Source organism: Barbus barbus (assembly GCF_936440315.1).
Source record: "Barbus barbus genome assembly, chromosome: 30".
Taxonomy (NCBI): Eukaryota; Metazoa; Chordata; class Actinopteri; order Cypriniformes; family Cyprinidae; genus Barbus; species Barbus barbus.
Window position 1 is genome coordinate 14855042 of NC_136758.1, and position 142802 is coordinate 14997843.

The following is a 142802-nucleotide window of genomic DNA, read 5'->3' on the forward strand; positions in this document are numbered from 1 at the left end:
CAACTAAACATGATTAAATCTGCCATATAAACTTGTCCTCAAGGAATGTTTAATTAGCATGATTATTTGTTGCTGTTGTGTTTAACGTTCTGCTCATCTATACTCTCTCATTCACACAGACAGGCGTTTAATCTAACTCACTATATTCATCGCACTGCCGTCGCCTTACGAGACCTTTCTTAATTGACAGCCTAGCCTTTGGAGCAAAATAACATTAGCATTTGACTGTCAGGCCTGAGAGGCGTGAGCTGATCAGGACTAAATTGATAGAGTTTGCCTGATTGTTCCGTCTTATTTATGAGCGGTAATTTATGACAGCTGGCGGGCGGAGCTGAGTGATGACGGACAAGCGACAGGGCCATTAATCTGGGTCTGGCTGAATGCTGACGATTACGATCGAAGCCATTGAATTAGCTGTTAGGCCTCCCAAATGTACAAGTATTGGAAAGACCTTTTAATGCTATTGGCTTTCCCTGGGGAGGTTGCTAACTATCCTGGAAGCGTCATTGAGCTTATGCCTGCGTCTGCTTATTTAACAGTATAAATGGCTGTTTGTTGACCGTTTGTGTGTTTGAAGAAGTCAGAACTACCACTTTCTTTAATGTTCTTGTCCTAATGTCATGGAGTTGTCTCCCTTTTTGTTGTTTCATTTTAGTCTTTCTCACACAAGGGCATGTGTCCCTGTGAAATCAAAGCCATCCCATGTTAAGAGGCTACATATTTTATTGACACTTTTATGTCAAATCTTAATTAGCCTAGTGCTCATAACAGAAAAGGGAACTTTTGCCCCCGTGTCCATGACTGGGGGCGTGGCCACAGCCAATGAGGGCCTGTCTCTGGGCAGATTCAGCCCTAGCGGTGTACACCCACATCCATTAGAGCTTGCTCATGAAATAGTTTTATTTTCCCGCGTTAATTACAGCTCTGTATGCAAGTGCTTCGGTGGCAATAAAACGTCTGCGCCGCTTACAAGGGCATGAAGATGTCCTGGCTGACTCCACTTTAAAACGTAGCGGCCATATCTCTTTTCACCAAATTCCTATCTGAGAATCGGAATGATTTATCAGTGAGAAATTAAGGTTATCGCATTTCTTTGTCCTGTGCTCATTCGTAACGCCACACAAGCGACCCGTCACTCTTTCCTCCTCACTGTCTTCCTGCCAACGTGACCTTTTCTCTCTTTGGGTGACAAGAGGCTGTTTCTGTGACCGCCCTCTTTCTCTTCTGTCACACCTCCGTCGCCCCCCCTTTGCGCTCCGACACGTCAAGTCGTCACTTTGGCAGTGGAACGGGTTCGAATGGGAATGTGAAATCAGCCAGTGCCTCGTGCAGTCCATGCGTATTGCTACTTAGATCTATCATCTGGATTGATCACGGTGTAATTGCCTATTATTGAGGCTAATTTAACCCTATCCACAGGAACATCCATCTGCCACTGCTATTATAACTGACAATCTACAAATTACTTACTCATGCAAATAGCGACCCCAGCTGACCTTTTCCTACTCTTCCTGTGTAATTATACAAATAGCTCGTCTAGTAAATAAGATTACTTCACCTTTCCATGTGTTCATTTACTCCTTGATGAAGGTGAAATTTAATTTTCATGTAGATTCAAGCTGGAGTGATTCTGTAATGGATGCTGATGTTTTTGCCATTAATGACAGCAGGGCTTCGAGAGCGCAAGACTACTGACTCCACAAAGTAGTTGAATGGGTAGTTTCCTTTTGCAAAAGGCGCCAGGTGGGTTCATCAGGTGAAGGTGACTCCTCTTTAAGAGGAGGATGGTGCCGAGTCTCCGGTCTGTCTGCTGAGCCATTTCAGAGCTGGTGTGGGTATCAGATCCGGTCTTATATCGGCCCTGCAGGTGAGAGAGACCACAGGCGTCTCCATACACTCACCTGTAGCTTTGCACACTGAAGTTCCTTTCTTTTCTTGTGCATATCTATACTAGTTGGTCTCGAAAAAATGGTAGACTCCAACAGCAGGAAAAATTATGATACATGTTGGAGCTGTGGTCTAGCAAGTTGTAAAAAAAGAGAGAAGGAGCTCTCAAAAATGCTAAATTGTTGTGAAATAAATTTAAAGGATTTTTTTCCAGCCAGCTTTATGTCAGTTGTATATGTAAATGAACAATGTGTACTCTCCAGATGATGCAAAACTTTTGACACCTCTGGGTTTTTGTTAAAACTACAGATTGAACTCCTGCAATTTTTGTATTCCTGCCTATGGACAGTGGGAACAACAGAGGGATGATGCCAAAATCAAAAATGCATTATGAGTGAAGTTTTTAGCTAAATGGAATGCCAAAACCCCCTTTTCTCTGTTTTCTATATAGCACTGACTAAAAAAAACGAACAAAAAAAACTTTTGTGCTGCATAGACCAGGTTTTACTAAAAGGCCATCTTGCCAGTGGCAAGTGTCCCCTTTAATATTTAAATAAGGCAAGCTTCAAGTTTAATACAGAGGGGTTTTTGTTGTTGTTATTATTGTTTTGTGAGTTAGTTTTTCATTATTTTCATTTTCTAGTAGTTTGAACCGCTTTTTATACAGTGGTGGCCAAAATTATTAGACCACCTTACAGATCCGAAAATATTGACCTTTTTTGCCTACAAAACATGATTTTATTTCATATTGTTCATGAAACATGCAGATGGTTGCTTTGAGCACAACAAAAATCAGATGAAGTGAGTCATACTCTTTTTAACAACTTTTAACTTTAATATTTTGTATGTGTGCAGAAATTACAGCAGCACATCTCTCTGGCATAGTGTCAATACATTTCCTGAGAACTTTAACACTAATTTTATCCCATGCCTTCTTCAACTCAAGCCAAAGGCTTTCCTCTGAATATACAATAGATCTGTCCAGTTTATTTTCCAATTCGCCCCAAATTTGCTCGATGGAGTTGAGGGCCAGTCCATCATTTTTAATGTTCCAGCAGATTCCTTCCGTCGCAGGTAGTTCTGGCAATAGTTCGTTTAGGAGTATGTGGCCAATTCAACAAAAGCAACTGAAACTTCTTAAATATGCCAAGTGTTCTAATAATTTTGGACACCACTGTATATGTGTACTATGAGTTATAATAATAATAATAATAATAATATAGCATTTTATTATATTTTTTTTATTTTATAAATTTATTATAGATTTATACCTGATTTCATGTGTTGTTTTATTTTGACTATCTAGGTGTGGGCTGTAAACTCAGCAGGTCGTGCTGGTAGCCCCTGGGCTCAAGGTCGCACAGGTCCAGCTCCTCCAGAGGGGTTGAGCCCGCCTAAATTCCTGCACATCCATGCCACCTCAGCTGTGTTGGATATCAGCCCACCCACCAAGCCAAACGGCATTGTCAGCCTCTACAGAGTATTCACACAAAACAAAGACTCATACCAGCTGGTACATCAAGTACAATATATGTATCCTTACCTATACATATATTTAACAATTATATATAAGCGACTAAGAATTTAGAGTATTAGAATTTATAGTAGAAAACTGGAACAAGCTCTTTCATTTCTGTGCCTGCAGCTGTCTGAGGGGACGTCCCACCAGCAGACTCTCCACGGTCTTAGGCCCTTCACTGTGTATTTTGTAGGTGTGGAGGCCTGCACCTGTTTCCTGTGCTGCAGCCGAGGTCCCTTAAGTGAGCTCCGCACCCAGGCCTCTGCCCCGGCCCAGCAGCCCCCGCCACGTCTAGTCGCCCTCACCTCTCGCTCAGCTCTGGTGGAGTGGGACATGCCTCTTCAGCCCAATGGCATCATTGAAAGGTACAGATCTCAGAAAAAATATATTTTGCATAGTATAAAAAAATATATAACTTAATATAATAATGATTATGCTAAAATTCTTTATTAATATTTAAGGATGAAGTCCTTTTATATAAAAGGACTTTTTTATAAAATATTTTCTCAAGTCTTTAAAATATCAAAATATTGCACTGTTCATTTGAGCAGTTTAGCCTAGCAACACAACAACCAATGGCATGAGTTTGATGAGTTTTGGCAGGACTCCAAGACTCTTTTTCTAAGCAATGGCAGACTGAAGAAGTGTTTGAAAACATTTTATTACTCTTGCAAATCCATTCGGTGCCATAAGCAGCATGGAAATGACCCATTAAGATATGATTTTTTTTTTCTTTTTGTCATCACAAATTTGAAAGTCATAACTAAGTATTGATATTTGCTTGAATTTTGTTCACCTCTATTAAAACTTTGTATGTACACTACTGTTCAAAATTTTGAGGTAGGATCAGGATTTTTTTTTTTCTGTTTTTGAAAGTAATCGCTTATATGCTCACCAATGCTGCATTTATTTAATCAAAGTAAAGTCAAACTATAATATTAATAAATAGTATTAAAATTTAGAATAACAGTTTTCTATTTGAATATATTTTAAAATGTAATTCATTTATGCAAAGCTGAATTTTTAGCAGCCATTACTACTCAGTCTTAAGTGTCACATGATCTATCAAAGTTCTTTCTGCATTCAAAACGCACACTGTTGATTTGGTTCTCATGAAACTTCTTTTATTATCAAGACTGAAAACAGTTGTGTTGCTTATCATTTTTTTGGAATCTTTTTTGTAACATTATAAAAGTCTTTGCTGTCACTTTTTATAAGAAATCATACTGACCCCAAATGTTTGAATGGTAGTGTATTAAGGTAGTACTATAGCATAAATATTTGTCCCTTTCACTTTCATCTGTGAAGCTGTGAGCTCCACGTGCGATCATCTTGTCCTCAGCCGCTGCAGCCTGTCCCTGTAAGCTGTGTCATCGGCCCTGTGGAAATCACGTTCTTTGGACTGGGGCAGAGCTTCAACATCACTGGTCTACTGCCCTATGCCAACTATGAGCTGTGTGTAGTGTCTTACAATAACATGGGCAGCACTGTGTCTGACTGGGTCTCCATCACCACACTCAAAGAACGTAAGGACTCTCTTCGGGACTCTCGTATGTCTCTGATTATATGTTGCTAACAAATTATAAATGCCATAAAACTCATTGCTATTACCATCTAAAATTCTTAAAAATGATTATGGAACCTAAATCAAACCCCACTCTTGCTGTTTCTTTGTAGCTCCTCAGTATAAGGAGCCATTTGCGGTGCACAGTAACCTCACCACAGTGTTTGTGGACTGGAGTGGCTCTTTCTCTCTGAACGGGCCTCTGAGAGAATACAGCCTAAGTGAGAACAACCTGCGCATCTACAGCGGCTTCCACAGCTCACTGCACATCCCACGCACTTCTGATAAAAGTATGCCCATAGGGTTATACTATGACCTCGGGCTGGTCCTGATTTTTTTCTGTCTTATTCTGAAGTTCAATGGTTCTTTTTCATTGTGCCCTTTTCTCATCATCTCTTTTGTCGCTTTTCTCTTCAGCCTTTGCATTTCAAGTTACCTGCACCACTGACAGTGGCAGTGCCAGCTCTCCTGTTATTAAATACAGCACGGCAACTGGTATAGGTACGTTTACTCCGGCCTGGCTGGTGATTGGGTAATATCTCCATTCTCTCAGGGCAGAGTCGATATCATTGTTGCAAACTCGTAATCTTCATCGAAGAAATAAATAAACACTAAAAACGTTTTTTAGGCATTCCAATATAACAAATGGTTTAAGTCAAACTATATGAATACAACTAAGTCTGTGCATGTAGCAACACTTGTCTCATTGCAGACATTTTAACTACTTTCAAAGCTCCAGATCTTCATGTGGTGAAACGCTCCTGGCATTAAGCCACCAAAATTAAAATATGAGGAACATACTGTAAATATATGTGTTGTTTCACAGTGTTTGTTGCAGATATGCTATGTAAAAATAGATAATTCCTTTGCAGTATGTACAACTTCTAATTAAATATATCATTTTTTATGCATCTCATATGGTACAGATATATAACATGTTATTAATGGAATAATGTATAAGGTTGTGAGATGATACAAAAATACTTGAATCATTACTTGTATCCATATCTCTATTTACTCATAATAATAAAACAGTTAGTTATAAATAAAAGATCATTTTTATTAACTTTTATTAATTTACTTTTTATTCTGTATTATTGACAGTCCACAAACAGTCACTCTCTAGCTCAGCCCCGAACACGACTGAAGTCAAGAGGGGATTGTGCGTTCGCCGTTGTTGGACCTAGGCTCTGGAATACTCTTCCTTTTTATCTGAAATCCCTGTCCTCTGTTCATGAGTTTAAATTAAAGTTAAAGTCTTATCTTCTGGCCAGAGCATTTAGCAATTCTTAATTTTGTTTTATGTTTATTATGGTTTACTGCTTTCTTTCTTTTTTATCTTGTATTAGTTTTTATACTCTGTAAAGCACAGTGGTCAACACCTGTTGTGTTTATTTGTGCTATATAAAGAAATGAAATGATTGAGATTAAAACCTAGTTGTCTTAGCTGTAGAGTAGTTATAATTAAATATTTGTATTATGTTTTTATCCATACTCTGTTTTTTTTTTTCTTAATTGAGCATCTCATCTGTTCCCCAGATCCCGTGGAGTCGAGTTCTGGAGATAAAACAGGTTTGTATGGGGCTGAATACAAGTTCTATACAGAGTTGTGGTTCATCATTCTCATGGCGTTCCTGGGGCTGCTGCTGCTGGCTCTGTTAATGGGTCTGGTGCTGAGAAGAGCCCTGAGCAAGCCCCCCTTCATCAGGGAGAGACCTCCAATAGTGCCCCTTCAGAGGAGAAGTACCAAGTATCCGCCTAATGACACCTATCTGGTGAGAGAAAATTGTTTTCTAATTGGAAATTCACTAGGTCTGTAACACTTGCTCTAACATTCTACCGTTTTTTAATCAAGGTGTATGTTAGACTGTAGAGGTTTACACTCAAAGCTGCAACATGCACTTCCTTTAAATGTCCAGAAGAGGGAGTGATAACACTGCTCTTCCTACTGCAATTGGCAATGTCATAATCATAATCATAAAGGCAATGACTCTGTTTAGATTAGAATGTTAGTCTTACTATTTATGCACTACCGCTCAAAAGTTTAGGGTCAGTTTTATTTTTGGAAATGAATATATCATGAAAAATATATACTGAATTGATCAAAAGTGGCAGTAAAACAGTTATAGTGTTACAAAAGATTCTTTCTATTCATCATATAATCCTGAAAAAAGCATCGCAATTTCCAGAAGAAAATCTAAATTAATAGTAAGAAATGTTTCTTGTGCACCAATCAGCATATTAGAATGATTTCTGAAGGTTCATGTGACACAGAAGACTGGATTAATGGCTACTGACAGCTTTGCCATCACGAAAAAAAATATTACACTTTTGAATGTATTAAAATAGAAAACTGTAATAATACTTTACTGTTTTCCTATAAAGTTTGATTTAAATAAATTTAGCCTTGGCTTCTGTCTGGTTGCTAAGAGCCAGATAAACACTCCCAACATTTAAAGGAATAGTTGACCCAAACTTTAAAATTTGCTTAAAATCCCTCAGGCCATCCAATATGTAGATGAGTTTTCTTTTCTTCATCAGAAAAGATCTAGAGAAATCTCATTGTATTTCATCACTTGCTCACCAGTGGACCTCAGCAGTGAATGGGTGCCGTCAGAATGAGAGTTGATAAAAACATCACAATAATCCACAGATAAGCCACACGACTTCAGTCCATCAGTAAATTGTGAACTGAAGTAATGCTAATTTTCTCCAAATCTGTTCTGCTAAAGAAACAAACTCATCTTGGATAGTCTGAGGGTGGGTCCATTTTCAGCAAATTTTGAGTTTTGAGTGAACTGTTCCTTTAAACATTGGCCTTTCTCTTTAAATCTGCTGTGTCTTTTAACTCTCTCTGTCCTGCGCTGTTCTGTCTGCTCCAGAGACCTTCCTCTGAGCTCTGCTCTAACCATGCTTCTACTGCTCTGCTTCAGCCTGATGCACCGATGGTAAGCCCGCTCCTCTCTCTCTCTCTCTCCTCTTCCCAGTTTGACAATATACCGGACTCCTCCTGCAGTATAACACTAAAGCGTTTTGCCATGCGCACTGAGGTACATAGCCTGCTGCATTGGCATGGTTTGCCTTTTTCCTCATTAGTGGTACTTGCTAAGGCAACTGTCACTATTACTGTTTCTTATACTAAATACAAATACTTATGTGTATTCCCCTATTTGCCCGTTCAAGCGCCACTTACTAGAGATTGCATTCATTTTCCATCATGCTTTGGGTTTTGTTTTGCTGTTGAGTGGCAGTGCATGCAGAATATGTTTGCAATATGTATTAATGCACAACCCTTCTCATTCAGTGGCTTGTTTTTTATGTTTGATCATCAGCTGGATTTGACTGTCTCTGCTGCATGTGATTGACAGACAGTTATGTGTGTGTCTGTCCTTTATATTGATGTAATGTGTGTTGTGATCAGGGTTTGACTGACACTAAGATCGGCGGCACCAGCACCTGCACCAGCAACCTAAGCTATCAGGCCAGCATGTCTGTGCTGCGTCTTCCCAGCCAGAGCCAGCTCAGCCGTGCCTATTCCCAGAATTCCTTACACCGGAGTGTTAGTCAGCTGATCGACACACAGGATAAGAAGTCTCTGGGTGGTGGAGCATGGGACGCTGACCTGCACGGCACTGACAGCGGCATGGTAAGATGATGATGATGTGGAATCAGCATTTATTAGAATGATTTCTGAAGGATCATGTGACACTGAAGCCTGGAGTAATGGCTGCTGAAAATTCAGCTTTGCTATCACAGGAATAACTTGCATTTTAAAATATATTAAAATAGAAAGCACTTATTTTAAACTGTAATACTACATAATATTATTGTTTTTATTCCATTCTTGATCAAATAAATGCAGCCTTGGTGAGCATAAGAGACATCTTTCAAAAACATTTTCAAAAACTGTTTACAGTGTTTTGAATGGTAGTATGGGAAATTGGTCATAGACGGTCATTTACAGTTTAGTGGACATTATACAAAAATAAAATATAGTCATGGTGCAAACAACTAATGTACATTTACTTGTACTTTTATATTAATGTAAACGTTCCTGATGCGTTCCAGCAGTCTATTCAGTTTGCCTGGTGAAGGAATTATGATAGCTAATGATGACTGTTATTTTAATTTTTTTTGCAGTATGTGGGGGATGAGGAGTTTGGGGAGACGATTAAAAGCTGCAGCTCAGTGAAGAAGGAGCAAACCATGTTTACAGACACTCACTTGTAAAGCGATCACACACAAACACACACCTAAAACTGTGGAAAACACTCTTGGTAATGTAGTTTTTCTCCAACTTATGTAGCTGAGTGAATATCACATTTACAACAAAGACAGCGACAGTTACAAATGAATACAATATATGTATAAAATATAAAATAAATGGTTTGGAGATCACCTTAATTTGGTTTATTTTACCATGACAAAACTTTGCAATGGAATGTAATGAGAAATTAGCTGTGTTTCATAATGCAGGATTTTTTTTTATTAGTCAGAGATGTAATGGTCATTTATATGTTGCAGCTAAGTGTTGACTACCTCTGACATTAACTTATTGCTTCCGTTTTAATCCTAGAATGACTTATTTACATTACAATCTGCTCCTATTGGTTTTAGTTTGTTTAAAAGAGAATTGTGGTTGAATATCATATTTTTAAGGTATCACCCATTGTCTCTACTTGCAATGATATACTCACAAGCCTTGACTTGACCCAGAAGTGTCATGCCGGCACGTGGATATATATATATATATATATATATATATATATATATATATATATATATATATATATATATATATATATATACAGTATCTCACAGAAGTGAGTACACCCCTCACATTTTTGTAAATATTTTATTGTATCTTTTCATGTGACAACACTGAAGACATGACACTTTGCTACAATGTAAAATTGTGAGTGTACAGCTTGTATAACAGTGTAAATTAGTTGTCCCCTCAAAATAACTCAACACACAGCCATTAATGTCTAATCCGCTGGCCACAAAAGTTAGTACCCCTAAGTGAAAATGTCCAAATTGGGCCCAATTAGCCATTTTCTCTTCCCGTTGTCATGTGACTTGTTAGTGTTACAAGGTCTCAGGTGTGAATGGGGAGCAGGTGTGTTAAATTTGGTGTTATCGCTCTCACTTGCTCATACTGGTCACTGGAAGTTCAACATAGCACCTCATGGCAAAGAACTCTCTGAGGATCTGAAAAAAAGAATTGTTGCTCTATATAAAGATGGCGTAGGCTATAAGAAGATTGCCAAGACCCTGAAACTGAGCTGCAGCACGGTGGCCAAGACCATACAGCGGTTTAACAGGACAGGTTCCACTCAGAACAGGCCTCGCCATGGTCGACCAAAGAAGTTGAGTGCACGTGCTCAGCGTCATATCCAGAGGTTGTGTTTGGGAAATAGACGTAGGAGTGCTGCCAACATTGCTGCAGAGGTTGAAGGGGTGGGGGGTCAGCCTGTCAGTCCTCAGACCATATGCCGCACACTGCATCAAATCGGTCTGCATGGCTGTTGTCCCAGAAGGAAGTCTCTTCTAAAGATGATGCACAAGAAAGCCCGCAAACAGTTTGCTGAAGACAAGCAGACTAAGGACATGGATTACTGGAACCATGTCCTGTGGTCTGATGAGACCAAGATAAACTTATTTGGTTCAGATGGTGTCAGGCGTGTGTGGCGGCAACCAGGTGAGGAGTACAAAGACAAGTGTGTCTTGCCTACAGTCAAGCATGGTGGTGGGAGTGTCATGGTCTGGGGCTGCATGAGTGCTGCCAGCACTGGAGAGCTACAGTTCATTGAGGGAACCATGAATGCCAACATGTACTGTGACATACTGAAGCAGAGACTGGGACGCAGGGCAGTATTCCAACATGATAACGACCCCAAACACACCTCCAAGATGACCACTGCCTTGCTAAAGAAGCTGAGGGTAAAGGTGATGGACTGGCCAAGCATGTCTCCAGACCTAAACCCTATTGAGCATCTGTGGGGCATCCTCAAACGGAAGGTGGAGGAGCGCAAGGTCTCTTAACATCGACCAGCTCCGTAATGTCATCATGGAGGAGTGGAAAAGGACTCCAATGGCACCCTGTGAAGATCTGGTGAACTCCATGCCCAAGAGGGTTAAGGCAGTGCTGGAAAATAATGGTGGCCACACAAAATATTGACACTTTGGGCCCAATTTGGACATTTTCACTTAGGAGCGTACTCATTTTTGTGGCCAGCGGATTAGACATTAATGGCTGTGTTGAGTTATTTTGAGGGGACAGCAAATGTACACTGTTATACAAGCTGTACACTCACTACTTTACATTGAATCAAAGTGTCATTTCTTCAGTGTTGGCACATGAAAAGATATAATAAAATACTTACAAAAATGTGTGGGGTGTTCTCACTTCTGTGAGATCCTGTATGTATATATATATATATATAATCCAAAGGTTGCGGGTTCAAATCTCGGGCCGGCAGGGATTGTAGGTGGGGGGAGTGATTCTCCAGCGCTCTCTCCACCCTCAATACTGCGACTGAGGTGCCCTTGAGCAAGGCACCGAACCCCCAACTGCTCCCCGGGCACCGCAGCATAAATGGCTGCCCACTGCTCCGGGTGTGTTTTTCACGGTGTGTGTGTGTTCACTGCTGTGTGTGTGCACGTTGGATGGGTTAAATGCAGAGCACGAATTCCGAGTATGGGTCACCATACTTGGCCGTATGTCACTTCACTTCACTTCATATACACACACACACGCAGCATATACACACACACACACAGCATATACAAAAGACAGAATAAACAGAATATAGTCCTTTTGAATTTTTTTTTCTTCTGATTTCATACTTGTACTTTATTATCAGATATCTTTTGCTGTAATATGTGCTTAGCACTGATGCAGAGAAGAAACAGTCTGTTCTGAAAATAGCACTGTATTATTATAGCTTTAAATGGAGTCTACTGGCTGCGTAGCTATGAAATATAACCGCAATCATAAAGTATTAATGAACTGAGTCTCCAAATTATTCATGCCAACATAGAGAGGAAGTTTATCTTTTCTGTCTCTACAGACACATGAATGAGGAAGATAGTCAATGTGGTAGACGTGTCCTGTATTAATGGAAATGTTAGCTAATGTGGTGTTGTGCCTATTAGACTGAGCAATAGTGTGAACACATTTGTGATGATGCCAATGGATCAAGTGTCTTAAATGTTATACTCCAGAAATTGTCATCATTGTTACATGTGAATGTGTTTTTATTATCAGAGGTTGTTTTAAACCTGTAAAGTGTGAATATATTGAATTATACATGCATTGTTATTATTTCACATAGATATATATTAGCAAAAATTAAACAGCACTATCCTAAAAAAACACACATTTTAAGTATTGTAAGTATTATTTATTGTTGCAATAATTTTTTTTTATAAAACAGCTCATTCTAAGATTATGGTGACTCGTACACAATCGTTGTTATAGAGAGTTGTGAAATGTAAAAGAAAGTTGTTTGTAATGTTGATGTTACCATGCTTATTAAAAAAATATCAAAGATTCTGAGACGCTGCTTTGTTTGGTTACTTTATTGTGCCACCTGAAATGTACAGAGCGCTGAGTACCCATCTGTAGTGCATGTACCATTTTCTTTCTTACATATTTCATGTAGCATAAACTTTCCTCTTGTAGCCATGTCATGATCTGTGCAGCAAGTAAGCCGGTCTTGTTAGATAAAACACAAATAAAGACTCTTGTCTGGAGATAAAATGATACAGTAACCAGAGTGAAAACACAAATCAGGTTATGACTGTATTTCTGAAAGCAAGCATAAAGAATCATACTCTTGTCAAATAAATATTCCCCAACACTGAAACATATCAGAGAGCAAATAAATGGCATAAGTAGCTGATTAAAGTACAATGTTCAATTAAATATATGTAAAAATATTTTATTTTAGCTTGCTCACAACAGATATGTATAGTAGATTTGGAATCAGAATACATCAGATATGTATAGTAGATTTAGAAGTATTTTATAGATTTATGAGCAACATCATTTTGAGAAAGGAAACCGATTTTCCAGGGGTTAATTATTTGTATTTTATTTTTCTAGCTCCATGCGGTTGTCAAATGCACCTTCTGCTATTCATTTTCAAGTTTTAGGCTATGTAGCCTACTGTCAGCACTAGCACTGATTGCATAGCATTAATGAGATCTCATCATTTCCTTTATTTAAAGTAAAAGTACTTTGTTAAAGGCTTTCATGTAGTTACAATTACAATAATAATCTCACTTAGCAACATATAAGTACATTAATAGCCTATATTGGATAGCTAGATGTATACTGTAGATTTTCTCTGGCAGGATACACAAAGTGGAATTGCTGGAAAGAAAGTGACCATGCTCATCAGTTGACGATGCAAAATTATCTTCATGTCAAATATAAATAATTCTTTACAATATATTCTTAATAGAAATGAAAATGCAAATGATAAAATTATACTTTATGATGATATTATTCACATTGTAATTTAGACATTAGAAGTTTGTATTGTAGCATTTTAAATACAGAGCTAATCTGTTAGTACAATTTCTATTTGTTCTATTTTTAATTGTATATCACCTTTAAATCTGGCCACTGTCTGTAAAACATACCTCATACCTTCTTTTCTTTTCTTTTTTCTTTTCTCTCATCTTGACAAGTGTCTTATCCTGTCAGTAAAAACTGAACCAGCTTCACTTAAATCAGTTGCATAATGTGATAATCCAACTAACTCTCATATCAGAAAGAGAGAAAAAAAAGCTAAGTCTGTTTTGATTTCTTACAGCAGTATCTATCCAAATTAGCAAAAGGCACTGAATAAATCCCAAAAATGGATAGAGCTAGTAAAAATCCCCTGCGGATGCATGCTGAAAGTTCAGAGAGCACAAATCGTCTGAAAGTGTCGAAGGCTTCTGATTCTTGCAGCCTTCCCGGCAGCAGTGGAGTCTATTAACCTGCACTTCAAACCTGATCATTAGCTGACGTTCAGTCCTTTCATTATAAAGGGATGAATGTAAAGACAGACAATAAAGTGCATCACAGTGTTTTGAAGGTACCGGTAGTGGCCAGTAGCATCAGCATGCTAATCTACTTTTTAAAACTTCATTTACAGGAGAATAGCAAACCATTTAAGCAATAATCCACCCAAAATCTGAAGTTTTCTTTCTTTCATGGAACACAAAAGTAGCAGTGTCCAAACTGATCTTTTCAATACAATGAAAGCAAATGCAAATGCAAGAAAAAATTATTAATAGTAACAAATTTAATTGTATTGCTCTGAATATAAAGTTTTGAATCCGCTTTCACTGTATGGAAGAGAGCAGCAAAGACATTCTGATAAACTTTTTGTTTGCCGATCCACAAAAGAAAGTCCTATGAGTTTTAAATGACATGAGGGTGAGTAAATTCTTTATTCAAATTTTCTTCACGTTCTCATTTTAGGGTGGACTATAGTATCTAATGGGCAAAAAAAAAAAATTTTTACATGCAGGTGTACAAAGCTAAAGTGTGATAATCTACTCACTCTTTATTATTTTTCTCCCAGGAATCAAAAGTAAATGTATCTGATTTTTAAGCCTGGAAAAAGCAGCAAAGAGAGGATTAGGTCCATAATGTGGAAGCGTCATCTGTCTGACAAAAGCTAAATAAATTCTTTTAGCTGGTTAACAGACACGTGAAATTGACATGGCATTTGTATTGTGCATTTTCCCTTTAAATCTGTCCACAGTGAGTTTTTTTTAGCTGCCAGCTGCCGTCCTGCCTAACCTTCACTTGTACGTTCTGAAACACTTCACTTTGGAAATCATCCATTCATCTACTTTCTTCTCCCTGTCATTGATTATTGTTTTTGGTACGTCCTCTGCGTATGACAAATCTGGGTAAACCATCACTCACATGCTGTGTCAGGAGCCTTGCGATGGCGTGGAGATGTGGACACTTTAGTTGGCGAGGGTGAGGCGGTGCTGGACGAGTCGCTGCCCCCTCCATCAGATCCTACGGGTGGGGGGCTTAGTTGTGGAACCGGAGGGGCCTTTTTCCTGCTTAGAAAATTAGCTTCAAATGCTCCCCTCCTCCTGCCTCCATCTGGTCTAGAGTCTGCAGCCCCTTCCTCCATCAAATGGGCCCTTCGGCGCTGGTCTCCAGGGCTGTCTGGGGGTTTGCGTGCGGCTGCAGACTGGGTTTCGAATGATCTGGATCCCCAGAGATCCATGGTAGAGTTCCTTTTGTCGGGGTCCTCAGTGTCGTTCTCTCCTGCTGATTGATGCATCTCGTCCTCTATGGATCCACACTGTCCGTGGTTCTCCAGCAGGGCCTTGGTCAGGTTTAAGCTGTGGAAGTCTCTGTAGCTGTGGAAGCTCTCTGTGCGTCGCGCGCGGGCCAGCAAGGGGCTTTCTCGGTACGGCCGCAAGGCTCCATAGGTGGCCGTCTCAGGGATGGGCTCCTGAGTCTGCAGCTGAAGGCTGGAAAAATGACAAAATAAAATTTTGTTGCAATATGATTACAAATTTAAGCTTAAAATTCATTAAGAACATTAAAGGAATAGTTTACCCAAAGAATTACAATTTTGACATTACGTGTTTACAATAATAGTTATAAATTGATATTTTTGCAGCTTTTCATAGTGACCAAGGCCAAAAAAACCATAAAAGTTGCTCATGCGTCGTGTGCTGTACAATCTTAGTCATTTGAAAGCGTTCTCTGAGGAACGGACTGAAATATACGATGTTATTCATTGATAATGTTTTGTGATTGCCATAATCATTTGTAATTTTTTTGAAATATGTGCCTTCAAAGATGTGAAAAACAATAAAAATTTTTGGTCTCTTCTCATAAAGAAGACTTGGAATATAGCATCTGTCATGTTCCATGCTCCACTATGGAGTACATTTATATTTTTGGCTAAAAAATGGAAATTCTGTCATTAATTATTCACCCTCATTTTGTTCCAAACCCGTAAGACCTTGATGAAATCCAAGAGCTTTCTGATTCTGCATAGACAGCAATGCAGCTACCACGTTCAAGGCCCAGAAAGGTAGTAATGATGATATCTTTAAAATAGTTCATGTGACATCAGTGGTTCAACCGTGAATTTTTGAAGCTACAAGAATACATTATGTGCACAAAAAAAATACTTTATTCAACAATTACTTCTATTCCGTGTCAGATTTCGACGAAATTTGGTACATGACAGTACCAAAACGCATGCGTGTACATTCCTCTGCTTGCCGCATACGTCATGGTAATGCCCATGAACGCACGTCAAAGTCTGACACGGAAGAGAAGAAATTGTTGAATAAAGTCATTATTTTTGTTTTCTTTGAGCACAAAAAGTATTCTCGTAACTTCATAAAATTACGGTTGAAGCAATGATGTCACATGGACTGTTTTAACAATGTCATTACTACCTTTCTGTGCCTTGAACGTGGTAGTTCCTTTGCTGTCTATGCAGGGTCAGAAAGCTCTTGGATTTCATCAAAAAATCTTCATTTGTTTTCCGAAGATGAACGAAGGTCTTATGGATTAGGAACGACATGAGGGTGAGTAATTAATGACAGAATTTTCATTTTTGGGTGAACTATCCCTTTGAGGTCCGTTCATATCAATATAAAACGTGTACTTTTTTTATAGCAAAGCTATTCATACGTGCTGAATTTTATCATTGTTTGATTTTGAATACCAGAATGACAGCAATTAGAAGTTCATCTAGCGTCCAAATCACTGCACTACAACAACTTGGCATACGAAAGAGTTTTTTCCATTGAGTTTTGTTTAAAAATACAGACTTGTGAATAAGCCTTTGGACTGCAGTACCTGGAGCAGGACTCTCGCAGCCGGCTGTGCTGCAGCACGGAGGGGGCGGGGCTGATGTTGGGCGTGGCACAGCGAGATGTGCTCAAATCACATTGGTCAAGCAGCTTCAGCAGCTCGTCCTCAGTTGGACCTCCCACCTCTGCAGACAGGTAACATCATTTTGCAACTTTTTCAAACAGAAAATTTATTTTCCTTATTTTGTCCACAGTAATAATCAGACCTGGTTCCCGCTTGGCTTTGTCGTCACTCTTGTTGACCGTGTCCATGGCGGTGCTGAGGTCCCACATCTGAATGCTCCCGTTTGCATGGCCAGTGAAGAGGTAACGGCGGGGTCTGGAGCCCATGCGGCTCGAGCCTTCACACTCTCGCACTGTAAAACACGTGATGGTGGTGCCATCTACAGCCTGCACCTCACAGATCCTTAAATACAGGTATAAAAAAAAAAAAAGTTAAATATCTTCTTTTATGTTCCACAAAACAAAGTCAGACAGGTTTGGAATGACACAAGTGTAAATAATGAATTTTTTGTGCATTACCTCTTTAAGTCACCAAGGTTTTTTAATAGTACTCTAAATACCCATGAATAGCAACACTAAATCATGAGATATTCATTTAGAATATTATGCAGCATGCACCTCATTTAAGACTTAAACAAAATGTACCTTTTTCCTGTAGAGGAGAGACGAACAAAGAGTTTGTTGGTAATAGGAATGACTTTCTGAATGAACACCTGTTGGTCGTCTCTCTCTCCAAATGGACCTGAATGGAAACAGCAGATGAAGTGATTTTTTACTGGTTTGCTTACAACAGCAGTTCAGCTCACAGGATAATGGAGGACAATAACAGCTTTTCAGTTCTAACTGTACCGATATAGTGGAAAGCTACAAGCAAGTCTCTCACCGATGTCATTGCCGGAGGAATAGCTGCTGTGGCTCTCTGTCTCCTCCAGTGAGATGATCTTAAAGGAGGCCAGCGGAGTAGATCCTGGCTGAGTGGAGATCATCCCTCTGAAGCGCGTCACCGTCCATGTGCGTACATGATTATTGTCAGCACACACTTCAACACAAAAACAGGTCGAAATTACAGACCACCACAATTTTGCGTTATATCATCCTATATCTGCGTAGCTTTTACCTGAAACTAAGTGCTTTTCAGAGAGCATAATCTTAGTGACAGGGCTGCGGTGGACAGTGAAGGTCTGGAAGAGCTGTGGACCAGATCCAACGGTCTCTGGATGCTGCACGATGACACGCACGGCCCCTGAGCTGGTTCCATAAGCAATCTCAATCCAGTTCCCACTCACACCTGCAAACACAGTGAGATCAGTGACTGATCAGACTCACCACTTCATTGTTCCTAGTTAGACTAATTAACCATCATTGGACGTACTGGTTTTAGGTGTCAGGTAGACACTGAGGGCTGTGATGGCATCGTTCGATGGGTCGTGGTACAGCTCTGTCACCAACAAGTCATTGTCCTTCATTCTCAGCGGAAACTTCTGCATGTCTGAGAGTGAAGAGAATATGGTTAGGTCATTTCTTTATCATCTTCTCTTTTAACCTATTACGTGTACATATTAAAGGTATTTCAAATGTTATAGTGGGTTTAATGCATTTAAAAATGGGTTTAATGCATTTAAAATGTACGTTTAAATATAAAAACTATGAACATACACAGTACTGTTCAAAATATTTTATGTTTTTGAATGGAGTAAAAACAGTAATATTGTTAGTAATAATAATTAAATTTCTATTTTAATATATTTTAAAACATAATGTATTCCTGTGATGGGAAAGCTGAATTTTTTTAGCACTCATTACTTTAATGTCACATGATGCTTCAGAAATCATTCTAATATGCTGATTTGGTGCTCAAGAAACATTTTTTGTCAATATCATTTATTATTATTACATTTATGATTACTATTACATGCCATTATTATTACACAACATTTACATTTATTAACATTTATTATTAACTGTTGAAAACAGTTGTGCTGCTTAATATTTTTATGGAAAATAATGATACATTGTTTTATGATTCTTTGATTAATAGAAAGTAAAAAAAAACAGCTTTCATTTGAAATATAAATATTTGTAACACTCTAAACGTCCTTTCTGTGTAGTTTTGATCATTTTAATGCATGAATTTGAATGGTAGTGTATACAGTATATTAATTAAAATTATACCTAAAAACCCTACCTTTCATTACATTTAAATCTTACAAAACATTAGGATTTAAACTTCAAACACATGTGGTTCACAGCACTGCATTAGGATGATGAATTGCCTATGACTTTTAACCTATTTACTAAGTAAAATTAATTACATTGATGCCTTTATGCCATTGTAATTGCATTTTCAACACTGACTCTGGTACTGCCGGTTGCACATCTCATTAATGACTCACGTCATATAAAAATCAATTCAATGCAATCCAGGAGAAGATAAGCAGCTTACCAATATAGTAAATTGAGCCGTTGTTACAGCCCAGCAAGAGGAAGGAGCCAGCAGTGTCGCAGCTCGTGATGGGCACCACATCCTGCACCTGTACCAGTGATGTATTGCAATGAAGTCATCAAATATGAACCCTGATAATATGTTTGAATGTAGTATAAAATTGAAATTGCTTTACCTGCCAGTGCTGGGTGACAGCGTTCCACACTCCTACCTTCCCCGTGTGACTGGTGGCGACCAGCTGACTCCCAATGAAGAACAGAGAGTCAACTGGTACTCCAAGACTGAACACACCTTCACAAAGACAGAGAAATATCATCTTTAAATCAAGTCATACGAGTGACTGCGCATTTCATTCTTGTTCTGTTCTTCTACCTATTTCGCTTCCGCTCCCTCCATCCTGGATACTCCACAATATAATGCTGCTCTCTGATGATGCTGCCACCATCTTGTCTTTATCTCCATGTGGGCCACCTACAACTTTTGCATTGAGGGCCACCCGCTCAATAGCCCAGTCCAGGTAAGGGCTGGAAAACACCTGCTGCCAGCCGGATGATTCCTTTATCCTAAAGAAAAATACAAGTCTGGTGAGTATAATCCGTATTATTTTAAATTTCAAAGTCATGTGGTCTGTAGCTTTACCTGTAGCAAATGACAAAATGTGCATAAGCAGCTACAATCCAGTTATGATGGCCAGCGACAATCAGCACCTTCCTAGGGTCCACTGGTGATCCTATTGTAATATTAAAAAAATTCCAAAACAATACCTCAGTATGTTAATGCATGAGTAGGCTGAAATTTTGACGGTAGCCATTGACTTTTGGAAAAATATACTATGGAAGTCAATGGTTACGGTCAACTGTTTGGTTACCCACATTCTTTAAAATAGATTTTTTGTGTGTTCAAAAGAAGAAAGAAACTCATATATGGGTTTGGAACAACTTGAGGATGAGTAAACAGATTTTCAATGACAGAATTTTTGGGTGAACATTTTTGGGTGAACTATCCCTTTAAAAATCTAAACTAACAGACACTTGTCTGCTTGGTTAAAAAAAAGCATGATTCATCAAATAAAGCAATTAGCATAAAAACATTCAGTTCAGTGGACCCTGTAATAATTGTAGTAGAATTTTAATTAATATATTATTAAGTTTATGCAAAAACAAAAAACATAGTAATGATATGATAATACAACAGCAAGCTCATTTTGGGGTGGTTTTTTTTTTCTTCATTTTATTTGGTTTTATTTTTTATCTACTGGCTGTTGCCTATTAATAGTGGCTATTGTCACTTTCTTTTTGTACCATTACAACAAATCCTATGCAACCACATATTTAATTTTTTCCCTGTTCTGTCCATTTTTATACAATTATTATCCAAATTCTCTGTGATGTTGGCTCAGTACATTTTGCCCTGTGATATATAAATGCACCAAAATGCAATAAAATGGTTAAAAGGAAGGCCTGTCCATTAACTTGTTTTCTCCATCTCTCTTTCATCATTCTTCTCACATGACTTCGCTTGGCACAGAGGATATAAAAGGCCTGCTTGTAAGAGGAATACTTTGTCTTCATGGCACCCCCACCCCCTCCCCTCCGCATGCCCATACTAGAAAAGAGTACATGCTGTTCTCCGGTCTGCATTGAGACAGCTACAGCCAGCTCAGTTCTAATGTTCTCTGTACTCTCTACTGCTACATCTAATACAGCTTTCAAAATTCACAATACATTTATGAAAGTATTACATAATATGGTTTATTAACACTGTTAACACATATTCATAGTCAGTGGCGATTTAAAAAAAAACTTCTTTAAGTATGTTTATATACATACATACATATAAATATATCTTTTTTCGCACAGCATCTTTAAACATCTCAGTTTCAGTGTAACCACAGTGGTCACTTCACGGATTTTACTCACCCAGTCTTTGAGGTCCATCTGCCCCAGATGGTCCAGGGAGAGAAGACTGAGGGCACGAACGAGGGTAACCCCCCTCTGCACCACTGGGGCCTGAGCGTTCCTCTGGACCTGCAACAGCTGCACCCTGCCCTCCGGCACTGCTCCGCGCTGGGAGAGCTGAAGGACAAAAATACCAGCCTCATCATGACGTGTTATATTTGGCACAGAGGATGAAACGGTGACTGTTTTTTCCCTATCTTCCACAGATCTACTCTCAACCTACCTGGGGGAGGGAGGTAGCCATGAAACAACACACTTCCACATGACGATCGCTCCAGTTCTTCACAAAGCAGTAAGCGTTGGACTAACCATATCAGTGACAAATAGAAATGCAAGGTAAGAATTATACATGCATAAATTAGGTGCTGCACCTAATTCAGTCACATTTCTTTTTCTATTACATACCTAAGGGTGTAATACCATAGAACTCGGCTTCATGTCGCAGGATACTTATGTTAACCCCCCTATTAGAGAAAGCATGAATATTACACACATTAAACTATATATTTGTGGGATATGTAATGGATAACAAATAGGCATATGTTATGTCTCACCTCAAGTCCAATTCTTTAGTTCGAAGAAAGTTTAAAATGGGTGCAAATGCTGTTGGGTCTCTGTCAATAAATATCTTGTAGAAAAAAAAGGAAAGATCTGGATACATTTCTATTTTGTTTGCTTCTGAAAAACTTTTCAATTATTATTTTTAACAAAGAACCCACAAAATATGGTTATTCAGCATTCATTAAGGTTTTTTTTGGGGGGGGGGGGGGGGTTCATTTATAAACACAATTACAGGTAAAACTACTTTTCAGGACTTCTACTCACAGCTCCAGTTTCATCCCGTAGTGTTGATATTCTTCCACTAAGTAAACTGGGCACAAAACACATGGACAGAGAAGCAAATATGCACACAAAGAGGATCATTCTGGAAGATCTATAAAGCGTGTCAAGTCACATTATTCCTTTAATGTTTCAGACTGATGTATGTAGCATACTGCAACTTTCAGAACTCAAAAAAGAGCATTAAAACAACATGCTATGGTGCTGCTTCAGACATCTTATCTTACCTTGAGAAGAAAGAGTCAGGAATCCATGTCAGAGTCTGCCTTGATGTGCTAAATCTGAAAATATGTAGATAAGATTTATGATACAACCACTTCTCATTTCTCTTTATCTCAGTGAGCTAGAATGATCTAAAATCCAGTTTATAGTTATTGTTACAGTAAGAAGCGTTCACGTATTATAGTATTATGTTATAGTAACTTAAGTAACCGTGATATTTTGTTACATTTGTTTATACATTTCTATTTAATTATGATGGTAGTTTAGGGGGTTTTGGATGTGGAAGCTGGGGATGAAATAAGGAACTGAATAGACTTAGTCCCATTAACGCAATAATAGTTATGGTTAGGTTCAAGATGTGTAGCCTGAGCTCAAAATGTTGTGCTTTATAGTTTAGGACATGGTTAGCGGACACATTGTGTGTACCGCTGCATCAAGTAGCCTTTCATGACGTCAGCATACCTCGTTCCTCCGACATTCAGCTGGATGATGTCACCCATTCCAGATGTTGAACTGTTCCCAATTGCAGCCATCCTCTAATTCCGTACAGTTTGATTATCCAGTTTGTGCATCGATCAAGCTAGAGTCCTCAAGATTCTCTTTAATCTTCCTCACGACCCAGCGAACCCATAAACTATGCGTCACGAGAAGGACGTATGAGATGGAGCTGTTCGTACACAGTGTTCTCCATATTCAGAGCTTTAATAAACAACTCAAAACATGGCCTTCAACTATCAAAGGCCTTTTTCTGCAGCCTATGGGACTTGAGAACGCTGCGTTCAGTGTTGTGGACGCCATAGAGCGATGCTAGAACGTTGTGGACTCATCAGAGCGTCAGCCAATCGAACGGCGTCATTCCTGACACAGGACGCAGACCCCGCCCAGTGTTTCGGGAGTGTGTCTTCTTGAGGAGAAAGCTGGACTTCTCACATCTACGGTCTTAAAGGTGCACGCAATATTTTTTTTTCCTACTTACTAAGATTTTACAAATAAAGAAATTAACAGCACTTAAAATATAATTATAAAAAGACATGTACATTAAAATACATTAGTATGAGATGAAGGAGCTTTTAATATATAGGGAGCGGGTCACCAGTTGTTAGTACCACGATCTTTCCATGCAGCTGTCATGCAATTGACCACTAATAATAATTACCATAGTTAAATGTGTCCTCAAAGCGAGGTGACAGTCCATGTAAAATAAAATAGATTTTATTAGGTTTCCGGGAGTCTTCATCTCATGTAAGTGAACATGAAAGCATGTTTCAAGTAGCCTATTTTTAATTTCTTTATGGGTTAAAACGACTTTTTTTTTTCAAATTGCTGTAAGTAATTGGAATTGACAGTACAAATTATATATAGTGTGCACCACACACCTAGCCTACTATTTATTACCAATATCAACTGCAAAAATCATGTGTATTACAACCTACAAAACAAGTATGCAACTACTATAAACTGCTTATATTTACTTTCTATAGTGAAATAATAGACAGAAATTTGCACACACACCCAGGCACAAGTATTGACTGAAACATTTATTGCAGAAAATGGTGTTATTCAGGATTAAGGCATATGTCTTTCCTCATTTTCTTCAGAATTTCTCACCCAGTTGTAGTAACACTGCAGTGACAGCACAGTTACATTTTTTTTTCTATCTGACCTTGTTCAAGCAAGCAGACAAAAACACAAGGTATCGTGTTTGTAGGGAATTATGAAAGGAAATTATTCCTTTGTTATTTCACAGGTTTCACTAAACCGTAAATGGCATGTATTAATTCCTCAACCAAATATCATTATGGATTTTACTACTTCCTTTGAATGTTGTACACTTTATCCATATCTGTATCTCTGTCACAGTTATTTGATTGGCTTATGAAGTCATAAGAATAAACAGCATGATCATCACAGAAACTTTAAAGCCTGCTAAAGTTTCATGAAGTGGTTGGACATTTCAGTCAGGTTATGAAGGTGATGTGAAAGGTGAAGAGCATGTATATGGTACAAGTGACTTATCAGGGCTGATGCAAATTAGAGTCTGGCCAAGAATCGCCATAAAATTCAAATTTGGAAGTATCTTAATTCATTTTAGTGCACTAGTACACACAAATAACCATGCAACATTTTTCTGGGAAGCAAGCTGGAGTATAAATAGAAGGAACAAATCCTCAGAATGGAATGCTTTACACTTTCGTGAACACAATTTATAATTATAAATAATTTTGTAGTAAACAAAACTTGTTAATGTACAAATTAAAGATTATGGTCATATTAAAAGTAAAACTTATTTAATACTGAATACTTACACAAATGTAACAAAAACTTAATGCAAAACACTTGACGTGGTTAAGCCACTGGAGTCTGGTCATATCCAAAATATTACCTTACTGCATATAACAAGAATAGGAAATGTCAAGTGCATGGAGTGTCACTAAGCCACAGTACTATTCTTCAGTTTAAATATAATATAAATGTGTGTTGGTAAGCTGCACTCATTTGAAATTAGCATAGTCTGAGTAGATGTCAACAAAATCTTGCACAACTCTGTAGCAGAAGTCATATTGTTCCTGAAAAGACAAATGGAAATACATTATATCATAATTCACAGTCATATGCCAAAACATCTACTCATTCTCTACTATTTTATTATTATTGCTATTTTTCATATTGTCAAATAACAGTGAAGCCATCAGATCTATGTGAACTGTGCACAGTGTTTTGTAATCTTACCACAGTTTGGACCATATGTGGCCTCTGAGTGCGTAAACTCTTCACTGTCTGGAATACGTCCAGTAAACCCTCGGCTTTGACCCGCTCTAAGATGTTGCTGAGGGCAATGAAGGTTCCGGTCCGACCAGCACCAGCACTGATGTCACAAAAAAAAAAAAAAAAAAAATCCAAAACATACTTTTATGATAGGTTTTAAAGACATTATGCTGATATGTACAATAGGAACACAAAAAATGCTGTTGTACAATAGGAAATAATGAATATGAAACAATATGATATGTGTATGTGTGTGTGTGTGTGTGTGTGTGTGTGTGTTTGTTTTGCTATACTTGTGAGGACCAGATGTCCCCACAGGCCACAAGGATAGTAAAGCCTGAGATTTTTGACTTTGTGAGGACATTTGGCCGGTCCTCACAAGGGAAATAAATTATTAAAAATACTAAATTAAGTTTATCTTAAAATATAAAAATGCAAAACGTCTCCTGTGAGGGCTAGGTTTAGGGGTAGGGTTGGTGTAGGGCATTAGAAAATATTGTTAGGTCAGTATAAAAACAATAGAAGTCTATGAAATTCCTCACAAGTATAGTAAAACAAACATGTGGGTGTGTGTGTGTGTGTGTGTGTGTGTGTGTGTGTGTGAAATGAGTAAGTGAGGGAGCGATTGAGAGTGTATGTGTACCTGCAATGCACCACAATAGGGTTGTTTCCAGATTGTTGCTGTTGTTTCTGCACTGCAGCAATAATGTCAATCATTCCCTTTCCGTCTGATGGGATTCCAATCTCTGGCCAACCATGGAAGTGGAACTGTCTGACTAGACGGGTCTGCTTTTCCTGCAAACAGCTCAATTTAGCCTCAATTTGTGTAAAATAAAGGAAGCTCCTAAGTGAAGCGTGTGTTGGAGCATAAAACGGTCAAATTCACTACACATTTAACTCACTGATGCATATGACAGCAGCATGTCTCGAATGCTGAAAGTCTCGCAAAGCGTGTCTCTCTTCAGCTCCAGGACATAATCTCCAAATGAAACGCTGCCCTCTGCTGGCCAGTAACGCACGCACTTCTCCTGGGGTGAGAGTTGTTGAAAGGAAGTGAATGTGTGAATACTTTGAACATGGAATTGTGGAAGAGTAATTGCACATTTCTTTATGTCAATTAATTAATATATAAATATTAAAAATATAAATATAAACCGTTAAACTGTACCTGTTCTCTCTCTTTCATCTCAGTCAGCATGACAATAGAGTGGCACTTCCACTCCCATACCATGCGCCAGAAGTCCTGCACAGTGTGAGCCAAAGGTGCCTGAGTTGCTATAAAGTAATCCTTCTGCCTATAACCCTGCAAAGGTAAACCATAGAGTTATGAGAACTCATTATGAGAACTCATTACTGTTATGAGAACTAAATGATTTTAATGATTATATGAATATATACTTACATCTATGAAAGATGCATTAATGTAGTCTGTGAATTCTTGCCCTCTTTTCATTGATAATATTACCCTGTTGAAGTCATCTAGTAATAAGACAGGATATTGATTACATTAAGAAAGAAAGAATGAAAAAAGAAAGTACTGAAATAATAAATCTGTATCTATAAATATATATCCCTCTTCTCACATGGGATGATCTGCAGTACTCGGTTCTTTCTCATGTTGGCAGGCAGATTTCCAGTTCTCATGTTCTCCTTCATTATGCGGACATTAGTCAATTTCTAAAGAGAAAAGTTACAATTATATTTGTCATTGTATGTTTATAGTAAATCATGAGATCATTCCATACTCTTGCTTAGCAAATCCTGTAATGTGTGTAATGTGGTTCTTACTCTGAATTCTTCCTCCAGACCCACTCGGTCCATTTGTGTGTGCGTGTTGTGAAGTTTGTGGAGGTGGCCTTCCAAAGAAGCAATGTCTAACTCTGTGTCACCATACAGGTAATGCTCTAGAAGTGCCTGGTAAATGAATGAATACTGCATCTGTGGGCAAGAGAGGAAGTCAGTGGCCAGTCACTGCTGAAATGAGTCAAACACAGAAGAGGGACCACGGAAATTCCTTTACGTCTGTTTGAATGAGCTGACAGCGCTGCTTTCTTATCCTGGACACAAAGCTGAATACGTCCACCCTCGCTTCAGCATGCATCATATCCATCATCGCGTCAATCACAATGAATGTCCCAGTCCTGCCAACCCCAGCACTACAAGGGGAGAAAATGAGTCGTGAGATGTGAAGTAGTGCATGAAATGAGGGATAATGAGATAAAAATTGCTGGGTCTTTCCATTTGATTTACTACTTTGGGCAAGATAATTATCTCAGTTCAACTGAACATGGGATCAATTTTATATTAACATTCATAATGATGTGAATATTGCAGGTTTTTACCATACAGCATACAGCCATTTCACTGCAATAAGGAACTTTTCGCACTTTAACAAGTGGGAAAGTCTGTGGTTCTGGCTGAAGTGTTAACAATCCCACATGAGGGGGGCGTTTAACAGCTGAGCCTCAAGACATCTGCGTTGGTGGTTGTTTCTGCATACTTTGCATTTAAGACTGTTTGTTATAGTTGAAATGTTCATGGATTCAAATGTTTTACCCAATAAATAGCACTTAACTCACTAGTATGCTCAAGTGCATCCCTATAGATCTAACAGACTGTATTTTGTAACACATTTCTATTATATACTATACATTCAATTTCATAGGGGCCATTCACACAGAACACGTTTTTGCTTTGAAACAAGTGAGATGCAGGCAGTGCAATGGGGAAAACAAAAGGTCTCAAGACCTTTTCTTTTAAAAGTTGTGTTGCATTTTTAGAAAACTGTGTCATGCGAGGGATGTTGCAAAAGACACAAAAGAGTCAAACGCGTTCATCTAGCGTATTTACTGTATATAGAAAAACAATGGAAAAGTAGTACTGTGGAATGGAAATAAGCATTCTCTGTGAATGACCCCTTAGTCTATAGGTGAATATATTTTAAGAATAGCCCGCAGTCTTACCTACAGTGCACTATGATTGGTCCAGCATGGGCAGGGGTGACAGTCTTGACTTTCTTGAGAAACTTAAGCATGCCAATAGGGGAAAGGGGTACGCCAAAATCAGGCCAGCTGGTGAAATGCAGCTGAGTGACCAATCTTGGAGGTCTGCAGCCATCGGCAGCATGCTGAAAAATAACACCAGCTTGCATAAGTCAAAAAAACATATACATTTAAATTATACAAGCAAATACTGCCTGGCTGATTCCACAAGGGTGTAAAAAAATCTTGGTTACTAAATTACAGGCCTGTCAAGAGAATTAGTGTATTAGAATTTCAGTATATTATACAGAGCATTTGATTACTGATGATGTAATGTTTCTAAAGGAAATGACCACTCACGTGCTGCACACAGAACTTCCTGATTGTGTAGTCCACCAACACTGTGACATCTTCCATTGCCACCCTCACACAGCCATAGATCCAGCAGCCCTGCTCAGGCCAGTATTGATAGCACTTTTCCTGCATTGCACACACAGACATCACACATATTTAACCAAATACTTGATTACTGCTATTTATTAGTACTGTTTTGAATTTCTTTCTTTTTACTATTTAACTATGTATATGTTAAACTTTTACAAACTTGTGATGTCTCCTCTTACCTCTTTTCTCTCTCTTGTGTTGGTCAACATGACTATAGTGGCAGATTTCTGCTCCCAAACCATCCTCCAGAAATCTCCCACTGTCTCTGGTTTTGGGCCTGAAAATAAGACAAAAATATTTCAAATCAAAACATAGATGGATTAAAGTTCATTTGAGTTAGAATAGTTACCTTTGATTGATTGAATTACCTTCTTAATGTTTATTACAAATGGGAAGAAGGGAAATATTTGCGCATACCTTGAGCTGCAATAAATTTGTTTTTTTCTCTGTAGCCCTATAGGAAAGATCAATGAATCAATCCAGAGACTCAGAAAAGTACATTCATGTGCAATGTCAAGATATAAGGCATTATAGGCATTAAAGTCTTATAACAATATACTGTATTAGATCACAGTAAATTACAGGGATAGTTCACCCAAAAATTGAAATTTTGTAATTAATTACTAACCCTCATGTCATTCCAAACCATGACCTTTGTTCATCTTCAGAACACAAATTAAGGTATTTTTAATGAAATCCAAGATCTTTCTGACCCAGCATAGACAGCAATGTAACTACCACGTTCTAGACCCAGAAAGGTAGCAAGGACATCATTAAAATATTCCATGTGACATCAGTGGTTCAGCCGTACTTTTATGAAGCTACGAGAATACTTTTTGTGTGCAAAGAAAACAAAAATAAAAGAAAATAGTCACATGGACTATTTTAACAATGCCCTTTCCGGGCCTTAAGTGTGGCAGTTGCATTACTGTCGATTGAGGGTCAAAAAGCTCTCAGATTTAATCAAAAATACCTTAATTTGTGTTCTGAAGATGAATGAAGGTCTTACAGGTTTGGGAGTAAGGTTGAGGTTGAGTAAGTAATAACAGAATTTCCATTTTTGTGTGAACTGTCCCTTTAATTTCTACTTTTTTCTTTCCAAAAGCATGGAGAAAGTACTCACGTCTATATAAGAGGCATTTATGTAATCAGAGCCCATATATCCATCTATGTGTGAAAGCAGCACTCTTGAGTGGTCATCTGAGAAGGAAATGAAGATATATGTTTTATTAAAATCTAGGGACCAACTTTCTCCATTCAAATCCTAACAATCACGATTACAAAATTATAGTAAACCTAAATGACACAAAACAAGCTCTTCCACAGTGTTTGGAAAGTTTGCAAGTGTGAGGAACACTTACAGGGCAGAATATTGGGATATCTGTTCTTTTCTCTGTTCTCCTCTCTGCTCGCCTCTTCAAAGGTACCACAGCCAAAACCGCAAGGCAAAGACTTTAAAAGAGAAGCAGCAGAAGAAAGAAACATTATGTGAGTATAAGAAAACAAAATGGAGTTAGTGTGCATGTGGAGAATGATCAAGTTTGTGTGTGTCTAAGCTCTTACGTTAAATTCCTCTCGGAACAGTTTGCCATCATCTGCCATGCGTAGGCGAAACTCTTCCTCCAGGGAGTCCAGAGGCATGGGGAAATAACGCTTTGATGGAGAGGGTGATCTGGGGAGGAGCACCACCGTTTGTTCTGACAGAGAGAGAAGAAGAAAAACATACAGGCTGAAAGAGAGACATTCTCTTCCTGTTACTGTTTTATATCTCTCAAGCAGATGTCAAGTTCTAAAAGCTTTGTTCTTAAAATAAAGGCTTGATACAAATAGACCAAATGGCAACAAACAATCTGACAAATCAAAGCTTACCTTGATCTTCCAAAAAGCCATTTGGCAACTTTTTGTCAACCGAGGCGGCAAGATCCTTCCTTTGCTCTCTAAACCTGAGAGATTTTGAAGTAAGACATTTACAGAGAGATAAAACAAAACAAAAAGTAAAAAATGACAAAGTTTTCCATACACACCAAAATCTAAAGTTCTTTCTCATGGGAGATTGTTTAGTTGTCTGATTCCTCAGAGCAGCTGAGAGAGAATGGCTCGCTGACACACCATCACAACTGCTTTCACATTTCACTACAAATGCAGCTGCTGCTGGAGCGGCTCGGCAGGGTCATAAACAGACACACGTGCGCACGCACACACACACACACACACACACACACCACACACACACACACACACACACTCTCTCTCTTAAAGGTGAAGTATGCTATTTTATTATGTTAAAATTATTTATTCTCTCTCAGCTGAAAAGGCAGCAACAACTATAACTAAGCCTTTTGAAAAAGTATAAACAATGTGCCTCTATGGCTCTATCTATCATTGCTCTGTTTGTTTAATCACAGCCAATGGTGTGAGTTTGGAGTGAGGCAATCTATTGGACCGACCAATGGCGGGCAGGGGGAGTGTCAGGAAACCTATATGAAGACCTGTGGCCTGTTACATAAAAATGTAGATTGGTCTAATTTGAATTAAAAACATTACACCTCATTACACCTCGGTAACTGCTAGTTGGTCTTAACATAAAGGCTGAGATTATGTAACTGGCATTTAACATTGCAACATACAGTTACATCTGAAGGCCCAGAAATGACACACTTTATCTTTAACAAATAATGTAATATAATATAAACTAATAATGTATCATAAATTACATGTTTGAGTATTTTATATCTTGGAAATGATACAAGATAAAGGCTAATATGTAATGTCCATTTATGTTCTTGGCAAAAAGAATGTAACTAAATATTTAAGACTGAGGGTATTAAGGTATGTGCGCTATATTTGCAAATATTTTTGTAATGTTGGATATAAAATGTGTTAGAAAGATGAGAACACTTCACAGGACTAGTAGGCTACTGTTCAAAAGTGTGGGGCTGGTAATCATTTTTGAAATGATTGTTTTTGAAAGAAGTCCTTTATGCTCACAAAGGCTGCATGTGTTTAATCAAAAATACAGGAAAAGCAGTAATATTGTGAAATATTATTACAGTTTAAAATATCTTTTATTTTATTTTATTATATTTTAAAATGTAATTCATTCCTGTAATGGCAAAGTTGAGTTTTCATCTATTACTCCAGACTTCAGTGTCAAATGATTCTTTAGAAAGCAACATAATACGCTGATTGCCTGCTTAAGAAACATTTCTTATTGGTGTTCTGCTTAATATTCTTGTGGTCTATATTACAGGATAGGTTTGGAACTATGCAGCGCTAAGGTCATTTGCACTTCACATACAACTGTAGAAGAACACTAGAGGGGAACGACTGATAGTTCTGCAGGTAGGAACTGTGAGGGGTAAGAGTTTTTGTAGGTACTTCAAACTACACGTGGAGGAGCTACAGAGAAAATGAATCTATTAGCGCTATCATTTCATTTGAAACTGCTGAGTTGATGTTATGATAATAATGGAAGCTTTGGATATGAATGAGCAATTTTCATGTAGAGAAAATAGGAAGTTGATGCCTACCAACAGATATTTGTACAGGCCTAGCTGGTCTGAGAGGTTTAATAAAGGAATGGAAGTACAGCAGTTGGCAACACTGTAGGCCAGACTTATAAAAGCCTAGAGCTGAGTACAGTGGGGGTCAAAAGAATGGCTGTTCACTCATATATATTTCATTGTATCTCTGAATATAATGTATAATGTGTTATTTAGGCTAAAATGTTTTTGGGATATGTGTGTTTTCTTACCTCAGAATGTAGGCGACGAGTAGAAGAAAGATGACAAGCAGGAGAGAGGTGACGAGGCCTGAGGCTAAGACATGTGAGCCCTGAGGCGCTGGAGACTCTGAACAAAGAAAAAGACAATGGAAGTGAGTCAAGTAAGATTCTCCAAAGGCTTTTCAGCAGGTCCAGATGGAATTTATTCAAGAATGAAAATGCATGGAATTCTGCGGAATGGATTTAAACGGGATAAAACTGGATACAACTTTACTCAATTTAGATGAAAGCATTTTTCTATATTAAAATGTGAAACGTTCCAATTCCAGACATTCCAGTTCTATGGAAATTCAAGTTCTGTACAGATTACGTGTCTGCCTGTTTCTAAATCATTTTTAAATGAAAAACAGATATCTGAATATGATATACCTGTGGTCAGGTTTCCATGAGAGGAACTGTTTGAAATGAGGGCTGCTGAAACTAGAAACAGGACCATCATGGCTGCAAATAAGAAGAGGAAACAACAAACAACTATTTGAGTGTCCTGGTAATAGATTAAATAACTGACAACTAACTTTATTTGAAAATCTGCATTTTCCTTATGATTAAAGGGATAGTTCACCCAAAAATGGAAATTTTGTCATTAATTACTCACCTTTATGTCCATCCAAACCCGTAAGACCTTCATTCATCTTCGGAACACAAATTAAGATATTTTTGATGAAATGAAAGCGCTTTCTGACCCTGCATATGCAGCAATGCAACTGCAATGTTCCCAGACCAAGAAACATAGTAAGGACATCGCTAAAATAGTCCACGTGACATCAGTGGTTCAACTGTAATTTACGAAGCTGCGAGAATACTTTTTGTGCGCAGAGAAAACAAAAATAACGACTTTATTCAACAATTAATCTCCTCCAAATGATGACTTCTGCCATTATTGAGAGTAATGTGCACGTAAACAATGCATGCGCGTGATGCTGCTGACGTAAACACGCATGCGCTGTGCCTTGTTTACATGCAGAGGAATGCAAGCACATGCGTCGTGGAACTCTCCATAATGGTGCCCTAGGGTGACATGAAGGAGAAGAATTGTTGAATATAGTTATTTTTGTTTTCTTTGTGCACAAAAAGTATTTTCGTAGCTTTGTAAAATTACGGTTGAACCACTGATGTCACATGAACTGTTTTACCGAAGTCCTTGCTACGTTTCTGGGTCTGGGAACATTTCAGTTACTCTGAAAGATCATCAAAAATATCTTAATTTGTGTTCCGAAGAAGAAGGAAGGTTTGGAACGACATAAGTGTGAGTAAATAAAGACAGAATTTTCATTTTTGGGTGAACTATCGCTTTAAGAGTCTATAATTCAGTACTAATCAGAACAAATGGTTTTTCTGACAAAATTCTGCAGATACACTCAAATGTGCAAAGGCTTCACAAGAAATTCAGTTAACCTATATTAAAACCATCAATCTTTTTTATCATGCCATTCAGTAAGAATCTTCCCTCTACATGAGCAAATCTAAAATTAAATTCCAATTAATGGTCCAGAGAGTTATGGCCTCTGGAGATACGGTACCATCTACCGCATACAACCAGCAGCAACTGAGAAAAGTAGGACAAGACTTCTTACTTCAGATATCATCGCACTTTTATATCTAAAAAGGTATTGTGTGTAAATTCAGCCCAACAATGATCATTTCTATGTGACATTCAGTATATAATAAATTTAAGATTAAATACAGTGGGGTGCAAAAGACAATGTGATTTGAGGGTATGTAAAATATAAATGAAAATAATAATGTTGAAAGAATAAGAAGTATTTCAGATTCTACTTTATTTCTAATCAAATTTGTGACATTGATCATGTGAAATTTGTATAAAGGGTCAGCTATTCAAGTGTATTTTCACTTAAGGTCACTTAAATATTTTGATCCCTCTATATTTTTAAATGCCTTCCCAAATGAATAAGACATTTTTTTTAAATGCCTGAAATTAATAATTGAAATATGCATTTAGAAATGAATGTGGTTTGGTTTATAAGTGAGTGGTAATAAGACAACTGCATTTATAGGTGTCCAGCAAATCAGTATATGATTGATCCCCTGTAACTTTTTTCAATGCCACCGAAGAGAGATTTCACATATTAATCCTTTCAAAAGCTGGAACAGAAAATCTACCTGCCACCAAACCTTTATGAACTCTGTCTATAGAGATTAGAAAAGAAAGCATGAAGGATTAATGCAGCTTTACAGACAAGCATACTCACAAATGTGAAATTTGTCTCACTCCAAGGCAACTTCTCAGTCCATAGCTTTCAAAAGAGGAGACATTAATTATTATGATACTTTTCCAGAAGCTCTCCAGGAGTCATGATATCTGTGAAGGCACTTCTGTCCTTCAATAATATATGAATGCAGTTTTTTTCATTGTCCTCTCCAGATGGGCTATCCTTAGATAGCCACTGCCTGCAAAGAACAAGGAATAAGGATACATTAGGAGAAGGAATTGTCTTTTTCTTTTTTTTTCTTTTTTACTCATAAAATGTGTAGGAGAGGCAGTGGCAGAGGGGGTTGTGGAAAGAGAGAAAAGCAAAAAGATCCACTTTAAATCTCTCCTTTAAAATTGTGCCAGTTGCTTTCTCACCCAGAAACCCACTCCTCTTGGAAAACTGTCAATCTGTAGTCAAGCATGCATGGCTAACCTTATCCATACACCCTGTAATGTAGATTGTTATAGTCTGATACCTGTACTGCTTGTTAACAAGTGATGCTGTAATTCAGCATTGTCTCTACAACAGCAAATAATAAGCATTTCATATCATACCACAGTAACCTAATTTATATTTTATTATTTTTTTATTCTGAGATTAAGAAATAAAGCATTTTGAAAGAATGCAAAAGCGTCCCACCCATAAAATTTTTAGCAACAACCCTGGTCATGATATGTGTAAAACTGGGTCAGTCACTTTTGGTCATCTCAGAGCCTTGCGATCACATTAACGCAAATCAAATCAAGAACATTGTCAATCAAAACCAAGTGACGGTTACTCAGGCTCTACAGCACTGAAAGCCAACATTATTTTTACATGCAGGAAAGGGAAAGGGGAAAGGGAAGTGGTGTGTGGCCAAGTATGGTGACCCATACTTGGAATTTGTGCTCTGCATTTAACCCATCCAAGTGTACACACAGTAGTGAACATACACCAGGAGCAGTGGGCAGCCAATGCTGCGGCACCTGGAGAGCAGTTAGGGGTTCAGTGCATTGCTCAAGGGTCTCACCTCAGTCGTGGTATTGAGGGTGGAGAGAGTGTTGGTTATTCACTCCCCCCACCTACAATCCCTGCCGGACCCGAGACTCGGACCCACAACCTTTGGGTTACAAGTCCTGGATATCCATAAATTTTAATTTAACTAAGTAGAATATGTGCATATCATGCAACCATTCTTTATTTTTTCATGGTCTTCCTGTGAGCTGGCTGTGGATTGCACTGCTCAGTCAACACAGAGGCTTCCATAACTGGAAGTCCGGAACCCGTTGTTAATGTATGAGTCGATGGCCTTCGTGACAAATTCTCTTGAAAAAATCATGCAGACAACACCAAATGAAACAGACCCCCGAAAGACGAAACAACATACTGACACAAGGATCAAGCAGTAAAACCTGATCTGACTGTCAATACATACTGTGACCTTGAGAAATGCATGTTGCTGCGCTCTGCAGATCTTTCATATGGAAATTGAATGCATATTGTTGGTGCTTAATAGTCTGAATAAAGAACAATGTGAGAGAGCACCACTGATTAATTAAGACAGGAGGAAGTGCCTGTAATATTTATATAATCCAGCCTCTGCTTTTCTTAGTTAGCATTATGTATGTATTTTACATAAATCTCAGACACACATTTTCCAACTCATTCGCATAGGAAAACAAAACACACTTTTCTGTCTCTAAGAGATGCAAAAAGCTCCTCATCATCCACTAACCAGAACCTTTGAGTACAAAACAGGAAGAGATTTTAGCTTTCAAACCCAATAGACTTCCTGTGTTAATGGGGGGCTTTAGATCTATAGCCAGGATGTTGCCTCCCATTACTCCCTTTAACTGACTGTTGCTTATAGTCCATTAAGTCTTTTTAGAAGTTCTGAAAATCAAAGTGTTCATTTTCATTCATGGCATTAATTGATAAATTCTCTGAGCAAAAATTAGTGTAGACATTAGCGTAGGTCCAAGTCATCAAACACAGGAAACAGATTGGATGGAGGTGTTAGCTGCGCATGGAGAGATGCTGACCAGCACACAGAAGGCTGACTCTGCACTATAACTGACCTCTATGCAAAAACGTGACTACCAGCATTTATTTTCAAGATGCATTTAATGCAGAACAAATGCTAATGCTGATGCATAGTAAAAAGCCTCTTCCATAAGCTATGAGAGCTTCTACTTCTGTGAATTTCGTTTGTGCATTACCAGTCTATGACTTATAGTCTATAAATTATCTATCTAAAATTCACTTAACCTTGACAAATGTGGTTTACCACATCAGTAATGGATAACTCCTAAACCGATATAGACCGAAAAATCCATAATCTTGGCTGAATCTCTAGAAGCAAAATGATCTGTAACAACTTCACATTACTCACATGCAATCGAATGTCCTATAATAAGATTAAATCGATGAGAGACCTGAAACATAATCCCTTTAGGAAAAGGTCAGAGGCATTTGTTTCTTGTGAAATATCTGCTACCTGAGTTCACATTATGGAACAAGAACAGATAATAAATCAGATTCCAGTAAGTCCTTTTAAATCTGCATTTAATTTATACTGACCTCTTGGCCTTGTCAGATACGAGGGTCTTAAAACCGAAGTGTTTACCAACATTTTAAACTTTCAGATAAGAGTGCTATACACAAGTAATTATGAAATTAATCTCCATTTAAGCGCATGCCGCTTTAATCCTGCCGGCTGTGCTCTCTCTCTCTCTCTCTACCAGAAACAAGGTCACATCTCACCATTGTTATAAATATTATGTAAACTTCAGGAAAATGCATCTATGAGATATGTTAATATTATTAAAATCCATTTTCCTAAACATTTATTCATCGCAATAATAGGATTCAAATACACAGGATGCTTTCTATGGAATGCTTTTGAGATTTAAAACAGCTTTGCTTTAATCTCTGAGAGATAAAAAGGCTAAAAGCTGGAAAATATTCAAATGCAAGAGAGGGATGGAAAGATTTGTGACTTAAGATGTTTGCAAAAATGGTTATCAATGAATAATCCGGACTTTGGAAAACTATTATTGTAGTGGATGTGTGGTTTAATATAGCCTGTAGATCACAGTCGTTCTCAGCTGGTGGGTAGTGACCCGAAAATGGACTGCAGGTCTATTTTAATAGAGTCTTGAGTGCAAAATAAGGAGGACTGTTGTTTAAATCAAAGGCTATTATTTTAAAACTATTGCAATTTTTGAAATGCTGAGAAAACTATTTCTGCTATTTTTTTCTATTTGTTTTTGTTGAGCTTGTGATGCTTGTAGCAGTGTTATTACATTTTTTTTTTTTATTATGAAGATACTTTTGTGTGCTTTAGTATGTGTAGTATGGTGGATCACCACATGATAACAGTAAATCTGGGTCCTGGAGCAAAAGTACAGTATAAAAGACAAAGTACATTATAAAAAGTCTATTTCTGCTTGACCTTAGCCTTAATAATTATTTTTGATGATGTATCTTAATGTAATCTGGTTGATTCTGTTGTTTTCACATCTAAACATCTTTTACAGTGGCTCTAAAGTATTTGTAGCAAGAATGGAGATGAGTATACCAATGGCATCACTCTCTGCCTCACCCTCAGGGCAAAATCTATCGGCCTCTTTTTCCAAACGTCACATCCACACAAACAGACTCATGAAAACTGCCTTATACAACTTTTTATGTTCCATTAATAAATGCATAAAGGAATAACTCAAGTGACGAAAAGGTCAGTCAACTCTTTTCATCTATATGTCATTAGTGTAAACACAGGATGCTGATCCAATAATGCAATAAATAACACTAGTATTCTCCCTCCCTGCTTAACCCTTAAAAGTGCAGGAACATAAAATAATTAGGCTACATTTAAAAATAAAAACATGCAATTAGTTTTCTGATATTTTCCAGCATAACAGGACTTACGTGTTGTTCTTCGAAATGTTTTTATTTTCAATTTTATAATATGAAAATAGCATGTACAGATATCGACATTTTGCCATGTTACTTTCAGATCAATGTTGTAAATTTAACATTTTTTATTCCATATTTCAGTCACGTGGCCTGAGAATTTGCAAAAACCTCCTTTCAACATTTTAATTAATTTTTTTACGTATCCCATAGTATACAGAAACCATTTAAGGGTTAATACCTGTGTACGAGCTACAACATTTTTGAGCACCTTAGGCGTGTGCAACATTTTTGGGCAACATAGGTGCGGTACGAGAAAGCTGAAACATACTGCTGCACGGAAAATGCTGTATAGACAGGCAGCTCAATAGATTTTGAAACACAACCCACTGACTCGTGTACAAATCGTGCAATTATTAAACCTACAGTAAATGCACGCAGAGTAAACACCGAAACAAAAACGTAAAAGGGTTAACGAAATCTCGTGTTTACACGTTAATTCGAGTAAACGACAAAATGGGCGATGCTGAGAGAATGAATTATCACGAACGTGACTGAGAGCGTTGTAAAAACATATTTCATTTTACCGGAGAAAAACTACGCAAATGATAAATGGACTCTATTTGGCAAAGTAACAATTGCAGTATTACCAGTGTGATGTCCCAGTCCATGTAGAGCGTCGGTAAAATCCAGCGTTGGGTGCTGATGGTTGTTGAGGATGCTGTGCAGATAGTGTCTGTGGTCCCTCCTCTCTCCTCTCGTCTAAGAGCGAGCGCCGGGGCCGTGTGATGATGATGCGCCGTCGGTGCGTCACTCTCATTTATGGTGGAAAAATGTTCCTCAGTCGCTCATCGGTCATCTACATGTACAAATACTCTAGATATGGAACACTGGGAATAATGTGATTATTTTAGGTGCTGGCCAGCACCCAAAAAACGTTAATAATAATTGAAAAAAAAGCATGAATGCAGTTTAGATTTGTAAAATTTAAGTTGTGTACAATTTAGAAAATATCTTGTTCAGGAAGGACAATAGACTTATAACTAATTAATAATTGTCTGCAGTTGGACATACCTCTAGTGTCCAGCTGCAGAACTGCAGCGCCATACATGACAGCAGTTTCAGGCCAGCAATCTCAGACCTGAAGTTAGGGTGGAGATTATATTTTAGTAATTGAAGTTAGTTCTTCTGAACCACAGCACCATATCGGCCAACAGTGCCAGGCCAGCAATCTCTGACTGTTTAACCAATCCAGATCTCAGCCAAATGTTTTCTTTTTCTGGCTGACCAAACTTACTTTATCCAAACAGATGCCTTTTGCTTTTTATTTTCTTTTGATTGGCCAGAATCACACCAGAGCTCGGCCTAATGCTTAATGCTGCTTGACACAAGTCTGCGAGAAAGAAAAAAGAAAATGCCAGAGGTGTTGAATTGGCCTAGACTCTGTTGCTATCTGTGAGGCAGAGAGGAATAGATGAAATTGTTAAATGGATGTGAATGTGAGTGCATGGCATTATCCAGTGTCCATGAAATCAATAATTAGGCTATATTGATAATAATATCGATAAACCTTTTCTTAAATTTTATTAGGTATATGTGACAACATTATGCTCTAGTCTAGTAGATGATCGTGCTGTGACTAAAATGCTGATTGGAAAAAGTACTGATCCTGTCTTCCTGTTGTTTTTAACCAGCAGGCTCAGTTAACAGATGCAGTGTTCTGTGCATTATCATAATGCTAGTCTTCAGTCCATCCAACAGACTTTTGGTGAAGAAACATTTGGGGAAACTAGTCAAAGGCTAACAATGTTATGACTATGTGATCTACTGTTTGCTCCAATACAGACTGACCTTTGCCCTTTGTAATGGTGGTACTTCGACAAGCGTTGTCATTCTATAAAATGATGATACCATTATTTCATTAGCTGTGCATATTCCCTCTCATTTTGTAGAAATATAAAGCATAAGAATATTTCAAGGAGGACAACATGAAAAGATTCATGTAAATAAAAGTTTCACTTCCGCTGCTGTAGGTGTCGCTGGCGTTACTTTTCTGTTTCAACCCAAAACCGAACGAAGAAAAACACGAGCTTGTCAACAAGAGCTGTTAAAGCACCAGAAATGTCGACAGATCGGCCTCATCTAAACTATAAAAACGTTTACGGTTGATAATCAATGAACTTTTCCCGGTGGTAAGTTTTGTGGAAACTGAAAAGCTCAGGTGGTTAGAGTTCGCTTCACTAGAAAACGTGCACATCTCTTACAGCAGATTGTTAACGACTTCTTTTGTTATTGGTCTTTGATATTTATTCAAAGTGCTTAGGCCACAAATAAATCAGTTGGGCGTGCATTACCGTGTTTAACACGATGAGATCTTTGTAATGTTTTAAAATAGGAGAAGATGCTCTCTTATGTTGTGAATTTGAGGCGTGGTTAATGCTCTTAATATTATCTTTTGGGTGTGTTCACTATTTAGTTCACTAGACTATACAGATGTCTGGATACTTGAAGTATCAATGCGGAGTGGACGTGTAGTGTTAGACAGATCAATGACTAGCTGTGTTTTTGACTGTCCACGTGATTACGTTAAGCAATAAAAGAATAAAGCTTCATAATAACGTTTATATTATGATCAGAAACATTAACTTTTATATTCTTGTACTTGGAAATGGACTTTTGAAATTGCCTTTTTTTTTCTTTTTAGATTTCTTCATCAGTGAAAGCACAGATCCATAGGGTGACCATGGCCACCCATCCAGCACCGCTGCCCTTGAGGGAGTTCTGCCCTCTCTACTACCTTCTCAATGCCATCCCTGCTAAAGTCCAGAAAGGTTTCCGTTCAGTCCTGGTCTACTTGACTGCATTGGACAGCAACAGTGAATATATAGCCATTGGCAGCAGCATCGGGATGCTGTACCTTTACTGCAGGAGAGTAAGCCAAATGAACAAATACAATTTAGAGGTAAGTCTGCTTAGTGCTTCCTCATTGCTCTGCAGCACTCACTGTTGATCTCATCTGGTTAGGTAGTGTTTTATATAATCTCTTTTAATAGGGCAAATGTGAGGCCATTACTGCAGTGAAATTGCTGAATTGTTTCGACGATCTTGTGGCTGTCGGGACGGCATCAGGCCGGGTTGCTTTCTTTCAGCTTGTGTCCCCATTACCTGGTAGAAATAAACAGGTACAAATTCATTTCTGATTACACTTTTAGTAGCAAGGGTTTCATTAAATAAGTGATTAGGTTTAATTTAACTCTGATTATTCATACTATATTGGAATAACAATGTATATGTAATACAACATTGTTACTTTCCATCTGTGTAATTAAAATATAAAAAAAATAAGCATTTGTTTGATTTAACTTTTAACATTATTTAAGGTTTGTGTACTGTATGTCCAAAGTAGCCAATTTTGTGTCAAGAAAAAAACCCCATAAAGACACCCTTATCTAATTGATAATCTGATTATTGATGAATAAAACTTATTAGTCAATGGACCGTGGTGTCTTTTTTTTTTGTTACAGCTGAGAAGGTTTGATGTTGTGGGCTTGCACAAAAGCACAATTACTGCATTAGCATGGAGTGCTAATGGCATGAAGCTCTTCTCTGGTGATGATAAAGGGAGAGTGGTCTATTCTGCTGTGGACTTGGATCAAGTAAGACTTTATAAGAAGTCAAATGAGTCTATTTTAGATATTTACAGTTAGATGGACAATATATGAAATCTTATTTTGTTTTACTGACTTGTGTGTGTGCGCATTTGTTTTTTAGGGAGTTTGTAATCCAGTGATCCTCTTTGAAGAGCCTTCAGCAATAGTTCAGTTGGAATATAGTCAGAAAGTCCTTTTGGTTTCTTCCCATCAGCGCTCAGTGCTCTTCTACATGCAAGAGCAGTCGCATCATCAGCTGGGCACTAAACCACGTAAAAGGTACAAAACCCTCAGTCCAACTTCACCTAAAAGTATGTCTATTCTTGTCAGGGTTGCAGCACTGAGTGTATCCTGAATTCTTGATATCTGGCTTTCATTTTACAGCAATGGCAAGTTTGGCGCCTGCTTCCAACCAGCTCTGTGCAAGCAGAGCGATCTGGTGGTTTATGCAGCCAGGCCAGGGTTGCGTCTGTGGAGGACGGATGTGCGGGGACGTGTTGGGGAGACACACGTCCTGAAGCCACTTTTTAATCAGGATATTCCTCAGTTTGAGCTGTTCCCTCGTTCAGGCCCCAACGGTGGCTACAGACCTTCAGAAAGACAGTTGGGAATGGTCAGCTGCTTCTTGAAGGAGGGCTGGGTCCTCAGCTGGAATGAATACAGTGTTTATGTTGTGGACTGTACCAATCAAGTATGAATGCACACTTTGAATCTAAATTATATCTGTATTTGAAATGTTGCCAATGCAAGCTTAATTTGTGCTGTTTTTCTTCACTTATTTCATTTGCTCATTAAGGTCATCATCGGAGGATTGGAAAGCAGTGGAGATATTGTGTCTGTGTCATGCACTGAGCATGAAATCTTCATTCTGAAAGGAGATCGGGACATTTTGCGAATCTCAAATTGTCCTGAGGGATTGTTTTCCAACTGTAAGTTGCAGTAGCGATGCCGTAATGGAAGTTTTAGTCATGCACTTTGCTCCATCAGCAGTACTTAGATATTAAGGGATAGGAAAAAGCCTCTTTTGCCCTTGGCAGTTTAAAAATTGCAGTGTTTTTACTTAGTCATGCTTTAGGGTCAATTGGTATGAAATTATGAATCGTAGCTTCATGAGTTATGGTTGTTGATGTGTGTCCCTCCTTCTCTTTCAACAAAAATATGATATTTAAATTCTTTGCAGATAGTTTAGGGATCACTAAGGGAAGTTTTAGGGAAGTTTTTTTTAATGTTTTAAAGCATCTCTTATACTCATTGAGGCTGCATTTATCTGATTAAAAATACAATAAAAACAGTATTTTAAAATATCATTACATTTTTTAATTTACTACACACTTGTATTTTAAACTGTAATTTAGAAATGTAGAAATTATTGTAATATGCTTCTGTAACATCATAAATGTCTTTACTGTCACTTTTGATCAATTTAAAAAGCTAGTTCACCCAAAAATGAAAATTCTGTCATCATTTACTCACTCTCAAGTTGTTCCAAACCTGTATGAATTTCTTTCTTCTGATGAACACAAAATAAGTTATTTTGAAGAACGGGGGAAACCTAATAGTTGCTGGTCCCCATTGACAAAGACAAAATTTACATTTTTGGGGTAAATTGTCCCTTTAATTTATAAAAGTATAACATGAATAAAAATATAACTTTCTTTCAAAAAACAAAACAAAGACCCTAAACTTAAGGTAGTTGCAACCAGTATCCCCTAAAATGTCACACTAAAAATGTTTTGCTGTAAATTTGCTATGAGAAGATTTCCTATGAAAATGTTCCAATGCTTTTGGCAACTGTCAACAATTTTTATATATTTTTTAATATTTTGCTTGAAATGCATTTTTAAGTATTGCTTGAGTGCCCACACTCCTTTTAGGGCCATTGTATCTCACACATCTCTTTCTTATGTATTTTTCCTCAGTATTAGACCACTCCTACCGTTTTACATCTCCTCTTTCCACACCCACTATTTTGCTGCCTCCTAATGGCGCCGTTGAAACCGCTCAGCCAATCAGGACCATGCCTATTATTACAGAGCAGGAGACTCAAGGCAGTCCTAACTCAGAGGAGGTGCATGATGGGGTTGAGGAGTCAGAGGAGGTACTGGAGGAGCAGCATCCTGACGAATTCAGTCATGTGGTAGAGGCTCTGGAGGTGGAAGAGGACTTGGAGCAGCAGCGGGCCAGTTTGGGTACAATGGAGTCCCGCAGTCGCAGCAGCTCAATCACTTCATGGGAGAGCACGCAGGGCATGTTTACCACCACGGAGGTCTCGGAACTTTCCTCCAGCCGATACAGCACCATCACCCAAGAAGACTTCCAGCAGGAATTGGTGGTCAAGGCCATCAAGCTGAAGAAGAAAGGCAAGAGAAGACGGCAGGGTAAGATGATCAGTATCGCATGATGTAGTGTGTAAATTTGATTATATTCCATTCACTGATGTTCTCCATACATTCTTGCAGAGAGTGGGAATCGTGTCAACGAGCGCAGCAGCTGGTCAGAGAGTGTTTTCAGCCAGGATGGTGCAAGCAGTGACTTTCTAAACACACCCATGAGCGAGCCTCCTTCAGACCACACCAGCCTCCTGTGCAGCAGTCTCGACCTGCACAGCGCCGGCTCACCAGACCAGGACGGTTCTGTCTGTGGAGAATCCCACAGTTCCGATGCCTTTCCCATTCTGAGCCCATCAGAACCCTTACAGAGCGAAGAGCCTCTTCAGGATCCACTTAACCAAACAGCAGAGACCCTACCGCCTTGCCCTACATCACTGTCACTACAAGACATGGAGTGTCAGGTGTACAGTGAAAACGTGTTTGCAGAAAACGAGCAAATTGCAGCTACGCCTGATGTGGACATGCTGCTGGAATGTACCTTCTCATACATGCAGGCAGCTAACGAGCAGGACATCATGAAGGAATATGTGAAGGAGAACAAAGGCACTCTGAAGGATTCGGAGGAACATTTTAATCAGAGTTTACATGGAGACTTTAATTTGGATTTATCTTATGATCCCATTAGGCCTCTAGGTTACTCCCCAGAACCCGAGCCAACGCCATCTAGTGATGAGGAGGACATCTATGCACATGGAGTGCCATCCAGTGCTAGTCTGGGGGATGGACTGAACGCCCTGAGCTTGCAGAGCTCATCTGCTAAGCAGAATGAGGACGAAGAGATGCAGCTCCTCAAAGCTGACCAGGTTAGAGAGCTAATCAACTAAAAGATAAGAGATCTGTAGTAGATCAGGAGAAAGATACTTGTATAATTTATATAATTGTGTAATATACACTACAGAAATTTGGGGTCGGGCTGCATTTATTTGATCAAAAAATATGGTAAAAACAGTAATATTCTTGCAATTTAAAGGTTTTCTATTCTAAAATATAGAATAAAGACATTTATTATTCATGTAATGGCAAAGCTGATTTGTGAACCCTTGACCTCAAAACAAGTCATAAGGGTCAATTTTTTAAAATTGAGATATAAATTTGTACATCATACTATAAATAAATAAGCTTTCCTCTGATGTATGGTTTGTTAGGATTGGCCGAGATACAATTATTTGAAAATCTGGAATCTGAGGGTGAAAAAAAAAATCTAAATATTGGGAAAATTGCCTTTAAAGTTGTCCAAATGAAGTCTGTAGCAAAGCATATTACTATTCAAAAATTAAGTTTTGGGTCCCACTTTATATTAAGTGGCCTTAACAACTATGTACTTACATTTAAATGAATCATTTAGTACAATGCACTTATTGTGTACATACATGTTTTTACATTGTAATTATATATTTAAAATACCTGCATGTAATTACATCTGTAATTATTTTCTGTAATTACATTTATAATTACACTGTTGACCTATCCCTTACACCTTAACCTACCCTTAAACCTACCCATACCACCAAACAAACATGTCCCTAACCTTACCCGTATCCCACCTCAATAGCAGCAAAAGTGTTTTGCAATACAGTGTGAACACAGTTAGTACATTGTACTTATTTTTTGATGCAAGTACATAGTCGTTAAGGCCACTTAATAGAAAGTTGGACCGAGTTTTTATATATTTGCGGTAGTAAATTTACAAAATATCTTCATGGAACATAATCTTTACTTGATATCCTAATGATTTTTGGCATAAAAGAAAAATCGGTAACACTTTACAATAAGGTGTCATTTGTTAACATTAGTTAATGTATTAACTAACATGAACAAACAATGCATTTATTACAGTATTTATTCATCTTTGTTAATGTTAGTTAATAACAATACAATCATTCATTGTTAGTTCATGTTAGCTTACAGTACATTAACTAATGTTATACTACGGGGCCGTTGAATGCTTGAATCTGATTGGCTGACGAACGTTCTGAGGTGTGCAATTATTTTCAGGGAAACGCACGGCGAACGTAGTTCCAGGCAGCTTTCTTGACCGCATTACAGTTCCATATCACTTCGCATCGTTGTCAGCGCTGCCCTGACGATTTTATCAGTTAGCCTAGTGTAGCAACTTAAAGGCTACACATGACATTTCTCACTAGCGAGGTAATAACAGCGCTGCATCTTAAAGCAGACTTACAGTTTAGAGACGGTGCTTCAGAACACTGTTGAGGGACACACAGAGGTAGCCTAATTCATACAATCTCTCTCTCTCTCTCTCTCTCTCTCTCTCTGTTTCTCTTTCTCTGTGTCTCTGTCTCTCTCGCTCTCTTTCTAATAACTTCATTATTAACTGCATTAGTCTGCTATCAACGGCTCAAGCCTCCATTGCCAGCTTTAAAATGACGTTTTGGAACTAGCAAAAGAGTCGTTGGATGAGATGCGGAAGAAATAATCCTACTCACAATAGCGATTTAAGTAGAAAAACCGGACGAATCCCTTGAAATATATAATCTGATCGATGTCTTGAGGTGTGGCAACCGTAGTATAAGCGGAATAATTGACTCCGGACCTCCTCGGGTGTGCATTATTTTCCTCACCACCTCGGGTGTGCATTATTTTCCTCACCACCTCGGGTGTGCATTATTTTTCTAATAATTCAACGGCCCGTCGTCAATTATTCCTTACTTAACAAACAAAACTTTTGATTTTAATAATGCATTAGTAAATGCTGAAATTAGCATTAACTAAGATTAATAAATGCTGTAGAAGTATTGTTCGTGCTTAGTTCATTTAACTAATGTTGTTAACTAATGTAATCTATTGTAAAGTGTTACCGAAAAATCGATCATTTTGACCCATTGTTGGCTATTGCTACAAATCTACCCGTGCTACTTATGACTGGTTTTGTGTTTCAGGGTCACATTTTTCAGCAGCCATTACACCAGACTTCAGTGTCATGATCGGTCAGAAATCATTCTAATATGTATATTCACTTCTCAAGAAACATTACTTGTTATTATCAATGTTGAAAACAGTCATGCTAATATTTCTTTTTGTGTTTTTTTTTTTTTTTTACCCTGATGAATGGAAGTTCAAAAGAATAGCATTTATTTGAAATGGCAATCTTTTGTAACGTTATAGATGTCTTTACTGTCATATACTGTAAAAGTATGAACAGCAGTATAATGTTCTTAAAAGTCTTAGTGAGAATCACCATATTAAATTATATTTATGTCATGTGTTCTCTGTTTTAATCTCTTTTTTTATTTTCTTTGTTTGAAGTTGGCTGAAAGTTGGATGGGCTACAGTGGGCCTGGTTGTGGCATCCTCAGTCTAGTAGTGACGGACAGGTATGTCTGGTGTCTGGATTTAAAAGGAGGCCTTTTCTGTAGTGGTCTTCATAATGGTAGCTTGAGCTGGCAGAAGTTTGAGGAAAATGTCCATCAGGTGGCGCTGTGCCCGACAGGTAAGGGGCATAGATTTGTTTTGTTATTAAATAACCATACAACTGTGTAAACATATTAGTTTTTGGTGTTTTAGACTAAACCTGGTCTTGTTGCTGATGTGTTTTCTAAGGCTCATTGCTGTGGAAGGTGGAGCAGAAGACCATGACTGCTTACGCTTGCGGGAAAGTCACCATCAAGGGAAAGAGACACTGGTACAAAGCCCTGGACGACACAGCGTTTGTAGCACTTGGTGATGACACAGCCTGGATTATTCGCACTAATGGAGACTTGTACATACAGACAGGTGTGGGAGAACAACACACACCATACTGATCTCACATTACAATGACATATTCTACTTAATAACCCTGAAAAGCTTTAATTGAGTAATCTGTATCACCTTTTAATTCATACTACTTTATACCTATATAAACATTACTCACACACAGTTGCTGTCACTTAACAGAATTGCAAAAACGATTATTTTCATTATGTTGGGGTTTCCCGTACACCTCTACTGTTTGGAAAAACAGATATTCCTGTCAACATTAGTTGAAACGTTTAAGATGCTCAAATGAACAGAGAAATGTATTGATAGCAGCACAGAGCCTGAGTGTTTACAATTAACCAACAAAATTAACTTGAAATAATGGCTTATAGCTTATTTAGCTGGGATAGAAGAAAGTATTTTAACTTCAAAAACACTGCACATATCACCACAAACTACAGAGAGAGATGTTATTTCACTATTGGACCACTAGAGAGTGCTGTATGTACTAAAAATAACTTATTGTATTTAAGTTAACAGTTCACCCAAAAATGAAAATTCAGTAATTCTTTTCTCACCTTTATGTTGTTCCAAACACATGTGACTTTAATTCTCCAATGTAAGACAAATGGAGAAATGCACTAGTTGTTTTTTATTATACAATTAGTTCCCATGTGGGCTGAGGATATGGAAGCAGAATAATGACAATAGTTTTTGAAACATAAAGCATGCTGAATTCCACAAATCGAAAAAAAAAAGATGCATTGCAGTTAACAGTGCTTGCATTTTAATGCCTTGTATTTCCAGGACTTTTAGGTCCTGAAATTTAACATAGTTGTTTATTTAAACACATTTTCATAATTAAAAATGCAATAATTCATATTCACCTTTCAGAAGTCACTTCCAAAATATTCAGTCAAAAATATGATGTATGATATTCGATAGGCAAATTTCGGCCATTTTATTTCACTTTCCAAATTCGCTGTCGCAAATTCAGTGGTTAAAATTCGGCAGAAAATTCAGCGGTGCAAAATATCATCTAATTATCGTTATCGATGAAATCCCAGAAAATATCAAGATATAATTTTTTGCCAATTTCGCACACCCCAAATTCATGTTATTTAATTTATATAATAATTTGATAATAATTGTTAAAATCAGTATTATTAATACTTTTGACTATTCCATTTTCTTAAAAATGGTTTAAAGGCAGAAATGTAAAGTTTATCATTTTATAAAACTTTTTGTTTTTGTGAAAACTTGTATCTGAATTGTAAATTATGCTTTTTACAGTAATTTTACAGTTTAATATGGTATTATAGATATTGTCCTACCCCGCTCATATGGTATTAATTTTATTTGTGCAGGTCTTAAAAAGTCTTAAATTTGAGCTTAAAAATCCTGCAGAAACCCTGCCTGGAGTGTGGCGTATGAGGGGAACCCCAGTATTACAGCACAGCGTCACACAAGCCATGATACAAAGTTACAGAAACTAAGCAACTGAAAGCAATATATGTCTTCCTCAGATGTAATGTTTGTTCTGTACTTCAGCGTTGGGTAAAAGAGCATTATAATCTCCTTTGTGGTAGAGAAAGCTGCTTACATGTAGGCTACGGGAAACAGCAAAAATGTTGAATTAAACATACACACAATCAGCATTTTTTAAACATACACCCGATAATCAAAACTTCTACTTAGTGCTTGCTCCATTTCTGCAAATCAGTTTTTGTAAATGAATGACTTGATCCACATACGGCCTTCATCACAGCCGCTTGCGCCACCTGCTGGTGAGCGGCGGACATCAGCTGGAGATCATGCATCGGTGCTCTACTGCTATTCCTGCGGGTCCCGGATGTGCACCGCTGAATTTTCTGCCGAATTTTAACCACTGAATTTGCGACAGCGAATTTGTAAAGTGAAATAAAATTACAGAAATTTGCCTGTCGAATATCATACATCGTATTTTTAAACGGATTTAATATTTTGAAAGTGAATTCTGGAAGGTGAATATGAATTATTGAATTTTTAATTATGAAAATGTGTGTGAAATATTTTGAATTGAAATATTCACAGCTTAAATAAACAACTGTTAAATTTCAGGACCTAATGCAAGCACTGTTAATTGCAATGCATTTTATTTTTTAGATTTGTGGAATTCAGCATGCTTTGTTTCAAAACTATTGTCATTATTCTGCTTCCATATGAGGACATTAAATGAAAAAAAATTATCCAAAACACCATAAAACTATCATAAAAGTGGTCCATATGACTTGAAAAAGATTGTATTAACTGATTTATACTGCAGTGTAATTGAATAGAAAAGAGCAACCGCAGTTTCTCCATTTGTGTTGCATAAAAGAAAGAAAATACTGTAAATGGGTGTGTGTGACCAAATTATGACACTTTCGTTTTCCTCTAAACTGACAAAATAAATAGTCATATCACGTGTGGTATTGATTTTGCAATTATAGCTGTTTCCTGTTGTCACAAATAGTTTTGCTTTAAAGGAATGTAACTTTGGGCTGGCCTCTGCTTTGTTATTATGTAATAATGAAGAGCATAATCAACTCCTGGTGGTCGTGGCTGTTACCATAAAGCTTTGTTAGAGCCTTATCATCCCTTTATGACCCCTACCACTCCAGTAGAGGTCATTAGTACTGTGAACATACTGCAAAAAATGTTCACTAGTAGCAGTTTTTGGTTTCATTGGGAATGTTAACCATGAAGATATGCATAAATCAGCTGGTATACTGTTGCTATATGTGTGTCTTCAGGGTTGAATGTGGACAGGCCATGTGCGCGGTCAGTGAAGGTGGACTGTCCGTGCCCCATGGCGCAGATAGCAGCACGGGGCAGTGTGGTGTGGGCACTGAGCGAGCAGAGGGGCGTGTTTTACAGAGAGGGTCTCAGCAGCTACTGTGCAGAGGGGGAGCACTGGAAGTATGACACCGTCAGGTATGTTTGTCAGCGAGGTTTTCTCTTAGTTCATAGCAAATTCACTACAGTGAATAAATAAAACAATGGTTCTGGTCTGGTTTTACTTCAGCACCAAGATTTTACATTGGACATCAAGTTGCCACATAATGCAGAGTTGTGTCCACCTTATTTTGCAAATCGGAAGTACAGATTGTATAATGTAACAAGTATTTGTTAAAAGTACATGTATAATATTCATGTAAAGTATACATATGTTTTCAATAGATTAGTTATATTTAAGTACGTTTATATATATATATGTCGCACTAGTTTGACTATTTGATTTATAGCCTGCCAACCCTAACATTGTGCTGCGTTAATTAATGTATTTCAAAGCATGTTGTTGATGCATATTGTGCATAAATGACCATTTTTATGCTAGCTTTTGCTGTAGAAATAAAGGTAAACATTGAGATATGTGTTTATGTGTGTCCATAGTGAGAGCCAAGGTCTGGAACCCATCTGTATTGCTCTTGGTGAAAATAACACAGTCTGGGCATTGGATACCAGTGGCAACTTATGGTTCAGAACAGGGGTCACGGCTAAAAACCCCCAGGGTGAAGATGACCACTGGTGGCAGGTACATATGTGACATGCACAATACATCCTCTTGTACAGTTGGTCAGATGTTCTGCCTGTATGCTGTGTGTTTAACACCCTTACTGTCGAAGAATCACACATTTTGTGTAAAAATGCTAATTATTCCTAAAGCTTGTTGCTGCTTCCCAGCAGAAATGTTTAGATTTGCCTAAACAATGGCCATCTTTTTTTGTCTTTATTTCTTTTTCATTTAGGTGAGCATCACAGACTATGTGGTGTTTGATCAGGGCAGTCTTTTCCAGACTCTGATCCAGGCCACACAGAGTGTCGCCACAGCCACCAGAGCTCCGGTCGAGCGGGTTGCTGAACGTCTGCGCGTGGCCTTCCTTTCCCAGCACTCCCAGTGCCAGCCTAGCCTCATCAGTGTCAACACCAGTGGTGTGTGGATTGCTTCTGGACGCAATGAGTTTCACGTTGCCAAAGGCAGCCTCATTGGTATGATGCACTGAGCATGGAAAACATGGTGGCTTAGAACAGAAATATGCTCTTCTATTGACTGAGGATTTTGTTTGAAAATTTAATTATTTTATAGTGATGCTAACATCTTAATGCAGGGACATTTTGGAAAAGTATTGTACCCAGAGGAACAGCTTCTGCCACAAAATGGGCCTTTGTGTTCTCCTCTGCTGTTCCAGCTAAAGAGGGTATGTAGAAATCCTGTCTTCCTCTTCACATTGTGCAGTATCTGTTGTCATGCAGAAAGCAATTAAATATTATGCACAATTAGAATCTCGCTGATGTCTCCACAGGGAGTTTCCTATGGTTAGGGCAGAGCAGGAAAGACCTGTTCTGTATCTGGGACAAAGATCTCCAGATGCGGCCCTTCACCATACAGTTTCCTCCAGATGTAGAGATGGTGCAGTTCTCTGCCTGTCGTGACGCTCTGTGGGGTTTAGATCACTACGGTCGTGTCCACATCCGCACTTTATCAGCCAGTTGCTCCACAGGAATGCACTGGACATTGCTGGACCTCAGCCAGCTTGGTGAGAGAATTTTCTTTCCATTGACAATAGATTTATCAGTGGATCACATGCCGGCTAAATTTAAACTCTTGTAATGTGAGAACACCAAATCCAAGAACACCATCAAAAACCCCCCCAAAATAATTTGTATTTGTGGCATTGTTTTCATGAAAATTAAGCACCCCCCATTCTCATTACATGTTTTTGTCATCAGTATCATCAGTAGTAAAACAAATATGATCATTTGTTATTTTATATATTTTATAGTGTAGGTTATTGTTTTTTTCCGTTGCAGAAATGGAAATGAGATTTTTCTTTACATTACAGTACAGAAGTTTGATGTAGATAAGATGTTGCTCACCAGGGTTCCAGTTATTTGAGGTAAAAGTAAATTACTTTAAAAACAATAACTGATTGGTGAATCTTACATAACATGTCGAGAATGTATAATAATATATGTAAAGAATAAATAAATAAAAATAAATGTAAATATTCTATAATTAATGTATAATTCAGCTCTGCCATTACAAGAATTTTCAGCAGCCATTACTTCCGTCTTCAGTGATTTATTTATCTTATTATTTCACATTATTATTATGCATTAGTTGTGGAGCTTAATATTTTTATAGAAATTGTGATGCATTTCCGTGTTCATCATTGTTGATGAGCAGAAAGCTCAAAAGAACATTTATTTGATATGGATTTTTTTTTTTTTTGTAAAAAATTTAATATAAAAGATTTTACTGTTACTTTTGATCAATTCAGTGCTTGTATTGAATAAAAGTATTAATTGAACATAATGGTAATGAGAATTTGTGGGGGATGATGTGTTTAATTTCCATTAAAATAAGGCAATGGTGCAAAAAGACATTTTTATTTATTTAGTTGTGTTTTTATTTATGTATTTACTGGGGTGAAATTTGACCTGGACATATTTTCAAAATGTTATGTAAGATTTTCCCACAAATTTTACTAATAACTAAAAATGATCCTTACAAAAAGGTCTTTGGACCTATTTACTAGAGTGATTTTTTTATTTTTTATTTTTTGGCTTGTTTGCATTCACTCACGTATGCATTAGGTAGCACTTAATAGTCGTCCTTATGATGATGTGTCTGACACATGATTTACAGTAAATAATTTGCTCCTCAAGGTCTCAAGTGCCTTATACACAGGTCATGTGTGACAGAATGACGCATGTTGGGCATATCTTTCTGAGGACCCTCTACTGTTTCACCAAGTTCAGATTACCATGTCTCCTGGCTGTCCACATGGTCTGCCGCTGACCTACTTCTGTCATATTCACACATAACCAGCCCACTCCCACTTCCACAGAAGCGATACTCCTACTAAACACACATAACTTTCACTTTCATGACTTAATTTCCATTTCTTGGAATCTTGAGCTTCCAGCAGGTTAAATAGCATGCCATGGTTTTATGTATCAAAACTGCCTGTTGCTAGGGGTGCTGGTTATATTTTTAATTCAAGCAGGTGGTTCTTGCATAACAAATGTTTTGTAATAAAGCCAGTAAGCTAACTATCAAAGGTCATAAGAGGAAGAGATCAGTCCTTTAGTATTGAATTTTGCAGTGATTAGGCTTTAGGAATGCATTAAACACACATTTAATCAGTGAATTTGGTAACAAGACACAAGTTCACAGTCTCCCAAATGCAATCAGTACAGCTTTTCACTGAAATGACAATGCAGGCTAATCTAATCTGATTACATCAGACATATTTTAATTACACGGCTTGTCAATAGAAGGTGTTTGTTTATGGAGCACAAGTGTGTGTGCTTTGTGTCTGTGAGTGTGTGTGTTTGTGATGTGACAGGATGGAGACTCAAATAGGCAAAGCCATGTGATGGAACAGCTGTAGCCCTATCCGTCTCGGGTTGTTTTCGTATGAGCGGCAATGTGAAAGATGAGTCTGGGGCTAGTCCTGGATCTGCGGGCGTTTTTAGATTGGGTACAGACGGGCACATGATGTTTTCAGTGTTTTTAGACTCAGGCCTATGGACCAAGTCTCAGTGAGGGTTATTGGAGTTCATCAGGTTTAATGAAGCATCATAAAATACTGGTTCTTTAGAGTCTTAATGAGTCTCATGAACCTTGTCTTGTTTTACATGTCCTCAATGAGTTGTCTCGTTTCAGGAAAACACTAATGGCAGTTCAGCTTTGCTTTATCTTGTTCTGTTGGTAATGAATCAGCAGAGCTCTTGCGGACAAAGGCCAAAGTATCTATTGTTTTCATTCATTGTGTTCATCAAGCCCACACAACATTTTGTTATTTATTTTTGCATTGATTTGGTAGATAGGTGTGTTTCGTACTATCTAACTCAGCGATAGAATGTTAAACAGCACATCAATATATAGAAAAAGTAGATTTTCTGTTTTTTCAGTTTTGTTTTAGGTGACAGTTGTATTTAAACAACTACATTTAAAAAGGTATTTAAATTCATACAACAAAGTATTGAACTAGGTGGCATCTGCAAAAGTAGTAATAATAATAATAAATCAAATTTCTTTTTTAGCTGTTATTTGTTTGAAAACCAGAAAGAGTCCAAATACTTTAATCTTAACAGTTCTGTGTATATATATTTATATATACACACTAACATTACAAAAGTTTTGGGTCGGTAAGATTTTTAAATATGTTCCTTATGATTGACAAGGCTGCATTTATTTGGATAAAACTGTAATATTGTGAAATATTATTACAATTTAAATTAAGCATTTTCTATTTTAACATATTTTAACTTATAAATTATTCCTTTGATGGCAAAAGCTGAATTTTCAGCATTATTACGCAAGTCTTCAGTGTCACATGATTCTTCAGAAGTTATTCTAATATGCTGACTTGGTGCTTAAGAAAAATTGCTTATTATTATAAATGTAGTATTTTTTTGTAGAAACCATTATTCAGAACAGCATTTATTTTAAATGTATGCTTGTATTTTTTTGTTTTACTTTTCAGTTTAATGCATCCTTGCTGAATAAGTGTTAATTGTTTTCAATAAATTTATAATCTTACTGACCAAAATATTGAGCGGTAGTGTAAATATTAAATAGTGTGTTTTGAATATATATATATTGCTTAGTAGATATGTAATCATACAGCAAAATGAATACGGTCATGGAAAGTGTGGCAGAAAATATGAGCTGTAAAAGGAGAGAATGTGTGCTAGTGTATCACATGTTATGTTAAGATTTGCTATCTAAGTCCTCAACGAAGCCCTTATGACGTATAAATGTCATTTCAAGGTTTCCCTATCATATCATAGTGTACAGACAAGACCTCTGTACAGTTCTGGACTCCCCCCACAGTCCTAAAAATGCTCCTGGATGTCCTTGATATATACATTAGTGAAATGGTGCTAGATGTGATGTGTGTAGAGCTTAACTTGGACACCCTGCACAAGGTCACAGTCCATTTTGTCAGTCACCCTCAGATGGATTGTGATGGCTGAATATTTCCAGGCACAGTGAGGAATTTAAGGAATTTCAAGATATGAAAAGTGTATTAAAAATGAACCTTTCAAAACTTTTGTGTGTAATTTTATCTCATGTGGTTTACACGGATGAATGATCAATCATATGGTTTATTTATTAAAGCTGTGCTATTTTCTAAGGTCTTACATTTATGGAATGTTCATTCTCTGAACCTCTCATGTGCCAATCATATTTCACTGGAATATCATAGTGACAAGGGAAATCTCTCTTTTGCTCTCTCTGTTATTCCCTAATAGGACACGTGAAGTTTCTCAGTTTGTCTTGTGGCAGTCAGAATGTTTGGGCGTGTGATAGTAATGGAATGGTGTATTTTCGGGTTGGAACTCAACCTTTGAACCCCAGCATGATGCTCCCTGCCTGGATCTGCATCGAATCTCCCGAACAGGTAAACAAGCTTGACATGACTGTACTGCCTGCTAAATCATCACTGTAATGTAGTTTCAGCTCATACACAAGCTTACATCCAGTCAAATACTCTATAATGTTCAAACGTTTGGGGTCAAGATTTATTTGAAATAAATTAATACTTTAATACATTACATTGATCAAAATTGAAAATGCATTTTTGTTTAAAAAATAATCAAAGGTGAAAAAACCCTAAATGTTTTAGGTTTTTCCACAAAAAAATATTAAGCAGCACAACTGTTTTCAACATTGATAATAAAAAGAAATACAACCGAATTCAGGGCGTTTTTTTTTATTTGAATAAAATGAAAACTAAAAAAAATTCAAATCACATGAACCAATATTTTATTCACAATAGAACATTTACATTTATTCATTTAGCTGACGCTTTTATCCAAAGCGACTTACAATTGCTATATATGTCAGAGGTCGCACGCCTCTGGAGCAACTAGGGGTTAAGTGTCTTGCTCAGGGACACATTGGTGTCTCACAGTGGATTCGAACCCGGGTCTCTCACACCAAAGGCATGTGTCTTATCCACTGCGCCATCACCACCCCGAACATAGACAACATAAATGTTTAAACTGTGAAATTTTACAATTTTATGCACAAAATGAACTCATTTCAAATTTGATGCCTGCTACAGGTTTACCATGGTGTAGCATCTCCTCTTCTTTTCAAAACTGTTTGAAGATGTCTGGGCATCGAGGTTATGAGTTTCTGGAGTTTTGGTGCTGGTATTTGGTCCCATTCTTGCCTGATATAGGTTTCCAGCTGCTGAAGAGTTTGTGGTCATCTTTGACGTATTTTTCGTTTAATGATGCTCCAAATGTTCTCTATAGGTGAAAGATCTGGACTGTAGGCAGGCCAATTCAGCACCCGGATTCTTCTACTTCAAAGCCATGCTGTTGTAATAGCTGCAGTATGTGGTTTTGCATTGTCCTGCTGAAATACAGAAGGCCTCTGAAATAGACGTCGTCTGGAGGGGAGCATATGTTGCTCTAAAACCTTTATATACCTTTCAGCATTCATAGTGCCAAAACATGCAAGCTCCCATACTGTATACACTTATGCACCCCCATACCATCAGAGATGCTGGCTTTTGAACTGAACGCTGATGACATGCTGATAACACGCAGGTCTCCCTCCTCTTTAGCCCGGAGGACATGGCATTCATGATTTACAACAAGAATGTCAAATTTGAACTCGTCTGACCATAGAACACTTTTCCACTTTGAAATAGTCCATTTTAAATGAGCCTTGGCCCACAGGACACAATGGCGCTTTTGGACCATGTTCACATATGGCTTCCCTTTTGCACGATAGAGCTTTAGTTGGCATCTGCAGATGGCACTGCGGATTGTGTTTACTGACAGTGGTTTCTGTAAGTTTTCCTGGGCCCATTTAGTAATGTCAATGACAGAATCATGCACAGAGATTTCTCCAGTTTCTCTGAATCTTTTGATGATGTTATGCACTGTAGATGATGAGACTCGCAAAGTCTTTGCAATTTGACTTTGGGGTACATTGTTTTTAAAGTATTCCACAATCTTTTATGCAGTCTTTCAGATTGGAGAGCCACTGCCCATCTTTACTTCTGAGACACTCTGCCTCTCCAAGACATCCCTTTTATAGCTAATCATGTTATAGACCTGATGTCAATTAACTTAATTAGTTGCTAGAGATTCTCCCAGCTGAATCTTTTCACAATTTCTTGCTTTTTCAGCCCTTTGTTGCTCCTGTGCCAACTTTTTTGAGACCAGTAGCAGGCATCAAATTTTAAATGAGCTCATTTAGTGGATAAGTGTAAAATTTCTCTGTTTAAACATTTGTTATGTTCTATTGTGGATAAAATATTGGCTCATGTGATTTGAATGTCTTTTAGTTTTAATTTTATTCAAATTTAAAAAAACGTCCCAACGTTTCCAGAATTCGGGTTGTATTTCCTGAGCAGCAAATCAGCATATTAGAATGGTTTCTGAAGGATCATGTGACACTGAATACTGGCGTAATGGCTGTTTTGCCATCACAGGAATTAAACTTTAAAATATATTGAAATATAAAAGTTATTTTAAATTTTAATAATATATCACAGTATTACAGTTTTTACCGTATTGATGTATTGGTGTGCAAAAGAGGGACTTTCAAAAACATTAAAACATCTTACCGACTCCAAACTTTTGAACAATTGTCAAACTATTATCATAATTCATGTGAAAATACTACCAAGTTTGATGTCCTCAAATTCTAAAGAAAAAACATCTGACCGTCCGAATACTGATTGCATACTGAAATTCTTGTTTACAGTACCGTTCCTACCATGACCAGAGAGGGATTTTGGCCCTTGGAATACACCATGTTATTATTTCACCAACCTTATGCACTTTTCTTATTCTCATGTGTTCTTTGAGCAGCCTGCTGGCCTTCATCTGGAGAAAATTCAGACGAGTCCTAATGACCGCATGTTGTGGGCACTGGACAACAGAGGCAATGTGCATGTGCGCGTCGGCATCACTGAGGAGATGCCTGTTGGAACTGCCTGGGAGCACATTCCTGGTATGCCTTCATTACAAAATCTCATCTGCTGTTTTTAATACTCTTTTGTTCAAACTTCTATTATTCTTCAACTCATTTTCATAGATGTTTAATTAGAGTAGGAACTTGTTTGACTGGTCGTTGGTTCATTTATGTGTATTTTTTTCCAAATTGTAGGACTACAGGCAAGTCAACTGGTTCTAAGTATGAGAACTGCTTGGGTTCGCCTTTATAATGGTGAAGTGGCTCGTCGATACGGCATTACAGAGAAGAACCCAGCTGGAGACTACTGGAAGAAGATCCCAGGACTGGTCCGCTGGCTTGCAGGTGAGTGTTTAAAATCAGTTAATGATAAAATGAACATCCGCACACGTAAATGATAAAAACTGACCAAGTAGCTGTCTTTTGCAGTGACACCTATGGATGAACTGTGGGCAGTTGCTCCTACTGGTGCTCTCAACCAGCGCCTTACCAAGACTCTGCAAAACTATAGGAGCAAAAACCATGGTAACGCGGGTTCTCTGAGTGGAGAGGAGCTGGAGGAAGAGTGGGAGGTGATTTAGATGCCACTAATTGTGTCAAAGCATCCCAGAATCACTGTTCTGTGAAATTTCTTTCTAGGCACTTTACTCATTTCTTCTTAAAGGAGTGGTTCACCTAAAAAAAAATTTATTCTGTCATCATTTACACATTCTTATGTTATGAGTATGTTACGCTCTATTGAAACCTTTCTGAGGGTGTGTGTTTTTTTTTAAATACCTTGTGCACCTTGTGACATGAAATTTTTTACCCATTTTGTTTTATCCAGCACATTATTTATTAAGTTTTAATATCCACATACACGGTTAGATCAGTTATTTTTTAACTCATGTTAATTTTAGAAGGAGGTTTCGTTTATACATTATCTTTCAAAAGTTTGGGGCCAGTAAGATTTTTTTTATTTTATATTATTTTTTAAGATGTTAATACTGTTGAGCAAGGATGCATTGAAGTGATCAAAAGTGACAGTAAAGACATTTACAAAAGATTCCATCCTATTATCTTTCTGTTCATCAAACAGTCCTAATAATAATAATAATAATAATAAATGTTTATTAATCAGCATATTACAATGATTGCTGAAGGATCATGTGACACTAAACAAAAGGCTGGAGTAATGGCTGCTAAAAATTCTGCTTTGCCATTACAGGAATAAGTTACATTTTAAAATATATTTAAAAAGAGCAAACAATTATTTAAATTGTAATAATATTTCAGACTATTACTGCTTTACTGTGTTTTTGATCAAATAAATGCCTTGTTGAGCGTAAGAAACTTTCATTAATAAAAAAATAATAATAATTAAAATCATACCAACCATAAACTTTTGAATGGTAGTGTATACTAATGCACTTTGCTCACAAAATAGGGAAATGTTTAATGTTAATCTGTTTATAGCTATGATATACTGCTTTAGGGGGTAGATTATGTAAATATCGCTTATTTGACCAACACATGTTATCATTATAGGTACAGGAAATATATGCTACAATATAGTTCAGACTAACAAACACGAGGGCATTTGGAAAGGCAGGGTGTTTTTTTTTTTTTCTTCTGATTGTTATGTGAAAGGGAACTAGGCATAAGTTGGGTTTAGTTGAAGAAGGGATTCAGCTTTATCTGTAAATACACTTGTACCTTGTTAAATACTTGACAGGAGTAAAATCATGGTAGCATTTGGCACATCTGTGAGTGGTAGAGAGAGCATGGTCTCTGACTTGCCTCTGTCTACACTTTAGTGACGTTTTGGCGTTTAATGTGAGGTATTTTAAAAGGATGGTTTGACTCTTAACTCTTAAAACCGAAACTATTTGAATTTACTACTTGGTTGATAGAATCTATCATAGTCTGTTATGGAAAAATACTGTATATTAATGCTAGAGGCGCATTCTTCATATACGTCCATATAAAGAACGCATCTTGATGAGTAATCTACCATAGATAACTAAGTATAAATTCAGTGCTAGGTGCAATGTTTAATTTTCTCTCCTCTCTCTTTAGTGTCTGACTGTGAAGTGTTTGTAAATCTTCCTTTTTGAGATTTTGACACCTCAGTAATGCATCATATGCAGATAGATTTAAATGACCATGTAAGCATCGCTGCAAGTTCTTTTAGTTATTGTTACATTTGCCGTTGTTTTGGTCTGTTCTGCCCCACTAGTTTCAGTTGTGCACTTAGACCATATTGTAAGTCAGATTAAAGTGATAAATGTGGTACACTGGACATGTAATGCTAAGCCAGTGTGGTTTAAGTGGTGATGCAGCTAAATGTGAACTCGCATATTAAACTATGCGGTCTTTACTCCATGCTTAGACATGACAAACTTACAAATAAAATGTTTACAGAAAGTGTCTCTGCATTTTGTGGTTTATATGCAACAATGTGATATTACAGATGATGTACACTACCAAATGTTCAAATGCACTTGAATTCAAACTACTGTTCAAATGTTCTTATGCTTTTTTTTTAAAGGAAATTAATACTTTCAAAAGTGACAGTAAGGTCATTTATGTTATTAAAGTTTTCTGTTTTAAATAAATGCTATTCTTTCATTTAAGAATCCTGAAAAAAATGTATCACGGTATCAGTTCTCACAAAAATATTTAGCAGCACAACTGAAAGTTACTTTAAAATTGTAATACAATTTCACAATATTACTGTCTTACTGTAACTTTAATCAAATAGTTGCAGCCCATAGGAGACTTCTTTTAAAACTATTGAAAAATCTAGCCAACCCCAAACATTTGGACAGTAGTGTGTGTTTATTGTGATCTTCTGCTCAGATGCTTAATGTTTATGCTTAAATGCATGAAATCAATATATAAAGGCAAATTTAAACTGCATGGATATTAATTTACACTTTGCAACTAGTGTTTTTTGTGTGTGTGAATCAAACCAAATAGTTTAAAAAGCCAACAAGTTCCCAGCATATGTGGCAACCCCTTTGTCTTTAAAAAGGATCCCGTTGTCTGAATGTCCCATGCAAAAGTGAAGAGGAGCTTTGAAACTCAGAAGCTTAAATGTGATCGTTTAATCTGTTTTACTGAAAATATTTTAATTACTGTTATTAGTTCATCCTAAAATTAAGAAAATTAAAGATTAGCATAGCCAATATGTTCAGACATTTCACTGTTAGTGTTCATGTGAAGACAGAGAGGATGTCTTGTTTTTTTGTTTCATAAAACCCAAGATGCGCCTTGAATGAACTGAATCTGAAAAATTAATCTGCAAGGCAACAAATGCAAAAAAATATATATATTTGAATAATTTTACAGTGTCTTTCACAATACGACTATACAACACCAAAGAATTCACATATTTACAGAGCTTTCCACAAACACTCAAACCTGAATATTTCAAGAAAGAATCGAGTCAAATAATGTACTTTATTAGCTTTCCAGTTGCGCACGTTAAGCTTGATCCAGTCTGAAGTCCAGGGGTTTCAGAAAGTCCGGCAGTGAGTCCAGCTGGTCTGTGGGAATGGACTGGCTGAGCTTCTGCATGGCCTGAACGAACAGCGAAGGAGGTGATGATCCGGAAAGCCACTGGAAGGCCTGCTCTCCTATGAGCGCCCTCCACACATCGCCACTGTCCTGCAACTCTCTCTTCATCCGGAAGCGAAATGTGGGCATGAATAAAATGAGGTAGCCGAGGCAGATGCGCTTCGTCCGCATGTCAAAATCTCTCTGGCAGATCTGGCTGAGTAAGCAGTCCAGGGGGGTGTTCCCTGCCAGGTCCGTTGCGTAAGGACACGCGCCATGACCCAGCAACAGTACCAAGCACTCGGGACGCAGCAGATCACACGCGAGATGCAGCGCGGTTTTGCTGCCGTCGGTGTGGACGCATCCGTGACGGTTCAGGTAGCTTCGTCTCTCGCAGGTTGTGAGGTCTTTAATGGTGGCCATGATCATTTTCAGGATGTTGATGCGGTTGTAGCGGACGGCTATGGCCAGGTGCGGTGTGGTGGACGCCTGGCAGCAGCAGAAGCTTCTGCTGGGCATCTCCAGAGCACGGGTGGAGAACCTGTTGAGTAAATAACGCGCGTACTGCTGGTGATCATGTACCAGCGCGTACAGAAACGCTTCTGACGGGGAGTACGCGCACGCCTGTCCGTCATCTTCCCAGTGAAACACCTCCATTGTCCGCATGTCCTCCAGGACCCACACCGGCAACAGGTCCCGTACAGCCTGATAAAATGCAAATGAGGATCTTTGGCACTGTTTCGGGGATTTATAATCCGCGCGGCTCTGGTACATCCCCAGATCCAAAGGCATCGTGAGTTCCGCTGTTATAATAAACGATTTGGGGGGGCTGTTTGGGTTTAAAATGATGATTTAACGGCTTTTACGTGGATATTCAGTGCAGCCAGAGCTGATACTGAAACATCTGTGAGACTATAAATGCGTAACCCCAAAGGCCAGACAGAATAATAAATGAAAAACAAGGTGGTAATCTCGTACGATAGCGTCTAAAACCGTTCACCCGCCTTCAAACCCCACTACAAAGTCAGCTGAGAGTTTATATACGATGGGCAGCCTGTGTTGGTTTGCGCCTATCGCTGCGCTCTTTGCCATTGGACGCTGGCGTACGTCACCAGGGTACAAAGTGCCTCCAACTTCTCCTTATTAGTGAGGAACACGTGTGTGCGTATGTTTGGGCGCTATCGAGTGACCCTCGCGCATTCAGTACATTCAGCGCGAGTCTTGTTACATAATATTTCACAGAAATATTTGCACGGGGTGATCTACCTGATCTGTTTATTATGGCACCCTGTAAACGTTTATTGCTATGGGTGAACGATTAAGTATGTTTCCTTGAGGTTATATAATTGTATATGTGTATAATTAAGAACTGTATTTATTTATTTTTTTAAGTTAAGAGATTTTTGAAAAAATAAAAGATGCAAGTAAAAATTAATAAAAATGTGCTGAGGAACACGTGCGCCATCTAGCGGATAAGTATTATGATTTTATTTTTTTCCCAGAAAAAAAAATAAGTTTGTCATTTAAAAAATTCTCATTATTTATAATGGACCATCGCTACTTTTTGATGATGATAGTTATTATTATTAAAAACGAACAGTTTCTGCAAATCCTGGACACTTAAATCTGTTTAAAATCATATCAGTTTATCTCCAATCAGGTGATCAGATGAATCATAATCATGTAATATAACATGTAATTACAGCCTGTGTAGCAATACTGCATAGACATATTACTGCAAAAATTGTACTTTTTGGATTTGGCAGGTGTTTAGATTTAATTATTCAGAATATTAAATACATTTTACACTACACAAATTAATTTGCCGCTGTGTGCTGTTTTTATGCTATTCATCCCACTAGTGTTCAGGGTCTCAGTAGGATCTCACCACATTTGCATTAAAAATTATTATAAATTTGTTTTGAGACGCTACCAGTGTTGGGGAAATTTACTTTTCAAAGTAATGCTTTACAGTATTGCGTTACTCCCTAAAAAAGTAACTATTTGTGTTATACTTTTTATGAAAAGTAATGAGTTAAATCACTTTTGCATGACTTTTTCTCACCTGGGCTTGCTAACAAAAAAATCGATTGATAACAATAACACTCTTATTTCAGCAGTAAATGAAAACACACACACACAACTGTGATGTTTAACTAAAGTAATTTTTGCTTATCCATATGGTTGAATTGGCCCATCAAAGATCAGCAGTGAGAATGAATACATAAAGGCCCGGTTTCACAGACAGGGTTTAGCTTAAACCAGGACTAGGCCATGGTTCAATTAGGATTTTAAAGTAATTTTTATAGATATACCTTAGAAAAAAACATTACTGGTGTGCCTCGAGACAAAACAAGGGCACTGACATTTCAAGATCAATCAGTACAGATTTCTTTCAGTTGAAACAGCTCAGACTTACATTTTAGTCGGGGACTAGGCTTAAGCCTTGTCTGTGAAACCAAGGGAAAGTATATTTGTATTTAACAGATTTGAACAGATTATTGCAATTTTGCTAAATATTCTGAGTTTGCATTTCACTGTTTTTATTCATTTCTAGCAATACTGAATTTGGTTTTGAACAGGTAAATTGAGTAAATGCATGTTTAGTCTAGAACCTCAATAACCATCCCGTTTACACAAACACTCACTTACTCCCGAATTCTCTCAACATGGAAACAAGGGTGATCTCAATCAATATAAGGTAAACAAAGTAACTTGTTTCTTATTTGAATAAGTAATTCAGATATATTGTTTTAAATTTAAAAGTAATGTGTTACTCTAGTTACTTGAAAAAAGTAATCTGATTATGTAACTCAAGTTATTTGTAATGCGTTACCCCCAACACTGGATGCCACCATATACACAAAGAAAAACAATGTGGACCTGGCATGACAAGAAAATAATACTTTTATATAAATAATAAAGGTTGTGTAGTGCTACAGGCACAGATGTCCTGATGACTTAGTAGTCTTTGGACAGATATACCTCATGAGATCAGAATGAGACAGAGAGTAGATGAGCATCACATTAAATAATATTCATTCTTTCCAAATAGGCTACTAATCTAATAACTAATATTTTAAATATTAGTAAGTAATCCAGTACTTACTAGAATATATCAGTTCAAGGTAACACTTTATTTTGAGTCCACTTTAGACATTCTATTAACAGGAAGTAACTTTGCAACTATATGTCCACTAGCAGTCATTAGAGAATTAGTAGACTATCTGCTTAATATCTTCTAACACTTTATTTTGATGGGTCCACAACATACTGACTATCAGAAACTTTGCAAGTATATGTCAACTTATTCTACTAACCCTAAACCTACCCTATTGAGAATTAGTAGACATGTAGTTGCAAATTAATGAGAATTAGTAGACATGTAGTTACAATGTTACTTATAGTTCGTAGAATGTCTAAAGTGGACTATCGAAATAAAGTGTAACCCAGTTCAATATTAAATATTCGTTAGACACTATAACGTTTTTTATTTACTAGTAATTGTTCAAATAGATTCTAGACTCTATTCCAGTTGTCCTAGTATCACTAGATACAAAAGATTTTGTAGTTTTTTTTTAATTGAATTTGAATAAAAAAATACAATATATGAATATGTAGTCAGTAGTAAGACATGAAATGTTACTAACAATTTGAACAGATCTAGTGTCAAGTATGTAATAAGACATACTAGTCAATGGACAAAATGCAAGGCTGTAACCATGTCTTGAAAACTGTAATGGATGTAGAAAGTAAATGATAGAATTTTTGTTTTCTTAGGTGAACTATGCTTTTTAACTTTTTGAGCACACCTGACACTTGAGGGTTTCTTGTACAAAAAAAAAAAAAAAAAAGTTAAACTAGAATTTAAAATAATATTTTTGTTTTATTATATGGCTCTGTGCTAACCATGACCTAAAAACACATTTAAGTGCAAGCCACACATGTTCTAGTTTAATTCTGTGCATGATCCCTTTTTGAGTTTTATGAAGCAGTGCGGTGGGCAATGGTGTGCTGCAAAACAGCATCAAGAATTTCACATATAAAGGGGATCTTTTTCCAATAGTGATGCATTGATGGTTTTCACTAAACTAGTCCACAAGTACGGACTGCCAGCTGATGCAACCAACGGCTTATGGTTGTCTAGAGTTGTTTTTCATGCACATGGATGTTTTCTAGACAAACACTGCTTCGACGCTTGGTCTGGGGAATAAATTAGCTTGTTCATTGTGTGCAGAAGTTTGAATTTCTGCCTTGAAGAGGAACTGACGTTAGCTAAAGCACGTCAATCAGAGAGAGAGAGAGAGAGAGAGAGAGAGCGAGCTAATGCTAGAGCAGCCGCACTGTCTGCTAGCACTGCAGCCGAATGTGCTTTTATCTGCCTCCAAAGCTAAACTTAACTTATAAACGCGACTGGGGGAAATATTATGCATTCGATGCATCTTTTTGAGTGTTCGTAACTCTATATTGCCAGTTGGGGGAGTTTGCATCAGTGCAGGACGGTGTTATTTGTTTCAGATCAGAGCAGTTGGGCTGAGTTAGCTTAGCTAAAGCGAGCAGCCATCGAGCCCAAGTTCCTTCAAGCTCCTTTGCGTTTCGCTGTCAAGATGCCTGCGATGTTGGAGAAGGGCACCGCTGAGATATCGGGCAAAAGAAGGGGCAGAAACTCTGTGAATAATCCGACCAAAAGTTTTACTTCAAATGGGAACAGTAACAATTCATGGGAGGAAGGAAGTTCGGGTTCCTCAAGTGATGACGAGCATGGTAAGTCATGGTGGTAGCCTCGGTCGCTCTTCACAAGTTCATACACTTCTGACGAATAGAATCAGTTCATCTTATATGTTCTTTTGTCACTCACAAGGTGCAGGCGGGATGCGAGTTGGACCGCAGTATCAGGCAGTTGTTCCCGATTATGATGCTGGTTTGTGGTTTTTGAGTGTTGGAAGGTTAATTGACAACACAGGGTGGATGGCGTAATAGCCTCAAACACTGTCCGGAATAGTTCGTCCGTTTAGTGCACTTCATGTTCAGCAAGAATAATATTTAAATTTTTTGTCTCGCTGGCAACTTATATTGAAAGTGGTCTGTCGTAGTTATGAAAAACAGGTTAAAATGAAAAACTAAATCTGAAATAAAAAAAAAAACTTTAGGTTGACTATTGTTTGAAACTTGAGGTGATGATAATGAGCACCTGATGTGTCAACCATTGGCTGTATATTTAAGAAAACTGTATTCATCCGGCATTTTTTTTAAATAAATATTTTAATGTAAATTTTATTTAATTTTCCTAAACTTTAAACATTTAATTTTTATTGTTACTTAAATATCAAAAGATTTGATTTCTTGCATTTCTTTATTACAAGCTTTATGGGGAAAGGTTTTTGAGTAAAAAAACAACAACAACAAAAAAATGCTATTAGTAGTAACATTGATTTTGTTTGAAATCAAAATAGATGGATGCATTCTTGTTTAATCCACTAATGTCTCTCTCTCTTTTCATCAGAGGTAGCAAAGGCAAGCCAAGAGAGAGATAATCTGGGAATGTTGGTGTGGTTTCCAAATCCAAGTATACCAGAGGCCAAATGTGAGTCATTTATGAGTATGTTAATTGGCTCTATAAATATGAAAAGTTTTTTTATTTTTTACGTAAATATTGGCACTCTTTCTAATTTTACCATGTTACACAGTGCTATTATTCAGACACTTTTGTTGTGTGATTCACGCAAAAAAAGTGAACACTCAAAAAATTGATCCGCTTGAGCATGCAGACTAGCCTGAAATGGCATCATTAACCAACAGTTGAGTCTAGCGCTGGACTGTTTGTCCAACCAATAGAAGACAAGAGGCTTGTGCTGATGCAGCCAATGAAACAGATTGTGTTCAAAATGAAACACTGCCTTCCTATTACTGTATAATACTTTGTTTTTAAAAAATAGTATGTGAGATATGCATCAGTTCTACCATTTGCATAGAAGTACGTTTGTATAGTTTGATAGTATGCTGTTCCAGAACAGCGGTTCTCAATTCCAGTCCTCACGTACCCCCGCTCTACATTTTTTCCATGTCTCTCTTTAACACACCTGACTCAGATAACCAGGTTGTTAGAAGTGAGCTCCGTGCATGAACTGTTTTCCGATTGACATGGTCCCTACACAGTGTTCATTGCTCCCTACTCCCTGAGCAGGGGAAATCCGTTGAAGTTTACTTCACTTCAGAACATTCATTCACGGATTTGTCTTCACACACAGACGAAACTTACTAGAGAAGCGTGAAGTGTGACATAATATACCTCTGTAAATAAATGCAATTTAAATTCACGTCTCGCACACTTCAGTGCCCTTTGAATGGAACATATATGTTCGCTTCGAACTGGAATCATGGTGGAATATCCTGTGATGTCCACTTCGCAGGGAACTTACAATTGAATATAACAAATGCCTGAAGCGATAAGAGAAACATACAAAATGTGCAGAGCGGGGGTACGCAAGGACTGGAATTGAGAACCGTTGTTCCAGAGGAGACAAGAGAGCAGTGGTGGGTGATTTATTAGTGGTGGGGGATTTTACAGTGATTTATTTACTGTATATTATGCTGCTGCCACACAGATCTAATATAAACATGCAATTTCTTTCCCAGCTGTTTACCTTCACAGACATAACCAACTGTTTTTGTAACTTGTGTTTTTAACAAACTTGTGTGTATTTGACCATTTAAGCATAAGACATGAAAGAGAACTTAGTTTAGTACTCACATGCTGTGTGCAGCCGCTTTCTGTACGTGTGCTTCAGAAAACCGTATATCAGAAGTTTAAACTAACATTGTTTAAAATGCATGATTTCAATGCGATAGACATAAAGTCAAACACATTTTTTAGCAGAGTACCTACAATCTGTAAAGATCCTATTCTGAAAAAGGGGGTGGGACATAGCAGCTCATTTGCTTTTAAAGGTTCCATAGAATGCATTGATACAATATTTTAAATTGTTCTCTGATATCTACATGGAAGGTATGTGGCTTAGGTAAGGGCAAAAGTTCTCCAGAAACGGTTTTACATGTCCATTTATAGCCCTAGGATTCCTCCCTAGAATTAAATGGCGTGTTATTACCTTATTTGCGGGCATCAGGGAGCTGCTATTAATATGCTGGGCATTGTAACTGCTTTCGAATGCATGATCGCTTTTTAGTTTTACTTTCTCTTTCGAGATTCGCAATCTCACATACTCTTTTTATGCTATGGAGCGGCAGTACTTGCCACACATTTTACAAGATAAGATGCTTGTCAGTGGTGCTCAGGATCTGTAAATCATTCGCCATCATCCTCAGTCATCTCTCCTTACTCTATTTATTTGGTAAGTGAAATCGTATGTACTGTAATGTAATAGACTACGGTTAGCAAGGATCAAACCATGTCCCTTTAGTGGCTCGCGTTATTTTATTAGAACGCGTTATTTGCTCTCCGTGCCTATCTGAATACAGACACCAACCCATCCCTGCACTTCACATCCCCTGCACAGCCTGGAACATAACATTTATTTACATGATCTGCCATTTTCGCTGTTGTCCTCGCTTGTTTGGGAAGTCGAGGTCTAATGCTTAGAGAGTCAGACTTGTAATCCAAAGGTTGCGAGTTCGAGTCTCAGGTCTGGCAGGAATTGTAGGTGGGGTAGTGACTGTACAGCGTTCTCTCCACTCAATACCCCCAACTGCTCCCCGGGCGCCGCAGCATAAATGGCTACCCACTGCTCCGGGTGTGTGTGTTCACTAATTTGTGTGTGCACTTTGGATGGGTTAAATGCAGAGCACAAATTCCGATTATGGGTCACCATACTTGGCCGTATGTCATGTCACTTTCACTTTTTCACTTGTTTCTTCACAATACCTGCAGAACTTCTGATGATTGGGCTGTGCAGGTTCGGCTGGCCTAGAACATGGGTGGGTATATGCAAATGTTGGGGGCGTAACTATTAGTGATCCCGACTGTAACGTCACAGTCGGTGTTATGTTCTGATTCGCCTATTTTTCAGTGGTCTTTTACTTTCACAAGATTTACATAAGAAGGAGGAAACATTGGTGTTTGAGGCTCACGTTATGTCATTTCCATGTACAGAACTGTTATTATTCAACTATGCCAAGGTAAATACAGTTTTCCATTCTATGGCACCTTTAAAGAGACATGCACGAAAACATGTTTCTTCCACTCAAAATAGGCATTTTTAAAATTATATAATAAATGATTTGTGGGGTATTTTGAGCTGAAACTTCTCAGACACATTCTAGGGGACACCTGAGACTTATATTACATATTGTTAAAAGGGGCATAATAGGTCTCATTTAAATCAGGCATGCAATAGCATTGAGAAGGCTACAATATAGGAAGAATTTTTTTGTATAAGATATTTGTCATTCAGTCTATAAAGAAATGTATTTTGTATATGAAATAAATGTTTTTAGTTTTAAACATGATTTAATTTAGATTTTATATTCTAATGATTTTTCCCTTGTTTGTTGCAGTGGATGAGTACATTGCAATAGCCAAAGAAAAACATGGCTACAATATGGAGCAGGTAAAATGATTGTTTGAAAGCTATGCTTATTTGTTGCAGTGAAAACGATGAACTTGAAAGTTTAATTAATTAGGAAAAAAAAATAAAGGAAATAAGATATTTTTGTAGATACCGTAGGCACAATTAGTGATTTTCCGTGCATGTTTCTCATATGCAACAGAAATTGAGGTGCGACCGCAGAATTTAGTCGCACTGGCAGAAAAGATGGTTGCAAAATGTCTGGAGCCCTGCTGCATTAATTAAATGTCTCTTGTAATTACAGTTTGGCACTGTGAAACATAAGTCGACTTTTAAAGTCTAACATTTCAAGTAGTTTAAGTTTTTTTCCATTGAAGTCTCATGATGTGGCTTTCTGTATGTAACAGGCATTGGGCATGCTGTTTTGGCACAAACACAACATTGAAAAATCTTTGGCAGATCTCCCCAACTTCACCCCTTTTCCAGATGAGTGGACAGTTGAAGACAAGGTGCTGTTTGAACAGGGTTTCAGCTTTCATGGAAAGACGTTTCACCGCATCCAGCAGATGGTGAGTGAGATGGCTGAAACCACTCTCAACATTCAAATAAAACAAGCAATTGTGAAAAGCAGCATCTTCATGTATTGAAGTGACAACCAATCATAAGGAGCCTCAGAAATCCAGCTCATTAATGGACAGTCACTGGTGCATATAAAGACCAAATGGGTTCTGTCAAGTCCTGAATTTCAAATGGATCGGTGTCAGCTTTGATCATGAATAATGATGTATCCTTATGGAATGTAAGATGTTTCCATCACTTATCTGCTTGATTACAAACAAGTTTTTTTTTATTGTTCCAGCTTCCAGACAAGTCAATTGCAAGCCTGGTTAGATTCTATTACTCGTGGAAGAAAACGCGCAGTAAAACAAGTGTGATGGACCGCCATGCGCGCAAACAGAAGAGAGACAGAGAGGACAGGTCAGCTATGGCATGAAGATATTAATAGGATGTTTGCTGTCTCCTTTTGTGTTTTCTTTAGTTTTAAACGTCTTGATCAAAGATGAGTTATGCTGTCATGGAATGCTAGCATGATCTATTTTTAGAATGTTGTCATTATTGAAAAGGAAATGTCATATTTGAAACTTTTAATCCTTTTTTTTTCATGTAGTGATGATGGAGAAGAAAATAGTTGCATCTCTCCAGGGGATGCTGAATTTGAGCCAAATAAGGATGAGAAGAAAGAGGTAATATAAATGGACATTTTTTTTCTGCAGTTTTACAACTTTTCAATTGTGCATTAACACAAGATGACTCTAGTGTGTTAAGATGAGGGCTTGGTTAGTTGCATGTAATTATGCATAATTTATTAGGGGCCATGCACCGAAGGTATCCGTTGGCGTTCTTCTTATTCTTCCGTTTCTTCCGCCATAGTGTCTATGGCAGCCCATAGAATCGATTGCGGAAAAGTTGTAAAATTTGGCACACTGATAGAAAACGGTCTCAATACTAACAACAGCAAGTTTGGATTCTCTAACTCAAACTGTCTAGCGCCACCACTTGTCCAAAGTCTCACTCATGTTTATGCTAATAACTTTTTAACCGTAAGGCACAAATTATTATTTTTTTTCCTTGAATCCTTGGCTCAAGCCGAGTCGAATGAAGTCAAAAATCGCAAGGTTTAGTTTTTTTGCTATTTTTAGTTTTTTTAATTTTGTAAAACCTTGTCCTAGACAGTTTGTCCGATTTTCACCAAAATTGGCTCAGATCTTCAGACAATGCTGGCAAAAAGTTATGGAATTCAAGTTGATTCGTCCAACCGTTCTTGAATAACGTGCTAACGAATTTACTGAAATGCACGCAAAAATGGATCTGAGGCTGTATCTCCGCAACGGTTTAGCGTATTGAGACCAAACTTGGTGTGTGTTATAACAAGCATGACCTGAGGCGATCTGCAGTGTTTCGGCACTGTGCCACCTAGTGGTCAGGAGATATGAAAAATGCATCTTTTTGCTTATAACTTGTGAATGGTTTGGCCAAAACTGGTGTCTTTAGATTCGTGCATCATGCCGAGTCGAATGATATCCAATTTTCCCATGGCAGCCATTTTGGGCGTCGGCCAATTTGAATTTTGTAGTAAAATACTATATTTTACGAACGCATTGACATATTGTTACAAAACTCGGTATGGGTCATCCGTACAATGCCCTGAATGAACCTGAGAAGTTTCGAGCCAGCGCCACCTAGTGGTAAAATCAAATATTCACATGCTTATAACTTTGGGTGTGGTGGACTTATTTTCACGGGAGTCACATTTTTTGACTCCTGAATCCTTGCTGAGTCCAGCGATACCAAACTTGCCAGATTTTGCCTTATGGTTTGTGCAACGTTGCATTTTAGCACTTAAAAAAATATTTGCCAATATCTTATAGAAACTGTTACTCTGACATGAAACCACCGTAGGAAATTCAAAAACATAGTGTGCCGGCTGTACGCTAATATCCAATTGCCAAAATTTTGATAGTAAGTGGCACAAAAATGCAAAGTCGACCATCAGTCATTTTTTCTCTTATCATATATAAAAATGCCTATATTTTCAGAACAAAATTAGATGTTTTCACCAAATTTGACACGCATGTATGGGCACACTCTAAGGACACATAAAAAAACTTGGTGGGATTTTGCCTGTTGGTGGCGCTATAATTGAACAAAACATGAGATTGCCATTGACTACAATAGAGTATTATGATATAAAATGTTATATTTTTTTTCGAATGCATTGGTGTACCATTACAAAACTTTGTACATTCCATCGAGACCATGACCTGAAAGTACTCAAAAGGTTTTGAGACAGTGTCACCTTGTAGTCAAAAGGTATAATGAAGTTTCAAATAAATGCTAATAGCTTTCTGTGAATTTTGCCTCTTGTAATGAGACTGGTATTAATAGATTTCTTGTGTCATGCTGAGAACAGTGATTCCAGTGTTGATGTAGTCAGCCAAACTTCCTGTCTGCCATTTTGATTTATGTTGAAAACCTACTTTTTCTAACTCTTCCTCAACCGTTTGTCCGATCTTCACCAAAGTTGAGTCAGATCATCTTCAGACTGTGCAGACAAAAAGTTATGGATTTCATGTCGATAGACAAAACCGTTTTCGTACAGCATCATTACAAATTATAGGCATGGTGCCAAAATTAATCTGAGGCTATACCTCTGCAAAGCTTTGACATAATGACAACAAACTTTGTGTGATGCTCCATGCTATGCTTAGCTCCTCATTTTGCCGCTGGAGTGCTTGTCCCCGTTATTGCTGCTTGCAGTTATATTTGTTAATAATATTGTAAATAAATGTAATGTTATAAGGATAAATCAAATAGTGTTACCATATTTTATTATTTATGTAGTTTAATTTATTACATTTATCTTTTAATTTATTTATTTATTTTTTTGATTATTTTATTTTATTTGGATGTATTAACTTTTGTCAGTGCTGCTACACTTAGCTTACAGAGCATCTATCTCCATAAAAATATTTGTTCTTTTTTAAGGGAACATCTGGACCTGAGAAACAAGATTCAAAACCTGCAGTTGTGCAGAAGGTACAGTACTAAATATGTATTTCTATATATGTATATTTATATTCTATCTACTTATTTTCTTTTTATTTATTAAAAGAAAAAAGAAAAAAATTTACCTTCTAACACTAGCTCTATCTATTCTATTTTCTATCGTTTTATACTTTGTATTTATTTATTTTTTAAACACTTTGCTAAATGGACTGTCTATCCAGGACTTGTCACAGCACTTATATATTGTTGCTCTTTTGTCGATTTGATTGCTACTATTGTCCTCATTTGTAATTCGCTTTGGATAAAAGCGTCTGCTGAATGATTAAATGTAAATGCAATGTTTTTTTAATTCGGTTTTGTTAATGTGGAATGCTCATTGAGTATACATAAGTAGTAAATCTACAACAATAAACTATTTAAATCAGTCACAGATTTAAATAGCTCTGCGTTTTCGCTGTTTTTCTACAGCCAGCAAATATTGCAGAAAAGTCCATGCATGTTAAGAAAGAAGTACAGGGACTTGCTGGGAGGAACCTACACAGGGCAAAGAAGAAACCTCCTAAAGGAATGCATTTAATCTCCGATGATGTGGCGGCAATGTCTAGCAGCGGCCCGGCTGCAGTTAGTGTTCTGAGACAACTGGATATGGAGCTCATTGCCATAAAACGACAGGTTAGCATTTTATTACTACTTAGCAACATCACTTTCATCTCAGTGAAACTATTGCTAGAACTAGATATAAATCTGACAGAGAGCAATGTAGGTTAGAAGTATGTGGCAATCTAAAACTGAAAAGTTTGAAAAATAATCTCTTTTTACAGATTCAGAGCATTAAACAGCACAATAGTGCCCTCAGAGAAAAGCTGGACACAGGCATGGATGAGTTTAGGCCATCTGAGGTAAAAAATATTCTTTAGAACTACTTTCCACCACACTCATTTCATAGAGGGCCATCTTTACCATTTTTATGCATTTCATTCACAAAAGGATATACAGTAAATGTGCTTTTTCCTCAGGCTAATCAGAAATTTAATACCCGTTGGACCACAGAAGAGCAGCTGCTTGCAGTACAAGGTATTTTGGCCACGTTTCTCAAATGTTTGTGGGACTTACTGGATAACGAGTGATTATTTAAATGGAAAGTTTAAAGTAGTGAAATTCTGGACAATCGTTGGTTTCCTCTCTCAGCTATAAGGAAGTACGGGCGGGATTTCCAAGCCATTTCTGATGTGATCGGCAACAAGTCTGTGGTTCAAGTGAAAAACTTCTTTGTGAATTACCGGCGTCGCTTCAACCTGGACGAGGTACTGCAGGAGTGGGAAGCTGAGCACGGCGTGGAGGGACGCAAGGGTTTAGATGAAGAGAAGATGGAGGTGTCATCCGAAGAGGGAACCACCCCTGGGCCTTCAGAAAACCAGGTAGAGGTCAGTGTCCCATCAGTACCTCTTAGTTAATGGGCTTTTCTACCAAATGTGGCTTTAGATTCCAGTCAGGCTGGAAATTATTATTCTAATTTAAGTATTTTTTTTCCTGCATCTGGTTTTGGTTTATCAATGTCATTCGAGAATAATCACCAAATCGTCATTTTCAGGAACCAACGGCAATGGAAACACAAAACCCTTCAGTTTCCTGAGTTCTCCAACGGCAGTCAGATGAGCTCAGATCAGTTAATATTGCAGCTGTGCATAAGAGGCATTAAGGCTTCAACTGCCTCAAGTGAAGCCTCTTCGTAATGGACATTCCTCCCCCATCCCGGTCCCTCCAACTCCCACCCCTCCTACTGGACCCAGGACTCTCACAGGTGATACTACATAGGAGCACAAACTTCACCAAGCTACTCTAAGGAACTAGGATCATCACTGCCAACAGAAGTAGAGTACCTGTCTGGTCTCTACCAGCCTGGTGCTCCAACAGTTATATTCTCCACAAATGGTAATTGGTCTGTTGTGGAGGGAATAAAACACCCATATAGCCATCTTGAAATATCTCTTAAGGAGTCTAAAGGAGTTTAATGTAACTTGACCATCTCTCTTTCTTGATATATACAAAGGACTTTGACTTGGTCCTAGTCCAACATCACTTTCCAGTTACTTTTTTGTTACTGTAGCATGTTATCTAGTTATATGATTTGCTATTTTAAAATAGTTTTGGGGGGTTAGTTGATCTCTGGTTGGATTGTTAAGCTATTTATTTGCATAAAAAGTGAATTATATGAACTGCACTGTATAGATACAGTGAAATGCCAGTGTAGATTAAATTTAAATAATTGTAATACCAATTTTAATATTATTCTTTTAAAATGAGAGGATTTGCAGCTCTTATATCGTTTAAGTGAGTTGCTTTAGTATTAGGTCGTAATATATACTGTTTAATCATGGACCCTTGTACATGATGTATTTGAAATGCATTTTAACTCAAAAGGTTTCTTGGCTGAGGCTGTTGACTGTGAGAACAGGCACAGCAGTGTTGTAACGGAATGGGAGGTATTTTTTGTTCTAGCTCGGATTTTTTAAATCTTATTTTTGAACTGCTTTGCATGCATGAACAGTTTCTTCTTCATGCCAAGGTCAAGCTTTTCACCCTCTTGGGGGTGTCTAAATGTATATGGATTGCCATGTGTAGGTAAGAATTTCAAAATATGGCAGCACATCTAAAATTCTACTACTATTCCATGCTTGTATGTGTTTTTCCACACATCATAATTTCTTATGATGTTTGGAGATTAACGTTAGATGGGTTCATATTGTTTGTTTTTTTTAAGTTTAATTTGAAAATGGAATAAGTTATCTAAAATACATGCACTCTCACTTGTTTCGACCATCTTTTTCCCTCTAATAACTGTAATGGTACCATACACGAGTGAACTCCTTTTAAACTTATTATGCGTGCAGATAACATGTACATGGTTGGGGTGAAGATATGTGTGTCTGCGTGTGTGGGTGGGAGCTAATGTGGTCATAGACTGTGACCCGTATATGCAATCAGTTTGTCACATTAGTCATAATAAACTTAAGGGATTTATACTGTCAAATGCATTGTGTTATTCAACCTCTACATCACATTTTCTTATATTTAGTCCATTCATTTTCAATATTAAATTGCAGTGGTAACACATTTTCACTATATTAACTTTATATGTTATATACTAGAGTTTTTCAACTCAATTACTGCGTACTATATTAATAGATAGATATACTATCTTATAAGATAGTTGTTTTAGTAGTTATGTTTAGGTATTGGTTTGCATTAAGGGATTAACAATAAGGTCATGCAGAATAAGGCATTAATGTGTGTTTTATAAGTATTAATAAACAGCCAATATGCTATAAATATGCATGCTAATAAGCAACTAGTTAATAGTGAATATTGTTCCCTAATCTAAAGTGCTAGCAGTTTTATTTGTGATAAGAAGCTTGGAAGACTATTGGTGGATCAGGAATTGGCAAAAATGGATGAATTTCACAAAAAGAAACTCTGGGTTGTATTTTACCACAAAATGAAGAAAGTTTTGAATGAAGAAAATTAAGATGCATTCACATGGTATGATATTGTCATGACAATTCAGTGTATTTTCATTCCAAAACTATTTGTTGATTATTTAAATAATATATTTGTAATAAGGTACTGTGATAATTCTATTGATATAATAAAAAAAAGACCTATAATTTGAGGACTTTTATAATAGTAATAAAAAATATGAATAATACAATGCACAAATGCTGTTATTTCAGTATCACTGAGATACCAATATAGTTTTTGTTACGATTTTGAATTAGTTTTTATTATTTTTACATTTTAAGTTTTAGTAATTTAATTGTGTTTGTCATAATTCATCCATAAAGTGCTATTATATCTATATGGCTTGTAACAAAAAGAACAACAAAATAATGTAGTTCCATCAAATGTAATCACAAGTGTGGTACAGTTTAAATTCCTTCAACTTCCTCGATATGTCAGTAGATTTGAACAGTAATGCATGCATCTGAAAGTTCATCATCTATTAGAAACACGTGGATAAGAGCAGCTGAAGTGAAAGCGATTCTATCAGGGATTGAGCTTTGGCTCCACACAGCGGCCAGACTCCACCTATTCTTTTTCTATGGCGTCCTTTTACAACCAGCCTTTTTTTCATGACGGGGATTTCCTGAGGAAGTCAGACCAAGGGGGCTTTCCAGTTACTAGACTTCGTATCAACAGCACCCTGCCACAGTGGCGGCTTCTCTACCTTTTCGTGTACCTCAACCGAGTCGTTTTTGGAACATTCCGATGTCAAAATGACCCGATTTGATCCTACGGCCGTTGTAGCCTGTTTGAGAAGCGAGGACGGAGCTGTGGCCGCGTAAATTTGGACGTTGTTGTCTCGGTGTGTCTGTCATATGAGTGGACCATCCGTGGCTCCTTTCGTGAAATTCTTCAGAGAAACACGGTTGGATCATCGGACGACATCGTTGACCAACTGATTCATGTAAGTGGATGGCTATTTCACAGATCCAAATGTAAAATAACGTGTAGCTCATGTTAGTGAAAGTCTATGGGTTCACCTACAGTAATCAAAGTGTGTCTTGCTTTGATCTGAGATGTTCACCTGCTCTCTTTACCGTCTCCTGGACAAACACGGATCTTTTAGGTTCTTGAAGTTGTGAGACACGTAAGGCTATCAACATGTTAACAGGTTAAATCCTGAACAAATTCGCGAAAGATGATTGTGCGGAGAATGCTGGTAGAAGACCTTCTCACCTTTGCATGCATGTGTGTGTGTGTGTGGTGTACTTTCCACTTTTGCTTTTATTATGAGTACAATTGTGATCTTTTTACATTTTACATGTCTATAAATTCCACATGTACGTTTTATAGAGGCTTTGTTGTATAGAGAGCGTACGGTATTTAAACTAATGCCTGTATAACCTTCATACAGTGTGATTTAATGTTTTTCTTTAATCTTCTGTGGTCTTATTCCTTGGGGGCAATACCTAAGTTGCAAAATTCTTGCATGATTTAGGCCTGTAACGTTACGCTACTGATGGAAAAAACCATGATGGCATACTGTATTCCACTGTTGGATGTAGTTTATGAGACAGAGAATGGGTGTACTTCTGTCTTGCATATCATTCTCTAATCACAAATGATTAGTTTTATTATTATTAACACAATGCTTCTGTACTAATTTAGTTTTAAATGTAGAGATTGACCAGTACTGAGTTTTCACAGTTAATAAACCTATATGTAGAACCCATATTTAATTGTTTTATGTATGCTTTTTTTTGCACCGTGTTTAATACAAAAAACATAAAACACAGTATTTTAAATATTAATAAACACGTATAAATAATGTCAGGTAATAATAATCGCATATCTATACACTACCGTTCATTTTTAATGTTTTTGCTCACCAAGGCTGCATTTATTTGATCAAATTTGTAAATATTTTATTGCTATTTAAAAGAGCGGTTTTCAATATATTTATATATATTTAGATGTCATTTATTTATTTGATGGCAATGCTGAATTTTCCGCAGCAATGTCACATGATCTTTCAGAAATCTGATATGCTGATTTGGTGCTCAAGAAACATTTCTCATCAATGTTGAAAACAGTCGTGCTGCTTGATATTTTTGTGGAAACCATGATGCATTTTTTTTTTAAAGTATTCTTTAAATAGAAACGTCAAGAGAACCACATTTATTTGCAATAACGTTCTAAATTTCACTTTTGATCAATTTAATGCATCCCTTCTGAATAAATGTTTAATTTCTTCAAAGAAAAACTTAGACTCCAAGCCTATGAACAGTAATGTATATGAAGTTTAGCTCTTGATTTTATATTTGTGGGGGTGGTAATTAAGTGTAATTATGTTTAATGCTAAAAACAAAGCAACGGTTATGTGGAGAGTTGGGCACTATTGAATTTTTCTGCAAGCTGTGGATACGTGTGGTGGCTTATGTAAATTGGGTAATGTTATACCAAGAAGAATCATATTAAATATATCAGTAAATTCAATATCCAATAAAGTGATGACTGACAAAGTAGTAAAGTGTAAATACAGATTGTCGGTCTTTCTCTATTTATGTAGCCTGATGAAAAAATAGCCACTGGACAGAAGCAGTTTAAAAATCTAAAACAGTCAACATGTGCTGCTGTGTGCAGATCAAAACTGAGACTGTTTGAATCCAGCATAGTTTCACTCTCAGAATAACACCGTTAAGTGTTGTGATACACTACAGGGAACCCATTTTGGGCTTGATTTGAACAGAAGTTGGAGCAAACGCTCTTCTGAAAGCAAAAGGTGGCTGAGAAGATGACATAAGCTCAACTTCTTCCTTTGCATTTTTACAAAAATGAACCCCTTTACTTTTTACCCATCACACCTTCATCACATGTTCACATCTGAAATGGTGTTTTATTCCTGTAAATGACCTATAGTAGTCACACGTCTTCCTCTAGTAAAAGGTCAGGCCAGAGAGTGGTGATATTCCCCTTACTTCTCTTTCATTTTTGTTATGAGATCTCCTGCAGCGCAAATACATTCAAAGAATCTGTATTACCTTGACGCTCCTCAGCTCTAAACTAACAGTCTGAAATGTATTGTGTTACACTTTTCACCTGCAGCTCTCTCTGGTATTATGTTCTTTTTGAGATGGATGCTTGCTTAATGCTAACATTGCTTAGTCTTGTTGGTTTTAAGTCGCACGTTTTAATTTTATAAACTATAAATGCACTGATAATATGGGACACATTTTTGTTCTTCATCTTGCTTTTGGGACACACCTCTCTAAATTTTACCGTTTAAAAAAATAGTTCACCCAAAGATGAAAAATCTGTCCTTATTTACTTCCAGTCGTTCTAAACCTGAATGACTTGAATGTCTCTATAAAGTGAAAGTGAATGCTGAAACGGTTCATTCATTGAATGGAAAAGAGAGTCTCAGACATTTTGCTAAACTTCTCCTTTTGTTCTCTTCAAAAGAAATAAAGGCACAAGTTTGGAACATGAGGGGGTGTAAAAGATTTTTGGGTTCCCTTTACGTCTTTTAATCTGTCACAATTATAAAAAAAGTAGGTTTTGACCATGAAGTTAACGTTAACTGTGCTATTACCGTTCAAAAGCTTCAGTAAAAAAGAGGTCAGTAATTTTTTTTTTTTATGTATTACTGCATTTTATTATGCAAGGACACAATGAATCGATCAAAAGTGACAGTAAAGACATGTATAATATTGCAGAAGATTTGTTTCAAATAAATGATGTGCTTTTGAAATTTGTATTCAATAAAGAACCCTAAAAAATGTATCACGGTTTCAACAAGAAAGTTAAGCGGCACAACTATTTTCAACATTGAAAATAATAATAAATGTTTCTTGAGCAGCAAATCAGCATATTATGATTTCTGAAGGATCATGTGACACTGAAGACTGCAGCAACGACTGCTAAAAATTAAGATTTGCCATCATAGGAATGAATTACTTTTTAAAAATCTATTAACATAGAAAATTGTTATTTTAAATTGTAACAATATTTCACAATGTTACTATTTTACTGTATTTTTGATCAAATAAACGCAGCATTTGTGAGCATATAAGATTTCAATCAGAAACATAAAAAAAAAAAATGTATGATTTTTGCTCCAAACTTTTTAATGGTTCGTGTGTATATGAATTTTTGTTTACACAATTAATTAGTTATTTAGTTTCTTTTACATTTGGATAAGGTCATATAATTCCTGGCATAAACAATAGTTTACTAGCAGCTGCCTAACGTCTTTTTTTTTTTCTTAATGGGTGTTTACGTGCTTGTGTGTGTGTGTGTGTGTGTGGGTGTGTATGTGTATTGTCAGCAGTGACAGAGAAGGATGAGGCAGCAAATGGAAAAGCCCCTTAAATATTCCTGGAAATCCCTAGAGAACTGCATGTTCTGGTCAGCCACCAGTACATGGATTTTTATATGTACTCTGAATATTTCTTTTATTTGTTTGTGTAGTTGGATATTTTTCTTTCTCAGAGAGTGTGGATTATTTCAGGGACAGTTTTATCCACACTTGTTGGTAGTTTTATTTTTGATCTCGTGAGACAAGAGATAGGGAAATACCTGTACCTTAAGTAAAACAGAAACAAAATGAGGGACGAGATCCACTGAACTTTCCAACACATCTAACTGGGAATATTCGTTTGTTTTCAAGAGTGACTCTGGATTTTTTCCAGTCATAATATCCAGTAACGATAGAGCTGAAATCAGTTAAGTTACGGTCGTCGTAATTTTACAAAAGGCATGTTGGGCCATGGAGAGCGTTTGTGAAACACCCAACCATCACTAAGGCTGTAACGTGTTGTATACGTCAGATGGGATTTAACTTTTCTTGCTGAGAGTGTGAATAATTTAATTGGGTGTGACTGTGTGTGAGTGTGCGCATCCCTCATGGCTGTCCAAACATGGTTGTCATCTTCCTCCCTAAAGCCATTTATCGGGGCAACAAACTATTAATCGAGTGTTTGTTCAAAAAAGTTTTTAACAAGTTGCTATTATGGCAATATATAATCACAATTTTGGTCAACACTGAGATAAAGATTTTTTAAAATTGTTACTCAGTGAAGTTGTGATGTCCTGTCTGGTGAAGTACTTATTGAAGTTTTTTTTTTTTTTTTTTTAACTGGATGTTTGAATGATATTTCAGGAAAATCATTAAAAAAAAAAAAAATTTACCCAAATAAATTGTATATATAGACATTTAAATAAATTGGAAATGAAATTACTTATATATATATATATATATATATATATATATATATATGGATAGATACTTTAATTAAATAATTAATTAAATTAATAAATACTAAACATTTATTAAGTATATTTAAAAATATCTTTGGCATATAAATTGCATGTTTGCCCAAACAGGAGCACAATAGCAAAAATGAATGTTTTTTTTATCATTTTGTTCATATTTGTTGGAAGCCGTAATTGTAATTGAAAATAAAAATTGATTAATCTTACTGGTGAAGTAAAGGTTCTATTTTTCAATGTAAGTTCATGGGATTTTTCAGAACATTTTGTCATTCACCATGCATAAATCATCAAGCTGATTGGTTGAAAAAGAAGTAGCACACGTCTTTTCAAAAGTTTCACAATTTGAGGTACCATTTTTGTCCGTAGTACAGTCTGTGCGGGATGAGTTACGTGCTGAAGTTTACTGCTGGTTTACATAAACATGTACCATAAATAGCTATAATTTTAGTTTCCTTTTGTGTCGGAAATTCTCTGTACTGGAGAAGAGGCATGTGCGGTGGGTACCAGTCAGTCTTGTGGAATAACTGTGGTATCCTCTGCTTAAAGGAATTCTAACAGCATTCGGCAATGGAGCCGGGACCGGGAGATATTATTAGAGCTAGAGAGCTATGTCTGTTATGAAGGGATTTCCCAGTCTGAGAGCTGCCGGTCAGGAGCTGTTGATGTGGCAATGTAAGCACAATGTTTAAGCGTCGCCTCGGTGGCAAGTATTAGAATATGAAAATGTAAGCGGAGATGACTAACTTCTATCTGTCTGACCTTGGCTCGAGATGTGAAACAGGCAGAGAGGCAGAAGCAAAGCTGTTGTGATGTCAGACGGCATTTAAGAGGTTAATAGGTCTGACGACGCCCTCGTCACTTACTCGCAGTCAAGATGATTCAGTCATGGCTTACTTTGCCGTCATGTTATTCATAAGCAATTGTGGAATGAAAATGCTGACATCACTTTATAATAATTTGGTTTTGTGTGTATCAGAAATACTGCTTTTGTAAAGGTTAATATAGATAATTAACTTTTTATAAAAAATAAAATTGATCATCATTTATTGAATAAGTGTAGAACATTGATACATGGTTATATATATATATATATATATATATATATATATATATATATATATATATATATATATATATATATATATATATATACATATTATTTGTGTATGTACTGTGTATATTTATGTATATATAAATGCAAACATGCATGTGTATATTTAAGAAAAATTTTATATTTATATATAAAATATATTTGTATATAATATAAATTATATGAATATAAATATAAACGTAAATACATGTAAATATTTTCAAAATATATACTGTATGTGTGTATCTTTATCACACACACACACACATACACATATATATATATATATATATATATATCCAGAATTTATTTAGGTGAATTTATACCAGAATTTATTTAGGTGAAAAATGTATACCAGAACTTATTTAGGTGAATTTATACCAGAATTTATTTAGGTGAAAAATGTAAATGTGCAGTATTTCTGAAAAATACTTTTTTATATATATAAAATCAATTAATTGGAGATGCTTTTTATTATTAAAATTTAATAGAACAATTAAAATGGAATCCAGAAATAATGGAAAACAGAATTTGGTACAGATAAAACTGTAAAACTCAATTAATTAGACCGGCTTTTTGATTAATAAAATTTAACAAACTGAATTTGGAAATAAAACGGATTTCATAGGGCCCTATAATTATTATTATTATTATATATTTTTTTTTGTGGTAATAAAAATGGATTTAAGTGAACAATAGCTTTTAAAATTACTTAAAGTTCATATATAATAGCAATGATGCAATAATAATTAGTGTGTATATAATATATATATATATATATATATATATATATATATATATATATATATATATATATATATATATACACACACAAAATAAATACACACAGTAGACACATGTATTGTGTAAACAAAAACTTTTATTTTGGATACGATTAATTTGTTTGACAGCGCTAATATATATATATATATATATATATATATATATATATACACACACAAAATAAATACACACAGTAGACACATGTATTGTGTAAACAAAAACTTTTATTTTGGATACGATTAATTTGTTTGACAGCGCTAATATATATATATATATATATATATATATATATATATATATATATATATATATATATATATATAAATAAAATTACATTACATTTAGGGCTGCCACTAATGACTATTTTTATTTTGATTAATCTAAACGACTAATTTCCCGCAAAAAAAAATCAACAATTTTACTTTTAAATATTTTATTAAACCAAATGAAATCCAAATTTCTATGAAATCCTTTTTTAAAGCAAAAGTGAAGTGCAACATAGTGCAAGAAGCAAGTGCCCATCTTATAGTCCAAATCACTGAAATCAAAGTTCAGTATTATAGTGTGAGAATGACAACATATCCACGTGTTCTAGTCTAATAATAATACAATTATAATAAAAAAACACTTTTTTTAAAGGAGTATTTACCAGAAATATTATTTACCAGAATTTATTTAGGTGAAAAATGTAAATGTGCAGTATTTCTGAAAAATACTTTTTTATATATATAAAATCAATTGATTGGAGAACAAAACTGAATTTGGAAATAAAACGGATTTCATAGGGCCCTATAATTATTATTATTATATATTTTTTTTGTGGTAATAAAAATAGATTTAAGTGAACAATAGCTTTTAAAATTACTTAAAGTTCATATATAATAGCAATGATGCAATAATAATTAGTTCAAATAAAGTATCAAAAGCAAGCAATCATATGGTTTTATTGAACAAAACTGTTCAAATACATAATGTATTCTAAACAATAGAGCTAATGTAGATTACGCATTACAACAAAGGCCTGCAGGAGGCGCCGACGGCCTGATGATTGTTTTTACACTACTGTTTAATATGGACCAAGCACCAATTCAAACGTTCACTTAATCTTTCATATTGGGCCATTTCTTTAGGACAGAAATGCTACAGCCACTGTAATTACATGAATATGTAGACATCAAAGCGTGTAAACTCAGAGTGAGGGTTTGAGCTTTTATTTTGAAATCACGATGTATTCTCCTGTTTGTGTAGATTTATAAATGATTTACCTTACAAATCTGATGAGATGGCGCACGTTGCGTTCCCAGATGAAGGTTATAATAAATACAAACTCACAACAACATGCAGAGATGAGTTTGAGATGCTCCACATGTAAATGATAACAGTTTATGTGGAGCTACTGTGAACGGAGACGCACGTGCTTAACCTACACGCATGGAAATAATTAAAGCGCATATACTGTGTTAGAACTGCATCGCATATAATTATTTAATTTAATCGTAGCGTTTGTGAATTCACAATTATGCTTAATAATGATTTTTAAATGGGTTTAATATATCATGCAGCCTTGGAAAATAGTGTAATAATGTGTTTTATGGATTCTCGTCCGTGAAATGCGCCACTTCCGGTATTTTGCCGGTTTGTCGACGCGAGCAAAATGAAGTCGACGATTTTTAAAAATCGACTAGTCGCGACAGCCCTAATTACATTTTATTCCTGTGATGTTATTCCTTTATTAAATGTATTCCTGTGATGGCAAAGCTAAACGTTGCAGCTTATTATTATCAATGTTAAAAACAGTTGTGCTGCCTAATGTTTTTTCTGGAAACAGTGATTCTTTGAAGTATTATAGTCCATGTTACTGACTCCAAACTTTTGAATGATAGTATTTATATTCCACAACAATGTAAAAGTACATCTGAAGGTGTTTGCTGTGCACTTACATTTATTGATTTTTTTAAAAAATTTATTTATTATTATTTGTTTATTGTTCTTTGTTAACATGGACAATTTATATTTATCTGCAAAGCTAATTTAAAGCATTTCAACAAATTTCCACAGCTAACGTGATGAACTACACCGGTGGTTTTTCTAGTAGGACACCTGTGTGAACTTGAGAGGAACTGACTCATTCATCCAGTAAAATCACCTTGGGAGTAGTAAAAGTAATTACAAGAGTGAAGTTAGTCAACTGAAAGTCAAGAATCATTTGTTTTCAGATCCCATTTGGTTTGATGTATTGCTGACATTTTAAGTGTGTCTTAAGTGTCCAAATGCTTTTGGGGGCTTCGGGTAGTCACACCTTAAATCCATCAAACCCACTTTATAAAGTTGGAACAGTATTCCTACTAAACACTTAACAGTACTTGTGTTCTTGAGACAATGGCAGCGAGGCAGCCACAAATTGGTGTTAGCCAAGGGGGTCTGGATCCAATCAGACAACAGCCCATTCCATTTTAGTTTCAAAAATGTTTCCCAGACAATACAGAATTCTTGACAGCTTCAGTTTGGAAAAGAAATAACTTAATGTGCCAAAGATGACCGAAGACTATCCTTTTTCATCTTTCAGGATGTCATGTTTTTGGACGTCATTGTGAACTTTTTCTGTAACTAAGATATTCTACATAAATTTTTTTCTCATGTACATGTTATGGGTGTAGAGTTTAGATCCTAATCTGTCTGTTTTTCTTCAGGTCATGTCCGCAGGGCGTAATGTGGAACAGCAGATTGCCCTGCAGCAGCGTCCTCCATCTCTTGCCATGCCCTCCATGGCCCAGCGGCCCAGGCCCGAGCCAGGCTTCTTGCCCCTGCATGGCGGATTTAGGGACCATTTTGTCACGACGCCTGAGGCCAAGTATCGCTGCGAGTCTTGCAGGCTTGTGCTCTGTAACCCTCGACAAACTGAGTGTGGACATCGCTTCTGTGAGAGCTGCATCACAGACCTGCTCAGGTGGGCAATGGTTCATTAGTGAGCTTCATACGAATGCTGTAATAATAGGGAAGCTGCAGCATCACAAGCCAAGGAATAAGCCAAGTTATATCAGATATTTATTTATTTATTTATATAAAGCTTCCAACAAATTTCTTGTCCTGTCTGGGAATTCTTTATCTGGTCTGCATTTAGTACTAACCTGCACAAAATGGAAAACTTCTCTAATTTTTAATTCTCCAGTGTAAAAAGTATAGCATTTATGCTATATGCTAGTAGGGGTTAAAAAATAAAGGTTTTAAATAGAGAAATAGACAGGTGATTTTAAAATAATAGACATGTTAGAGCTGCACGATTCTGGATAAATTGTGAATCACGATTGTTTTTGTCTCAAATTGAGATCACAATATTCCCACGATTCTGAACATAAATTAACGTATAATTTACAAAAGGCTGAGACTAAATATTAATTGCTGCAGCCAGTTTGAGTGTTTAATTAATTAATTTTTAATTGTTAATTTAAATATATCAAATATTTATTTAAAATAATATATTTAACTAAACCAATTTTTAATATTAAAATTATGAAAAATTGGTTTGAATGAATGATTCAATGACTCTCAAATACTTCTCTTGTTTCATTACTGGATGAATCAGCATTTTTGAACAAATCTCTTGAACGAATGATTCAATAACAAATACATTTTTAACAGTCACTTGTCTCCACCTAGTGGCTAAACAGTGTAATCTACACAAATGTTATTTGAAGCGCGAATTACTTTTAAAAGGTGATTTGCTCTATTTTGGTCGCTACTATAGACATCAATGTTTATATCCAAACTATAAACTTTCATCCCAGTATTTCTGTGATAATATGAATGAATTGTAAGACAGAAATAATACTGTGTAGTTGAGAGAAACTGTTTCTTACCTACATGATAACGGCTCTCTCTGTGCCAGCGGCAGCACAAACGCAGATTTGAATGTTACGGTAAGGTTTTTTCAAAGGTTTAATAGACACGGGCGAATCGTTGACATTGAGAAATGAGATCACGTGGGTGTTTGAATCTAAATCGCGATCTTCTAACGATTAATCGTGCAGCTCTACATGTTGTTCTGTTGAATCATTAATGAGAGGTCATATGACAAATCAAGAAACAAAATTTAAAGGTTATTTTACCATTGTGAAAACAAATATATATAAAATACACCCATCATCGAATGTGGCCAGAAACTCTACCCCATTGATTTGAATGTGAATGTTTCTTGGGTGCATTTACAGCTGGATTAGAAGTGATGTTCAATTGTGATCTGATTTTATTGTCAGGTGTACAGTAGGCCAGTGTTGCTAAATATGATTGAATGATCAGGGGTTCAAACTTCCAAGGCCTTAAGATGACTTAAAAATGTTAAAGTAAGACAAAGGAAACATTAAAGGGATAGTTCACCCAAAAATGAAAATTCTGTCATTAATTACTCACCCTCATGTTGTTCCAAACCCGTAAGACCTTTGTTCATCTTCGGAACACAAATTAAGAAGATTTTGATGACATTCGCGAGCTTTCTGACCCTGCATAGATAAATAGATATTGTCTTAACCTGAATGAACAAGGTAGGCTAAATTTAAAAGTATGATTATTTTTTTTATATTTTTTTTAGACTTGAAAAAGCCATGTAAATGAATTACATGATAAAACTTTGTGCAGTTTTAAAATGAATATAATTTTTTTCTAGTTATGCCCAACTTTAAAGTATTTTATTGAGTAGAAATTGTGAGTAAAAAATCCTTAATTCTTATTCAGTAAATCACAAACAACTGGAAAAGTCATGGGGCCTTTGAATATTGTTGTGGATGGTACTGGGGCCTATAAGTCAAAAAGATTGAGAACCACTGATTTAAATAGCACTGGATATTCCTGTTATTTTCATTTTAAAATGTAGGTCATTTAAACTACGGATACAATTTGCTTACAGTTGGATCCCACTTTCTTTTTTCAGTAAGCCTAACCCAGTTTGTCCAGCTGATCTAGAACCACTCTTTGAAGATAAGGTAAGAAAGTGAAGCCAAAACCTACAAGGACACACCCACTCCGTTACATATTAAATCTCACTCACACAGCTCCAAGTGAAAGTAATGTGGGCCATATAACAGGCACACAACACATCTCTGTTATACAGGCCGTGTAACGGATTTTTTGTTTTTCTTTCTTGTGACATTAGATATTCCGGGATGTTTGCTGCAATAGGGAAATTATAGCTCTGAAGGTCTACTGCCGAAGTGAGAAAAATGGATGTAAAGAACAAATGAGTTTACAGCAGGTCATGGTAAGTCATATGATTCTTAGACACAATAGTCTACATATCATATGGTAAATTCCTCCCGACTAGAACCTGCCTCGGGCGCAGAGAAATGTGAGCCTAGACTTAAACTGACTCGCATATCATTTTATAAGTGTGAGAATGGACGAATGTAGTTTTATTGATAATTACATGCCGTGTGTTATGTTTAAGAAGAGATTTGTTTGGTAAAGTTAGGTTACAAAATTCAGATTTGTGTCTCTCTTTTCAACAGGACCACTTGGAAGTTTGTCCGTTCTTTGAGGTGCCATGCCCCTTGGGAAAGTGTAAGGAGAAGATGATGAGGAAAGACATGTCTGAGCACTTGAGCCGCAAATGCAAACACAGAGAGATCACCTGTGAATTCTGCAATCACAAGATGGCCCTCACCGAGTTACAGGTAACACTCATTACCCAAAACCCCCCAGTTCCCATAAAAAGGACCTGAAATCTAATGGAAAGTACTTAGATATTCATAATATCTTTTTTCATTTTTTTTCCTTGATTGGAATTAGTGGATGTTTCAGTTCCTCTATGAGAAGTATTCCCCTTGTGTTCTGCCATTAATGTCCCATGACCTTTGAGTTTCACATTTGTACAAGGAACTTGAGGGAATCTCCCGTTATGCTGACTGTCATTTAGAGAATGATCGATGTATGTTTTCACTTCAAGAATGCTTTCTGTTTTTCTGCCTGGCTGATCCTGTCATAGTTACTCCACACACTAACAGTTTTGTTTTAACCATGAAAGTGTCAGTATGCAGTATGTTTTGGTGTATTTCAGTCTAACCGTCGTCTCTCTTTACAGAAACACAAAGATACAGTCTGTCCTACATTTCCTGTAGCATGCCCTAATCACTGCTCGTTTTCTTCCATTCTAAGAAGTGAGGTAGGCTTGGAGTGCATTGAGCATTACTTTTGATTTACTAACGTGTGTGTTTTGCTTTTAAACGCATGAACAGTTATTTCAATTGTAAGTGAATGATAAAGGCAGATTAATTGTGATATATTTATGTGTCTCCTATAGCTGTCCAGTCATCAGCATGACTGTCCAAAGGCCCAAGTGACCTGCTCCTTTATTCGCTACGGATGCTCCTTTAAGGTGATTATTCTTGAGCAGACATTGATTTAAAGGACATTTGAAATGTACTAACATTGCAGTAGTATAGTACGTCCATGTTGATTAAAATTATATTTATTTTAAAGGGGCTGAATCAAGAGATGAGGGAACACGAGTCCAGTTTTGCGTCTGAGCACCTGAGAATGATGGCAGTCAGAAACACCACACTAGAGGCCAAGGTAGACTTTTATAAACCTTTATATTTAACATAGCAGAAACAAGAAGCTGGTGTTTCCGGTGTGAAAATGAATATGCTTTTTCCTGTTCATATTTCCACCATGCATGTAGTCAGATTAATGTACACTGATTAATCTGTGTGTGTAGGTAGAGGATGTTAAGAGCGAGTTGATGGAGCGTTATAAAGTTCTGCCCAGCCTCAGCAGTCGTCTTGCAGATGTTGAGACTCAGTATGAGGAGATGAGAGAAAAGAACAGGCAGCTGGAGCAGAAGCTAGTCAGCATGCAGGTGAGATTCATCACAAAGTAGCGGTTTTATTTTCTTTTGAGTCATTTGGTGAAGCTGAAAATAACTTCTAATTTGTATAAAGTGACGCAAAGTCTGCTGTACTGTGCAATATTTCAGTCTGACATGCTTTTATTTTTTAATGCCTTTGCTTTGTGACATGCCTTCTACAGTGGGCTCAAAGTCTGAGATCCAATTTAAATCTGGAACTAGTTAAAGCTTTCGGATTTTGAACAATTAAAAGAGATTATACTGTAAATAAGAAACACATTTTCTGTCAGTATTCAAATTAGTGAATGTGTGACTGTGACATTTACCATGTTTCATACAAATTAAAGGGATAGTTCCCTTAAAGGGATAAGTCCCTTTAACCTTTCTATAAAAGGTTATTAGATTTCTTGCTTCCATTGAATTGAATTGATGCTCTTTGGAACATTTTTTTAAATGACCAGCAAAACAGGGACATACCAAATACAAAAAATCCTGAAATTCATGTAAATTTTTCAGTGCAACATTTTACTCGGATTGTTATGATGATACAGTAAAAGTAATTTTCATAAATTTCCATTTTTTTTTATTTAATTTTTTTAATTAAAAAAACAACAGTGATCTTAGACTATATTGTTTCATGTTTACCTGTTTGTTATTCGATGACAGTGATTATTTAAAACCTCAATTCAAAATAAATTTCTGTTATTCAAAGAATAAATGACAAAAATATACACCACCAGTCAAAATTTGGGGTTTTGGTATATTAAGTATTGATTTTTCAGAAATTAGTACTTTTATTCAGCACGGACACATTGAATTGAATAAAAGTGACAGCAAAACATTTAGAATGTTACAAAAGATTTCTAATAAATGATGTTCTTTTGAACTTTCAAATAATGCTTAAAAAAAAATGTATCACGGTTTCATCATAATCATAAAATCAGCATAATGATTTCTGAAGGATCATGTGACATTGACGACTGAAGTAATGGCTGTTGATAATTCAGCTTTGCAATCACAGGAATAAATTACCGGTACATCTCGAAATATATTAAAATATAATTTAGTTTAAACTATAATAACAATTCACAATATTACTGTTTTGCTGTATTTTTAATCAAATAAATGGAGCCTTACTGAGCAAAATAGACAACAACAAAATCTTTTAGACAACACACTTTTGAGGGGTAAAGTATGTTCTATACAATTTATTTCAAACGTATTATTGATGTATTTTCGTGTTTAAAATAATTGCATTTATGCAAAGATTTATGTATGTAAATTTTAAATCCCCCTTTTTTTTTTGCAAAACCCAAGGACCCAGTTATGAAATATTAGAATCTGTGATTACAACATGTTAAGCAGTTCTCTATATGTTTGTGTGTGTTTATGTATGTAGATGCTGATGAGCACTCACTCAGAGAAACTGCTTGAGGTTGAGATGGAACTGCGGGAGCTTCGTCCACTGCGAGCTATGAGGGAGGAGGTGGAGGCTCTGAGAGGGTCTGTGGAGAACATGCGTTCAATTGTATCTTCTCTTGATTCGGGTCGCGTTGGTTCCAGTTCTGGTTCTCACACACTGGGTAAGAAAGTTTCATATACACTTCAATTGTTATACATTATACCAAAATATTCCATTTGTGTTCACAACATTGTTTTTAACACATTTCAATACTGTCAACAGGTTCCTTAGAGCAGCAGCTCTCACGTCACGATGACATGATGAGTGTCCATGACATCCGCCTGGCAGAGATGGACCTGAAGCTGCAGGTGCTAGAGACGGCCAGCTTCAACGGTACTCTCATTTGGAAGATCCGTGACTACAAAAGACGGAAACAGGAAGCCGTGGCCTCAAAAACCCTCTCGCTCTACAGCCAGCCCTTCTACACGGGCTATTTCGGCTACAAGATGTGTGCCCGTGTCTATCTGAATGGGGACGGAATGGGTAAAGGCACGCATCTCTCGCTGTTCTTCGTGGTCATGCGTGGGGAATACGACGCCTTGCTGCCGTGGCCGTTCAAACAGAAAGTAACATTAATGCTAATGGACCAGGGGCCGGCAAGGAAACACTTAGGCGATGCCTTCAAACCGGACCCACATAGCAGTAGCTTTCGCCGGCCCACTGGTGAAATGAACATCGCCTCGGGCTGTCCACTCTTTGTGGCTCAAACTGTCCTAGAGAACACAACCTACATCAAAGACGACACCATCTTCATTAAGGTGACTGTAGACACCTCCGACCTCCCGGACCCTTGAAATCAACTTCACTGGGTCTAGATCATATCAAGTCTCACAACCCTCCCTCCCAGCCAAGACTTCGAAGAGCAGGGCTGAGAGTGGAAGAACCCAGGACAAGTTTGAGTTTATAACAGTCCGAGCCATCAGCTTGTGCTCGAGAGATGGTGCGCTCTTCGGGAAACAACAGTGCCTTGCTGGACTAGATAGTTACTGCCCTTTGGAGGAGGTTTGAGTAGATGAAATCTCCCATGTCAGCCACATCTAAAATGCAGTGAAGAGTAATACGTCAACTCTAATCAACCCAAAGAATGTTCATGTCTCTGGATCTACAAGACGAGGCGAAATGATGGCTAGATGATGTGTTGGTTGACTAACATCAAGCCCAAAGTAAAAGGAAACAGTTTACACTCATCATGTTAGCCTTCAATGAGTATGAATGCATTTGGGGCTAATGATCATCTTTCATATTGGTTGTTAAGTCTGGAAGGTAACCCTTCATGTTTGGTAATCCTGACAAGCTTTGCATTGGTGGTTTTGTACAATATGCAAATATAGAACTGACATCTGTTGTGTTGTAGTGGTTTGTTGATGGGCAGTTGACATCGAGAGGAGTTTTGTGATTAGAAAGTCTTGTTTGTGCGGGCAGGGGTGGATGTGTTTCTGTGTAATAGATATAAAGGACCTGACTATGGAGTGTTCACGAAGGACTACATTGGCACTAAACAGTGACCCTGCAAGGGTTCCATTGTCAAAAAGCAAAACCTCAGTTTTTATGCATGTAAAACATATTACATGACTTAACCTTCTCTGTGTTTACCACTTTGACACATTATTTTTTGTAATGTTCTAATTAATAGATGCTATGCATCAGAATCTATTGTCTTTTTGTGTTTTGTATTTTATTTTTTAAAACAGTTTGAAATAATGCGTTTATGCCTCCAGCCATGCTGCCAGAGACACATACAATAATCCAGATCATTTTTCATGGTAGGGATGGTTTTTGCACAAGTATTGTTTGAATGTGTAATATATGTATAAATATATCAATATAAAATTGTTGGAAAAAATTCTGAGTTCTGTTTTTATGGATGTGAAGTTGAAGTACTTTTTTTTTGACCTGAGGGGAACTGAAACTTACCTTAGGCTATGCGACTGCTTTTATTCCTCAGTGTGCATTTAAGCAAATGTCTTGCAAGAAAAAGTATCAATTTAGAACTTTTTTCCCCTGCAAACTAATACCATTGTAAATTTTATTTATTTATTTTTCTCTGATATCTCATAACAGGTCAATACCTGTAATATCCATTTCCAATTGGGGGGGAAAAAATGCTTTTTTATCTTGATACTGCTAAAACAAAACAACAACAACAACAAAAAACCATCATTTAATTTGATTATTTCGTAGGTTTAATAAGAGGTTAAGAAATTATATGTAAGAGGTCTAAACAATTATTTACACATGATTAATGACATAAAATATTTAGGAAAATCTGAACCTTTTGAATTGGAAATAGACAATGTAGATTTTTTAAAAATAATTATTATCCCCATCCTAGCTGACAACAACCAGTTCTCCTAAACCAAATGTCTATTTTGACATGTATATCAGTTTTATGGTTGTAATCAGTGCCGATAAAAAAAAAAACACACATTTTAATTAAGGAGCAAAAAGCATTTTTAAACATGAGTCGGGTTCTCAATTTATGTCAAATGCTTAGAATAAAATATATAAAAAGGGATTCGCTTTTTTTTAGGTTACTTTGTGGCATTTTTGTCCCATACCCTCTTGAGTTTCTCTAATTACTATTTGGCCTGTATTAAAACAGAATACTGTTATTTCATGGCTGACCACTAGGTGGCATAAATGCACAAGCCTGATTTCCCACTGTCTGCTGAGCATTTCAGTCTGAGTGAAACCACGTACGATTACGCCACTCCATAATGGATGTATACAAAACGGATACACTGTTAATACGTTTATCTGCATTGTCAAAATTTGTTTTAAAAGGCTTCTTTAAAATATCCTGCGGCGTTTTTTTTCAAACAATTTAAATTAGGCTTATATTTTGTACTGCGGGATGACATTGAGAAAGCATTTCATTTCTCAAAATGCGGATTTTGGTTTTCTCCATGTCAGCAACTTGGTTCCTACCCTTCTCGTTTCCAGCGAAAAGTCCTAGCAATCATCGCCCTGCGCAGCGGGAGCTCTCCAGCGTCACTCAGCTCATGAATATTCACACCAGCGTCACATAAAAGGATACAGGTGAGGTCACTGCGACGCACACAGCTGGACAGTCCGCGCAGAGGCCGGTAGACGGGCGAGTGTCAATACTAAAACAAACAAAGAAGAAAAATAAAAAAACAACACTGGGACTGTTTTAAATTCCTCACATTTAAAAAAGGGAACTAAGGTTGCATCACGTATAAAAGAGAGCTCTGCGAGGAACGGGAACATGTTCACTTGGGTAAATAAGGAACAGGGTGAAAGGAACAAGGAGGGAGACATGTTTCAAACAGTGACTGAAGGACTTCAAGGTCTTTATACTAAAAAACTTCTGCCTTTGGAGGAGACCTACCTCTTCCATGACTTCCACTCACCGGCGCTGGAGGATGCGGACTTCCAGAGCAAGCCCATGGTCCTTCTGGTCGGACAGTATTCCACAGGGAAGACCACCTTCATCAGGTAATGCATGGCTTTGACAGATATAGGTGTGAGAAAGCAAAACATTACGTAGTATACTTTTCCGTCAATGTTCTTAATTTGAATAAATTGTAATGTCTAGCAAGTCAAGAAACACAGTAGCCTACAATATTATTAGACCCAAGTATATTTATTGAGTTTATTTTTCATGTATTTATTTAATTTCTCAAAGAACAGCATGTACACGTGTGAAGTTCAGTACAGTCAGCTCTTTGTGGTTGTTGCAAACCCTGGCAAGGGGGTGTGTAAACACAGCTTATGCCAGCTCACATAGTCCATTCATCTGTGGAGAGATGCAGAAGGCTGGAGAGTATGCAAACAACTCATAAAAGCATCACTATTCTTCTTATTGGCTTTTCACTGTAGGTCAATACCATCCAGCTTTGATGTCTGTGCTGTTGCTCATCAGGTCCTATTCTAGATGAATGAGAAAATCCAATAGCTCTGTTTCATGTTGAACTCCTCTCAAACTAGAACTGGCTTATTACTAAATCAGCCATTCATGATGTAAAACAGAAGGTCTTATTTGAAAATGATGGATATTTACGACAATATTTAAACACTATTGTGTATGAGTTCGAGAGACAACCTATGTTTGTACTGTTTTTCACCTCCCCTCGTAAAATGGTTTTTATGTCTCTTACATTACACATTTGTACAAAGGAGTAATTCAGCCATATTTAATAATGAATACAGTCTGATTGATAGTTCCCCTATTGTTAGATTTTAATGACAAGCCATGTGTGTTTCTTTGCTTGGAAACCTTTGACACTTTCTCATCCTCTGGCAGGATGTTGTAGGGATCTATGGTATTGCTGGGGAGTTACAGGAAGTGTGAGAATGATGAATAGGTCCGTTTTCACATTCTAGAGTTTTTCTAAGGGTTAAGTGCCACTGTTTAGCTTTGATCCTTTGTTTATTTGTCTCAACCTACCCAAGGCTATTGGGTAGCATTTTAAATAAATCGCTGCAGCTTTTGTTCCATTCGTTTTTATTTTCACCCAACCATGACATTTTGTTGTTAGCATGTGCCGTCACATGATCATGCCACTCCAGTTGACTAAGTAGTGGGTTGTTAATACTTAACCGCTCCATCCTGCAGGTATCTTCTGGAGCAAGATTTTCCAGGAATGCGAATTGGCCCTGAGCCAACGACGGATGGATTCATAGCTGTGATGTACAATGAGAACGAGGGGATTGTTCCTGGAAATGCCTTGGTTGTGGACCCCAAGAAACCTTTCCGCAAACTCAATGCATTTGGAAATGCCTTCTTAAATAGGTAAATATCAAGAGCCCAATCCCTACTCTTTAGATTTGAGCTTCAATGGTTATGACATTTCAATCAAGTGTCTTAAACACAATCTTACTCGGAGTCTCTGCTTGCTCAAAATATTTAAATCTTGGAATTATTAATGGTAATTTCACCCTAAAATGGAAATATTCACCAATTACACATTCTCATGTTGTTCTAAACTAAAGACTGTCATTCATCTCTGACTGTCATTTATCTTTGAAACAAAAATTAAGATATTTTTTAATGAAAACAGAGATTTCTGTCCTTCCACTGAAAGCCCATTCCGCCTAAATTTAGAGGCTTTAAAAAGTGAGCTTTAAAAGAGATTGTAAAAGTAATACATATGAATCAAGTGGTTTAATCCAAGTCATTGTGAATTTAATTTGCATATAAAAGTTTGATCTTGTGGATGAAACAAATTGAGCTTTCCTTTTACGTATTTTTGGGTGAACTAACCCTTCAACACGTCTGAAGAAGTAAAATGGGGCTGAATCAATTGATAACACCATATTCCAGTGTTCAGTCAAGCTTGAGCCAGGAGAATAATTGTTAGACATCATGTCATGCAGCAGGGAATTCTAGGATGTGGGCACATATTCTTAGGCACTACATTCTGTAACAGATGTCCCACTTGCCCAGGCCGTTGCCAAAACAAGGATTTTCCATTATCTTGCTCTGGCAGTGGTATAGGATATGGAAAACTGTCTGAAATGGCCTAAGTACAGTTTAAGGTTTACAGTTTAACTATAAAAAGACTATTAAGACCGTGCATTCACACAATATATTATGTCTTAATGCTTTGCAGTTGTCCCTTTACACTCTTAACTTGTTAAGATGTTTTTCTGCCAGTCTCATTCTGCTGCTCATTCATTTCTTCCTTTCGTCCAACGCAGCCTGCTTTTCTATTACAGGCAAAAAAAAATCCACAAACAAAGAGTCTGTGTAAAGGGGCTTGGTCACGTCTCCTTTTAGATAACTATAGCAGTTGCATGAGCTTCCACAAGTTTTAATGTTTCATTTTAGTATCTAGACAGTTAGACAAAGGGTTTTTTCCTGTTTGCTGGATATTTATGTGGAGGGGAAATTGGTAAGTACTTCTTTGACAGTCACCACTATAGAGGTCAAAGGCACATTTGACAGAGAACATCTCCTCTCCTCCAAAGGAACCTCAAAACAATGCACTTTGTTTCCTGTGGACCCTGTTGTGCGTCATGTGATGGCACGTTTGGGCACAGCAGTTTCTTTTACTTATTTTCTCCTCGCTTTTATCTACTGGCTCTTTTGAATAAAATGCATGTGTAATTTTCTTGAAAATGAAACTTAGTCGAATGCTTCTTCCTCTATTTCTCAGCATGTCCTTCTGCTTTGCAGCTGACAGGTGATGTTTGCTCACAGATGTTGCAATTTCCTCTAAGGTTTTATTTAAAAAAAAAAAGACATCCTCAAACTCACTTGAGACAGTGTTGCAATCTTAACATCACTATAATATTCCCTCACATGGAGATTAAATAATAGTTCATCCACCTCAATCAACATGTTTAAAACCCTCATTAATACTTATTTGTTGTCTTTGGCCTTCAACACGTTGTCTTCTGGATGTTTTTTTTTTTTTAGGTTTCATTTCTTTTTTATGTAAAGTTTGCCTCTGTTAATATGTGGTCACATGAACAAAATACTGGCAAAATTCTGTGGGCAAAAAAGGTCCACTGTTAGTGGTTTAGCAATGCATGAAGCACAGCTTCTGTGAAATTTCGCAGAGCAATGGTAAATGTGACCACTTTTATTTTTTTAATAAACCCTGTTTAATCTGAAGTTAAATATACAGCACGTTAGTCTCCTTTTGTTTTTATAAAGTGGCTTTTACTTATTTGGTATTTTATTCTCCTATAGTTTATTTGTGCCAAGCTTTATTCTTTGAAAGAATTTAAAGAGAAAATGTTTCTCAGCTGTTATATTTTCCCATTACTCAGATCAAATGAGTCAACCGCCAAATGTAGTGATACTACCAGCATTTCCGGTGATAACATGAGGTGATGAACTCTCTCCATCTGTCTCACCAGGTTCATCTGCTCACAAATGCCCAACCAAGTTCTGCAGAGCATTAGCATCATTGACACGCCAGGGATCTTGTCTGGCGAGAAGCAGCGCATAAGCAGAGGTCAGTGGCTGCAGTGTTTACTGTGCAGGAGTTCACTCTAGTCTTTGTAGTATTGTATGACAAACAAAGGCCAGACTCTGTCACATGGCCACACACATGCAATGGGATATCAAATGACAAAACAGACACCATCAAATATACCTGATTCTTCTCTGACAGTCTTCTCTAGTGCTCTTTCAAAGATGTTTATTAGAGAAGAGCTGTTTGTCAAGGTAAAACTAGTCACAATTGGATGCTTAGTGAAGGGAAGATAATGTCACATGACCAAAACAATGTGAACTCTGCTGTTTAGCCTTCTTGGGATCAATTGAAAATAGATTTGGTGTGATGCCTTTGAGCAAACAGGCTGGTTCACTCCCTGGAGGACTGAAGCTCATGTTCCCAGTATAAGGAACAATCATAACGCTTCAGTCATTAGTTTTCATTTTAGTCACCAGATCTGGCCTGTTTCATTGTAAATTTCCTCTGTCGTTTCCGTACCTGTCTCCCATTGCATGACACCAGCAGACACGCTGGAAACAGTGATGTGTCTGTGGTGTTATGAAGTCAGCATTTCTCACTTTCTTTTTCCTCATTTTAAAAAGCATGAGTTTAGCTTACAAGTAATACACTTCAGGGTTTATATCAGCATACTGGTACCTTAGCATGTAGCTGGTGTTTATGTGTTTATGTGTCACTGTCAATTAAAAAAAACAAGCTGCCTACATGCTTTTTAAATTTTTCATTTTTTTTAACTAAGAAGGCAGAGCAGTTCTGAGACATGGCCAAGAGATTTTTAACAGTCATGAGATATGCCTGTTCATTCTGCACAAGTGTTATCTATGAAAATGCAAGGCAGCAAAGGTACACTGCGGGTGTACGCAGACTCAGAGGGTCTGCAGACTACAGATTAGGCCTGGTGGGACTAGAATCTAGAATAGCACAAATGTACGGCCGCAGCTTCGGCCATGAGGGATAACAATGTTCATGGGCGTTCCACATCTGTTCCTGCTTTAGCTCCACTCAGCTGAGGTTGCATTCCTCTTGTGTTAGCGTCTCTGACACATCTCACAATGCATGAGAGAAATGTCAATTTCAAATGAATTGTTTGTGTGTAATGTTTCCCCAAGGAGTGATGTTTGGTCTTGGATCTTTGTATTTTATATTTTAGGTTTGTTTGTTTGTTTATAATAATAATAATTATTATTAGTTAAAATGTCTCATTATTTATTATGCATATTTATATTCTATTGGAGTTCCCCAAACTTGGGTTTGCGAGTTGATGAAAAGCAAATATTTAATTTAATCATAAAAATGTAGAATTAAAATATATTATATAAATGAAATATTCTATTTGTTTACCTGCTGTTAAATTAATGAAATGTTAACTTAAAATCTACTTCAAGGATTTGGGGGTTCAGCTAACATAAAGGTTTGGGAATTCCTTTTTTATATTATGTATATTTTTAATTGTGTTTTTACTGTGTTTTACTATTTCTATGGTGTGTACAGAATGCAGTGCACTCAGTCTGTTTTTTCTTTCGAGCAGGGCAATTAAGTCCATTTTAATTCTGCTCTATTGACATATTTCCCCCACAGGCTATGATTTCTCTGAGGTTCTGCGCTGGTTTGGAGAGCGAGTGGACCGTATCATTCTCCTCTTTGACGCCCATAAGCTAGACATATCTGATGAGTTTTCTGAAGCGATCAAAGCTTTCCGGGGGCAGGATGACAAAATCCGTGTGGTCCTGAACAAGGCTGACCAGGTGGACTCTCAGCAGCTGATGAGGGTTTATGGTGCGCTGATGTGGTCACTGGGGAAGGTGATCAATACTCCAGAGGTGGTGAGGGTCTATCTCGGCTCTTTTTGGGGCAAACCTCTCCAAAATGCAGACAATCGGCGTCTGTTTGAAGCTGAAACTCAAGATCTCTTCAGAGACATCCAGGGTTTGCCTCGCAACGCTGCCCTGCGTAAGCTGAATGACCTCATCAAAAGAGCTCGGCTTGCTAAGGTAAGGGTTTTAAAGTCACAACTTGGCAGTCCACTTAGAAATGTATTTTGACGTTTTTAAAAATGTGTTTAGTATCATTTTTATTATTATATGTGTATGCCAAAATTAAATGCATAAAATGGTGTATATTATGCCTGACATATCATTTTATTAATATTTGTATTATTTTTATATACTTGTAGGCCTGTTTTATTATTTTAATCTTATTTTAGTATTTTCATTAGTTAGTTAATTATAAATAATGTTTATACATTATATTTTAGTGTCAATGTATTTATTTAATTTGTAAATAATTATTAATATATTAAGTATAATAATTATTAATAATCAGCATCGCTGCTCATTGTCTGTTATTTTGTCTTGTTTTTGACCTTAGTTCAACCACTATTGTTTTTGGCTGAGTGCACTGTATGAACTTACACACTGTACCACATGAGCCCCATTCAACACAACCTGGTTGTGCCTTAATTAATTAATTCCATGACAGAAAGTGCGTCTTATCTCTTCCGCAATATTTTCCAAACACGTCCAGCAAACAGGAATCCTGAAGCCCTGTGCATGCCTTCCTGTAATGGTAAAGCCATGTGAGGCAGTTAAATGCCTTCTCCATCTCCTGGAAAAGCCCAGAAAAGTCCCTTTCCGTGGTACAAAGGAATGTGTGTAACGGGCTTGAAAAGAGCACGGCCCTTATTTTCCCTAACCTCTCCACCCCTTAGTCTTGCCACTCGTCATGTTTACGCCTTTCCTGTCCTCCTCGAACAGCCAATCAACCTTAAGAGGAATAAACATGGCTTAAAAGGTTAAAGCCCAGCCTTAATTTGGATCTCTGGTGGTGTACTTCCTCTATATTGAGGAAAAAGTTTGTGTAAATACAGACGCTTTTGAATGTACCTTTGACAAGGGCATTTCCAAGGTGTAAACACACAGATGGTGTTTGATTATGTAACCAGCCTAGAGTAACAGGAGGTGGATGTCATGTGAGAAAAATGATCTGTAGTATAATAATAGTGATATTGATGGCTATATGATATTGATAACCTGTGGTTATTTTATTGTACAAATAATGCATTGTGATATAATTTGAGGTCTTAAATCACTTTAATTGGATTGTAACTTTTAGGTGTTCGTTTTACACACTTTTTTTAAACTTATGCTGTATGTCATAAATTAGGCTTTGTTTTAAATAAGTAGTTGCTCATGTCATTGGGCTACATCTTGTGTGTATCTTAAATGTAGTCACTAAATGTTGTCAGTGTAATTTATTATAATAAAATACTGCTAAAAAAGAAGAAAATTATTATTAGAATAATAATTATAAACAATAATATATTATTTATTATTATCAAAATGTATGCCTAGCAGCACATCTATTTTTTTAGTAATCAGTATGTTAACTGTAGGCCCATATTTCCAGTGTACATTACTCCATAATCACAGGTTCACCATATCTTGAATTTACTGATAATCTGCTGTGGGTGTTATAGGTGCACGCTTACATCATCAGCTACTTGAAGAAGGAAATGCCTTCCCTGTTTGGAAAAGAGAAGAAAAAGGAGGAGCTGATTGCCCACCTGCCTGAGATCTATCAGATTCTGCAGAGGGAGCACCACATCTCGCCTGGAGATTTCCCTAATGTCATTAAAATGCAGGTGAGACTTGGCCTGTGTCTGTGGAACATGGGTAAATATTAGATGTTATATTATGGCTTCTACATATGTTTACAAACTAAACAAAACTAACCAGGATGTTTGTTTTATTTAGAGAGACACTAGCTGTTCTTGGATAAATAAAATTCCCAACAACTGCTGTTATTAGATTAAGTACTGGTGCAGATGTATGAGGATTCCAGGCTGTAGATCTGAGGAATGTTTGTTTTGTACAGTGTGTTGTGAGTTCCTGAGGGGGCTGCTAGAGTCCCTGCCCTGCTATTGTCTGAGGAGCAGACAGAGTCCGTACTTTAACTCTCTTCTGGTCTTGCCTGAGGATGTTTACCCAGCATGACTCTCTAGGCCCACATCAGAAATTGCATTACAGTATATGTGAAAACAAAACTCCAGTCCAATTTTAATTGCTATGAAAAACAGCAGGGTCATTCTATGTCAACACAACAAGTGGTTATGTATAGTGAGGAAAGCCAAAATATTAAATATCATGGATGACTATTTACGGAGTAATCCACTATTTTGTAGAGGGGGGTCAAAATGACAATTTTCGCCTGAGATTCAGAGCCAGAGTACAGGGGGAAAGGTGGCAGGATCAATGTTATTTTTACACAGAGATCGGTAGGTCTGTTCAAAAATTCTCAAATTAATTTTTGTTTTGATAGAGGGAAACAAGATACATTTCTAGTTTCAACATTATTTGTTCTTCAGACATTCCTCTTTAAAAGAAATAAAGTATTATTTGTATGCGAAGTGACCCACATTTGGTTTTTGACCACTGAAAATGTGTACAATTTAACATTTTACTCCTGGAGCCATTTTGAGATTCCAATATCTCTGGAAATAAACCAAATAGGGCATTAAAAAGGAAGATGCCAAAAGGAAAGTTTGTTGAGACCCAAAATCTAAAAAGGCATTAAGATATCTAATAGATACAGGCATGATAATTTTTTTAGTAAAAAAAAACTTAAGTGCTTTTCCCATTTTGAATCTAACAGACCTACTAATCTCTGTGTAAAAATAACATAATGATACTGCCATCTTTCTGAAGTCATTTGTACCCTCCTGTCTCCGAATCTCAGGTGAAAATTTGTCATGTTTTGAAAATTTGTCCCCCCTCTACAAAATAGTAAGATACTCTGTAAATATACATCCATGACATTTAATATTTTGACTTTCATCGGCATACATGTTTATCTTTCTTCAGAAAAAATATTGACAAAATTGAAAAAAATGTTCTAAGTTTCTGAAATTTGGTTGGTTTTACATGGAATGAACCAGCAGTCATTATCTATAAAAAAACATTGTTAATTACTGTCTGCACACATGCTCTCAGTGAACTTTCCAACCAGACAGCTTCCAGGTAGCACTTGAAAGATAAAGGCCATGCTCTAAATAGACTGTAGGCAACATTGATTCACTCCAGAATTAGACATCATATCACTGAAATAACAACTTCAGTACTTGGATGCCTCATTTGTTTAGGCCTTACTTTATAAAGCAATGTTTCGGTCATGATCTATAAACACATTATAAAAAAATTATAATGAATGATGAAACAAAAAATCTAACCTGCTGCGTTTCAGTTGTTTATGCTGTATTATTACAGACACTTTAATTTGTCTCCTTCTGTCACTCACATCTACTAACACGCAGGAGCAACTGCAACACTACGACTTCAGCAAGTTCCCATCTTTGAAGGTGAAGTTGATTGAATCTGTGGACAGAATGTTGTCCACCAAGATCTCAAGTCTGATGAACATGATCCGAGAGGAAGAAAGGAAACAGCCTTCTCTGATGGTAATGGGTGGAGCCTTTGAGGACTCGTCCGATGGGCCTTTTGGGCACGGTTATGGAGAGGGTATCAGTGCAGGGGCTGATACTGAGGAATGGATAGTGAGTCGCGACAAACATCGCTACGATGAAATCTTCTATACATTGATGCCTATCAATGGGAAGGTAACTGGCATCAATGCCAAGAAGGAGATGATGAATTCTCGTCTGCCCAACACTGTACTGGGAAAGATCTGGAAGCTGGCAGACTGTGATAAGGACGGCATGTTGGATGATGAAGAATTTGCTCTGGCACAGCATCTTATTAAAGTCAAACTGGAGGGATTTGAGCTTCCTACAGAGCTACCAAATCACCTAGTGCCTCCATCACACAGGAAGAACCCTACTGCAGACATCTTGTACAACCACCAGGAGGATTGATCATCTTCATATCTGCATATTTATCAGCCAGCTGCTAGCACAAAGTGGCCTTTGAATACTGAAGTCTTATTTCATTGAAAGGGATGAAGCTTTATTGGTTAAGCCATCTTTCATCAACAGACGTGTGACTTTCACATGCACAAGATTAAGTATGTTTGAATATACGTGCACTAACTCAGTGTTACAACATATTCATATTTTTGAAAGACATACATATTAAAATTACAGTCCATGTAATTGATTACTTCTAAATTTGGTCCCTGACCTTGTTATTTCACCATGTGCTTGCAGACTGTGGAAATGGATGGCAGTGCAGTTGTAGATCATTTTATGCAGTGCTTTCAAATGTTATATTTCATATTAAATGACAATTTCAGTTAAGTATGCATAACAGCAGCCAAAAATAATACACATACATGACACACTATCACAGAAGCACTGACACAAGCATCCATTAATTTCACTCATTCTGACAGTGTGAATATCTATTAAATCAATTTTGAAACAATATAGTCTTTTTTCCATTAAGCTTTTTTTTTAGTTTTCATATGAACTGCATCATAATGCTGAAATAGACTATTTGTGAGCATTTGTAATGTGGGCAAATTGAGAGTAATTAAGTGTTTCATGATGCAATTAAAATTATGTTCAATACTACATACAAAAAATACTACATACACTTTTCGTACACTGGTGTTTCCTGTAGCTCAATAGTAGATATAGTAGAGCATGGCGCTAGCAATGCCAAGATCATGGGTTCGATTCCCAGGGAAAGCAAGAGCTGATAAAATGTAGAAACTGTAACTTGAATGCAATGTAAGTCGCTTTGGATAAAAGCGTCTGCTAAATGCATAAATGTAAATGGTGTTACTTTTTTTTGGGATAGAAGTATGTGGCATTGATTAAATGTACAAATTTATATCAGCATTATACTGAACAGCACTGAGTTTTGCCAGAGTTTTTTTTGTTGTGTATAATATTTCTGTCTTACACTGACTCGGTTGTGAAGAGTTATATTATACAGCGGCAAGCATCTAGAAATGTGAAACAAAATAATCCTGCAAAAATATTCTACAATTTCAGTATTCATGAGTGTTCCAGTACCACGCTTCTTCCTTACTTTTTTGAGATTGTCAGCCTGGAGAGATTGTCATCCAACTCTACTCTCTGCCTTCTAATTTAAAACAACTTTTATGTATATATATTAAAGATTTTACATAAACAATTAATAATGTTGTATACAATGACAGTAAGAAACCACATTGAATTAAACAGTGTTTCTGAGGTGCAAAAGAACTTCTATTGAATGCTGAAATCAGCTGTCATTATGAAACTCCTTTAAGCCGTATATACACTAATGAATGTAATTACGTATGTTAAAAACTGTCACTATAACCATATGTACATTTTAACTAATATACAGAGATTTTTTCTGTCAGCTCATAGGTGGATTACATGAACTAGACTGTAACTATTTGACATGAGGCCAACTCTTAAGGCTTTTAAACATGAAAAATCATTGTTTATGTGCAGGTGAAGTTGAAATGTGATTAAAGCCATTCTGTTAAAGTTTCCCAGACACTTAAGTGCATTTATATAGGTGTTTAATGGTGCTTCCTATACTTTAATGAGCCTTTGACGTATGTACAACCATCAACCATCTGTTAATATGTAATTTTCAAATTTTATATACCATTTTAAATTAAATAAGGGAATGCAATAAATGTTTCTATTTCAAATTAAAATTAAGACTTTATTTTGAAATTTGTAATCAATAGAAACTTGAACATGCACTACATTTTTTTTTGAATAACAGTAATTTCAGTTGTTTCCCTCCCGAATCAATTAGCATGCAACTGCCGTGACTGTTCCTGGATGGGCCTGTAGAGAGGTGTGTGCTGCTGAATTGCATGAAATACTGAATATGACTGCAACCTTTACCCCTCATGTAGCACATGGTCAGGTGAGTGAGAATTACCCCCCCTTTCAGTCCATTATAACAGTGTCAAAGTTCAGTTCAGTTCCTTAACACTGATCAGTCTTAAAGAGGATTTATCGGATTACGCTCAAATCATGAATTTTTGCCTATGATGATAGTCTATGATTAGCACTGACTGTGCTTAAGTGCTGAAAACAAACCTTGAGAAGGGTAAGTGAATTCAAAAATGTTTTATATTCTGCGCATTACAATCTGACAAATGAATGTAACACTTTTTGCAAGTGTTTCAAATAGTTGTAGGATATACAAATGGCAACATTTAAGAATATAGATTATGCAAAAATGAAATGAAGTTTGTCTACAGAGATGTGTAATATTACAGTTGAATTGTTCATATTTGCTTTAAACTATATTCAAAAAATTTCTATTTCACTCAATTATAAATATGAAAATAAAATTGTTTTTAAATTTTGTTGATATACTATAAAAGCACCACAGCATTAAGATGCTACTAAGATTATGTTCTACAGTATAATATCTGAAAAGTATTAAGACATGAAAAGTTGGCCAGTTTACTAAGTAATCTGTAATCCTTTATCCCAACATACTCAATTTATTACCTGATTTGGAAATGCAAGGTATTTTTATGATGCTTCTAAATATGTCTGTAAAGTCAGACTTGAAGTACATAATTACACTGTCAGCAGGAGAGGGAGATTGCCGTAATGCTTTCACTTCCTCAAACATATAAGAACAAAGTAGATTTATAAATTGAAAATTTTGAGTCATATTTAACTTTCACAATGACATTTCCTTGGTACTATCCTCTTTTATTTTAACTTCCCGAAAGTGCTCAAAAATCGAACTGCAGAGGCCTCACCAATCATGTGTAGGGCTTAATGTTTAAACTCATTGTGGGCAGCTATTTATTGTAAATGAACAATCTCTGGTGTCTGGTTTTTTGTGTCTTCGAAAGAGTTACTTTTTACTTTTTTTGTTGTTTTTAGGGACTAACACAGTCAGGAGATGTTTAAACAGGGAGATGGAGAGCAGTCGGATGGCCGATTCCGAGAGCTTCAGGAACAGCGGATGACAGTGCAGAAGAAGACCTACACAAAATGGATGAACAGTGTCTTCTCAAAGAATGGGGTACGAATAAGTCCATCCAAAGCCTTCCTGAACCTCAATGCTAGTTCAGGCAACAAGATCTACAATCAGAGACACAACTAAGCACCAGCAACACTTAAACTAAAGCTTACATTTCAAAAGTGTCATGATCAAGCCTTTTCCTATAGTGTAACTATCTTGCCATGGCTATCTATCTATAAATATAGATTTAGAAATATAAATAAAGATTTCACAACAAGATATCATGATAACTTTGGTGAAATCTAGTGTAATATAACGTTAGTAATCCTGACTCCAGTCTTGTGACTTACTTTAGTTTACAATATGCTCACTCTAGCATGATTACCTCTAGTTGTGAACCCTTGAACCCAGTTAAGGTCATATTTTATCATTGTCCATTACATTACCATCTACATACTTTATGTACTTGTCTCACGATAAGTGTACAGTTCGTTTAGTTGCTAATTTAAACAAGTTAGCTGTTTTCCACTGTTTTCTATATATACACTCTGAGATTGAATTCAGTTATAATGATGAGAGAAAGTGGAAACTCAATAGTTAAATTTAATACACTGTTATGCAAACCTTTTGTGACAGATCAGCACAGGGGAGGAAAAAAAAGATGATTTACCTTGTATTACATTAACATCACCAATATTAGATTTAGGAAGGAAATAGTACTGGCTTGACTGTCATCGCATAATATTTTTATGTCTGATTTTTCTCTTTGAGTGTTATATTTAACAGTGGTTACATATTACCTCCTCTCGTACTTACTGCGTTGATGTGTGAACCAACTGAGAGACTTAACTTACATAATAAACACGAACAGCAGGAAGATGTTAAAACAGACAAGTGGTGCTCCAACAACCTTCCTCGGCTTGTTAGGGCACACAAATATATTAATAGCTGTATACAGGCAGCTGTCTGAAAGAATGAGATGTGTTTTCCCCTTCCTCAGTTGCTCCTATGTATTGTTCTGTATCAAACAACACCGTTCATAACATGTTTAGTATAAAAGGTCACACTTATCATTAAATAACTAAAAATTTAGAAAATCTGTTCCACTCTCATACTAACTGGTTACCAGTTACATGCAAGTTAGCAGTTAGCTAAAGACCATCATATTTAAAAGCAATCATGAAAGCTGCAAAAAGGTTTGCAGGAATTGCAAGCAGATTTTTTTTTTTTTATCATTGCTCTTGAGTGATGAACTACATCTCTGAAGACCCACAAGAGAAGCAGGGTGAGCTCTAAGCGCCCTCGAGTCATTCCCTGGGTAAGCAGAGCCTATTGGAGGCAGTAAGCAGATCTGTTGAGAGACATCAGATTCCCACAACACATGGATTAGGGAGTGGCTGCAAGTCTCTTGCTTGAAAGCTGAGAGCAGGACAGCTTTACTGAGAGGAGTGTGAGTGAGTCACGTCATAGTGTGGAATACAGTGGCAATTAGCCAAACACAATGGTAAAACAAAGCCAGCTGCTGATTTTGTGCCTAAACTTGTTTAAATTTGCCTATGATGCATAAAACAAATGCAGTTATAGGGTATAAGAACATGTATGTCACTACTTGCAAAATGTTTGTTAGCAGATGTCTTCCCACTTTATGATTACTTGATTGTATAAACTGGGTGTATTGGAAATGTGTCATTTTATTTTAATATGCATTCACTTCAAAGGAAAAGGTTGACTTGACTGATGTATATACTGAACTAAGAACTGGTGTGCATCTCGTGCGACTTTTGGAGCTCATCTCCGGGGAGAAACTGCCCACTCCCAGTCGACGCACCCTAAGAGTTCACTGTCTGGAAAACAACAGCATCGCCATTAATTTCCTTAAAACCAAGGTACATTGGAAGAAATACGATGTGCAAATCTCTGAAATGTACCTTTTAAAAAGTATTATTTCCACAATGTAACATGCAACAAAAATTGAATAATTGTAGGACATCCTTTTTCCCTCTGCTCATCTTCCTATAGATCAGAGTAGATCTGATTGGTCCAGAAAATATTGTGGATGGAGACAGAACTCTGATTCTGGGCTTAATTTGGATCATCATTCTCCGCTTCCAGATTGGAGCCATCAATATTGTTGAGGTAAGGCCTGAAGAGTGGCATCTATAAACGTTCTAAAAAGCAAAATGCACTTATCACTCTGTTCACATCCTATTTTGGTTTCAGGCTGGTGGTGGTGCTCAGCGCTCTGCCAAAGAAGCTCTACTGATATGGTGTCAGCATAAGACCGCCGGTTACGCCAATGTAAATGTGCAAGACTTCTCGAGCAGCTGGAGAGATGGACTGGCCTTCAATGCTCTTATTCACGCCCATCGGTAGTATTTTCAGTGGATAGCATTCTCTTTTGATAAGGAACAGAATTTGACTATGTTCCCTTTCCACTACTTCAGACTCATGATTTTATGATAACACTGTTCCAGGCCTGATCTTTTTGACTACAACCGACTACGCCAGGATGATCCAATGAGGAACCTCACCCATTCTTTCACTCTGGCAGAGGATGAGTTTGGTATAATGCCGCTCCTGGATGTGGAAGATGTCATGGTGCCCCATCCCGATGAGAAGTCTATCATGACTTATGTCTCCCTGTACTACCACTACTTCTCTAAAATGAAGCAGGGACAGACTATCCAGAAGAGGATAGCTAAGGTTAGTTAACGTGTAATTTTAAGTAATGTAAAATGCAATGGGAAGCTTTTCTTCTATTGTGGTGTACATCCAAGTGAAACAGATTATTGTAAATAAAAAAAAGTTTAGAACGAGAGCATCAGTTGTTGGATGGAGGCAGATCCGAATGGACCCTTGCAGTCGGATGTAAGAAAGGGGTGGGGTTTGTGACATCAGAAGACAGCAGAGAGATGTCTCAGTTCAGCATGTTTGGATGAATTGTTCTCCATAAGATCAATAACATGCATTTAGAAAATAGATATGGTGAATTTCCATTTTTTCAGACTTTAAGGATTTGAATAGACCTCTAACCCTGAATATTAAACTTCAGCGCCTTATTACAAATAATGTAGGACAATATAAAAACGAATGATACCTCAAATAGTCTAGTTCTAGTTTGTTGAGAAGAGGTATTCAAGTATTTTTCTAAGCAGTCAGGCTTATCATTTTTACCTGGTGATACTACAGGCAAAAAAATTCCATAAAGTTATATTGATAGAGTGACACGAGACGTATATAGGCAATTATATGTTATATTATATAAAAAATATAAGTCCATGTAAAACAATACTAAATATGTGTTCTGAGTTTGTCACACCACAGAAAAATGTGTTATTAACCACCCAGCCAAATTTGAATGAAAAAAGCCAGGTAAATAAAATAAATGTATCAAAATCTTGGCAAAAATATTCATCATTCTCTGCTCTCAGACACTGTTGGTGCTGAAACCACGCCCACTCACGGGAAAGCTGTCTAGTGTCCCAGCAGCATCACACCAGCCACACCATGCCTCTCTCAAATGTCAAATACCACTACAACCTGAATAGATGTTCCCTCTAGCAGCTTTAATGGAATTACACAGCCAAACATGTTTGATAATATGCATTTACGTGACAAAGGCATAGCTAGCTAGTTTACTGTAGACTGTAGTAATTAACGGTAATGACAGTTACTCTCGATTGACCCGGTGAACCATTGATGCCAATGTACTCTAGTTATTAGGCTTGCTCGAGATGCGTATGACATCAAAATACCACAAGAGTGATTCAAAAGCATAAAGAGTCATCTCTAATCTTTCTCGTGGTACTTTGATGGCATACGCCGATTGGTTTGCACAGTGCCGATGCATCTCGAACAAGTCTATTATATTGTTAGGGGAGGGCCTTTGCTCAGTGGCTCCATTGCATCATCGAGAGCTTATTTCAGGCCCGCCCAAAAAATACTGAACACAAAAAAACTGTCTAACTCCACAATTCAGTACTACATAGTACACACTACACAGTCTTTGTAACGTGTTTTCAACAATACATTTCTAACATTTATAGTGTGTTTATAAACAATTCTTTGAATTGCCTTTACACAGACTTTAAGTAGTAGTAGCAGTAATACTATGAACTGCACTAATGCCAATTCCAAAATAGTTATTAGTGATATAAAATGTATTTCCTTGGGTGTTTAGTCTTATTCTAGACTGGGCTTGAAGTAGATGTGATTATTTTAACAAAAGATATACACTCTTTGATTTGATCCACTGAGACAATGCAATGTCACATGAGCATGTCATTATGGCTTTTTTGGGAACTGGCGCACTCTGTGTGTGAAGGTATGAACTGCAGCTACTGTGGTTTTGAATCAGGACTCTAATCCCAAACTCTTTAGGATTAGTGGATTTGGCTGTGGGTCAAAAGGAGGAGCCCTGGTCTTAATCAGATCAGTGTAAACTCTAGGCTGTAAATGCTGCTAAACAAGAAAGTTAGTTGTCTGCACTGCGTAGTCAAGAAACTGCTTTTCGGATAATGCTGACAATATGGAGGAAGACGTCCTCAGATACTCTTTGACAACAGGAGGAGTTGATCCAGAAAAGATGAGCTCAGAGGTCAGGCGATGCCATTAACATGCTGGCAGGATACACATGGAGAGAAACAGGGGTGTGAAGTGTCCTGTTCTGCCTGTGCAGTATGACACTTTCACTCACCACCATGTCTACAAGTGTGAATAGAAATAGCGGTATGTGTTGACTGGGTCACAGCTGTGGAGTAATATTAGCTATCACAAAAGTGTATTAAACAATGACAGAGAGATCTTGTTGGATTGATGGGACGGAGATAAGCCAAGCTAGGCTCTGAGATGTCAAGACTCTAAATTTCATTTTATGGTAAGACTGCCAGCTCTCAGGTGTGATGCTGTTGGGACACTAGATGACAATGGCTTTCAGTGGCTATTTCAGCAGTCAGTGGCTGCGATGGCAGAACATGAGACAAACAATTATTGAGCCAGAGAGGAGTCTTCCAGAAGTGGGAAAGGTGTGTATTAAGTAGATAGATGTCAGTGTAGCTGCTGAATAAAAACATGCTCCCAAATCACCTGTCCTTCGAAAAAATAGAACTTGTGATCAAAATACAGTCTATTTCTGTTACAGTATGATTTACTTTTTATTGTACTTATCTTTTTTTAAGTCATGATGTTGCTTAATGTTTATTACTGACCTGCTGTTAGATAAAGTCTGTGCTTTTGGATTTCATTCATCTGCTTAAACATTGGTGTTTTCTACAATATATAGTTTATCTCTGTCTGCAGATTGTGGACCTTCTGAAAGAGCTGGATGATATGAAGCGCGTGTATGAGAGCATGGTGTCTGACTTGCTACGCTGGATCAAGACCAAGGTGATGGAGCTCAATGACCGTTCTTTCCCCAACTCCCTGCGAGAAATGCAGCATCTGGTTTCTGCCTTCAAGAAATACCGCACTATTGAGAAGCCTCCCAAGTACCAGGAACGAGGGGCCATCGAGGCCCACCTCTTCAACTTGCGAACCAAGCTAAGAGCAAACAACCAGTGGGACTATATTCCTCCGGAAGGCAAGACCTTGGGGGATATCGAAAGGAACTGGACCTCTTTAGAGCGTGCAGAACACCAGCGAGAGAGGGCCCTCCAGAGCGCACTGATGAGGCTGGAGCAGCTGGAACAGCTGGCCCAGAAGTTTGACCGTAAGGCTACGCTGAGGGAGAGCTACCTGGAGGATACACTGCATCTGATCCAACAACAAGACCTGGGAGGGCTGCAGAGACTGGAGGAGGCTGAGACAGCGGCTCGCAAACTGGAAGCCCTAGGAACGGATGTGCTGGCTCGTGAACCTCGTTTCCGCACTTTAAGTAAAATGGCTGCTGTTATTGAAAAAGAAAACTACCACAGCAAGGCACAAGTGATTTGCAGGTGAGCAGGTAGTCCATAATCACTTATGGATATGGGCTATGACGGTTTGTAATGTCCTATTATAATGCTGTGGAAAAGACATGTCAAAAATAAGTTTCTAGTAAAACATTTCCACTAATGCTGGCACTATAAAATATAATTTCCTGTTTGTTGATCACTGGGAATGTGGAAGTTGAAAATTACATGGTTAAAGTAAAAAACATTTTATAGGTGTGGAAGCATTTAATAGACATTAATAGTAGATAATACGTGCTTATTATCGTATTAATGTTTCATTACTATCTTGTATGTGACAGGAACATGGATATCATGAACCGATGGAATGTTTTGCAGCAGCTACTGCAGCAGCAGAGAGAACATGCTGGAGATGCTGTGAATACATTTGCTGTTCTCAGAGATATTGAGTTAATATCTCTGGACCTAAGGGAATTACAGGTGAACAACTCAAATTTCCTATATATATCATTTTTACTACATACATTACCACTGAGCATTATCGCTCGAGCATAAACTTTCTTTCCTAGGCCCAGGCAGATTCCTCTGACTTAGGAAAACAGCTGCCAGAAGTGGTAGCCCTACTACAAAAGCAGGACTTACTAGACACTCGAATCATCTCACTTGGAGAAACCCTGAATGCCATAAGAAGCAGTGCCTTAAAGGTTAAATACAAAGGTGCCAAAGTCGATAGAGGAATTAAAGATCTTAACGGCCAGTACAACTCTTTGCTGGTTCTCAGCAAGAACAGGTAAACTCTTTAAACCCTTCTAATTGTATCAGAAGCCCTCCCCTAACACTATAATAGACTTGTTTGATATTTTATTTGTGGACATTTGTTAGCCTAAAATTTTGTAAGATTCTAAAATGAGTACAAAATGAAAAAAAAAAAAAAAAAAAATCTTGTGGCAAGTACCACATACTTAAAGACCCTTTTTTAAAAGTTTTTTTTAAAGTTATTTTTTAAAACCCATCTGTTTTAAAAGTTAACCATAAGAAATACAGACAGGATTGTATACAGAAAAGTTTTACTGTTTTATAAAAAACTACTGTGGACATATACTGTATAGCAATAACATGATCTTTTTGTGAAAAAAGGAGAAAAGCTCTGGAGGGACAGCTGAAGCTCTTTGAATTTTTCTACGATTGTGAAGAAGTAGAAGCATGGATCTATGAGAAATGGGTCCTCTTACAGGCAGCATCTCTGGGGAGAGACCTCAGTCAAATTCAGCAAGCCATTCAGAACCACAAGGTACGTGGCCATCAGATTCTATAAGAATAAATACAAAATTGTAGTATTGAAAAAACCCATTACTGCCTACGTTTTAGATATATTTCAAACAGTTACGTGCTTATTGATACTCTTTTATACTGCTTGCTCTTTTAAGCACTTCTATAAGGGAGAACAGACTAATGTTGCTTAACCTCAATGTGACTGGATCAGAGCTGCTAAGATTAGCAAAAATTGCTATGTATGTTGCAGGCTTTAGAGGCAGAGATTCAGTCACAGGAATCACTGTGCGCTGGGGTTTTATCCAGAGGCCAAGAGCTGTGCAGGGGCAGACACCCCAATGAGAGAGACATCCAAAAGTGGATTCGGACTCTTCAGAAACAATGGCAGCAGATTAAAGAACAAGTCACCATTCGAAAAAACAGGATGCATGCAGCCAATGTCATCAAGCAGGTATAAACCAAACTTAGCTATGTAGGCCCATAGGTTCCTCGTGAGTGGAAAGTGAGAAATTATGATTCAGTAGATCAAGCAGTGGTTGGCATAAAAATGTGCCATTCCTCCTTTCCCTCAGTATTTTGCAGATGTTACCGAAGCCAGCTCGTGGCTTGATGACCGCAAACCACTTCTCATTGATGAGGATTATGGAAAGGATGAGGCCAGCACTACTGCTCTGATCCAGCGTCACCAAAGACTGGAGAAAGAAATGGAAGCATATGCCTCAGAAGTTAAACGGCTGGGCGAGCAGGCCAAGAGTGCTGCCCAACTTGCTCCTCTTACTGTGAGTCACAACCAAAATAACCCATTATGTACAAAAGAAAAAATATTTTACAGTGCAATTACAGCACATAGTCTGTCTGAATAATTTTCCAATATTGCTTCAAGGAAGGGTAATGGTGAAAAACAGTATATCCATGAAATAAATGTGAATCGTTGCTAGTATAAAACAGAAATTACTGTATAAGTTTATGGACATAAAGCTTCAATGGCACTGACACAATTTCTAACCAATTTAAGACTGAAGCCTCGCAGTGTAGAATGGTCCACTACAGTGATTCATCAGATGGTGAAGATGAGACGGATAAAAAAGCAGACAAAGGAGCGAAGGTCCTCAGCAAGGCTTTACCACAAGAACAAGCAATGATTAGGTTCAGATACAGAGGTACACAGCATCCTTAGTGCTAAAAAATTACACATGCTACTGGTCTGGTTTGTGTGTACAACGAACCAGTTTCTCTTTCTTTTCTCATCTTGACCATTTTTTCAGGTCCTATAACCTGGGATAGAGGAGAAATATTGACAATTGTCAGCAGGGAAAAAGATGATAAGTTTCTTCTTCGAGACAACAAAGGAAATGAGCAACTAGTATCTTCCACATTCATCAGGGAGATGCCGTCTTCTGTAAGATTATTTCAAAATCTACTTGAGTTTCAAATCTTATGAGCCATAAAACCTCTTGAAATTGCATCTACAAGACAGTTTTTGCTTGTGTTTTTATGCAATTAAATGCAGAAAGCACCACCTGAACCTACGAATGGAGAACCTGAGAGTCCAAAAAAGAAAGTGAGCCGACCTCGCCGCACTCGTTCTATGCGGCGTGGCACAGCTGAAATATCTACCTCATCATTGCCTGACCCACACTTCCAAAAAGACACAATACAGAGCATACAAAGCAGTCTGGAACAGGATTTCAACAGCCTTTATAATTTAGCACAGGTAAATATTCAAGCTTTACCTTTACTCTTTACCATTTTAGATGATTTTAAACATTTTCCAGGCATTTAAATAGCATTTTCTCCCACCAGTCAAAAAATAAGTTACTGGATGACACTGCACGATTACATAGGTTCTATAATGCCTGTGAGGAGTTTGAATCCTGGATGGGAGACAAGGAGAATGTCCTCAACACTTTTAACTCCAACTCCAATAACTTAGAGGTTGTACAAGCCAAATACGAGGTCAGTTCACCCTGAAAACACATGACGATCAGAATAACACAAGTCAACATGAATTCTTTACAACATTCAGAGCCTTAAAGCTGCTTGGAGAAGTAACTCAATTAGATATACTTGTGTTCTTTGGATAACATGGTGGTATTTTGATATAAAAACATTCACTTCTTTCTCAATGTTATACACAGAACTTTCTCACTGAATTAGCCAGTGGTAGAAAGCAGCTTGATGACATTACCAAGCTTGGAGAGGAGCTTGTGAAAAAACAGCACAGTCAGAAAAAAGAGATTCAGCTGAGGCTTGGAATCATAACACGCAGGTATGAAAGCTAAAATCAGCATTGTGCAGCCATCAAACCATGCTATTGTCTCCTTAAAGTGTTTCTTTGTATGACCAGATGGGAACACATTCAAAAACTAAAGGATGAGATGGCTCATGAGCTGCTTAGCTCTGCTGATGTGAAATCGTTCCTGCAGATCTGCCAAGACGTCCAGGCTCAGCTCCAGGATAGGCTTGCCCAGCTTGACACACCTGATGTGGGGAGCTCACCATCAGCCTTGAAGAATGAGGAACACAGACAAGGCCAAGCTGAGAGGGACATAGAAGCCCTGGAAAGGAAAATAGAATACCTTAAAAGTGTGGCCAAGATGTAGGTTTGCAACAAAATTATTGCAGTACCACTTGTGTTTTTTGGCACATCTTATTTCTAACCTTGTAATAGCTCATAACCATCATCAACAATAATTTACAGGAGAATGTCCAACATTATGTATTGAGTAGTGGAACTAAATCTATCTGTTTACTTAATCTGTCTGTTAACTGTACGTTACATTGTTATGCTACAGGAAACAGGACTGTAGTCCTGCAGAGAGTGCCACTATCATGAAAGAAGTACGTGCTCTGGAAGACCTGCTGCGGCAGTTGAAAGCCCAAGCCACTCAGAGACAGCGGATGCTTGAGGAAGCCCAACGCTTGCAACTCTTTCAGAAAGAGACCAGAGACCTGTTGTTATGGGCCGAGGCTAAAAAGGAGCACCTTCTGGAAGAGGACACTGGATCTGATGTAGCATCTGCTCAAGCCCTGCTGAAGGAGCACCTTGATCTGAAGCAAGAGATTGAACTTCAGAGAGCAAAGTTAGTTGTGTTTGGTCTTATCTTGTAATTCGTATTTAGTTCCTATGATTGACGCTAACATTATTTCAGATTGAAAGATATGGAGAAGCTGGGTCAATCTCTGGAGGTGGCATCTGGAGAGAAAGGAGCTAAAGATGTTCAGCAGACACTCACTAAGTTGGATAACGAGTGGTGCCAGCTGGACAAACTGTGGTCTAGTCGCAACAGACGGCTTGAGCAAGGACTGGAGTTTCAAAAGCTGAATATGGAAGCAGATCGCATAGAGGCCACCATTTCTGGTCATGAAGCCAGACTGAAAGTCAGAGACTTGGGGGTAAATGAAAGAGATGATACTGTGACATTTAATTTCTTTTATTATTCTAATTTATTCATTAAATTAATTAATTTCATGTGTCTAAGCAAATTTTTGTTAGCGGAAGAGATAACACATTTGTAAAGATTTAATGCATAATTTCTGTACAGGACTCTGTGGACAGCGTTCACAGTTTACTGGGCCGACAAGAAGAGCTTGAGGCTTTGCTTGAGGCACTAGAGCGATCCATTAACCTCTATCAAGACAAGAGCCAGGAGCTCATCAGTAAGCGTAACTTTGCAGCCAAAGAGTGAGTATAGTCTTTTATTTGTTTTTACATATTATTAATTTTAATTATAATTGCTTGTTTCTTAGTGCTATTATCTTTGTTCACTCTGGCATATTACCTTTTTCCAGAATTCAACAGCGGTCAAAGGTCATTCAAGATCGATACAAGAACCTGAAAGAAAGTTGTAAATTAAGGAGGCTTGATTTACTTTCTTCTAAAAAGTACCAGGTAGAACTTCAGTTTATGTTTTGGAAAATGACAGCATAATGCAGAAATAATGAATGTTAAAATCTGTTAGTAGTTATACATCAGCCAAGAAAACAACTGCAGTGCTTTAAAAAACTTTACTTTCCCTTGCATAGGAATTTTTAAGAGATGCAGAGGAGATGCTGCTGTGGATAGAGGAGAAGTTTGAGATTGCTGAGGACGAATCATACAGAGATCCAACCAACATCCTTCGCAAGCTCAAAAAACACGAGGCGGCAGAAAAAGAGATGCAGGCCAATCAAGTCCGCGTAGACAGACTTACTGAGGTACAGCACTACATCAGATGTATTGTTTACAATTTCTCAAGCAACATAAGTACTTTGCCATGATTTTGGTCCATTGATGTGTGGTTAGACTGGAGAGGAGATGTTAGCAGAGGATCACTACAAAAGCCAGAGCATACAGAGAAAGACTCGAGAGGTACGCAAAAGGTGGACTGAACTCCAGAGGAAGATGGCAGAAAGAGGGGACAAACTACGACAGGCTGGCCAGCAGGAGCAACTCATGGAGCTGCTTCAGGTACTAAAAACTCAAGCTGTGATCTACTTTTGACTACTACAGGACAGCAATGAAGGATTTTTCTGATTTATCCTTGAAATACAAGCAGAATAAACTTCTTTGAGTAGTTTTTAAATCTGTTATTATGTAAATTTGTCATAGAATTGAATCAGTTGAAATGAGTTATTTCCACAGAAAAAATAAGTGTGCTCACATTGTTATATTTTAAAGTATCTGTATATTTTCAGGATGCAAAATTGAAGATTGAGGCAATTGAGAGAATGTTACAGAATGCAATCAGGGGTCATGACCTTCGTTCAAGCAGACAGCTCCTGAAGGAGCACAAGCAGCTGGAGGAGGAGGCTCAAGAACTTGCAGAAAAAATCAACTCCATTGTCACCCGTGCCAAACACCTGGCCACCAACCACTTTGACTCTCAACGCATTCTCAGGGAGACTGACACTTACCTGAAACTGTCAGTACTCATTTTTTCATCAAAACCTACCTGCATGAATTTCCTGTTTTCAGTGAAACAATAGCTAATAAATTAATGAACAATTATAAGTATATGCAGGGTCAATCAATACAAAACCGTTGCTTTATCCGAATACTTTAAGATGCCTTTACCTCTGTTTTAATTGCCAGATTTAAGTCTCTACAGAAACCTTTGGATCATCGCAGGAGCCAGTTAGAAGCAGATGTGGCTTTATATAGCTTTTACCATGATGTAGACCTAGAACTAAACTGGATATCAGAACATCACCCTGTAGCTGATATCACAAACTATGGAAGATCGCTGGCAGGGGCAGTTAGCCTGCTTCAAAAACACAAGGTGCAATTAGATTTGAGAGTATGAATACAAAAATAGTTTTAATAACTTTAAATGAATGACTATACATTTCCTTGTAAAGCTCCAGTGTGAAGGTGTATTCATTACAACTGCTAAATCTTTCAAAATCCTCCAGGATCTGCTGGCAGAGGTAAATGGCCACAGCCAGTACCTGCAACGAATACTGGACAGAGGACGAGCCATGGCCCAGTCCAATCAGTGGAATGGTCTGGAGGTACAGCAGAGGTGTGAGCAACTGATTGCAGAATGGGAGAATTTAGAGGAGTTATGTAAGAAACGGTCTGGTGAACTTAACAAGGCAGTTACACGGGAGCAGGTAAAAGTGTAGGAGAGTTAGCAGTTTTTTGGTCAAGTAATTATTCAAGCCATTACTCTTAACATTTTTGTGCTGATGTTCAGATTTTGCTTGACTGCACTGAGCTAGAAACCCTTCTGTCAGAAACATCAGCTTTGATCAGCACTGATTATGGCAAGACTGAATTAGCTACACAGAGTCTAATAAAGCAGCACGAGGTGAGTAATCTTTGGCTTGTACTAATGAAATAGCTTAAGGTTTTAACACATAACCTTAACATGTACTGGTTTGTTTCTTCAGGCAGTGGAGGGGCAGATTGAGGTACTTGCTGCTCAAGTAGATGAACTCAAGTCAAACATTAAGCAGGCTGTACGTGCATGGGGTTTAGAGGAGCTGAACAAGCCCTACAATCACATTAAATCTAAGCTAAATGAGGTTCAGCACTCAGCAACAGTCAGGTAAAATAACTATCAATTGATGAAACAGCACAGTTAATAAAGGTAAACACCCTCATGTTGGTTTGCTGTGTTAAAACAAACATATCTCATTACTACAGAGAGCAGAGGCTGCGAGAGACTTTACATCTACATGAATTTAAGCGTGAATCTGCTGAACTGGAGGAATGGATTGCTCAGCAGACACAGATTGCTGCCTCTAATGACTTTGGGAGTGATTATGAAAATGCACTGGTGAGACTATCGATCTGTTGCAGACTTGTTCAATGATTTTTCATTGTCCGAGTATATTTACCTTCAAATCAATCATTTTTCATTGTTCTGTATATTTACCTTCAAACTACTTTGCGCTGTACTTTAATTCGGGGTTGGGGTCAAGACATTTTGGAAAAAAAAAAAAAAAAAAAAAATTAAGGGCAAGGTATTTTATTGTGGTCATTGTTTTAATACAGTTGGAATAATAATAAAATATTTGAACACAGTTTTAAAAAACGTTTACTAAATTTGATACAAATTTTTCATTTGTTTGGTCAGAAATCTAGAGACTAATCGCGCTACACTGAGAGCAAGAGTCTTAATAGTAAAAATTAATAAACAAATCTGTTTTTGTTTTATTTTTAAAGTTTATACTTTTTACATTAATTCAAAAGTGGGTATAAGAACAATACACTAATAACTTAAGTGAATATTTTCTAGATAATATTTATGCCTTTTAATACTTTAACATTTATGGCTTAATTAGTGACAAAATAAATGGCAATTATTACAACCTATTGTCTTCAAACTTTTTTCTCTTTTTTTATTTCTTCTTTAATTGTCTTATTATTAATTGTTTTCTAACATATTATTTGACCCTTGAAATTATATTTTGCGGTCCTTGGCATAATTATTTAAAACCTTAATTTCTTCAAATTTCAATATGATTCATCAGGTTAATCTTGTATCAGATATGCATGTTGTCTGTGATCTGGATCTGTCTAAGTACCTCTTGTTTCATGACAGCAACTGTGTGGGAGATTTGAGGTATTCTTAAAGCAGCTGGAGGTGGGACTGGAGAGGATGCACACCTGTGAAGAGCTGGCTGACAAACTCATCAAAAGTAATCATCCTGAGAGCCGCTTCATCCGAGAAACACAGAATCTTCTCAGGTAACGGCATGTGATAAGGAAAACAAACTAATAAATACAGTAATCTCATATTTGTGTAATAAAAATATTTTAGTTTGATGTATCAGACCTGTGTAGTTACATCATTTTACAGTCTACAGATATCATTTGCAGTTCAAACTTAACTTCAGTCTAATTTATGACAGAGAATCATGGGAAGAGCTGCAGGATTTATCTAAAGATCGTAAAGAAAAGCTACGTAAATCTGAGGAATGTCACAAATTCTACAAAGACTTGACTGATGCACTAAGACAGATAAAGGTATCCACTCCAGCTGTGCTTTAAAGTCATGCTGTTTAATAATACGATAAACATCTGCCCTGGTGCTCACATGTCACATATCTTGCTCTAGGAGAGGAACAAAAGCATTCCTGATGACATAGCCAAAGATCTGAGAGGAGTGCTGTCACAGCTACGGAAACATGAAGCTCTTGTACATGAGCTGGCTGGAACAGAGCAACAGGTAAGATGTGAGAGCAGTCATTACAGGTGTCTTGCACTGGTGAAATGGCTATTATCATGAACTTAGAGTATACTGACACCTAGTGGGTGGCATGAGTGCTTTTGTGCAAAGGGAAAATTATTATTATCTCTTACTAAAATAACCATCCACTACCATTTCGACAACTTATTTTTGCATTAGAATTATTATATAAATATATATAGGCTATAGGTTTTGAAGAACAGGGACTTGTGTTTAAAAATTGGTATCAGATTCTTTTAATCTCTTAAATAACGAAGTAAAGGGTATGAATAATAAGTGATAACTCGGTTATGTCTCTTTGAGCACATCTCACTCGGATTTATATTTGTAAGTGATGGATTTTTATTCATTTTGCTGGTTCAGTTTGTGTCTGTAAGGGTTTGATAAATCTTCCTCATCTTGTTGCCTATTCCTCTGTCTGTGGCGCTAATGCTACAACACAATTAACGATTTACATGACTCAGTGACATCTCTCCATCGTCCAAAATACTGAAATACTATAATTTACGAATTTTTCGGTCCACACTGATCATTTTCCCCGTATTTGTTCCCACTCGTATAGCTTTCCGCTCCTCTTTGCGCCTTGCCCTTGAACCTTTAACGGCCCTGCCGTCTGATTGGTCGACAGCATGTGAGATCTTATGTGATTTAGTTATAACTTTACAAATTTATAATTGGAAGGATTTTATGAAATAATTATTTTAAATTTATATAAAGGATAGCCCTTGAGATGTAACATCTCATTTTCAAGGGGGTCCTAAAACACAAAAACAAAATATTACTACATAAACAAAACAACTGTACAAAACGTACAAATATACAAAACAAAAGACATGCTGAACCAGTCCCTTACAGGAGGATTACAAAACTATCAACATCATACAGAAGCAAAATCAACATAAGAAAACTTACAAACATAAGTTATTTTAAGATAAGAAAATAGAGATAACCTTAAAAAATAAAGGGTTTAAGAAAAAAAAAACTGCAGCAAAAAAGTAAATGATTAATTTACAAACGCTTACATCAAACTCGTTCTCATGCTGTTAAAACTTTTTGATTTCTTTAATAGCTGCAGGAGCTGTTGGACGGAACTGACACCATTCTGGACATGTGCTCTCCTGAGCTGAGAGTGAGGTTGCAGGAGCTGCAGCAGGAGGTGGTGGAGAGCTGGGAAAGTCTCCGAATGCACATGGAGCAGAGGGAGGAGGAGCTGCGGTCAGCTAAGGACCGCTACATGTTCCTCAACACTGTACGCTATACACCCAGTTCACAGTACTTTGACATTTGTTAAAGAGTTTAAACTTTTGATTAGTTGGAAAATAAAAAAAATTACAAAATATTGGTTGAAACTATTTTTTAAATACTTTTATATTGCTTTGTTCTCCAGGCACAAGACTACAACCTCTGGTGCTCGCAGGTGCTGAGTGGGATGAAGGCAGAGGAATCCATCCGAGATGTTGCCACCTGCGATTTGCAGTTGTTTCAGCACCAGCAGCTATGGGCTGAGATTGTGGCACGTGAGGAGACATATGCGCAGGCTGAATCCATGGGCCAGGACCAGCTAGCGCATGAAACATCTAATGCTAAAGAGGTGAGAAACTCCAGAAACTTAAGCTACAATACAAACTGTTTATTAATTTGACATAAATATAAACTCTAAATACATAAACAATACATGTTTAAACATCCTGTGTGGCCATCAGATCCAGGAGAAACTGAAAGCTCTGCAAGAAGAGAAGGAGAAGCTTTATGATAACTGGCAGTCCAAGCAGAAATGGCTGGAGAGCACATATCTGGAGCAGGTGTTTTATAGAGACACTGAGAACATGGAAAAGATCACTAACTCCCAAGAGGTCAGTGCTCCAATAAACTACCAGGAGTTACTTTTATTTAGATTTAAACATGTAAGATATATCTGGTCTGGTGACCGCTTAAATAAATATCTACATAGTTCACAAGTTCACAAGCCCATTTAAGAAACAGGTTTGTAGTTAGACATTCATTATGTTAAGGCTAACAACATCTGTTTCTTTGCAGATCCAGTTGAAGAACAGTGATTTGGGAACAACAGTGGATGATGTAGAAACTTTGATCAAACGCCATGAAGCCTTTGAAAAACTTCTTAATTCTCAGGAAGACAAGGTGGGTTGGTCTTCAGCCTACAGTATGGCCTGAAGCATCAAACACATGACATTTTTAGACTAAGTATAGATGAATGAATATCTTATCATGTCATTTAGATGGTGGCTCTTCAGGAGTCAGCAGAACGTTTAAGGACAGAAGCTTTGAACCAAGAAAAAAGCCGCAACATTAAGAACAAACTGAAAGCTCTCCAAGAGAGAAGGGAACGCATCAAAGAACTGTCAGATAAACGCAGAGAGGATCTTGAGATCTCAAAGCTTCTCTGTATTTTCAACCGAGATGTGTCAGAGGTACAGTACTTGTCATTTCCGGACCAGGTGACCTTAAACAACGAGAAACAAACTAATTAATTGGTTGGTTTGTGATGTTTATTTGTATTGTAGCAAGAGGAATGGATCACAGACCGTATGAATAAAACACAAGACTCCAAAATAGACATGAGCGATCTTCAGACTAAAATGAAGATATTGCAAAAGCATCAGGTGTTTGAAGCAGAGATTCTGGCCCATGGAAATATAATTGAATCTGTCCAGCGGGTAAGTCACTGTACCAAAGTCATGAGTTGGCTCAGTAGTCAGAGATAATCGTATATTTATTTGTTCTTCTTTTGGTCAGTATAAATATATTTAACACAGTTTGTCACATACTTATCAAAAGGCTGGAGATGAGCTGGTGAGCTTGCGTCACCCAAAATCGAAGGAAATAAAGCAGACCGTTTCTGCACTGATCTCTCATTGGGAGGATTTGAAGCAAGCAGTTGCGGACCGTGGAAAAGTTCTTGAGGGTAACCGTGATTTTCTTGAGTTCCTGCAGAAAGTGGAACAGGTTGAAGTTTGGATTAGACAAAAGGTAAATAAGCAACATTCTGAAAACATGCCTTGGTATAAAGTACTGGTATACCTCGAATTAATGCTTGGTTTCACTGACCTCGGTTTCTTTTCTTTGTAGGAAGTGATGATAAATATTGGTGATGTTGGGGAGGATTATGAACATGGTCAGCAACTGCTAAAGAGGCTCAGTGAATTCAGAGGCTCAGGTTCTGGAGTAAGTCTGGCGTTCGGAAAATATGAACCTTTCAAAGAAAAACTATATACTGATTTAACTACATACTGTAGGTTTTGTGTTATGTAACAGCAGTATACAGCACATTGCTTAGTGCAGAAACATTCTTTCACTAAGTAGTTTTCATCCCTTAGGATGTGACTGTTGATGATGCTCACATCAAGACAATCAACACTCTGGCAGCCCGGCTAGAGAGACAGAACAGTGATGAGCTGGACAATGTGAGAAAGCGTAGGCAGCAGCTCAATGAACGGTACGTCCTCCTATATTTCAACTGAGATCTATGGTCATTTAAGGAAATAAACCATATTATTGATTGTTTTGACTTTCTTGTTGCCTTCCCAAAAGATGGAGTAATTTTCATGGCAACCTGAGCAGCTATAAGCGGAAGCTGGAGGCAGCGCTAGAGATCCATGCCTTGATTCGAGAGCTAGAAGAAGTCCGGGACAGAGCTGGAGAGAAGGTGTGTGAGAGAGAGATTTTATAGCTATCAGATTACATGTCTTTGAATCTGAACCCAACTTTGGCTTTGAACATAATATGAGAGAAAATTGAAATTTAATTCACACATAAATGTTCAATATAACAATATTTTAAATATATTTAATGATATATATACTTCGGCCACAGATGCTGTTGCTCCAGGGTCAGGGCTGTGGAGTGGATGTGGAGAGTGTGGAAAACCTTATTCGCAGACATGAGGAGATGGAGAGGGAGGCCAGAGTCATCCAAGAGAGAGGCACTGTGAGTAGACTGGACAGCTGTTATACAAAGAACACATTCATCCATATTAATCAGTGCACTGTGGGTAGCACGTCCTATACAATATCTATTGTGTGTGTTTGCTTTGTGGTTAAAGGCTTTTTAGAAAAATTCTCAGCACCTTCCAGTTTAGTAACTGCTGTACACACAAAAGCCTTTAAATAAACCATTCATGGTGCATTATATGCTGTAGAGTGAGGGTTTGTGTAACTCACTAAAGCTAGTCTGCTTACTAGAAGAATTACAAAGAAAATAATTGCTCTAATTTGTAAAACCAGGCCCTGGAGAACGAGACTAAAGATCGGTTAAGGAGACACTGTGATCTGGCTGACAAACTTAGTAAGAAGCAGGAAGAGGTCAACATTGCCTTAGTGAAGCTAGACAAGGAAATCAAACGAAGGTATGAAACCATTAGTTGCTATTTTCTTAATTTATAGTAATAATTATAATAATAATGTTATGTTTAAACAGTGTAACATGGTGAAATGTATTTAAAATATACATTAAATGAGAAAATAAACTAAACAATATTTTGTTTTGGTAGGAAGGAACGATTGCAAGAGTCTCATCAGTTGCAGCTGTTTAAAGCTAACCAGCGCCTCCTGTTGGACTGGACCCTGAAGCAAAGTAATGAGATGGTGAAGAAAGGCCTGCCTAAGAATAAGACTGAAGCGGAGAGTTTCATACTAGAGCACCAGAACTGGAAGGTATTGAAATATATATAGCTACATTATAAAATTGTTCAATTTCTCAGTTCATGTGACCAAGATTATTTTCCCATGTCAACTTTTTTCAGTCAGTTTGCTGTTGTTTTGTATGTTCTTATCTTCTTCTGTCACAAAATACAATGCTAACATTAATTAATTTACAGTGACTTATAATTAATAATTTAATTTTACATACTGTACTGTAATGTATCATGTACTGTAATGTCGTATGATACCAGACTTGTGTTATATCAACATTTAATGATTGCAGGCTGAGATTGATGCTCGCAGTGAACGTGTAGATTCGGTTAAGAGTTTTGGACAGAATCTTGTGAAGTCTGGACACAGCGATTCAGCAGAGATTAAAGAAGCCCTACGCAAGCTGGAGGATGCCAAAACAAAGCTTGCTCAAGCTTGGGAGGACCGAAAGAAAACTCTGGATCAAGCTCTGAAGCTCCAGGTGACTTAAGATAACAGCAGGTGGTTTTGCTTCATTGAGGTTCTGTGTATTCTGTGAGGTATTATGTGAAGCATAATGAGATATTGATTGGCTGCAGATATTCCTGGGATATGCCGACCAGACTGAGAGCTGGATGAGTAACAGGGAGGCTTTCTTGGTCAATGAAGTTATTGGGGTAAGTGATCCATTTCTTTGACCTCATTTAAAAGGGAGAGTAACATTTCACCTCATAAGACAACAAAATCCCCTTGGTTGTTTTCTTCTCTGTAACTTTGGAAATGGATGCTGAAAGGTGTTTCTCATTGCCATCGCAGGGTTCAGTGTCAGAGGTGGAGGCTCTTCAGAGGAAGCATGCTCTATTTGAGAACTCTCTAGAAGCTCAGATGGAGCAGGTGGGAGAGGTTGACAGATATGCTCAGCAGCTCATACAGGCACAGCACTATGACTCTGACAACATCAAGAAGAAGATTAAAGCTATTCTGCTTAGGTAAGCAGTAAGCCAAGAAAACCCACTTAAGTAGGACATATCATGAAATTACATATTATGTATACATATCTGTATATGTAATTTCATAATTAATTATGATGTCTTTGAAATATTGTTGAAGTGTACTGACAAGTGTGCTGACAAACATTTATGGTAAACTAAAATATATTTTAACATCATTTCTGTTTGTAATTAGTTACACATTTTAATTTAATACATTTAAAATATATCTAAAATATATAACTTTAAATATAATATTAAATAACAGTACAGTTAAATCATTACGTACTATAGATGTGCCTAAGCCAACATCAAAATAAATGTACTTTAAAGCATGACAAAAACAGAATGATTTAAAAATATACTTTAAAGTAAAACCTTCAATTTGACATTATTACGAAGTGCAGCTTTTATTCATCATATTATTACGAAATGGCCTTTTATTTCATCAATATATTATCTGCAACTACAAATGCAATTTTTAGATTTGAAGTACACTTCAAGCACACATTCAATACAATTAAGCACACTTTTTCACAAAGGTCTATAGATCAATATCAATAAATATTAAATGTACTGTTTAAGTAAAATTCCTTTCATAAAGGAAGGACAAAGTACTGGAAATGAGCAAAGCCAGACGAAAAGCATTGGAAGAATCTCTACAGCTGCAGAAATTCATGGAAGGAAGCTATGAGGTGTGTGAAGTAAACAGCTCCTGCTGAAGGTGGAAAATAGAGAGATGACATTCACCTATTGTACGTAGTTTGATTTATTTTACACATCAGTAGCTCTTTTACAACATCAGTTTCTCATTTGTAAAGGTTTCCTCGTGGTTGAATGAGAAGAACTCTGTGGCTGTTGATGAGAGCTGGAGAGATCCTATTAACCTGCAGGCTAAGCTACTAAAACACCAGAGTTTTGAGGCAGAGATACTGGCCAACCGCAACAGAGTGCAGACCCTCATAAAAGTACGGCATTGGAATGTCTGAATATCTGAATATCTCTTAATCTTTTTGTATGTGTGTAATTCAGACTTAAAGGAGCATCAGCAGCTAAAACATGAATTGTTTCCTCAGGAGGGTGATAATATGCTAGCTTCCAGTCATCCAGCTAAAGGCAAGATAAAACCACGAATAAAGGACGTTGATGACAGCTGGGACCAGCTTTTAAGCAACTGCAAGGAAAAGAAGTTACGTTTACTGCAAGCATATCAGGTACAGCATGCTAAAACTCAAGCTCAAGGCATAAGTGCGCACCACACTGAAAATGATTTTTCCTTGAATCTACATGATATTATGTAGAGGTGCTGCTTAAACATTGTTCCCTGACAATGAATAATAGATACACCAACATGTCTTCACGACTTTCAGACAAAGCTAATTCAGATTTACTAATGCCGGTCTGAAATATCATCTTGGATAATGTGATTTCCTTCAAGGCGTTGCAGTTCCAGCGCTCTTTGGATGACATTGAGGAGTGGCTTGGGACAGTAGAGGTAGAAGTGGCGAATAAGGACTACAGTAATGACCTGGCCTCAGTTAGTAGGCTGCTTAAGGCCCTGCAGGGTCTGGAGGAAATGGTAGATGCACACATGGAGAAGGTCCAGGGGCTGGTGGACACAGCTAAAGGCTTCAGCTCTCAAGGCAACTTCCTTGCAGAAAATATACAACAGAGGGTTTGGGAGGTGGTCAACAGGTAAATTTTTGTTCAGCCTTAATTTCATTTTACTGTAGAATGTTTAGTGTGTCCTTCACATGGATTTGAATGACGTTTAAATGTGGTAGAAGTCCATAGTCCAAATCCTGTGGGCACAAAAACTGATAATGACGAAAGTAAATGATTTGATAAGCTCTTATGTACAGGGATTATTCGATAAGCGTTATTTACAAGTGAGCAATACTGACGTTCCAAGATTAAACATTAATATGGCCACTATTCATGAGCTTTGGAATGTCAGTCAATGATCAGTCAGTCACACTACATAATTGCTGTGTCATACTACATGTAATCCCATAGCATGTGGTATTACGTTTTTTTTCATCTGATTGACAGACTAAGTGGAAAACACTGACATTTAATAATTTCTCTCAGGTATAATGGACTGGCTGAGCCACTTCAGGCCCGCAGGGAAACTCTGGAGTCATGGCAGCTGCTGTTCCAGTTCTACAGGGACTTAGAGGATGAGCTGCTGTGGATTCAGGACAAGCTGCAGGCCACAACCACAAAAGACTGGGGCACTTCCCAGCAGAGTATACAAGCCATAGTCAAAAAACATCAGGTTAGTCTGGTCCATTACTGAATGCATGTTTAAACTGGTGCTTCAAAACCCTGGTAGATTTTTATTCTGCTCTGCTTTAATAAACTGCTGTTTTGTTTTGTTACAAGACTCGTCAGCAAGCACAAAGAGTCATTTCTGATAAGCTGATATCTTTTCTTATAGGTTATGATGCAGGAAATTGGGAGTCGAACCCCTCTAATAATGGCTGTGCAGGAGGCAGGACAGAACCTGGTGCGAGGACGACACTTTGCATCACGTGAGATCAGTGAAAAACTTGCTGAGTTAAAAAAGAACTTTGACACTTTGAAGAAAGAGTCAACGAATAAGGATCGCCTGCTTCAACAAGCACTGAAAATCCAGACCTTTCTCTCAGAGGTGTGTAACCAGTTCACACTGTAATCTGATTCACATACATATTATTAAATCTGATGTCTGATGTCTCTTCATAATGACCCAGGTTTCCCAACTGGAGCAATGGATGGAGGAGCAGAGGCCTGTATTAGAGTCCAAGGACTATGGAAAGAGCGAGGAGGCCACAGAAGCTTTCCTCAGGAAACTAGACACAGTTGACCTGGAGTTGGAAAGCCAGCGTGGAAAAGTAGAAGCACTCCTGAAAACTGGCACTGATCTAGAAAAGTCCCAACATCCCAACAGGTACAGTTTTTGGGTCATGATAGCATTGTTTAATTGAGCTAATTGCTGATTTTTGTAATAGCTTTGCTAGCAGTGAAAAACTTCTCTCAGTATTATCAATGTTGAAAACAGTTGCACTGTCTAATATGTTGGTGGAAACAGTGATACTGTTTTTTAGGATCTTTTGGATAATAGAAAGTTAAAATAAACAGCATCTGTTTGAAGTAGAAATCTTTACATTAAATCTTTAACATAAAAAATATCTTTACTGTCACTTCTGATCAAATGACCAAAAACTTTACCGACCCCAAACTTTTGAATGGTAGCTTTGAAGCTGAAAACCTCAAATAACAATGTTTTGAATTTATAATGTGTCTTTGCAGTCATTTAGTGAGCGAGAGCCTTGAAGATATGCATGGTAGGTTTGAAACACTACTGCAACTGTCTGCTCAACGTCGCACAGAGTTGGAGAATCAGTACAATCTCTATGTATTTGAGAGAGAAGCCACAGACCTACAGAACTGGCTCCTTTCTCGCAAAACCACAACAGAGTCTGATGACTTTGGACAAGATCTGGAAGGGGTGGAGGTAGGATTGTCTCAAACACAGATTAGAAGGATTAGAAATCATATTACATTCATATACTCTAACTCTATCATGGTAACTTATAAAAAGATCCTTAGCACTTGTCAGACTTTACAACCTTCTTAGCTGTAAGAACTATTTTAATCATCAAAATTGTTTTTGAATCAACTTGCTTGCTCTTGTTAGGCACTGCAGAAGAAGTTTGAGGATTTTGCAGAAGAGGTTGGTACTCTGGGCCAGAATAAGCTGAGTACGGCCCAAAAGCTGAAGCAGACGGTGCAGTCATCAGAGGCACAGAAGAAAGAGAGAGATCTACTCAAGCTCTGGGAGGATTTAAATAAGGCTATGAAAGCAAGAGCAGGGGTAATATTAAAAAAATACAACAACAGCAACTCTTCTAAGGCAGCTCACTGTTTCTATGAGTGATATTGCAAATTGAGCCACTTCTTAGAGTTAAAAGGAAATGTTTTGACAGAACCTGCGCTCTGCTCGAGAGGTTCACCAGTTTGACCATGACTTGGATGAGCTTAGGAGCTGGATGAATGAGAAAGAGGTGGCTCTGGACTCCGAGGAGCAGGAGAATGACCTGCTCAGTGTCCAAGCTCTCATTCGCCAACATGAAGGCTTGGAGGTACCCAATATTCATACGCACTTGTTGCTGTCAGCCTAATGTTCAATTTAAAGCATTTAAACTACCACAGGTGGATTTTTAAAATAGTACAACCATCTGTTTCATCAGAGAGACCTTGCAGTGATAGAAGAAGAGGTGTCTCGTCGAAAAGAGGAAGGCAAAGCTCTGGTCCGCAAGTGTCCTCGAGTGAGGGACAGTTTGAGCGTGAGCCTGCAGGAGGTGGAGGAGATCTGGAGCAGCCTGCTGGAAAAGGCCAACCAGCGCAGACAAAGACTCCAACAGGCAGAGGCTGTTCAGAGATATCTGACTGAATGGAGAGAGCTGATGTATGCTATATTTTCTTTCTCTCTCTCTCTCACTGTTTTTCATGTGTTGTTCCACAGTTTTACACTGATGTTGTTGATTGTGTCTTAGGGGCTGGCTTAAGGAGACACTGTCTCTAGTGACAGGTGAGGGGGTTGGAGGTGAGGTTAAAGACCTGGAGCAGCTCATTAAAAGGCACGAAGAGTACCGCACACAGATTGACAGGCAATTAGACAAATCAGAAATGGTTAAAAACGAAGGGAGACGTCTGATGGAAGAGGGGAACTTCATGAGTCACGAGGTATGACACTCACGCCTAAAGGCTGTAATACAATACACAACTTTTGCCCTGATTTTCAGTCAGGACGAGTTGATGCTAATTTCACCTCATTTCAGGGGGGGTATTCAGGTGTATTAAGAAAAAGCTCAAAGCAAGCAAAACGTGATTGACATATACAGTGTTCATTGTGACCCTTCTTATAAAAGCATTATGTTGGTCAAAGGAGATGAAAATAAACCTGTAAAAAGTATGTGAAATCATTATATGTATGTGCAGCTGGAGGACCGTCTAGCTGAGCTCCAGGACCTGGAAGAGCGAGTGCTGGAAGTCTGGGCCGAAAGGAGAGCTCAATATCAGGAAGACCTTGAACTGCAGCAGCTGCAGAGAGAGCTGGAGCAGGCCGAGCACTGGCTCAACACTTATGAGTGTGCGCTCAAAGCAGAGGACTATGGGGTGGGAAAATTTTGGGAAATTTTTTATATATTTGTAGGCAGCATAAGACTCCCTTTAGCTTGAAAAACAGCTTCATCAAATCTAACTGTACTGAATTTGTGGCCAGGACTCCGTTTCAGATGTTCTGGAGTTGATGAAGAAGCAGGAGGATCTGGAGGCCATGATTCAAGCTCAGAGTGAGAGATTTAATGCCCTTCAAGCCAGAAGAATACAGGTAAAAGTATAAAATAGCTCACTCGTATTAGCATTACTCAATTTTTACTTGCATATTTGCATCACTTCTCAGAAAAGTGTTTCAAAAACAGGACAAAGGATAGAAACTGTTTTGATTCACCTTTTTGCAATTTCTCTGCTCTTTCTTTGGTGTCCCAGAGGGAAATTAAAATAAAAGAAATTCAGAGCGGTGGCAGTAGGGACAAACCCGTTCGTGTAACTTCCCTAAAGCGAAAGCCATCTGAGCAACCAGCTTTGCTCCCACGTTCCTCGCTGACCAGTCCTGTCCTAAGGAACAGCGATGGAAAGAGTGATAATTCATCCACACCCTCCCGAGTCCCTACAGCCAGGTCTGCCATCCCGCGGAGAAGCAGCAGCGGTAAAAATGAATCCTCTGTGGTGTCAAGAGTAGCATCAGGCCTCAGGAGAAACAGCAGCAGCGACAGTGATACCGTAACTGCCCCCGACAAACCATCCACCTCTGTTCTAGACAGCCCAGAATCCGCCTCAGAAATTTCCAGTGCTGTTTACAAACCCCATTATTTACACACTGCCCCCAAGATTGACCATACCACATCTGAAGATGAGGTCGATACTCCGAGACAGACCGAACCCTCCGTCAATGTCATTACTAAACCAAAGATCACTCCTAGGTGTCTGAAACCATCAACCCCTGATAAACAGATGTTGGGTCCTCCAACGTCAAAACCCCCTGAGCCACCTTCCAAAGATGAAGAAATGGTGGACAACCAAACCTCAGAGGATAAAAGCCTTCTTTCATCCAACCCACCAGAAAAGCCTCAGTCATCTCCACCATCTTCCCTTTCAGACCCAGAAGTACAAACATCCACTTCTACTGAATCGCCAATAGGGATGACTGTTGCCACCCAGGTAAATGCTATTTAAGTGCTTTTCTTTTTAGATTCCACCTTTTTTTGGTCTATAATTTATATACTTTTCTAGATCAGAGCAGGACGTGCCAAAATGGAGGGTACCTTGGAGATTAAACTGAAGCAAGGAGGAAATAAAGTAAGCTTTCCAACCAACACCAATGGTGATATTGATTAAAAAGCTTTATCTGACATCCTTAGCCCCACTTCTTTGTTTATAGTGTGGTTTTGTTTCTATAAGAGTACTTAATGGTGTAGCATTGATCTGTTGGTTTGGATCAGGGCTTGGATCACTGGGAAACAGTCTATGCGCTACTGGAAGAGGAGACACTCAATCTGTTTAAAGACCAAGATGCCGCCAGTGAGGTATGAGTCTACACACACAACATAGTCTCACACACACTTGGCTAGACACGCTAGTGAAAGAGGGACTCAGTGAGAGCTATGTTTATTATTAATTAACTATATATCCAGACAGGCAAGGCAATTATTTTTGCAGACAACCCTGCATCTGTGAGTCCACCACATGATGACAATAATTATATCAATTCAAGGAGATGTTTTTGTGGTTGACTTTGTGGACTCTGATTATTTTTCTCTTTAATCCATGTCATTTAATACAGAACTGTACACGCTGGCCGCCGATTACATTGGCTGAAGCAGTCTGTAAAGACAATCCGTACTACAGGAGAAAGGAGAACACATTCAAAATCATGTGAGTTATGATTCACACCACCTGGCATTGTGAAAGAAACATCTGCTCACGTGTCAGATGAAAACAAATCTATAATCTGTTTGACTCTCTGGTTTAGGTTGAGCGATGGCAGTCACTATCTGTTTGCCGCCTCTTCTCAAGAAGAACAGCAAAAGTGGTTGAAGGAGCTTCAGAACTGTACAAATTCAACGGTGTCCTCAGAAAGTCCTGGGTAAAATTATATAAACAACAATAATGAATGACAACTACAATTATGATGAACAACAAAAATATATATACATACACATACTACCATTCAAGTTTGTAATCTGTAAGATTTTTTTTAATGTTTATGAAAGACCTCTTATGCTTACCAAGGTGGCAGTTTATTTTATCATAATTACAGTGGAATGTACATATTGTATATATATATATATATATATATGTATATATTTTTTTCAGCAGCCATTAATCCAGTCTTAAGTGTCACATGATCCTTCTGAAAACATTGTCTGATTTGCTGCTCAACAAACATTTCTTTTCAGGATTCTTTGATTTGAAATACAAATCTTTTGTAAGATTACAGATATCGTTATTGTCACTTTAATATATTTGTGTAAGTATTAATTTTATTAATAAAAAATAAAAAAATACTTACCTTACTATGAGCAGTGGTGTACACATTATCAGAACTGCTTTTCTGCTTATTTGGGGGGAGAACATACTCAGTGATGTGTATATATACAATGTATATAAACATTTAAAAAATGGAAATGATATCATAGAGGAGTTTTGCTAGCCCCCATGACAGTATGCCAAGGTCAGTAAGTCGCTTATAAAATAATATGACCTTTTTAAGACAAGGCAAGGTTACTTCAGATTGTAAAATGTCACATGATTCTAACCCAAAAATGTAATATTTATGAATTAGTAATTATTTGACTGAGATGTGCACACTCACATATTCTTAAATGTGTATGGAAAATATATTCACTTAGCTGGACATCATTTGATTTATTAAACATTTATATTTGAAACTTTTTTTGACTTTTTGGTTTTTCACTTGAATAATTACTTTATTTCTTTATTTATTCAGTTCCTGAATAAATCAGAATATTGGACAACTAGGTTTTCTCACATGCTCGTATGATTGTCATGTTTGTCTCCACACAGAATTAACACAGAAGCAAGTAGAGAAAGCACAGAGCAGTGTGAGTCTGTGCCAGCCGACACATCTGACACACAAGATTCCACCACAAAGTCGAACCAGGAAAAGGGTGAGAGAACAAACAGAGCCTGAGTACTTCTGTGCATTTATGTCTGCCAATGTGTGTGCTTCTGCTTAACACTTACTGTGGATTTGTATTAACAGAAGACTCCACAGAGAGCTGTGAGACCGAGAGAGAGCCGCCACCTAAACCTCCCCACACTTATTACAACAAACACCGCTATCCTGAAGGAGGAGAGAGCCAAGACTCAGGTGAAATCTCATACCTGCTATGAGTCATGCATCTCAAAGTGTGGCTGTAAAATATAATTACTGAAGAGTAATTAGTCTCCAGTACCAGGGCTTGGACTGTAATAATAAATGACTTTCAAATGCAACAAGGTGGTCAATCAAAATAAAAATTTATTTTTAATGTTGTTGTGATGGATAAAGATTTATTTATCTCTTATCAGATGGTCACTGGTTTGTCATAATTAAAAAAAAATAATAATAATTTCTCTTCAGTGAGTGTGACCCAAAGTGTAAGAAGTCTACAGAGGAACCAACCCCCACCATTCGCCCCACCTCCTCCACCACAAAACCAGGCTGAGAATGGAGCCAAGGACAAGTCCAAAAACAGGAGCGTCTTTATGAAATTTTTCAAAAAATAATTTTTACAAACCAGATTTGACCTTCTCTACCTTCATGTGGCAGTAGTTGAAAATTTACTTCTTTTAAAGCCTATTTATATTTGAATCTAATATTATACATTATTATTATTATTATTTGATAGAATCGATAACTTTTTTTGTGATTACAGATGTGCAATGATACCTCGTAAATAATTGTTTACTGTGTGTATAGAATTCCAATATATACACTAAATAAGTGTTTCACAAATAATGTTAAATGTTAAAAACTAAAATCCATCAGATCAGGGTTTTTTTGTATATATATATATATATATATATATATATATATATATATATATATATATATATATATATTTGTTATGAATAAAAATAATGTGCTTGCTTCTGATTGTAAAATGTTTAAAGATTCTAGTGCTGATGAAGATGTATGCTGTGCAGAAACAAAAGGTTTCATGATTATTGCCATTTTTGCCATAAACAATCAAATATTACTGACATAAATAATTGTTGTATGTGTCTTTGTTATAAAATTAATGAGAACAAAAAGCAAGGTAAAGAAGTGCTTACTGTATTCACATGTCTACAATTATTACATTTACATTTGTTAAATATTATTTCAACACACTTGGAACGGTTGTAGTATCTAAAAAAAAACCCCTCAAAGTCTGATAGTATTATCTGTGCACCATTATTAATTTTAAAAACTTTTGGTCACACTTTTGCATATTGCAACCTCAGATAATATAATTTGACAGTGTCCTAATAACTGAATTATGCTGTTAGTTATCTACCACACGATGGCGCTACAGACTGAAAAACGATTGTTCTCCGTCCTTGAGAATATCTACCCTACAAAAAGCCACCGTGTTCGAGTTCATAAACATTTGATCATTTTAGGGACAGGTCAGAAACAAGTTTTTTTTAATTGTATAAACAGTAAAAGGCAAAAAAAAAAAAAAAAAAAACTATTCTCACGACTATTATCTGATATTTACAACGTTGAATTATTTGTTAACACAAAACGTATTATTATTTTAGTTATGACGTCTGCGTTGCACAACAATAATGCATAAACAAAATGATAATGATTATGCATGATTTCCTTTTTTTTTTTTTTTTTTGTCTGAACATTTTGTGACCTTAATTTTGAGGTCATCTTTGGCAATGACACTAGCATATTATGAATAAATAGGCCTACATCTCGCATTGTTTTTATTTATATATATTTATATTGTTGTTCTATCAACACACAACAAGAAATAGCCTGTAGTTGGCAACAACACTGCAAAAAAAAAAAAAAAAAGATGCATTTACGAGTTCTGTTTTCACGCGTTGTCAAAATTTCATTCAACTCGATTTTAGCTCAAGACAGGATTGAAGAGGAAATTAGGTTTAAAAGTAGACTATGGTTTAAATGTATCTGTTTAACTATTTATTTGGCTTTACAACGAGAAGAATCATAAACCATTCTCCAGCTGGCTCTATAAGACACATTTTTGCATGGATTGTGTCATTTCGACCCTGTTAAGTTTTGGGGGGTCTTTTGTTATAATGGAGAAAATAGCGAGTTTATCCAAGAAGCGCAAAAGAGATGTGCTGTAATTTTTCCTCGCCGCTAGAGGACGCTCTAATAAAGACAAGCTCAGTCTGACTTTGTGCAGGATTACCTCCCTGTTTCTCATTTCAACACAGGCGAATGTTTGTTAAGGTAAGTGACAAATGTGTTTATTTAAGCGACGTGTTCATGAACATTTCAGTCATTTTAGGAAGAGCCCACATCACTGCAAAACTTTATTAACCTATTATCATCAACATAACCGTGGGCTACTGCTAGCTATAAAAGATGGAGATGGTGTCATAGTCTAAATAAATATATTAATGCACATTATCAACTGGAAATAATTTCATTAAACATTTCAGAAAATATCAAACACTGTCTTCATACTTATAGAAACATCACCTTTTACTTTAGCCTATAGACTATTGCTGCAGGCATAGCCTATCACTGGGCAGTAGGCTACGCATTTATATTCAAACAAATATTGAAATAAATAAATATTAAAATAATACTTTAATTTTCGGTAGTACAAGCTTACTAAAAATACAATAAAATTGACCGATTAATAACCTATTTATTACAATTTATCGAACACAATAGGCTACATCACATACAATAATGTGTCATATTTATGTAATTAACAGGATGATAATATTACTCGGGCTGGTACAGGCCCGTCGCAAACCAAAATGAACTTTGCTGTGGCTGCGAAAGCTCATGTTTGGGCTATAAAACAATATAGCTAGTGAATGCGGGCAAAATGCACAGTTAGGCTACTTAAAGGAAAATGTGTGGACAGCTATAATCAAATGAGGAAAGTTTGAAAACCGCATACCTATTTCTAATCAGTTTGATCTAGGCTGGATTTTGCGCCTTTATGGGTCGCAGTCAGACAGCGACGAAGAGACATTAACATCTTGTTTGCTGAAGGTGGGCTACAAATATGTGTCATTTATAAAAACAAGTTAACATGATCGAGTCACAATCTCACCCGCTCAAATTGTTATTTTCTCTTTGGTCAATAGCTTTATCAAAGTACATTAAAAGCAACATGTGGGATGTGCGTTGATACAAATGGTCGGAAATATATGCAATCACTGATGTCATATTTATAATGATTATAGCCGACTGTGCCAGAGTTTTACGTTTTTGTTGGATATCAAGTTTAATGTATGGTTGCAGTAAAAATGTGTGCAGTAAAACAAATATTATCCTATGCAACACACACTTAATATCGACCAGTAATCCTATGTTCTCCATAAAATATCTGATTAAATGTTACATTTTGGAATGAAATAATATCACAGGCTATAGGCTACTGGTGTGGGTTAATGCATTTGGTCACTTCTAGAGTAAAAAAACAAAGGGTTATTTAATAATGCAAAACAAACACAAATTTTGAAAAATTAGATAATTTTATGTTTTTATTATTATTTATGTTTCTGTGATAGGCTGAATTTGGTCAAATATGTTTATTTGATTGATTATATAGCCTATGTGTTTATAGGCAGGCCTGAGTTTATTATTAGGGGATCCAGTACGCTTGTTTGTTTGTTTGCGTGTGATTTGTTTGCACATGTGAATGCCTGTGTGTCGTGCGTGTGTCTGTTGTTCAGTCAACCCCCCTGCAATGTCCCCAGCACAAATACACACATATCACCCCTTCCACTAGAGAAACATCAACCGTAAATATAAAGCAACTAAATGATGAAGTTATTCGTGAGGTTATTCTAGCGTCCTTAATAAGATTATTATTATTATTATTAATTATTAGCCTATTTTAAAACTATCTTGCATTGTAGATATATTTCCTAAAAAAAAAATAGGTGCCTTAACTAGTGCTATTCTGGTATATAAAGTCCTTATTTTGTTTTGTTTTCTCTAAATTCTTATAACAGATACTCTCCATCCTCTACAAATATTATAGAAGTTTGTATGCGGATATTTCTGATCATACTAATAGACCTTCTATAATATTTAGCCTACTGTTATTGGTTATTGTCTGCCTTGTAAATAGCAAAAGCAATAAACAAAACTGCATGCGTCTGGTTTATCACGTTAAATTAATAATCTATAAACGTACCCAGAAATAAAAGATCATATACTTGCGTTATTATTAGCCTATTCTTCTTATTATTATTATAGTTAAAAAAAAGTGTAGGCTATCGTGTTATATCGTTGTTCTTATCAACTGCCTGTCTTGTAATTGTTGCTATGATATCGTGCTTATAGCATGATCATTAACACGCTAGAAATACAGATGCGTATAGCGTCTTAATATGTGGATGAACGTTATACTATCGTTAAGTTCAGAATCGTTTAGCTGCATAAACGTGCGACTAAGTAGCTAATATTGCTACATGTAGCTACGGACTTGGCACTTTTAAGAGAAACTGTTAAAATGTGATAGGCTATATACGCGAGAACGAATAAGTAGCCAACATCGTATAAATATAGCCGAGCGCCAGAAA

The 142802-nt window shown here is 37.2% G+C and overlaps 9 protein-coding genes across 13 annotated transcripts in view; 6 read left to right on the top strand and 3 right to left on the bottom strand.

The window, feature by feature from the left end:
* The window catches only part of ush2a (Usher syndrome 2A (autosomal recessive, mild)), a gene marked incomplete at both ends in the record, with an annotated part of 210615 nt that extends 201415 nt beyond the window's left edge, over window positions 1-9200 (top strand). The window contains 9 exons of the mRNA XM_079385784.1: window positions 3194-3400; window positions 3533-3771; window positions 4715-4932; window positions 5084-5260; window positions 5388-5471; window positions 6510-6745; window positions 7853-7918; window positions 8392-8616; window positions 9111-9200. Of these exons, the coding sequence (XP_079241910.1) occupies window positions 3194-3400; window positions 3533-3771; window positions 4715-4932; window positions 5084-5260; window positions 5388-5471; window positions 6510-6745; window positions 7853-7918; window positions 8392-8616; window positions 9111-9200 (1542 nt within the window). The remainder of the gene's footprint in view (window positions 1-3193; window positions 3401-3532; window positions 3772-4714; window positions 4933-5083; window positions 5261-5387; window positions 5472-6509; window positions 6746-7852; window positions 7919-8391; window positions 8617-9110) is intronic.
* A 3171-nt stretch (window positions 9201-12371) lies between these two features.
* On the bottom strand, window positions 12372-23164 carry LOC306849975 (BTB/POZ domain-containing protein KCTD3-like). The gene is made up of 18 exons (XM_079385373.1): window positions 22764-23164; window positions 22307-22360; window positions 22065-22110; window positions 21794-21867; window positions 21645-21703; window positions 21463-21543; window positions 21201-21356; window positions 19921-20011; window positions 19654-19844; window positions 19457-19572; window positions 19282-19369; window positions 18211-18327; window positions 17956-18126; window positions 17722-17877; window positions 17484-17580; window positions 17042-17241; window positions 16822-16960; window positions 12372-15470 (listed from the first exon to the last, which is right to left on the bottom strand). The coding sequence occupies exons 1-18, from the start codon at window positions 22832-22834 to the stop codon at window positions 14897-14899; spliced, it is 2481 nt and encodes an 826-aa protein (XP_079241499.1). The 5' UTR covers window positions 22835-23164; the 3' UTR covers window positions 12372-14896.
* Window positions 23165-23819: 655 nt separating this feature from the next.
* LOC306850123 (receptor-type tyrosine-protein phosphatase epsilon-like) lies at window positions 23820-39153 on the bottom strand. Of its 2 annotated transcripts, XM_079385573.1 has the most exons (21): window positions 39034-39153; window positions 34487-34685; window positions 32646-32717; window positions 32247-32343; window positions 30362-30435; window positions 30056-30189; window positions 29854-29944; window positions 29616-29692; window positions 28910-28946; window positions 28672-28769; window positions 28409-28528; window positions 28031-28194; window positions 27088-27223; window positions 26856-27005; window positions 26651-26744; window positions 26470-26546; window positions 26236-26370; window positions 25970-26095; window positions 25711-25862; window positions 25032-25167; window positions 23820-24868 (listed from the first exon to the last, which is right to left on the bottom strand). In XM_079385573.1, the coding sequence occupies exons 3-21, from the start codon at window positions 32713-32715 to the stop codon at window positions 24794-24796; spliced, it is 2043 nt and encodes a 680-aa protein (XP_079241699.1). In that variant the 5' UTR covers window positions 32716-32717; window positions 34487-34685; window positions 39034-39153; the 3' UTR covers window positions 23820-24793. The 2 variants fall into 2 exon arrangements, with proteins under 2 accessions (XP_079241699.1, XP_079241700.1); XM_079385574.1 differs by lacking the exons at window positions 32247-32343; window positions 32646-32717; window positions 34487-34685; window positions 39034-39153 and adding an exon at window positions 30517-30629.
* Window positions 39154-40448: 1295 nt separating this feature from the next.
* On the top strand, window positions 40449-61506 carry LOC306850129 (tectonin beta-propeller repeat-containing protein 2-like). Its single transcript, XM_079385582.1, has 20 exons — window positions 40449-40575; window positions 41088-41345; window positions 41437-41565; window positions 41908-42039; window positions 42155-42312; window positions 42418-42724; window positions 42830-42962; window positions 43953-44411; window positions 44493-45226; window positions 47691-47874; window positions 47985-48158; window positions 50897-51077; window positions 51537-51678; window positions 51893-52133; window positions 52253-52342; window positions 52448-52681; window positions 56412-56560; window positions 58995-59136; window positions 59293-59442; window positions 59527-61506. The coding sequence occupies exons 2-20, from the start codon at window positions 41127-41129 to the stop codon at window positions 59676-59678; spliced, it is 4110 nt and encodes a 1369-aa protein (XP_079241708.1). The 5' UTR covers window positions 40449-40575; window positions 41088-41126; the 3' UTR covers window positions 59679-61506.
* Window positions 61507-62402: 896 nt separating this feature from the next.
* On the bottom strand, window positions 62403-63786 carry LOC306850564 (ankyrin repeat domain-containing protein 9-like). The gene has a single exon (XM_079386250.1). It carries the CDS (start codon window positions 63427-63429, stop codon window positions 62566-62568), a length of 864 nt encoding a protein of 287 aa, XP_079242376.1. The 5' UTR covers window positions 63430-63786; the 3' UTR covers window positions 62403-62565.
* A 2822-nt stretch (window positions 63787-66608) lies between these two features.
* LOC306850566 (REST corepressor 1-like) lies at window positions 66609-77755 on the top strand. Of its 3 annotated transcripts, none has more exons than XM_079386252.1 (13): window positions 66609-67401; window positions 67499-67558; window positions 68141-68236; window positions 71149-71201; window positions 71567-71728; window positions 72019-72137; window positions 72328-72403; window positions 74706-74756; window positions 75195-75398; window positions 75548-75625; window positions 75743-75800; window positions 75915-76150; window positions 76318-77755. In XM_079386252.1, the coding sequence occupies exons 1-13, from the start codon at window positions 67245-67247 to the stop codon at window positions 76357-76359; spliced, it is 1392 nt and encodes a 463-aa protein (XP_079242378.1). In that variant the 5' UTR covers window positions 66609-67244; the 3' UTR covers window positions 76360-77755. The 3 variants fall into 3 exon arrangements, with proteins under 3 accessions (XP_079242378.1, XP_079242379.1, XP_079242380.1); XM_079386253.1 differs by having other exon boundaries at window positions 68141-68221; XM_079386254.1 differs by having other exon boundaries at window positions 66889-67401; window positions 67505-67558; window positions 68141-68221.
* Window positions 77756-78881: 1126 nt separating this feature from the next.
* On the top strand, window positions 78882-95509 carry LOC306850567 (TNF receptor-associated factor 3-like). 2 transcript variants are annotated; one of them, XM_079386255.1, is made up of 11 exons: window positions 78882-79191; window positions 88065-88321; window positions 90299-90350; window positions 90521-90625; window positions 90873-91037; window positions 91445-91525; window positions 91664-91738; window positions 91843-91935; window positions 92081-92221; window positions 93609-93792; window positions 93894-95509. In XM_079386255.1, the coding sequence occupies exons 2-11, from the start codon at window positions 88068-88070 to the stop codon at window positions 94463-94465; spliced, it is 1722 nt and encodes a 573-aa protein (XP_079242381.1). In that variant the 5' UTR covers window positions 78882-79191; window positions 88065-88067; the 3' UTR covers window positions 94466-95509. The 2 variants fall into 2 exon arrangements, with proteins under 2 accessions (XP_079242381.1, XP_079242382.1); XM_079386256.1 differs by lacking the exon at window positions 91445-91525.
* Window positions 95510-96380: 871 nt separating this feature from the next.
* LOC306850175 (EH domain-containing protein 4-like) lies at window positions 96381-108258 on the top strand. The gene is made up of 6 exons (XM_079385662.1): window positions 96381-97130; window positions 98251-98427; window positions 100503-100600; window positions 102179-102591; window positions 104076-104240; window positions 105909-108258. Exons 1-6 carry the CDS (start codon window positions 96901-96903, stop codon window positions 106464-106466), a joined length of 1641 nt encoding a protein of 546 aa, XP_079241788.1. The 5' UTR covers window positions 96381-96900; the 3' UTR covers window positions 106467-108258.
* A 3440-nt stretch (window positions 108259-111698) lies between these two features.
* LOC306850106 (spectrin beta chain, non-erythrocytic 5-like) lies at window positions 111699-138516 on the top strand. Its single transcript, XM_079385549.1, has 66 exons — window positions 111699-111863; window positions 111969-112197; window positions 114793-115427; window positions 115724-115862; window positions 115952-116172; window positions 116520-116673; window positions 116905-117105; window positions 117227-117433; window positions 117670-117814; window positions 117920-118053; window positions 118165-118368; window positions 118458-118610; window positions 118793-118923; window positions 119002-119253; window positions 119450-119737; window positions 119807-120050; window positions 120200-120339; window positions 120447-120546; window positions 120681-120851; window positions 120940-121104; window positions 121332-121558; window positions 121729-121915; window positions 122049-122249; window positions 122333-122446; window positions 122529-122686; window positions 122785-122917; window positions 123686-123831; window positions 123996-124110; window positions 124202-124312; window positions 125403-125582; window positions 125721-125924; window positions 126037-126186; window positions 126371-126475; window positions 126574-126765; window positions 126859-127011; window positions 127133-127324; window positions 127424-127519; window positions 127672-127790; window positions 127886-128000; window positions 128168-128281; window positions 128578-128699; window positions 128844-129006; window positions 129278-129466; window positions 129564-129641; window positions 129781-129953; window positions 130558-130648; window positions 130775-130921; window positions 131030-131167; window positions 131392-131648; window positions 132045-132231; window positions 132394-132606; window positions 132689-132885; window positions 133248-133452; window positions 133636-133812; window positions 133925-134080; window positions 134189-134406; window positions 134495-134684; window positions 134940-135116; window positions 135223-135330; window positions 135489-136220; window positions 136293-136358; window positions 136502-136585; window positions 136843-136934; window positions 137032-137145; window positions 138087-138190; window positions 138286-138516. The coding sequence occupies exons 2-66, from the start codon at window positions 112012-112014 to the stop codon at window positions 138414-138416; spliced, it is 11391 nt and encodes a 3796-aa protein (XP_079241675.1). The 5' UTR covers window positions 111699-111863; window positions 111969-112011; the 3' UTR covers window positions 138417-138516.
* Window positions 138517-142802: the final 4286 nt, after the last annotated feature.

Excerpts from the sequence above, each read along its gene's own strand:
- LOC306849975 (XM_079385373.1), bottom strand. The coding sequence starts at position 22,834 with ATGGCTGCAATTGGGAACAGTTCAACATCTGGAATGGGTGACATCATC. Across the intron at positions 17,581-17,721 it reads TTCCTCCGGCAATGACATCG|GTCCATTTGGAGAGAGAGAC; the intron begins GTGAGAGACTTG and ends GTTTCCATTCAG. Across the intron at positions 17,242-17,483 it reads CTCTCCTCTACAGGAAAAAG|GATCTGTGAGGTGCAGGCTG; the intron begins GTACATTTTGTT and ends CCTGTATTTAAG.
- LOC306850123 (XM_079385573.1), bottom strand. The coding sequence starts at position 32,715 with ATGATGGTCCTGTTTCTAGTTTCAGCAGCCCTCATTTCAAACAGTTCC. Across the intron at positions 28,770-28,909 it reads CAAATTTATTGCAGCTCAAG|GCCCAAAACCAGAGACAGTG; the intron begins GTATGCGCAAAT and ends TCTTATTTTCAG. Across the intron at positions 27,006-27,087 it reads GTCAGCTCATTCAAACAGAC|ATGCAGTATTCATTCATTTA; the intron begins GTAAAGGAATTT and ends TCTTGCCCACAG.
- LOC306850129 (XM_079385582.1), top strand. The coding sequence starts at position 41,127 with ATGGCCACCCATCCAGCACCGCTGCCCTTGAGGGAGTTCTGCCCTCTC. Across the intron at positions 44,412-44,492 it reads AGGCAAGAGAAGACGGCAGG|AGAGTGGGAATCGTGTCAAC; the intron begins GTAAGATGATCA and ends ACATTCTTGCAG. Across the intron at positions 45,227-47,690 it reads AGCTCCTCAAAGCTGACCAG|TTGGCTGAAAGTTGGATGGG; the intron begins GTTAGAGAGCTA and ends CTTTGTTTGAAG.
- LOC306850564 (XM_079386250.1), bottom strand. The coding sequence starts at position 63,429 with ATGCCTTTGGATCTGGGGATGTACCAGAGCCGCGCGGATTATAAATCC.
- LOC306850566 (XM_079386252.1), top strand. The coding sequence starts at position 67,245 with ATGCCTGCGATGTTGGAGAAGGGCACCGCTGAGATATCGGGCAAAAGA. Across the intron at positions 67,559-68,140 it reads TGTTCCCGATTATGATGCTG|AGGTAGCAAAGGCAAGCCAA; the intron begins GTTTGTGGTTTT and ends TCTTTTCATCAG. Across the intron at positions 68,237-71,148 it reads CAAATGTGAGTCATTTATGA|TGGATGAGTACATTGCAATA; the intron begins GTATGTTAATTG and ends TGTTTGTTGCAG.
- LOC306850567 (XM_079386255.1), top strand. The coding sequence starts at position 88,068 with ATGTCCGCAGGGCGTAATGTGGAACAGCAGATTGCCCTGCAGCAGCGT. Across the intron at positions 91,038-91,444 it reads TGGCCCTCACCGAGTTACAG|AAACACAAAGATACAGTCTG; the intron begins GTAACACTCATT and ends CTCTCTTTACAG. Across the intron at positions 93,793-93,893 it reads TTCTGGTTCTCACACACTGG|GTTCCTTAGAGCAGCAGCTC; the intron begins GTAAGAAAGTTT and ends TACTGTCAACAG.
- LOC306850175 (XM_079385662.1), top strand. The coding sequence starts at position 96,901 with ATGTTCACTTGGGTAAATAAGGAACAGGGTGAAAGGAACAAGGAGGGA. Across the intron at positions 100,601-102,178 it reads GAAGCAGCGCATAAGCAGAG|GCTATGATTTCTCTGAGGTT; the intron begins GTCAGTGGCTGC and ends TTTCCCCCACAG. Across the intron at positions 102,592-104,075 it reads AAAGAGCTCGGCTTGCTAAG|GTGCACGCTTACATCATCAG; the intron begins GTAAGGGTTTTA and ends TGGGTGTTATAG.
- LOC306850106 (XM_079385549.1), top strand. The coding sequence starts at position 112,012 with ATGAGGAACCTCACCCATTCTTTCACTCTGGCAGAGGATGAGTTTGGT. Across the intron at positions 135,117-135,222 it reads TCAAAGCAGAGGACTATGGG|GACTCCGTTTCAGATGTTCT; the intron begins GTGGGAAAATTT and ends ATTTGTGGCCAG. Across the intron at positions 137,146-138,086 it reads GTGTCCTCAGAAAGTCCTGG|AATTAACACAGAAGCAAGTA; the intron begins GTAAAATTATAT and ends GTCTCCACACAG.